General features: G+C 49.5%; 6 protein-coding genes across 9 annotated transcripts; 3 read left to right on the top strand and 3 right to left on the bottom strand.

The window, feature by feature from the left end:
- The first annotated feature begins 1,749 nt into the window (after window positions 1-1,749).
- On the top strand, window positions 1,750-9,115 carry BCL7B (BAF chromatin remodeling complex subunit BCL7B). Its single transcript, XM_081889658.1, has 6 exons — window positions 1,750-1,913; window positions 3,302-3,377; window positions 4,229-4,328; window positions 6,302-6,472; window positions 6,996-7,075; window positions 8,170-9,115. The coding sequence occupies exons 1-6, from the start codon at window positions 1,822-1,824 to the stop codon at window positions 8,260-8,262; spliced, it is 612 nt and encodes a 203-aa protein (XP_081745784.1). The 5' UTR covers window positions 1,750-1,821; the 3' UTR covers window positions 8,263-9,115.
- A 1,789-nt stretch (window positions 9,116-10,904) lies between these two features.
- Window positions 10,905-25,063, top strand: MKS1 (MKS transition zone complex subunit 1). The gene is made up of 18 exons (XM_081889566.1): window positions 10,905-11,121; window positions 12,328-12,446; window positions 13,096-13,163; window positions 13,554-13,709; window positions 14,036-14,133; window positions 14,263-14,391; window positions 14,743-14,847; window positions 15,585-15,693; window positions 15,997-16,053; window positions 16,197-16,239; window positions 17,240-17,302; window positions 17,858-17,928; window positions 19,336-19,405; window positions 20,028-20,135; window positions 21,123-21,256; window positions 21,977-22,059; window positions 23,095-23,192; window positions 23,773-25,063. Exons 1-18 carry the CDS (start codon window positions 10,988-10,990, stop codon window positions 23,865-23,867), a joined length of 1,740 nt encoding a protein of 579 aa, XP_081745692.1. The 5' UTR covers window positions 10,905-10,987; the 3' UTR covers window positions 23,868-25,063.
- Window positions 25,064-25,145: 82 nt separating this feature from the next.
- On the top strand, window positions 25,146-67,017 carry MROH2A (maestro heat like repeat family member 2A). 4 transcript variants are annotated; one of them, XM_081889559.1, is made up of 43 exons: window positions 25,146-25,420; window positions 27,348-27,445; window positions 29,112-29,254; window positions 29,634-29,759; window positions 30,226-30,388; window positions 31,020-31,118; window positions 32,369-32,520; window positions 33,551-33,694; window positions 34,664-34,756; window positions 35,438-35,522; window positions 35,981-36,094; window positions 37,481-37,554; window positions 37,731-37,850; window positions 37,955-38,065; window positions 39,076-39,214; window positions 39,849-39,889; window positions 41,032-41,173; window positions 42,460-42,512; window positions 42,601-42,708; window positions 43,757-43,876; window positions 45,906-46,028; window positions 46,262-46,432; window positions 47,018-47,047; window positions 48,323-48,454; window positions 48,876-48,955; window positions 49,482-49,590; window positions 49,775-49,921; window positions 51,192-51,296; window positions 51,794-51,917; window positions 52,560-52,675; window positions 53,850-54,002; window positions 55,660-55,814; window positions 57,490-57,607; window positions 58,190-58,377; window positions 59,494-59,631; window positions 61,386-61,500; window positions 62,323-62,469; window positions 63,002-63,184; window positions 63,459-63,614; window positions 64,151-64,291; window positions 65,379-65,481; window positions 65,674-65,739; window positions 66,769-67,017. In XM_081889559.1, exons 2-43 carry the CDS (start codon window positions 27,415-27,417, stop codon window positions 66,969-66,971), a joined length of 5,061 nt encoding a protein of 1,686 aa, XP_081745685.1. In that variant the 5' UTR covers window positions 25,146-25,420; window positions 27,348-27,414; the 3' UTR covers window positions 66,972-67,017. The 4 variants fall into 4 exon arrangements, with proteins under 4 accessions (XP_081745685.1, XP_081745684.1, XP_081745686.1 ...); XM_081889558.1 differs by having other exon boundaries at window positions 30,223-30,388; XM_081889560.1 differs by lacking the exon at window positions 37,955-38,065 and having other exon boundaries at window positions 30,223-30,388.
- An 853-nt stretch (window positions 67,018-67,870) lies between these two features.
- On the bottom strand, window positions 67,871-105,894 carry FSIP2 (fibrous sheath interacting protein 2; the record flags this gene model as incomplete). The annotated part of the gene is made up of 24 exons (XM_081889520.1): window positions 67,871-68,155; window positions 69,375-69,426; window positions 70,113-70,168; window positions 70,604-70,629; window positions 71,848-71,969; window positions 73,538-73,729; window positions 75,927-76,181; window positions 76,816-85,394; window positions 86,402-93,212; window positions 93,611-93,647; window positions 94,304-94,385; window positions 95,659-95,737; window positions 96,467-96,588; window positions 97,476-97,710; window positions 98,035-98,219; window positions 99,835-99,892; window positions 100,458-100,603; window positions 100,779-100,883; window positions 101,916-102,060; window positions 103,330-103,440; window positions 103,604-103,748; window positions 104,414-104,553; window positions 105,298-105,387; window positions 105,880-105,894. The coding sequence occupies 24 exons, from the start codon at window positions 105,892-105,894 to the stop codon at window positions 67,944-67,946; spliced, it is 18,000 nt and encodes a 5,999-aa protein (XP_081745646.1). The 3' UTR covers window positions 67,871-67,943.
- A 416-nt stretch (window positions 105,895-106,310) lies between these two features.
- Window positions 106,311-108,381, bottom strand: LOC309357429 (fibrous sheath-interacting protein 2-like). The gene is made up of 3 exons (XM_081889571.1): window positions 108,104-108,381; window positions 107,399-107,524; window positions 106,311-106,497 (listed from the first exon to the last, which is right to left on the bottom strand). Exons 1-3 carry the CDS (start codon window positions 108,209-108,211, stop codon window positions 106,327-106,329), a joined length of 405 nt encoding a protein of 134 aa, XP_081745697.1. The 5' UTR covers window positions 108,212-108,381; the 3' UTR covers window positions 106,311-106,326.
- A 2,219-nt stretch (window positions 108,382-110,600) lies between these two features.
- Window positions 110,601-115,712, bottom strand: LOC309357416 (uncharacterized protein). The gene is made up of 3 exons (XM_081889554.1): window positions 115,045-115,712; window positions 113,383-113,539; window positions 110,601-110,659 (listed from the first exon to the last, which is right to left on the bottom strand). Exons 1-2 carry the CDS (start codon window positions 115,649-115,651, stop codon window positions 113,427-113,429), a joined length of 720 nt encoding a protein of 239 aa, XP_081745680.1. The 5' UTR covers window positions 115,652-115,712; the 3' UTR covers window positions 110,601-110,659; window positions 113,383-113,426.
- Window positions 115,713-115,958: the final 246 nt, after the last annotated feature.

Genomic DNA, 115,958 nt, shown 5'->3' with positions numbered 1-115,958 from the left:
GGCTATGGGACCTAGGAGTCCAACAACATGTGTTCCGCATGCCAGGCCTAAACTCCCCGCCAGACTTCCACTGCAGATAGTTACAGTCCCTCCAGTCCTACCAGTGAAAACCATTTCTCCTGCTGCTGGGGTTGCTGCCTTCAGCATAAGTTTCCAAAGACACCTTCTGTTAGGCAGTGGTATTGGCATGCAGTGATCGTGTCTAAATGCTGCCCAAGTTGAATGCACCTAAGGGTTGGTACCTGGCACATTTTTAAAAATATACATCCATGCAGCTCTTTGAATCTTTCTGTGGGTTATAAATGTGAGATTGACCCACATTCATCAGCTATCGCCTTTTAAAGAGAGATGGTCTATATCTTATTTCTGCTGTGTATCTGTTGCTGTGTCCTGGATTTCTTACCCATTTAATTGTCACAGATACAGTGTGAGTAACCTGAGGCTCTGAACCCTTCTGCTGTCAGCTGGGCTTTGTCACGATAGGGAGATTCGGCTCCAGCGCATGAGCTCTTTTCTAAAATTGGTCCCTCTCTAGGTGATGGTGTTTTCACAGATTTTTTCCATGGTGAAAGGGCAAAATGTTCACTACCTGCTTTTTGTGTTCCGTGATTTTTGAGATCTTCAAAAGATTCCACTGGACATGATCAATCTAAGTCCACCAGGCTTGATACCTTATTTTGTTTTATTTATATTTCACTGCCCACCCCATTTGACTGAAAGAACTGCCGAGGTAGCAGCCAATTGAAAGCTACAATCCTTTGCCTGCTTACTTTGGAGTAAGGCCCATTGAACAAAGGAGGAGTTTCATAGCATAGGATCAAGCCTCACATAAATGAAGAGTTATTGGCTGGCTCTGCAGGGTAGCCAGTCACAGCTAAGACATCCTTCAGGGTAGGAGGGCTGCCTTGGTCTAGCCCAGGTGTAGGGAATCTTGGGCCCTCCAGATTTTGCAGAACTATAATGCCCATCATCCGTGGCCCTAGGTCACACTTGCTAGGGATGATGAGTGTTGTAGTTCAGCAACATTGTCGAGTGCCACAGTGGACCCAGCCCTGTCTTCCCCTTAAGAGGTATCAGTCAGAGCCTATTTTCTCTAGGTGCTGTGAGATGGTGGGATGTGCCCAAAAGTGCAGTAGTTGGCAGTTTGGGCTCACCATGTATGCAGAAAGTTTGCATTTCTGATGTTCAAGAGCTGTGCCTTATCCCTGAAAACACAGGATTCAAATTATGACACAGCTGTATTTGTGAGGAGGGCATTGGTGTTCATTCAGATTGCGAATGGGTACCATGCAAAGCATGCTCCACCACTGAACTATAACTCTTCCCTTAAAAATGTTTCTAGTCCTCATGATTAAAGACCAGAGTTGAAATAGGAAGCTGCCGAGTCAGGCCACTGGTCTATCCATTTTACACTTAACTGGCAGCAGCTCTCCAGGGTCTCAGATAAAAAGAAACCTTTCCTCCTCTACCTTGCTGAGGACTAAAGTGAGCACCATCTGCATACATGCCTATCTGTAAAGCTGCTTTTTCCCACGTCTTCATTTTCACTGCTTAGGACTCAGTTCAGAAATTAATAAAAAAGAAATAACAAGACCGTTGCCGCTGGGCATGTACAGAGTGCGTTAAAGCTCCGCCCTCCCGCATGCGCACGGGAGTGGAACCGGCTTCCGCATGCGCAGTGAAGGCAGACTCGCTCCCTTGGGCGGGGCAAGGGCGCTGACGCGTTACGCACGGCGGGTGTGGGGGCAGTCGCGCGCATGCGCAGCGCGGCTGGGCAAAGCTGCTGCTGCGGGAGCTGGCGCTGCCGGGGCCACGGGCGCCATGTCGGGTCGCTCGGTGCGGGCCGAGACCCGCAGCAGGGCCAAGGATGACATCAAAAAAGTTATGGCGGCCATCGAGCGCGTCCGCAAATGGTGAGGGGACGGGGGGAGGGGCCGCGGGTGGGAGGGGCTTGGCGGCGGGTCAGCCAATCCTCGGCGGCCGCGGCCTTGGTGACAGTGGCCCAACCAACCGACGGCAGCCGTTTGGCGCGATGGGCGGGGCCTTCCTGAAGTGGCCAATCACATTGTGCTTGTTGTAGAGGTGGGGTTGCGGGGAGAGATGTGCTTGGCGGGGCTGCCGGCCAATCATAGTTCAGGGGCGGGTGATGCCTGGCTGCTAGGATTGGCGTGACGCTTGGCCAGTCGCTCCGCAAGGGATCTGGAGGGGCGGGGGACCCAGTTGTCATGGGGACTGGCTAGTCTACCTGCCGCGGACTGACCCAGTTTGCTGCAGAGACAAGCTCTCGCTTAGTTGGCGTATGCTGCTCAATTTGCACATGCGTTCCTTGCATATTTACATATTTTACGCTTTTTTCTGAGCTCTTTGCCTGCATGGTTTCTACAATCCTCCCAACAGCCTTGCGAAGCAGGTCAGGGGGAGGTGGAGACAGTACTTAGGCATTTTGTTCCTTATCATTGCCTCAAATGGAACCTCCAGAGAAAGGGGCAATCTACCTTCATGCTCTGCTTTTCATGGAAGGCTTCGGGCTGCTACTGCTGGGAGTTCATGCCGGGAGCTTTTCCCATCCCTACTTGGAGATGCTGCCAGGGATTTGAATCCTGAGCTAAAGGCCACTGTTGCAGCTTTATCTGCGATTATGGGGGCAGCCAAAGAAAGGGCCTCATCTGATGACCTGAGGCCTTCCTAGATGGCTGCTTTCTTACCAGGATGGTAGCCTGGATGGGCATACCTGGGTCCCACGCAGCAAAGCAGTTCTTACACTCCTACTTTGTGTTAAGTCGGTAGCATCAGGTTCCTTTTAGCCAAGGTATAACCCTGAGTGGGGCATGGGGACTGCTGTTTATCCCATTGCCTGAGCCTGCCAGAGAGAGAGAGAAAGAGCTCCATAAAGCAGAGACACTGAATCCTTTTAAATCCTCCTGTGGAAAACCTTCAGGTGCCAGTGGAGACCAGAGGCAAAAGATTGGGGTGCCCTCCTGACCTTTATTGAGTAGGCTACATTTTGGCCATGCCAAAGTCAATAGGTGCCTCTCTCCATCCAAGGCAAGTGAGAGGCATCGTCATAGTTCAAGGACACATTCCAGGCAGGTAGAAGTGCTCTGGGAGGGCACGGGCACGACGAGGGGCCAGATTTAGCACACAGGCCTGCGGTTCCCAACCCCTGCTGCACAGTTTCTCCCCAGCCTCATTGCAGCCCCAGAAGGCAAAGGCAATTGCCCAGTGGGAGACATGTGGGTGGTGATGTTCATCTTCTTCATCGTTGTGGTTGAACCTAATCTCTTTCATTATCCTGGCTCAGGGAGAAGAAATGGGTGACGGTGGGAGACACATCCCTTCGGATATTCAAGTGGGTGCCTGTTGCCGACAGCAAAGAGGTGAGGGGATGAGCACCAAGCCCTTCTGGGGTGCGAGAGAAGGAGGGCTGTCTTCCAACACTAAACAGCGGCTTGGAGGAGCCCCCTCTTTCCCCCTCCCCATTGTAGGCAGGAGGCAGAACCAGGGTGGTTGTCTGGTGTTCGATGACGGCAATTTTGCCTAAGTGTTCATTTGATTGCCTTGCTTTGCCAAATGTCTTCACACCCTGCATTTGTTTGGCTCCAGTTTTCCATTCTACAAATACCAATTTGAATTTTATTCCTGCCTTCTTGGGTGCCCAGTTTTGCATATGCCACAAGCATCATCATCATGATTACTATTATACTTCATTAACATCTTCCTTTCCCCCAAACAGGGACCCAAGGCGGCTTACACAAATTAAAATACATAAAATAAAATAAGTTCACAGCATATAAAATATAATCATTAAAAAGTAATTAAACTCTAGTAGGATTGAAACAACGGGGGGAGGGGGACCAAATGATTGAAATACAGATAATAAAAACAGCACAGCACTGTTAAAGCCCTTTCCTTTAAAAAGCAATCGGTTTCGATGACGATTCCCTCCAAGATTGGAATGGGGAACCTGCGGCATTCCAAATGTTGCCATCTCCCCTCACCCTTGGCTGCTGGGACTCCTAGTTGTTGGGCTCCACCATCTGGATGCCACTCTCAGCCCTGCTTTAAGTCCGAGTACCAGACCCAGGGCAGAATCTTCTTTCGCATTTGTACCCCCACAACCTCCAGGCTGATGAAGCACCACTGATGAGTATTGGGACAGCCTTTATGGTTTGTCCTGTCCCAGTGCTGGCAGGGGAAACTCACAGCCTTATTCTTCTCTCCCTTCAAGAAAGAGAAGTCCAAAACCTGCAGCACTCCTGCTTCCCGGGAGCAGAATGGCTTCCCAGCTGAAGGGGCAGCCAACTCTTCGCTCCTTCTGGAGTTCCAGGGTGAGTAGGCTGGGGAGCAAAGGGTTGCATTCTCTTGGGGGCAACTTTCTGGGGCCATGAGACAGTGGTGGGCAGGCCTAGAGACCAAAGTGGGTCGAGCAATTAATCTGATACTCCCCTTTGCCTGGTAGGATTTTGGTCATGCCGGAGTCAAAGGTTTCTACACACTCACACATCTCCATCCTCTCTCCAGGCAAGCCAAGAGGCCTTATCATGCTTCAAGGACACATTTCCAGCTAGGCATTAGCACTTGAGGAAGGCTTGTGAGGCAGGTGGCCTGGGAAACCTGGGATGGAAGTGGAGCTTAGTGAGGCGCTGGAGGGCTGGATGGAGAGGCCCAGAGTTCCGCATTTGGCCCTTATGTCCTCCTCTGCCTTTGACCTTGGCATGCCAGCCAAGCAGGAGACGTCGACCTGCTACAATGACCTGTAAAACTTATGCCAGGAAGCAGAATTGCATCATTTATCTGCTTCTACATCATTGCACCATCTCCCCCCCCCCCCCAGTTTGCATAATCTACTCTGGTTTCAGCTGGCGTTCTGGAAAGGGGCAGACACTGATTGCTCAACCAACTTAGTGCCCCTCGCTTTTCGTTCTTGAGACTTTAGCCAGACCCTTCGCATCATAAGGGTTAGAAATATTGTGCTTGCTTTTTAAAACGAAAGGCTGAGGTTCTCAGGAAGCAAGATTCCACACCCAGCTGGTGGGTTTCAGTCCTGCCTTCTCGCTGAATTGCAGTTGGCCCACTGCCCTGACTGGAAGACTTTCTCAGCTTCTGGCCATCTGTCTGTGTGGGTGTTGTCATCCAGTTTGAGGGTTGGACTTTTTACTTCAGAGAAAATGCGAGTAAGAAGCGACAGGATTGAAGTTTGTAAAATTCTGCATGGCTTGAAGAAAGTGGATGGAGAAAACATTTTCTCCTGCTATCATAACACTAGAACTCACGGACATCCAGTGAAGTAGAAGATTCAGGACAGAGAAAAGGAAGGACTTCACACACCGCCGAGTTAAACTATGGAACTCCCTCCCACTGGAGGCAGTGATGGCCACCAGTTTGAATGGCTTTAAAAGGCAAATTCATGGAGGGAAATAAGTCTTTCAGTGGCTACTTTCAGCGTTCTGTCCGGACGCTGAGGTCCAGTGCCGAGGGTCTTCTGGCGGTTCCCTCATTGCGAGAAGCAAAGCTACAGGGAACCAGGCAGAGGGCCTTTTCGGTAGTGGCGCCCGCCCTGTGGAACGCCCTCCCATCAGATGTCAAAACGATAAACAACTACTTGACATTCAGAAAACATCTTAAGGCAGCCCTGTTCAGGGAAGTTTTTAATGTATGATATTTTAGTGTTTCCTGGTTTCTATGGAAGCCGCCCAGAGTGGCTGGGGGGGCCCAGCCAGATGGGCGGGGTATAAATAATAAATTATTATTATTATTATTATTACTAGCCATGATAGCTATGTTCTGCCTCCACAGAGGCAGCAATGCTTCTGAATCCCAGTTGTTGTGAGAAGATGCTGGATGAGATGGGCCATTGGTCTGATCCAGCATCATCTCCTTATGTGTGCTGGCAGAGGGCCACAGCTCAGTCTCCAGTGGGATCTCAGTGAGCTGCAGCATTTGAGTACCAGCCAATGGCTACTAGCCATGATGACTGTGCATTCAGAGGCAGCGATGCTTCTGAATATCGGTTGCTGGAAACAGCAGGAGAGGAAAGTGCTCAGGTCTTGCTTGCTGGTTTCTAACAGGCGTCAGACTGGCTATTGTGAGAAGAGCATGCGAGACATTGACCTGACCCAGCAGGGCTCTCTTCATTTCCTTAGGGTAGGGAAGCTTGCATCTGCCCACAGTGGGAAGCCCCAAGAGCAACCCATTCCAAACCAGGTGGCCTCTCAGGTGTGGGGAACGCAGACACAGGAGCCGGCAGTGCTGCTCCTAGCTCCAGCTCCTGAGCCAGCCTCTCCCTCCCCATGCATTTCAGATGAGAACAGCAACCAGAGCTCCCTCTCGGACACCTACCCACTCAAGGCGGACAGCAGCCTGGCCTCCAGCCCCAGCCCCCAGCAGAGTGAGTCCATGAGCCCCAGCCACGCCTCCGACTTCCGGGCTGACGACTCTCAGCCGCCCACGCTGGGGCAGGAGCCCTTGGAAGGTGAGTGGCTTAGCTCAAGGGGACTGCGGTGGGGCAGGGGAGGCCCATCGAGGGCGACCACTGACCTGGAGGGGAAGGGGCAGGTGGAGTGGGGCATCCCCTGACAGGCAGCTTCTACCTGGGAAAAGGAACATTTACTATCTTCGTCTGGTAATTCTATAGCAATTCCTTGAGAGGGATAGCCTGACCACCATATTCCATGCATTGGCAACCTTGAGACTGGACTATTGCAATGCGCTCTATGTGATGCTGCCCAGCCACTACTGAGCCAGGTTCAAGGTCCTAGTATTAATTTACAAAGCCCTGAACAACTTAGGTCCAGGGTACCTCAGGGATTGCCTTCTTTCCAAGGTTGATCATCAAGCATCCTTGGTCATCCCCTAAGTTGATGAGGTTCATTTCCCAAGCTTTTAGTGTCATCACCTCAGTCCTATGGAACTCCCTGCCACTAGAGATTCAGTGGGCTCCTTCTGTGCTAGCTTTTTAACACTTACTGAAAACACTTGTCAACTCCTGTTTCCAGAGCCTGCTCTTCCGCCCTCTGAAGTAGCCGATGAGCCTCCAACTCTCACGAAGGAAGAGCCGGTTCCACTGGAGGTTCAGGTAAGGATGGAGAGCCAGGCAGAGTTAATCAGCTCTCTCTGGGATCTAGGGCTTGGGGGCTGAAGCATTCTAGATCCACGCCCCAGAAAACTGGTGTTGGTTCAAGGAAACAACGATGTATATAAAAAGCAGAATTCCTTAAATGCCAAGATCCAGGTTTGGGGCACATACTCTTTGGTGAGTGAACCCCAGCAGAAATATAAAATCACAAAAAATGCAGTAGATAAAAGTGTGGAAATATAGGCTGTTAGACCTTTCAAATATGCCCTTGTGAGTTCCAAAATTTCCTTCTTCCCCCAGCATAGGATAAAGACCACATGCCTGATAAGCTAAAAAACAGTTTGCTTACAAGCTCTCCAAAGATCAGATTCATGTGCTTCAGAAAAGGTTGCACAGGCAGTAAAACTTAGCTGTTACAAAGTGGTGAAAGTTCTTAAATTATTGGTATAGGAAATCAGGAGTGGCTTGTGAGAGCAATGTGGCCTGAGCTCAGGTAGACTGAGGAGGAACAAAGGCTTAATTACCTGATCCCTCCCAAAGTGAGCTAAGCCTGACAGGACAGCTTACTCTATGGTCTTAACCCCTTCATGCATTAATTTGACTTCAGCATGTTGCTTATATGAAGTTGGTTTTCCCACGTGGAGATTCTGGAGAGGGTTTCCATTTGGGGAGCATGACTGCAGCCTTTCTACTAACTAACTGAATTTATAGCCCACTCTGACTCAAAGGCTTAGAGAAAGTGACAGCAGTATGGTAGGTTTTCTTAATCCTCTGAATGAACCAGAGAATCTTAGAACCTTAGAGTTGGAAGGGACACCAAGGGTCATCTAGTCCAACCCTCTGCAGTGCAGGGGTCTCAGCTAAAGAATCCCTGACAGAAGCCCCCTAATCTCTGCTTTAAAACCTCCCAGGAGAGTCCACCACCTTCCAAGGGAGTCTGTTTCGCTGTTGAATGGCCTTTACCCTCAGAAAGTTATTCCTATGGTTTATTAAGAATTTCCTCCTTTGCAATCAGTTGGCAGCCCTGCGCTAGAGAGAACAAGTCGGAGCCAGGCTCGGTATGTAAAGCAGCCCCTTGTGTTCTTCTCCTGCAGGTGCCTGGCACAGAGGAGGATTCCGGCGCGCCTCCGCTCAAGCGATTTTGCACAGACCAGAATGCCACGTGCCAGGTGGCCTCCGAGAGCTAGCCAGCTCGCCCGCTTCTGCCCCGCCCCAAGAGCCACCCCGCCCCCAGGATGCCACTCTCTCAAAGTCGGCATCCTCTTCCGCCTCCGCTCCCCTCCAAGAATCAACTTGCTGTTCCCACGGCCCTTCCAGAGGCCGCCTTTCTCCCCCTACCACCCCGTGCAATATTTTCCCGATGCCCCTCGGAGGCAGCCGGCCACATCCTCCCAACCCGCACGCCTAAAGGACAAGGCGTTGCCGGGGCTTCTCCTGTCCGCTTTTTAATTTGCCCTCTTTGTGGCTCCGGGGGGGGGGCGACCCCTTGGGAGGTTTCCATAGGGAGTTGTCAGCACTTAACGGGCAACCGCGAGGTCCACGCACCCCCTCTCCTCCTGCAGGGAGCGAACAACTCTCTTGCGAGGAGGGGCAGGGCCTGGCGGGGAGCCCAGCTGGGATGCTGTGCAATAGTTGTGGGGTTAAGCCATTAGCACTGGAGCAAGCCAGGTCTCTGCCCACCAAGCAGTGGGCCTTCGCTGGAGGTGGGATATGTCTGAGGAAGCCAAGGCTGCCTTGGCTGGGGTCAAGTGGCCAGAAGGCAGCCTCCCTTGCCAGCGGGGCTGGCCTGGCCTTGGGGGTCAAGGAGGCCGCCCTGGGCACCAAAGGGACCCTGCAGCCCTCATGGCAGGAGCAGCTGCCACCGACCCCCACGGCCCCTCCTGCCTCTGCAGACCTGTCCCCCTCCGTCGCGATCCGCATGCGGAATGGAGTTTGCGATCGAGGCCCTGCTGTGGCGCGGAGTGCCCAGCCACGCAGGGAAGCAAAGAGATATTTTAGCACTGAAGAGAATATTTTTAAAATTAAAACTATTTGAAGTAATCCCTCTCTGTGTGTGTATGTGTGTTGGGAAGCGGCGGTGAGTGGCTTGGGCTTGGAGATCCTTTGCTAGATGGATCAGGCCCTGGCAGGTGGGGGAAAGGGGCAGGAGAAGAGTCCCAGCACAGCCATGGGCAACCTTGTGCCCTTCAGATGTTTTGGACTAAAAGTCCCAGGCAGCACAACCCTCACTCAGTCCTCAGCATTGGCTAATTAATCATCAGATTAAGACTACTCCACACCCAGCAGGGACGGGAGAACCTTTCGAACATCGAATATCACTGTGGAAAGGTTGCAATGTTCAGGGTTTTCTTCGCACAGCACATATTAAATGTGAAGCATTCTCCCTCAGGAGGCAGGGGTGGACATCAACTTGAATGGCTTTAAAAGAGGATTAGACAAAATCATGGAGGAAGAGAGGGCTATTGATGGTTACTAGCCACAACTGCTATGCTCCTGGGGTGCCAGTTCCTGGGGTCCGAGCCCTTTTGGGTCCCCTGAATATGTTTGGCTTGGGGGCTGGGCCCCTCAATGTCCAAAAAGCACAGAGGCAAAACATGGAGCCAAGCACAGCCAGTGGCCGGCTCCTGCTGCTGCCACGGAGAGGAAGGAGAAGCCTTTTTTGGATTTATTTAAAGAAATATGAGTTTGATGAATTTGCGAGCGGGATTTGAAGTATGACCAACAGAAGGTATTAGAACTTACTGTAATATTGTTAAGACATAAGAGATGGAAGACGGTGCAGCAAAGGAGCTGAGAACAAAATCACCATGAAAAACGAGATGGGAAGTCGACAAAACTATAAACAAAATTATGTCTAGGAGTGTATATGTGGAAATTTTCTTGAAACTTAATCAATTTTTTTAAAAAAAAACATACAAAAAATCTGTAGAACAAGCCTAGTAAGACAACAGCAAAGAATGCTGGCAGCATAACATGTTCAGGAAAACCATAATACCGTTAGATGCCTGGGAGAAAGTTTTTTACCTGGTACAGAAAATACCAGGAATTCACTTCATCTCAAGAAACAAATGCTTTCTCCCCATGTAGATTAAAATAGTTGATAGGATTTTCTATGATTAATTGACTTTAGGCTGCCATCTTAAACTAACTGGGGGAAGGGAGTCCTATTTAACACAGTAAAGGTGCTCAGGAGTCAGAATTGTAGATTTGGAAGGGACTCCAAGGGCCATCTAGTCCAACCCCCTGCAACGCTTCTAGAGAATCCCTAACAAATGGTCATCCAACGTCCATTGAAAAATCTGCTGTGAACATTTAGTTTTGGGGTGCTTTTGAAACGTTTCATAGTACGTACAACCAGGCTGCCTGGAAGGGTGAAGGAGGGGGCAGTTTAAGCAGATGGCTCTTTGCTGCAATCTGGGAGGCATGTTTTTTATATAGATATGTGGGTGTCTGAGAAACCAAGTCAGGCTCAGCTCAACCGCTTGCCTGCAATATCAGCATTGGACTACCTTGCAGGGCTGTTGTAAATCAATCTCTCAGCACACAGTCCCTCCCACACCCGAATCTGCAGTAGGGCTAAACCAATGAGGTCCATCGACTACAATCCATTGCTTTTGCAAATCATTCTCAGCCTGACCCTCAACCGTAAAATGTTGACAGTCATGGACTACACTGCAGGCTTGTTGCAAAGTACCCTGCTAGCCTGCAAAGCTTAGCAATGGCATCTGTGTCGGCAGAGTTGATTAAAAAAAAAAGTTGGGGAACTCAGGGGAAATTAAATGCTCCACACAAAAAGAATCTTAAAAACAGAAACTTCTTCGGTTTTTCTAATGTGATCCCGGAAGTGTCCTATCTGGAAAAGGCAGAGGAACTCTTTACTTTCTCTGTGGCCGGCGCCATCTTGCCGTCCCCATGGAAACGCGGCCTAGCGGAGATGCCGAAGCCTTTCCAAAAACCCCTCAGACCATGGCGGAGACCGTGTGGAACGAGGACCCAGGCGGGGCAGTATATCGTTCCCGGGACCCCATCAGCAACTTGCGCGTCAGGTCGGTACATTCTCGCCCCGTCTTTGCCCCACTTCGCCATTTTATCGCCCCCTCCCCCCCCAAAAACCTCTCCCCTCCCCTTCCTCTCCCCAGCTAAGATAACCCCCACTCCCATCTATGAATCAGTATCACCCACAGTGATCAATCAGTATCACCTGTCAATCAGTTACTCAGACAATCAATAATCCTCGATACACATTTTAGGGGGTGAGGGGGAGAACAACACTCCCATCACTCCACTTGCAGATAGTAAAGTTATCGGAGAGGAGATCAGTGTAAATAAAAACATGAGACTTATGGTTTTGTTACATATGATTTTATTTTGGAGTTGTCTGCTTATTTTGGAGTTGTTTGTTGTTGTAAAGAATGTATATTATGTGAATAAAAAAAGGGAAAAAGAAAAACACTCCACTTGCAGATCTTCCTGCCCCAAAGAGTCTTCTGCAAGCTTGAAAACTAGCAAACCCATTAGGAGAAAAGCTTCCCTTAGTTTGAAGGGTTTTAAAATATATATATATTTGTGGCCTCTTTTCTGTGGGGCAGGATCTGCTTTGATTGGTGTGGTTGTTTCAAGTTTCTATTAATTTATTGTCATTGCTCCCAGTATTTATCTGTTTGTTTATATACCACTTCATTAAAAAAAGACAAAGCCTCAAAGCATTTGTGTGTTTTTTTATTTCTGCATTTTGCCAGGGGTTGGACTAGAAGATTCTCCCATGATTCTATGTTGCTTTGAGTAATTTTTATGAGGAAAGTGACTTATTATTTATAGGAATAATAAGGAACAATAATAATGAACAATAGGAAACATGGGAACAAGAGAAGCTGCTTTATACTGAGTCAGACCAATGGCCCATCTCGCCCAGTAGTGTCAACCCTGACTGGCAGCAGCTCTCCAAGGTTTTCAGGCTGAGAGGATTTCTTAGCTGTATCTGGGGATTGGGGATTGAACCTGGGACACAAAAAAACCTTCCAATTAAGATTAAGAGTCCAGCCCTCAAGAGTCTGAATAAGGGGCCTATTTCTGCCTTATACCAAGCCAGACCAATAGTCCATGTAGCTCAGTAGTGTCTACACTAACTGGCAGCAGTGGCTCTGCAGTTGACTCCGCGCTTAGGGCTTACACTCTGCACCATGATTTTCAACCTTCCCAAACCCTTTTCTGTACTCTTCTCATGCTCTAGATATTGCTTTCTTCCTCTACAGAGTTCAGATCCAGCGCGTGACCTCCACCAGCCTCCTGCTGCAACAGTTGCACCTTCCTTTCAGCCAGTCGGGACAGCAACTTATCAGCTTGGCCAACCTCGGCACCCAAAACACAGCAAGTGAGTGGGCTACTGTTTCTTCAGGCTGCTCAGCTGATGGAACTTCACCGCAATGTCTCATGCCGTCGTGTTGCTGTTCTGGCTACGTGTAGACATTAAGCTCTCTTACCTTTCGTACTGCGATTCAAGTTGGCTTATTTGTATGCAGCACTCGCACCTTGTCTGACTGTCCTCCGCAAGGCAGTCAGAATTTCTGTGTCCGTTCAGATGCTCTAGATGACAATAGACCAAAACAAAGGATTCTGGGAGTTAGGTCAAGCTCGTTGAGCAGTTGTGTCAGCAACTATGTGCGCTCCATGTGGGGTTTCCCTTGTGCTTGATTCGGAAGCTGCAGTTAGTGTATAATGCTGCAGCTCGATTGCTGATAGGAATGAGGTCTTGTTGGCCTAGAGCAGCTGTGCCTAGAGATCTGCATTGGTTGCCATTCTGCTACTGGTCCAAGTTCAAGGTGTTACTGTTCGTATATAAATCCCTGAACCTGTTTACCAACAAGATCGCTTTATGTCATATATGCCCACTCAACTGCTTCAATCTATGGAACTGGCATTCTTACGGGTGCCACACAATACCCGTTCCATATTTGTAAGAAATCAATCTTTTAGTCTGGCAGAGTCTGTACCCAAATGTCCCCTGTCCTTCTGTGTTCCAGGTAACCAGTGTCCTGATGAGGAGAAAGAGGAGGCCGTGATCGGCTGGCAAGAGAAACTCTTCAGTCAGGTGAATGGAAGGGGGAGTCTTCCAGGTCGCAAAGAGTTGCATCTTTGCATTGCAGAGATTAGATTAGATGATGGTCCCTTCCAGCTCTACCGCTGTATGATACTTTAGGACATCTCAGAGTCCCTTGGAATTCTCATTTCATTTATCGTCGCAATAGAAACACCTGATAAAAATGTATGCCTTGTCCAGGCATTTCTTGGTTCTTTATTTTTCATTTTACTATTTCATTTTTGCGTTTTGTTTCTGAATTTCTATTGACAGTGTGCATTTTCATCTTATTTGTGCCCTAATCAATTGAGATTTTTTTAAAAAGGGATAATTTTGGGGTGGGGGGTTGGTCTGCTCTCAATGCTGCACTACCGCTTGAGGTATTTTCTGTGCTTTCCCCAGTTTGAGGTCGATCTCTATCAGAACAAATCCGCCTGCCAAAGCCCTCTTGACCAGCAGTACCACCAGGATGTGCTGAAGCTAGAAGAGTCTGGGGGTCGGAAGAACCGTCGGATCTTCACCTACACAGACCATGACCGCTTCACCAACCTGGAGGAGGTACCTGCTGGCCTTCCAGGAGGGTGGAGATGGGATGGAATAACCCTTGTCATGGAGTATAGATTCCTCTTGGGTGTCCTGGGTGGTGGGAGGGAAAGAACTGTCCACTTCCCGCAAGTGGGAAGCAATGGGCCAGGGAATCTAGTTTATAACCCATATTCAGCTTCATTGGATGTCCCCAAATTCTAGCGTTACGAGAGAGGGAGGTATCTGGTTAGCCTCTGTGAGAACAGGATGCCAGACTGGATGGGCCCCCTTTGGCCAGATCCAACTACAGAGCTCTCTTGATGTTCTTAAAAGTGACTGGCTGCCTTCCTGTGTTCCAGCACAGCCAGAGGGTCACCACATCTGTCACGGAAGTCCCTTCGTACCTGGCAGAGCGGATGGCAAATGTGAGGAGGAGGAGGCAGGAGCGGAGGCCAAGGTGAGTCGGGTCAGCCATGCCTCTGGGTTTGATGGGCCCTGATCTTGGATCCATCACGGTGCGTTCAGAGTAAAGCAGAAGGAGGTCTGCTTCCTTGTGGGTAACCGTCTCCTGTGTGCCTCTCGGCAGGGAAGGGAGCATCCTGAAAACCCGACTTGTCACCTGGGAACCCTCGGAAGAATTCATCAAGAACAACCACGTCATCAACACCCCCGTGCAGACCATGTACATTATGGGGGATTTGGGACCTCATGGCAAGTAAGTTGGCTTTTTGTGGGTTGGAGCCCTCTTGGCCTCGCTATTGGGCCTGGTTTGGAGCTCAGCAGTAAACCAGCAGCTCACCTTGGTGTGGGTCGTAGATCTCAGGGCAGTTCAGAACATAAAAATACAAAATAAAAGCACAAAATACATACTAAAAACAAGAATAACCCAACAACACACAAACCAATACACTCCCTTCCCCCACCAATATTAGAAGTGCTAATCTATTGTCCAGGGCTCGGGTTCCACAGTTCCAAAAAGGGGCTACTTCATGTCACACCACCCTTGCTGCACCATAGCGCCCTGTGCTGCCAGGCTCTGTTTTTCACCCTGACCTCTTCCCTGCAGACTTGGTTGCCGGGAGCATGAGCACGTCCTCTGTACAATCCAGGTGGACAGCAACGGAGTCATCACCGTCAAGCCAGACTTCACAGACACAAAAGGGCCTTACAGGTGAGCAGCACAGGCCTGTCAATCAATCAATTGGATGTTTGTTGTAGTCCCCCAACCATCATTTTATAAAATATAAAGAAATACAAAATCTGATGTTATTCGGAAAAATGATCAAGAAATAGCGTTTAACCTTATAACTGTTGCAAAGATCACAATAGCTAAAACGGGGGGGGGGGGAGCATATTTCCTACTATATCCCAATGGATTCGGAAAATTTGGTCTATAGTAACTATGACTAAGCTAGTTTATTACAAAAGAATACATATAAACCAATGTAAGATTCTTTTGGTGAAATGAATATTTTTATAATGTTTTGGAACAGTAAGCTGGGTGATGATGTTCAAACTTATGCCGTTTTGAGTATTATGAGTGTTTCTTTACACTTTTTTCCTTTGGTCTGTGTTAATTGCTACTAGTAGTAATATTTTTTTTTAAAAAAACAAATCACAGCCTTGGAAGATGGAATTATATGATTCTACGATTCATTGGAGGGTTTTAAAGAGAGGTTGGATGGCCACCTGTCAGGTTTTCTTTCGCTGTGATTCCTGCATTGCAGGGGGTTGGACTAAATTACCTTTAGAAGTCCCTTCCAATTGTATGATTTTAAGACTCCTAGCCGAACCCCGACCTCTCTACCTTCTTGGTCTTTGCAGAGGCATGGAGTAAAGGTGGGAGGAGGGGCGGTTCCTCTGGGTCTTCTCTGAGCTCTGCTTGCCTTGTTTTGGGGACCCGTAAAGGATCGAGCTAGAAGGGGAGAAGCGGGAAATATGGAAGTTCACCCTGGAAAATGCCTCGGCCCCTGTCAAGCCGGAGGAGCAAGAACGAGAGCAGCGGGTCTTCAAGGATGTAAGCACCACCTTTGGCTCTGGGTGGCAGGGGCTGGGGAGCATTGGCATAGGTCAGCTTTCCCCAACCTGATGCCTCCTCTTACTTTGTTGGCAACAACCCCACATAAATAAAAGATGGTGATTGGCCCTGTGGCTTCAACAGAACCCACCCACTGTTACCCCAAGGAAGTGTTTCCATGCTATTTAAGTTCCTGATTCCCCTTGTTAAGAGTCCCAGAATGAAGGTAGGGTGGGATTGGAAGCCCCCCCCAATGTCCAGGTTTCCTCACCCTCCTTTCTCACTTCATGCTTCTTTCTTTAGTTGTACAGCCGCCATAAGGAGTACCTCAGTGGACTTGTGGGCTCTGACTTTGAGATGGTGAGTGACTTTCACTTGCCCTGGTGGGTTAGTCGTCTGGTCCTGTTTCCAGAGGGGCTCTGAAATGTCTTGCTGCAAGCAAGCTTTGGGAATTAAGCCCTACTTCTAGTGTGCTCTCTCTCTGTCTCCTCCCTCCCTTGCAGACCCTCCCTGGTGCTCTCCGACTCTTCGTTAATGGTGAAATTGGTAAGGCTTTCGCTTCTCCATGTTCAGAGGTGTTCCCCAGGGGTGGAGTAGGGAGGGTCCCTCCTCGTGGGCCAAGGCGGATGGTGGGCTGCCACTGAATATGCCCATCCTTCCCTTGTGCCCACCCCCCAATATAGACAACTTTCCCCCTATGGGCGTGATTCCTGCATTGCAAGGGCATTTGACTAGAGTTGGAAGAGTTGGTCACTTCCAAATCTGCAGTTCTATGATTCCATCCCCTGCGTGTGCCCTTTAAATCTGGAAATTCCACCAAACCTCCAGAGCAGACTTTGGGATAGCACAGAGTGGGGGTGGGAAATTCCAGTTGCACTAGCAGAAATCTTTCATATGCCTCCAGAGCACAGTGCAAGCTAACGGGCCAAGAATCAGACTAGACGTTCACATTTGCATGTATGTAACTTTGCAGAAAATATTGAACAAGGAAACATTAACCTTCACCACCACATAGTTCAGAAAAGAGGAATGCAGTGGTGTTTATACTTCAAACTCAAACAGCCTATTGACTATTCAGCTTAGTTACATTTTCATGCGGCACAGCAACACAGCGTAGCTAATGGCCTCTCGCCGCCACTTGTTAAGCATTTCCCCACTTTTACCGTCTTGTTTAGCTACATAATTTGCTTGGTGCATGGTTAGCTTTCCCACAATCCTTCTCGACATACTTTGGTTCTTTGTTTTCCCCCCATAACACCTTCTTAGATAATTCCACTGCCTCCCAGTGGGCGGTACTGACCACTTTAAGAACCACTGGTCTAAGGGGCATTTGCACACCTGTGCTGCAGCCCTCTGGCTGAGACACCATTGACTGCCAACCAGAAACAGCCTCCTCCTCTGTGCTAGGGAGAGACACGCACAGCAGCATAGTTCAGCTGCTCAGCACCCCACAGCATGGCTCTTGAGGGTGGGAGGGAGCTTGGCAGTTAAGAGTTAGGATCCTTGCTTGGGAGGAAGCCACAATCTGTCACCAACTTTCCTTCAGTTTCAGCTCAGGGCTATGAGTACAACAACCTCTACATTCACTTCTTCCTGGAGCTGCCCAGCTGTGAGTAACCAAGAAGTGGTTGTGGGATGGGAGGAAGTGGGGTGGCATCATCCATGGCATGGGCCACAGCTTCCCCACCAGAGACAGCTGAAAGCTGAGCGGGGGCCTGAACCCCCAGCCTTTGAGAGTACGGGGGCACTGTTGCAGGCTGCCCAAAGCCTGTCTGCCTCTCTCTACTGACCCTAACTTCTCCTGTTTTGTTTGGCCTTCCTCAAATCTGGTGCCACATTCTACACAGATGGATGGCACCTTTTTTGGGGTGGTGGTCTTACCCTTGTACCGTAGACTATGCAAACCACACCCACATTTGCCATCCGGGTATGCAAGAGGCATCATCAGGGTACACAGATTCCAGCCAGGCAAAATGCTCCAGGAGTGAGCAAAGCAGTGCTATTGAAATCCAGGGCTCCCTGGGTCTCAGACTCCCCACCCTGACCTAAAGAGGGAATGTGTGTGTTTGTGCGTTTCTAATCTGCTGTGCCCAAGAGCTCATTGTGCAGCTATTCTGGAGTGGAGCTGGTTTTTTGCAGCACTGACCCTCTTCCTTCCTTCTAGGCTGGTCATGCCCCCCATCCCAGCAGCTCTCTGGCGTGACACAGACCTGCGCTGCCAAGACCCTCGGCAGGGTAAGTGAATGGGGCACAGCTGGGGGGCTGAGTCTCAACACAATCCTGGCCAGGCTTTCCCATCTGGTCCTACCCCAGAGACATCCATTCTTCAACTCTCTGGAGTAAGTGGCCCTGCAAGACTTCAGGGGACGCAGGACTTTCTGGCGAATTTGGCTTCCTAAGAATCCTGGTGTCTTGAAACTAAGGGTTGTAGACCCATTGAAATCAGTGGACCCAAGTTGGCCATGCCCATCATTTCCCATGGGTCTACTCTGAGTAGGACTTACAGTGCAGATGGTGCTAAGTTTCTAGCCCTTGATGCTGGAGAGAAAAGCACCATTGCTTTGGGCCCCTGGTTCTCAGTCAGGTTTCATATTCTTACGTGAATAAGAGTGTGAGAAGCAGAGGAAGTAGATCAGGCCCATGGGGGCCCATCCAGTCTAGTCTCCTGTCCTCACAGTGACCAGCCATATTCCCGAAAGGGAGTGCAACAGCAATTCTCCTGTAAGGGAGAAATGTGATCCTGTGTGATTCCCCACTTGTGATTCCCAGCACCTTGCATTCAGAGGCATCCTGCTGCTGCAGGAGGCAGTGATGGCTACCAACCTAGGTGGCTCTAAAAGGATTAGGCAGATTCATGGAGGAGAGGACTATCAATGGCTACTAACCATGACTGCTGTGCTCTGCCTCCAGAGTCAAAGGTAGCAATGCTTCTGAATATCAGTGGCTTGAAGCCACAGGAGGGGGGAGAGAGGACTCCTGTGCTCAAATCCTGCTTGTGGATTTCCCACTGGAGCATCTGGTTGGTCACAAGAGAAGGCAGCTACATTGGGCTAAAAAAGAACAAAGTCAGAAAGAAGAAGAAACAAGAAAGGGAGAAACCTTAATAAATAGAAAAGGAAAAACAACAGAAAAATAGAAAAGAGGAAAAGGACTTCCGGATTTCTGTCCTGCAGCTATGTATTATATTCATCCCTTAAAACCCAACCATTCTAGCTTCTATAAACCAGGTTTTTTTCCCAATCTTCAAACCCTCTATTACAAATTCATTTTCTCTTTTACTCAAAAAGTCCATAAGAAATTTCCAATCCTTAACAAATGTTAGTCATGATTTTTCTCTAATTAAACATGTTAATTTTGCCATCTCAGCCAGATCCAATAATTTTATCAGCCATCTTTCCATCTTTGTGCATATAGCAGTCTCACTGCTGGCTGTAGTGGTCCTTTTCCAAAAGGCTCTTCTGACATTCTTTCATTTCACTGCAGAATGTAGACAAGTCCCTTGACCCTCTTTCAGGTGTGTCTGTCTAAGAACCAACCCCCATTACACACACACACACACACACACACACACACACCCTTATCACAGATTCTTGTTTCCTTGCCACCTTGCACAAGAGGTGAGTTTCCCTTCTCTCTTTCCAGGAGCAGGTGGCCTTTTTCTCCTTCCCTTTCACCCTGGAGGTCTTCTTCTCCCAGGAAGATGAGTTGGAAGGTGAGTCATTCCCTCGCATGCCAGCTCTGTGGTGCCCACAGAGGTGAGAGATGGAGGAGAGGTTGTGCCCCTCAAGTCCTTCTTATGGTGAAAGCCCTCTTGGAAGGAATTGGAGCACAGTTTCAGCTGGTCTTGTGCCGAAGGATGTCAGAAGGGCTTCTCAGCTGTTGACACATGTGCAAAGTAGTGAGGGTGGGGGTTGCTGTTGACACCAGAATGCCTCACCACTTTGTGCATTTGAGGGTGGGTCTTACCATTGATTCCTGGAGGGCATCTGCCCTTCAGCATCTGAGCACCAGCTCAGGAACATCACTTGGACCAGAAATCACAGAATCATCTGCATTTCAATATATTTAGTGTTTTATATTGTTTTAGTTTTATTAATGTTTCGTTAATGTTTCAGCCTTTTGCATTTGTTCTAATATGTGTAAGCTACCATGAGTTCCTATGGGGGTGTGGGGAGGTGGGATAGCGACAATTCCTGCTTTGCAAGAGGTTGCACTAGATGATCCTTGGGTGTCATTTGGGTGTCATTTCCAACAAAACAATTCTATGAAAGGAGGAGGAGGAGGAGGAGTGGGTGGTTGGTGTCATCATACTCCTTGCCCCCCTTCTCCCACAGGCCCCCTCCCCCAGTGGCCTGTCCTCTACTTTGAGGTCCTCTCCTTGGACTACTGGCAAAGGTATCGCGTTGAAGGATACGGGTTTGTGGTCCTGCCGGATGTGCCAGGTAAGAAGGCACGGGCGGGGGGGAGTGAGGGGCCTCCCAACGAGCTGGTTTTGATGCCAGCTGTTTGCCATGCTCCCAACTGAAGCCAAGCTGGGGCAGATGGGAGTTGGGGATCTAAAACATCCAGAATAGTGGTTCCCAAACTTTTTCAGGCCACTGCCCCCATGGTCCCATAAGCTCATCCCCAGGGCCCCCTACCCTATGAAAAAAATTAGAAATGCAGTTTACATGGCCCACTAAAAAAGATAATAACACAATAAGATTCAAAACAGAAGCAATTAATTGCACATTTATTCAGCATTTAATTGAAACTCTTTAGTTTATTTAGTTCAACAAAACTGATGAGCTTGATCCAGTGATATCAGCTTTTCAAAATCTGACAGTGATTTATACCTCTCGCATTCCCTTGCCTCTTAGCGCTGCCCCCCCCCCCAGTAATCTCACCTCCCCAGTGGGTGGTACTATCCCCTTTGGGAACAAATGATCTGGAGGGCATCAGATTGCTCAAAGGCTGGCTTGAAGAAACCCAAGAGAGCTTCTGCCAGTCAGAGCAGGCGGTCCTGGGCGAAGCTGTCATTTTGCCTAACTTTGGTACCAGACGGCTTCAGTTGGCCATTGTCTTTGTGCATGACTCAATTGCTCCCATTTCTATCCCACCTTTCCTCCAAGGAGCTTCAGGTGGCATACATTGTTTTCTTTACAACCACCCTGTGAAGTGAGAGAAGCAGTGCCTGGCCCGAGATCCCTCAGTGGGTTATATAGCACTGAGCTGGAATTTAAACCCTGGTCTCTTCCATATCATAGCCCAGCACTCTAACTGTGGCATCGCAGTAGTGGCATATGGCTGGGCTCCATGCCCTAGTTCCTTGTGGCAATGCTCTCAGTGGTTGGTACTGCACATATGTGCATATGTGTGTTTGCTGACTGGCCCGTGCCCTTTTGAGGGACTGAATAACCGCTTACCCACTCCCAAATCTGCTGGCACAGGGGCTCACACCATTACAGCATCCACTTGGCGTCCCATGGAGCTGGGAACCTTCTCGGAACTGCAGAGGTTTTTCATTGGGGGGTCGCCAGAGCTGGAGGACATGACCTATGCCAGAGTGCCTGGCACCTTTACGGTGAGTACCCACACTTGGAAATAAGTCGGTATTTCTCTGCACCAACAAAATATAGCATTTCCTACTAGCCATGATAGGGACGCGGGTGGCACTGTGGGTTGAACCACAGAGCCTAGGACTTGCCAATCAGAAGGTCGGCGGTTCGAATCCCCGCCACGGGGTGAGCTCCCATTGCTCAGTCCCTGCTCCTGCCAACCTAGCAGTTCGAAAGCACGTCAAAGTGCAAGTAGAGAAATAGGTACCGCTCTGGCGGGAAGGTAAACGGCATTTCCGTGCGCTGCTCTGGTTCGCCAGAAGCAGCTTAGTCATGCTGGCCACATGACCCGGAAGCTGTATGCCTGCTCCTTCGGCCAATAAAGCGAGATGAGTTCCGCAACCCCAGAGTTGGCCACGACTGGACCTAATGGTCAGGGGTCCCTTTACCTTTACTAGCCATGATGACAGTGTTCATGAGAATATAAGACGAGCCTGCCAGATCAGGCCAATGTGGGCCCATCTAGTCCAGCATCCTCTTCCCATAGTGGCCAACCAGATGCCTCAATGGGGAGCTCACATGCAAGACCAGAGCACAGTAGCAGCCTGACCCAGCTGCTGGGGGCATCCCACTTCAGGGTTGGCTGGATGCTTGAGGAAGGCATGAGGAGGAGGGCTCCTGAGTGGGGGGTTGGGACAGAGGGGCTACCAAGACTTGCCCTGACCTGGGGCTCTTTCTCCCTGCAGGGTGATCGCCTGAGCCGGTTTGGCTTCCGCACCGAGACGACAGGAAGCGTCACCTTCCGGCTGAACTGCCTGCAACAGTCCAAGTAAGCCACGGGTGCGGGTGCTGCCCCAGATTCTTTAGGTATTTCATAGAATTATAGAACTGTAGAGCTGGGAGGGACCTCCGAGGGTTATCCAGCTCCACCCTCTGCAGTGCAGAAATCACAGCTCATGTGAATCAAAAACCTCATGTGAAGGTCCACAACCTTCTGAGGTTGTCCGTTCCAGTGTTGAACAGTTCTCAAAGTCAGAAAGTTTCCCCTGATGCTTGTTTAGTTATTGCACTTCTATCCCAGTCTTTTTCTCTGAGGAGCTCAAGGTGGCATACATGGTTCTCCTCCCCTTCCTCATTTAATCCCCCACAATAACCCTGTGGGGTAGGTTAGGCTGAGGGAGGCAGCAATTGTCCCAAGGTCACCCAGTGAGCTTCCTGGCTGAGTGGGGATTGGAACCCTGGTCTCTCCCAGACCATATTCCTACCCTCCAACTCCTACAGCGCCCTCTGGGCCTCTCTGCCTGGCCCTGCTGCATCAGACCAAGGTGAGGCCATTCTGCCCACCACAGTGGAGCCCTCTCCATCCAACCTTTGGGCTGTCTGTCAGGCAAAGAACAAGATAGAGCCTGTGGCTCTTACTTCAGCACTTCTGACTGCACAGCTTCAAGAGGGTTGGAGGTTGGCATTTAGAGCCAGTGTGGCGTAGCAGTTAGAGTGTCAGACTAGGACCAAGGAGACCAGGGTTTGAATCCCCACTTGGCCATGAAGCTCACTGGGTGACTGTGGGAGCCAGTCATTGCCCCTCAGCCTAACCTACCTTGCAAGGTTGTTGTGAGGATAAAGCTCCTTGTAGGAAATGTAGGATGCTGCTGCTGATAATAATAATAAATTAAAATAATTTAGGCATGCAGGACCAGCCACATGCCACCCACAACTCTTCCTCTTGGCACTCATCTCCGTTGGCATTCACCGCCTCACATCCTGCTCCAAGGCAGCTATGGTACCTCCCTTCTTAGGAACCTTCAAGATGCACAAGGTGTTGGGTGGGGTGTGCATACTTGTTCTGACCCTCCTCTTCCACCAGAGCCTTCCTGGACTCCAGCTCCATGAGGAAGCGCATGCAGAGCGTCCTGGACCGGCTGGGCAACTTCGGCCAACAAGGCTCTCTCTACAATGTCCTGGGTGAGGAGGGAGAGCCGGCGGGACGGGGGGGGGGCAGGTGTTGGGGTGTTCCTTTGCTCCAGGGTGTTCCTTTGCACCGGGGGTGGGGGGGAACCCCAGTCCAGTTTCCATGCTAAATAGCTCTATTTATAGAATTATGGAGTTGGAAGGCACCCAAGGGGCATCTTGTCCAACCCCCTGCCACTCAGCTGTGGCTCTTTCCTTCTCAGGCGGGTAACGTGCTTTTGAAGCCCTGAGGCTGCAGTCCTCTACATGCTTCCCTGGGAGTAAGTCCCATTGAACTCAGATGGGATTTCTTCTAAGGAGAAAGAGAGAGGGTGGTGATTGCACTTCCTATTTTATCTTCAAATGGTTAACTTAAAATACCCAAAAGTAATAGAATATATGTCTATCCCTTTTTTACTCGGGTTCATTTATTTTCTGATGGCACTATTTGAATTTCCTTTGCATGGAATGATGGGTCACAAAGTGTAGAGCCTGCCTAGTCTAGAGTTGCAGGCAGAGAAGGTGCTATGGGGGCAAGCCAGCTGCCCAGACTGAACATGCTCCTTCTCTGCTTTCCATCTTCTCAATTTTGCAGAGGCTTTCCAGAGGGCCCGGCACCGGATGCAGGAGGCCCGAGAGAGCCTCCCCCAGGACCTGATCCACACTTCCGCCTCCAACCTCCAGCTGTGAGGAGAGAAGTCTTGGATGATCCCTAATGGCAGCCCTGGCTCCTCCCACTCCCTTGTGGAAGGAGAAGTCTGTGAGAAGCCCCACCCCACCTCGCCACTGGGCTTTCTTTGCGTTGAGTGAATCCTGAGCCCAGGCAGTGGCAGCAGGGGGCGGCTCTGCTTGTCTGGAGGGCATGTCCTGTGGTTTCCTTTCACTCTAGCCCTGAATCCCTCCTTCAGGCATCCACGAAATACATCCAAGAAAAGCCACATCTTCTCATCCAGCAATCACCAGCAGGACGTCTCCACCCCTCCATTTAACTCGCAGGATGGGCGGGAATTCTCAGGACAGGGCACACAGCGCCCCCCCCCCCCAAAGCAGAGTTGTTTCATCCATGCCTTGAAGATCAGAACCGAACTCGGCCGCAGAAGCAGCATCAGAGGAAGCCCTGCTCACAGAATGGTAGAGTTGGAAGGGACCCAGAGGGTCATCTAGTCCAACCCGCTCAAAACCCGCCAGCGTCAAGCCCAGCCGCAAAAACTTTGCAAGCCAAAATTGACAACTGCGAAAGAAACAGACTCTGTCTGAGGAGCTGGCCAAGATCAGGGTCCTTCTCCTCATTGACGGTGATTTATGCAAGAGGCAGAGAGTGCCACTCTTTTAGGCTCCTGTCTCCACACTTTGTGGCAGCATCTCTGGTGGTCCTGCAGAAATCCCAACCCTGAAATCCCAACCTTTTGTTATTTGAATTGGCCTTTGGTCTGATCATAAGCAAGGCCAGTTTTAGTGTTAAGGGTGAGGGGGAATATATTTTATTCTCTTCCAGTTGCCAGCCTGTGTATATAATATTTTGTTAACATTGTTGTTCTGTATGTCTGGGGCAGGGGACAATTGAAAGCAGGCCTCCCCCAACCTGGCACCCTCCTGGGGTCACTGGACTCTTAACTCCTATCAGCTGAAGCCAGGTTGGTTGGGGGTCGATGGGAGTATCACCATCACAGCAGGGGCTGATGGGAGTCCAAAGCATCCAGAGAGCCACCAGGTTGGTAGTGAAGCTGCTTTAAAGGAATGGGGGCAATGCAATAATATTTTATATTGTAGCAGAACCGTATGCAGAAGTGGTTTCTCTGTTTTCTAATGACAAAAGAACAGATTAAACTGCACTAAGGTACTGAAACCCAGAGTATTTCAATAAAACTATCTCCCTTCCATTTGGACATTTTTGCTGGTCTGCCATCCTGATCCTCTATCCCAGATCTAGCATGAACTCTGGAGCCTCCAGTCAGCTCCAAATCTAGGATCCTGTTTCTTGGGACCGTGCAAGTAGGAGAGGAGGGGTCTGCCCTTTTCTGGGGTGCCATACCCATTTCCCCATGCTGCCCCAGGATGACTCTTCCAGGGATGGGTTCCTCTGAGCAGACCATCTCAGTGATGTCACAGAGCCTCCTGGGTGTTGCTGTTCCGTGAGCCAAGGCCACCCTGAGCTTGTCACTTGAGGTCACTTTTCCTGCCGGCTCACCTTCGCTCTCAGCTTCCTTCTCTCTCTCAGAAACAAGCACCCAGCCCATTACAAAGTGAGCTGGAGGGGATCTCAAGGCCCCTTTCATGGAGAGGGAGGGAGCCTAGTTCATTCTTTTGTAGTGAAGAAATCCACTAGTTTGCCATCCCTGGGACTTGATTGCTTGAGCAATCCACCAGCCAGCATTAAGATGGGCAGCATCTCCAGGCTGGAATGTGTGTGAATTGGTTTTGCACATATTGACTAACGGGATAGCTAGCTAGCTAGATAACAGAATCATAGAATTGTAGAGTTGGAAGGGACCCCGGGGATCACCTAATCCAAACCCCCACAATGCAGAAATCTCAACTAGATGATATATGACAGATGACCACCCTACCTCCGCTTAAAAACCTGTCATGTGAGTCTGTTCTGCTGTCAAACAGCCCTTACAGTCAGAAAGTTATTCCTGATGATGAGTTGGAATCTCCTTTCTTGTAACTTGAAGCCATTGATTCGGGTCCTAGCCTCCAGAGCAGGAGAAAACAAGCTTGCTCCATCCTCCATGTGACAGCCCTTTAGATTTTTGAAGATGGCTATCATATCTCCTTTCAGTCTCCTCTGTACCAGGCTAAATATACCCAGCTCCTTCAAGCGTTCCTCAGAAGACCAGGTTTCCAGGCCACTGATCATCTTGGTTGCCCTCCTCTGCACACGTTCCAGCTTGTCAACACCCTTCTTAAATTGTGGTGCCCAAAACTGGACACAGTACTCCAGGTGTGCTCTGACCAAGGCAGAATTACTTCCTTAGGCCTGGACACTATATTTCTGTTGATGCAGCCTAGGACAGCATTAGCTTTTAGTTGTTGCTGCTGCAACAAACTGTTAACTCATGTTAAGCTTTTGGTCCACTAAGACCCCCTAGATCCTTTTATGTACTACTGGCAATCCAAATATCCTTCATCTTCTATTTGTTCAGCTGGGTCTTCCTGCCTAAGTGCAGAACATTACAGTTGTCCCTATTGAAATCCATTTTGTTAGTTTTGGCCCAGTTCTCAAATCTGTTAGAGTCATATTGAATCCTGATTCTGTCCTCAGCAGCATTGGTTACCCCTCCCAGTTTGGTGTCACCTGCAAATTTGATGAGCATCCCCTCAATACCTTTATCCAATAAATAGATAGCAATTTCACTCTTCAGCTTAAATCTTTGCAAGAAAAAGTGGCTTGATTTCTTCCTCTGTCCCTCACCTCCTCCACCACAAGAGACCTCTGCTGTGCTGTAGGACCATTTGAATGTAGACCTTTCTATTTCCACTTTGGGTCATGTCCCCCCAGTACACACAAGCAAGATGTCCCCATATAAGTTGGTCTGTGCCAGTGGCCAGGGGTCAATTTCTGCCCTTAGCTTCTGTTAAGAATCTGTGAACATATGAAGAACCCTGCAGGATCGGGCCAATGGGGGCCCATCTAGTCCAGCATCCTGTTCTCACAGTAGCCAATCAGATGCCCGAGCAGAAGAGCTGGTATTATTTAGTATCTGGTGTTTGGAGGTAGAATACAACCATCATGGCTAGTAGCCATTGATAACCATGACTCCATGAATTTATCCAGTTCTCTTTTAAATCCATCCAAGTTGATGGCCATCACCATCTCCTGTGGTAGGGAGTTCCACAGTTTAACACTGTGGTGCATGAAGACGGACTTTCTTTTGCCTGTTCCAAATCTCCCAATATCTGGCTTCACTGCATAGCCCCGAGTCCTAGATTTACAAGAGAGGAAAGGAAACATCTCCCTGTCACTTGGAGAACCTGGGGCTTCTTTGGAGGGGAGGGGAGTGGGGTATGCCTGCCCCTTCCCAGATGCCATGTGACTTCCAATGGGGCTGACACCAGGTGTGCCAGTTGATGGCTTCTGGCTTCCATGGGGCTGCTGGTGGGGTTTTGCATGGTCTTGGAGATATGTATTGGGAGTCTCAACATTCATAACCTGTGTGTGCTTGTAAGGGCAAGTTGCAATTGTTGAGCATTTCTTCTTGGGACAGAAAACACAGAGCAGAAGGCATATAAGGGCATGACTGACGAGGGAGAATCATCCAGTGAAGGTAAGGGACTTGGGCAGTTTGTGAAAGCTATATAGTAATTCAGGACCACTGCAACTTCAAACACAACTTCCAAGGGATCCAATATGCATTCTGTAGGGATGCTACTCACCATACCTCACTCCCAAAGATCACCGCTTTGATTGCACCTTAAAAAGATATGTTGATCTTGCACTATTTCCCAGCAACATAAATAGTACAGAGTGCAAATTCTCCCTAAATCAGACTTTGTCAACATGGTGCACTCCGTATGGTTTGGACTACAACAACCAGCAGCCCCAACTAATAGGGCCTAATAGTGTGGTGCAGGGGCTGATGGGCTATGCTTGCGGGGGCTGAATAAAAACAACGGAGAAGGAAAAAAGTTTAAAGCTAAGCATGAATAAACCATTGCAGGAGATGTGCTCTTAATTGCTTGCATAAGCCTGACAGAATAAAAATGTTTTCAGGAGGCGTTTAAAAGTAGGCACAGAATACAACCGCTGGTTCTTCCTATGTCTTTCCCTAACCCTGAGAGGGAAGTTAGACAGAGAGACAGAAAATGGCCCCAAAATCACCCAGTGAGCTTCATGGCTGCATGGGGATTTGAACCCTGGTCTCCCTGGTCAAAGCCTGACATGAACACTTGTAGAGGTCCTTCTCATTTACCCCTTCTGCTCCTCTTATGTGGCTCTTTCGTCCTGCCTTTGGCACCCTGGCACCCTCTAGAATACGACTCCCAAGTGGCCTCCAAAGGAGCAGCCAAGAGGAACATGCCCCTTTGGGTCAAAAAAGGGGTCGCCACCCCACTGTTTGAACAAATGTAGTGTTTTTCTGCTCACTGCAGCAAGAGACAAACAGTTATGAGGAGTGCTGTAAATCAGGAATGCTTCACGTGTGGTCTTCAGCATAGAACCCTAGAACTGTAGAGACCCCAAGGGTCATCTAGTTCAACTCCCTGTGATGCAGGGATCACAGCTAAAGAATCCCTCAGGCGACCATCCAAACTCTGTTGAAAAATCTCCAATGAAGGAGAGTCCGGCTTCCAAGGTAGTCCGTTCCACTGTGAACATGTGATTGGACTCCAGCTCCCATCATCCCTGGCCGTGCTGGCTGTTAGACCTGAGAGGAGATGCAGCTCATCAACATCTTTATGGCCCCAGCTGTAAACAGCACTCAACTTTCCCCTTGTTCCTTTAAAAGGGTGCTGAAATATACTCGGAGTTGAGAGTGGATTTCATGCTCTTTATGCTCTTTATTCAGTTCATAGTGGTGAGGTGGAATGGAAGTTCCCCTAGAATGTCTACTTTATATACATTATTTACACAATGGGCCCCACGTGATTGGCTAATTCCAGGATTCTCCTGTAGGCCAATCAGGTTGCGGATTCACTTTCACCTGGAGCTGGATTGGGTGGCTCCTATGGACCAATCAGACTGCTGCATTCTGGACCCTATTGTTCTAGGACCAATCAGACTGCTGCCTTTTGGATCCTATTCAACTCAGTACATAACTGGTGCAGAGAGTTTTCACCAGACTTTGCACACACACTCATTGCTTGGTGGCAACGAGGTCTAGAACCTTGAAACCTCCCGGGCCTTCGGAAGTGCCACCTGCAGAACGTTGGGCAAGCTATCGTGATTCTTGTCAGCCTGGTGGGTTGCTGCAGTCTCCTCCGTCCCCTACTCAGGTCGCCTCCACTCCATCAGCCACCTCCTGCAACTCCCAGAGGCCGCATCGCAGAAGGAGGTCGTCCTCTGCATTGTGAAGGCTGCTCGCAGCCAGCCAGCTGCCATGATACCGCTTCTCGTGGTGATGCTCCAGCAGGACGAGGTAGGAAAAACTGCTTCTCTAACTTAGACCGTTGTCCAAGACCAGTTCCCCCCACCTCAAGTGCCCTCCAGAGATTTAGGACCACAAATTCCATCAGCCCCAGCCTGAGAATTGTAGACCAAATCCTCTCAAGAGCACCAGCACCAGTTGTCAAAGAGTTAAACAACTATATAAGTTTTTGCAGGCATCTGAACGTAACCCTACTTCGGGAAGCTTTTTAATATTTTTGTTGGAAGCCGCCCACAACCCAGTCAGATGGGCAGGGTAAAATAATAGAGATTAAATGGACAGGTCCTTCCCTCCATGCGCAGAAACTCTCTCTCTCTCTCTCTCTCTCTCTCTCTCTCTCTCTCTCTCTCCCTCTCTTTCCTTTCTTCAGGCTTCTGCCTGGCAGAAGGTGGCCATCTATCGCAGTCTGCAGGCCATGATGGAGCACGGCCTGGAGGTGGAGCCCGCCGGCCAATTCATCCTTGCAGCGTCCAAGCACCTGAGGGCATCCCCAGATGTAAGGATACCGCAGATGACTCCCAGAGGCATCTCCTTGCTTGGTGGTTAATTCTGGGTGATTGTTGTTGCTTTTAAGACATCCTGAGGCCAAACCCTGCTTTGCAAGCTCCCAGCCATGTGATAGGCGGGCAGGCCGGGATTTTCATCCTGCCTCCTTATTTTATCAATTGCATTTATCTCCCACCATTCTCCTTCCCGTCCCCCGCACCAAGGAGCTCAAATGTACAAACATGGTTCTCGCTCCTCCTCATTTAAACCCCACAACCACCCTGTGACTTAGGATAGGCTGAGAGGCAGTGACTGGCCCAAGGCCACCCAAGGAGCTTCATGGCCGAGCGAGGATTCGAACCCTGGTCTCCCGATGTTCCTAGTCGGACACTCTAACCACTATGGCACACCGGCTCCCTTTGCTGCCAGGTTGCTGGAGTTTGTGCTTCCTAATCTCATTTCCGCCCTCTCAGCAGGAAGTGCCCCGAGAGCTTCAGGCAGCGGCAAGCAGCACCCTGGCCACCTTTGCCTGCCATCACTTCCATCCCATAATGATGGAGCTCCAGCACCAGCTCAAGCCGTTTGCGCCGCCAGATGAGTTCACTCTCCTGACCCTGGGGAAGATCGCAGCCAACAATGGTACAAGGGCAAGTTCCTGTTAGAATTCCTGTTGTCAGGAACTCATCCTACACTTGAGTAGGACCCTGGACACATGCCCGACTGGCATCTTCTTTCCCTCCTGGTCGTTCGGGAGCTTCAAAAGCTTTCTTCTGCCTGAACATCACAGCGACCGATGCCAACAGACACCGGCACACTTAGGGAACCGCAGAGTCTTCCCAGCTTGTGTAACAGACCTCAGCAACTCAGCATTTTGGCTAATCTACTTTATTTACATATAAACACACACGGAGCACTGCAACATGGCTCCCTCTCTCTCTAGCATCAGACAGCAAAGAGAAAGAACAAAAGACAATAGTCCCACTTCACGGAACATAGTAACACAAACATCCTGTCTCCCGTCACTTCCCACTCTGTGGAGTCAAAACATATACTGTCATGTGACAGACAACAATCCCATGACTGCAATCATGGAGCAGGAATTCTCCTGACAGTTCCATCTTCACCCCTGCCCTGATCCAAATTGCCAAGAGTCCAAAATGGCTCGTGATCTGTCCTGGGAAGCTCCTTGATAAACCCAGGGGAGGTTTCATTCCCCACCCCAGGGTACGATCAAGCGCACTTCCTGCTTTCTCTGCCCATCTCTCCTCAGTGTACAGCTGTGTCCCTTTCCTGGGCATCACCCTAACCACCCTCCAGACCGCCATGCGCCGGATTGAGGATGGACGGAGGCGCAGGGCTCTCTGCACAGGTGGGTCCCGCAGGGCCTCCTTAAGCGATGCCTTGCAAACTTGGGACACCTTACTCTATGGTCTTAACCCCTTCGTGCATTAACTAGAGTTAAAAGCATGTTGGTTATATGAGGCTGAGTTATCCCCACCGTTCTCACAGTGGCCAACCAGATGCCCATTCAGGGAAGCCTGCTAGCGGGACCTGCGCACAAGAGCACCCTCCTCACTTGTGGTCTCCAGCAACTAGCTTTCAGAGGCATTGCTGCCTGCATCTGTGGCAGCAGAGTATACCCATTTTGACTAGGAGCCATCCATAGCCTTCTCTTCCTCCTTGAATTTGTCCTGTCCTCTTTTAAAGTCAACAAAACAACAACACCACCACAAACTGGCTTATAAGTATAAAACCAAATTCACTAGAATAATAACTTTCTTTATCCTGAGCAAACCGTTTTGTATGACTGGGTAAGGTATAGTATGAGACTGATATTTTCTAATTGTTATGGTTTACCACACATTGAAATTGGAGTGTTATTTTGTATCAAGCAGCTTTTCAGACTGATGAAGCGTGTAGCGAAACCTGCAATATATCCGGAGAACAGGTTTCCTTTTGCCCACTTGCGTTATTCACATCAGGGTGGTGGCTTTGATTTGCCTTCCTGTGATTGATCCTTGCATACAGCTTTGTGTTTCCAACTCAAAACCTATTGAAGAACATCTCATCCAGTTCAATCTTTGAAAAACAGCTTTGAAAAACTTTTTAATATTCTCCAGTGTGCTACCCTTGCCATTGTGGCGGCACAGGGTTGCCATTCTGTGATTGGACTTATGCTACTTGTTGAACGGTTCATTTATCCAGTCTGTATAGCATTTATTGCAGATGTAACTTGTTAAGATACAGTTGTACATTTATCCACTCCATGTTTACAGTATCTCCTGGCTTTGTTTTGCACATGGCACCTTAGTATGTTTGTTGCTTGAATGGTTACAAGTCTATCTCTATTTTAGTTATTATTCTAGTAAATTTGGTTTTATACTTATAAGGCAGTTTGTGGTGTTGTTGTTTTGTTGTATTATTATTACTGTCACCACATTTGATACTTTGTGTATATACTCTTTTAAAGTCATCCAAGTTGGTGCCCATCAAAGCCTCCTGCAGGAGTGAGTTCCACAGTTTAACTATGGAAGCAGAACTTCCACCTTGATTAACATGCTCTGCCTTTCATTTCTCTCTCTCCACCCCCTTCTCTGTTATCTGTTTCACATTCCCAAGCTCTGGAGCAGATGTGTGGGGCAATCCGGATATACCTGCGGACCTGGGAGCGAAGCTCTTACCCCCGCATCAGCGTCCAGCAGTTCTCTGCCTACCTGCTGCCTCTCTACTCCTGCATGACCCGAACTTGGCTCCCTGGATGCGATGCACAGGTGAGGGGCAAGGGGCGATCAGTCAGCCCCCCCCCCATAACCAGCAGGATGCCTTCAATCGACCCTCCCCTGGGACTCTCTCCATCTGGGGAGGGGTTGTGGGTGACTTTGCTGTCTCCCCAGGGATCATGCTGCTGGTCCTTGGATGGAAGAGGGACACTTTCTACAGTGGCAAGATTTTGCAGCCTAGGGTAGAGGTGACTGGTCTTTTTCAGACCGATGGTCACATGATCCACCTTGCAGGGGCTGCAGGTCACTGGACATTAAAAAAATAAATAAAAGGGTTTCATAGGGCAGAGGACTTGGGAGGCCAGAATTTTTTTTTAGCACCATAGTATCACAGCACAGGGACCACAGGGCTAGTCAGTATTTATTTATTTTTTAATACAGTGGAACCCTGGTTCTCAAACGCCTTGGTACTCAAACATTTTGGATCCCAAACACCGAAAACCTGGAAGTAAGTGTTCCAGTTTTTCGGAAGCCGAACATTTTTCGGAAGCCGAAGGTCCAATGCAGCTATCGGCTATTGTTTCCGGGGCACCTGCGTCAATCGGAAGCCGTGCCTTGGTTTTTTGAATGTTTCAGAAGTTGAACGGACTTCCAGAATGGATTACGTTCGACAACCAAGGTACCACTGTAGTTAAAAAATGGACAGATTTTGGAGGGCCTTGAGAAGGGGCACAAAAACATCTTGGCATCACAGGATCACAGCAGGTGACCTCTTAAATTTAGAACTTAGTTGTTGGTTTTTTAAACTCACCCTCACCCCTCTGCTGCGCCCACTCACCAGCAGTCAAATAGCATCTCACACTTCAATCAGCACCAACCCTTTTTTTGCAGGCAGATATCTCACTGGGCAAGCAAACTGACCCAGGCCAAAAACATGTGTGGTTTCCTGCTGGCCCCCCTAAACTAGCTCTCTGCCCTTAGTGACTGCGGGAGGACCCTGCCCTGTCACCAGTGTGGAAGGTGGGTTTCCCATCTTGCCTCCAAATGTCTTGTGACGGCTGCTGCCTCCCCACCCCCAAAGGTCCAGCTGGCAGTCTTGAAGACTCTGAGCCCCATCCTGCGACTCCTGCTGCCCAGGACAGACTTCCAGGCTCATATCTACAGTGACATCTCTCTGCTCCTAGCCCAGTATGATAGCAGCACGGAGACCTTCCTTGTCACAAAGGTGAGCATTGCGGATTGCTGCTCTCCACTGACACCCAGGACTTGAGCAGGTCACCCCAAGCTCGGCTGCTGTATCAATTTCTGTTTAGTGCACATACATTTTATCTGTTTAAATATATATTGCCGTGATTTGGGGGATTTGCTTGCAAGAAATCCCAGAGAGGAGACAAAGGGGATCCAAGGACCTTTCAGCTCAGCAACTGGTTTCAGGGAATGAGCTGTTGTGCTCATTAGGCCTGACACTCAGCCCAGTTTGTGAAGATAGTGTTTTTGCTAGTAACAATACTAATAATTTATTGTTAATATGCCACCCGTCTGACTGGGTTGCCCAGCCGCCCTGGGTGGCTTTCAACACATTAAAACATGGGTAGGCAAACTAAGGCCCAGGGGCCAGATCCGGCCCAATCGCCTTCTAAATCCGGCCAATGGACAGTCCGGGTATCAGCGTGTTTTTACATGAGTAGAATGTGTCCTTATATTTAAAATTAATCTCTGGGTTATTCGTGGGGCATAGGAATTCGTTCATATTTCCCCCCCAAAAATATAGTGCACCCCCCCAAGGTATGAGGGACAGTGGACTGGCCCCCTGCTGAAAAAGTTTGCTGACCCCTGCATTAAAACATTCACAGCAAAACATCGAACATTAAAAACTTACTCATACAGGGATGCCTTCAGGTGTCTTCTAAAAGTCAGATTGCTTTTTTATGTCCTTGACATCTGAAGGGAGGGTGTTCCACAGGACGGGCACCACTACCGAGAAGGCCCTTTGCCTCAGTTCTTGCAGGGAGGGAACTGCCAGAAGGCCCTCGGAGCTGGACCTCAGTGTCCGGGCTGAATGATGGGGGTGGAGACGCTCCTTCAGGTATACAGGGCCGAAGCCTTTTAAGGCTTTAAAGGTCAGTACCAACACTTTGAACTGTGCTCAGAAACGTACTGGGAGCCAATGTCGTTTTTCTTATGCCTGTTGCAGATCCTGGGCCAGATCCTGGAAGCGTCTCTTGTGAACAACAACCCAATCCCAAGGGAGCATGTGGGGCCCCTCACCTGCGCTCTGGTTCGCCAGGTGAGAGGGGGCAAATTTTGGAGCCGGTGGGTGAGCCAACCCAGGAGGCAGGTGGCAATGGTGCTGTAAGAACATAAATGGAGGCTGCTGGATCAGGCCAATGGTCCATCTAGTTCAGCATTCTGCTCTCACAGTGGCCAAGCATATGCTCCGAAGGGAAACCCAAAAGCAGGATCTGCGCGCTAGAGCATGTTCCCTTCCTGCAGTTTCCAGCAATTGGCATTCAGCAGCATGGCTTCCTCCGATTGTGGAGGCAGAGCATAGTCACCATGGCTGGTAGCCATTGGTAGCCTTTCCTGCCAATTTGTCTACTCTTTTAACGCTATCTAGGTTGGTAGAAGAAGAAGAAGAGTTTGGATTTGATATCCCGCCTTTCACTCCCTTTAAGGAGTCTCAAAGCGGCTAACATTCTCCTTTCCCTTCCTCCCCCACAACAAACACTCTGTGGGGTGAGTGGGGCTGAGAGACTTCAAAGAAGTGTAACTGGCCCAAGGTCACCCAGCAGCTGCATGTGGAGGAGCGGAGACGCGAACCCGGTTCCCCCGATTACGAATCTACCGCTCTTAACCACTACACCACGCTGGTAGCCGTCACTTCCTCCTTTCGGAGTTCTAGAGCTGAACTACATGCTGCAGGAGCAACAAATCACTGATAAAATGCTAACATCCTTCCTCCCCTTAGATTTGCATCAGGGGACAGAAATGGCCGCCTCACCCGCAATGCGAGGAGAACTTCAAAGAGATCGCTCGCATCTTCCTGCGCCTGGGTATGGACAGAAAGAGGGGAGGCTCCCCATCCCAGCTCAAACCAAGGGAAAAAAACGGTGGACATCCACCTCATGGGCCCCTACACTTACTGGGAGCATGGGAAGTCTAGCTCAACATTCCCTACACTGACTGACAGCAGCAGCTCTTTGTGGGCTTCAGGCTGTAGACATTCCCAGCCCTGGCTGGTGATGCCATTGGGGATTCAACCAGGCAAAGCAGGTCCTCTAGCACTTAAGCTTCTAGTCCTCATGGTTCCAGATCAAGAGCTGATATGAATAGGAACAGAGGAAGCTGCCTTATTACCAAGTCAGCATTGTCCACACTGACTGGCAGCAGATCTCTGAGGTTTTCCAGATAAGGAGTCTCTCCCAGCCCAACTGGGGATTGAACCTGGGACCTTCTGCGTGCAAGTCAGATGCCCTGGCACTGAGCTACGGCCCCTTCTGCTCCCCCACAGCCCGTCTGCACCCCTCTGGGCTGATGGGGGTCTTCCAGGGGAAGGTGGAGGAGCGCCAAGAAGACGTCTGTGTGGTGCTCCTGGCGTTGTTCTCTGAAATTGTCAGTGCCCAGTGTAAGTATCTGGAGAGGAAAGGGGTCTAGGCTCTTACAACTGCCCCCCCCCCGCACCTTAGACCCCCAACTTCCCTCCCAGGGAAAGAGCATCCTAAGAGTGTCAAGTGAGGAAGAGAGTTTCTGGCCCAAATTTGCCCTCAGCCCTGACCTTGCGAGGGAGACCAAGGCCACCCCCTCTTCTCATCTGCAACAGGAGGAAGCTGATAGTTCTGATCACCCTTGCAGGGCTGTTGTGAAGATTACTGAAGTGATGTAAGGAACGGCCCTTGGCTGGTTTGAAAGAGCTTTCTGCAGTAGGACAACCGTTAATTGAAGAATTGGTTAGAGCCATTGCTTAAAACCCATAATTATAAATAATAAAAATAATACAGTGGTACCTCGGGTTACAGACGCTTCAGGTTACAGACTCCGCTAACCCAGAAATAGTACCTCGGGTTAAGAACTTTGCTTCAGGATGAGAACAGAAATTGCACGACGGCGGCAGAGGGGGGCCCCATTAGCTAAAGTGGTACCTCAGGTTAAGAATAGTTTCAGGTTAAGAATGAACCTCCAGAACGAATTAAGTTCTTAACCCAAGGTACCACTGTATTCTTTTTTCCAGCCCGGGACTCAAAGTAGGTTACACAAATTAAAACATCACAGATAAAATACAGATAAAAGACTAAAAACATATACTGGTTTTTTAATGTCAGTTATGCTAAACTTAAAAAAATGATAAGAATATCATAATAGTATGATGATGGATAATAACAAATTGATGTGAACTGTTCTTGTTAATATGTAATGTCATTTGTATGCTGCCTTTCCTTGGCTCAAACCATGCTCCAGGCGGCTTCCAACATGGAAAAAATACATCAATGCGACGTAATAAAAGTAGTCATAAGCTATAACTGCAACATTTAAAAATACACAAGCAAACTGAGCAATTTCCACATAAATCACAAGAGCTAAAATAAAGATAACCAAAAAACCCCAAAACAATAACAACTCCCAGAGCAACATTATTTTTCCTCCAGGTATTTATTTGTTTGTTGCATTTATGGCCCATCTTTTTCTCCAATGATCTCAGAGGGACTTACATGGTTCTTCCCCCTCCTCATTCGATCCTCACAATAACCCTGTGAGATAGGCAAGGCTGAGAGGCAGGGCCTGGCCTCCAAGGTCACACCCAGTGAGTTTCATGGCCGAGCAGAGATTTGAACCCTGGACTCCCTAGTCCTAGTCCAACGCTCTAAACCCCTACACCATGCGCTCTCTCGCTCTCTCATTGGACTCTGGCTCCCAGAAGTCCCACTATGGCCAATGGTCAGGGAGGATGATGAAGGGGGCTGGGCTCCCTCAACGCCGGGAGGGAGGCTAAGCCTTACCCGCCTTTCTCTTCCAGTGCCTGAGCTCTGGAGCAGGAGGCAGCTGTGCGTGAGGGTAGTCAAGGCCGCTCTGGGGGACGACAGCACCAGGGTGAGAAGGAGAAGGGATTTGAGACAGCCAGCAGCAGGCCCAGGGACTCAGTCCTCCAGGTTGCTGTTGAGTCATGTGCCGTGGGTGGGACAGGGGCCCCAAGTGCCTCATGGTGCACCTCTGCCCTTCTCTGGTGGCATGGGACATTGTCTTTCCCTGCCCGCTCTGGCTCTCAGGTCCGCCTGGCCACGCTCCGGGCCATTGGGAGGCTTCTGCGCACCAGCTACCTGGAGAGAATTGAAGGCTGGCCTCTGAACTACATCTCCCTGCAGATGGCTGTGTCTGCCCACCAGCTGGTGAGAGCGCCCAGGGGCGCTGCCCTGCCCTTAAGTGGCCTGGAGATTTCAGGTCAGTGGGGAGGGGGGTTAGGGGCCATCTCAGGAGCCTGTTCCTCTTTCAGACACACCCCACACTGAGCCTCCCCTTGGGCGGCTTGGAGGAGAAAGCCATCGGAATTGCCAGCGCAGAGGTCCTCCACATCGCTGTGGCTTCAGGAAGGGGCACCAGCCAGGTCAGGGGCCCCTTGAATTCGGGAATCGAACGATGGCAGGGGAGATGGGGTTTCTAGTTCGTTCTCTCTCACACGTTTTATTGCGTTCAAGATCATAATCATTGAGGGAAGTAAATTAAACCGTTCACATTCCTCAGTGTGTATGTTCTGAATCTATAGTTTTAATACGAGCCACTGGGGGTTTGCATAATACACTCTTGTTGGTAATGAAAGTTATAAAAGGGAACCACACTATGCCAGAACAATCTTGTTTGGCCAAACCCGGACAGCCCTGCTGTGGTGAATTAGATATTCCAAAAATGCCGTTCTTCCAGAGAAGAATGGCAGATCAAGTTGATGGATTGTGCCAAAATGTCTAAAATGACCAGAAGAATCAGAAATTAGGAAGACCAAAATTTTAATATGGAATGGGGAAAATTTAATAACTTATCTTAAAGACCATTGTTAACAGTTAAAATCGTTAGTAGGATTGGAATATCACTTTCGTTTAATGGTGAATTTTGGACAAAATGGAGAGGTAAAAGATTTGGATTATCATAAAAGATGCAGGAGGAAATGATGAACAATAGGACCCACAAAGGGGAGGAGGTCCAAGAGATTCCTTGGAATCTTGTTTTTATATATGTTGTCATATGTTGGATATGTGACTGTAAAATTTAATCTGAGAAACCATATAAATAAATATAATATATAATATTCCAAAAATGAAATCTCCCGTACCTTCTCTAACCATCTGGTTAAAGTCCAACATCTGGAAGGTACCACATTCGCTACCCCTGGCCAAGAGATCTGACCCAGAACCTTTTGTCCACTTAGCCTTGCAACATGTGGAGCAAAAGGGTGCCTCTGAGCATGTACTGACTGAGGAACTTGCCCCTTACATGTGCAGGGCAGGGAAGTGATGTAGAGGTATGGAGGTGAATGACTGGGGCTTTAAGGAGAAATGGGCTCTGTAGTTCCAGGGAGGCAACTGGCTCCAAGCGCTGAACCCTCCCTCCTCTTCCTGGCAGGAATTGTGGACCAAGTTGCTGAGCTACCTCATGCAGCCCCCCTACATGGCTTTAGTCACCCCCCTCTGCCATGCCTTGAGACTGCTGGCAGAGCAGCGACTACGTTGGGTGGACCACAAGCAGAATGGCCTGGGGACAGGTGGGTGCCACCATGCCCGATGCCCGCCCCTCCAAGGCACAGGAGTGGGGGGGGGGCAGAATATGCATTGGGAGGCTGAATTTGGTCAGAATCAAGTATACAATTCCAGAGTTAATACTAAATACAAAATTTCTGGTAAACAAGCCGCCATAGCTGCTTGAAAATTTGTGTCCCAGGCTTTTTAGACTCGTCTACCCATGTACCACCTGAAACCAATGGGGCACAGATGTGGAATATTTTGGCATTATTTGGCATGATTTTCAGCTCTCCTACCCAACTACAGGCAGCCCCCAAATGCCTCTCTGATCCCATTGATTTAGGGATGCAGGCGAAGTTGTCTCAGGGTCCTCTGCCAGTCTGCAGGAGGTTTTGGGGTTAGGGTTAGGGGAATGGGTCACAGCTCAGTGCAGAGGATGGGAAGGGCCACAGCTCAGTGCAGAGAAGCTGCTTGGCAGGCAGAAGGCCCCAGCTTCAGTCCCAAGTGTCCCCCGGCTGAGCTGGATAAGGCTCATGCCTGAAACCCCACAGAGCCACTGCCAGGTGGGCCAACTCTCTATCTTCCTAAGGGCAGCTTCTTACTATGTTCCTATTTACACCACCTCCCCCTTGTTCTCTTCCTCTCTCCACTTTCCAGGGGGTTTACCAACTCCACAGGAATTGATGGCGCGGCTCCTGGTAAGTGATGTGGGTAAGTGGGGAGGGGTGGTTGAGGTTTCTAGCGGTTTCTGAAAGGGGGCTGCCTCATTGCTAGACTCTTGGAGGAAACTGGACCGGAACCCGCATATGCTTCCTAAGAAACAAGGTTGGGGGAGGCCCAGTTCAGTGGCAGAGCACCTGCCCTGCATGCAGAAGGGCCCTGTTGCAATCCCCACTGGCATCTCCAGGTAGGGCTGCGAGAGACCCCCTTTCCCTGCCTAAAACCCTTCAGAGACATTGCTGCAAGTTGGTGTGTAGTGTTGTAAACAAAATCTGCCCTTTTTCCTTTACGGGGTATCCAAGAGCCCGTATAGAGTCCTTACGTGGGTTCCCTATTGGTAGGAGAAAATAACAGAGGCCAACCAGAGAATATTGAGAAGCAAAACAGCTAGTAAGCCTGATCTTTATTAAAACTGTTGCAACAGGGTCTCCCCTCACACGCAGGAGGACAGAGGAGAACCCAGAACAAAAGTGTGCCCGCCCTTATATAGACATTTTAAATTGCCCGTCCTGAAGTCCAAGACCACCCCCAGAAACATCATACATACATCACAGAAGAGGGGGTCTACAACAGAAATCTGAGTGTGTTGTTTACCTCCTGTCTGGCAGGTTACCTGTTAATGGTCACTTGATTAGATTACCTGGGAAGCCTGGCCAGTTTTTTGTAATGATAAATACTTAGTTCCTGAGCCAGGTCACAGGCTCACCGTATTCATACATAGACATACCCTTAAGACAGGATTTGTGAATGAAAAGACAATGGAGAAGCTTTTCCATTTTCCTTCGACCTTGCAGAGAAATATTTGAGGTCAATTTGGGAGGGACAAAATGGTTTCAGGACTTTTTCTGTGGGGTTTCAGACATGTGGTTTATATATTCAGTTATGAATATTTATCATATAATTCTTATAACAGTAGAATATAGAGAGTTAGCTGAAACAGGTGACTTGTTTAAAAATAAGTAAATAAAGCCTCCCTACCAGTCTGTGTTGGGTGTGGATTTAGGCTGGTGAGGATGGGACCCTAGTGGCCTCTAGACACCAGAAGGCCACAGAGTGGAAGCAGCCTGACCTGGGTGAACCACCTTCCTGACCTGGAGACCCTTGCTCTCCTCCTCTGCAGGCCCTCGCTGTCTCCCCCTTGGAAGGGACCGGCCGAGGAGCTGCTGTGCTGCTCCTGATGAACGCCCTACGCCCAGAGGCCTACAGGGATGTGGGGGAGCACTGGTGGGTGGAGATACCTGCCCTGGTCCGCTACCTGGAAGGTGAGATGAGAGGAAAAACCAACCCTCCCCTGCCCTGCCGAGCTCAGCTGACACACCTGTGTGTGCAGGGGTTCAATTTTTGCCAAGAGTTTCTGGCGGACGACCTCTCCTCTAGGATGGTGTCCGATGAAGCCAGCACCTCCACATCTGCCACCAGGCCTGAGCCTGGAATCTCCTGGCCCTAAAAAAGAAGAAGAAAACAAAACAAAAAAGCCTTTGTGGGGGGGGGGGGAAATGTATAAATTATTTATTTGCTTATATATATTTATTTATTGCATTTATGGGTTGCATTTATTGGTTTATATATTTTTTATTTTATCTGCAGACGCAATAAACATAAAAACAAACAAATCATCAAGCTAAAAATAACAATAGGAACAGTCATAAGAACAAGAGGAATAAAAACACAAGATAGCAGAACCAGAAAACAATAATAGGAAGCTTTAAAAAAGGAATGAGTAGCATTTGGCCACCACATATATTTGGCATGTTTTGAATAAATATGAGCCTTCCACTATGGAATGCATTTTATGCAATTTGTTGCATTTATAGCCCACTTTTTTCTCCAAGGAACTCAAGGTGGCACATGTGGGTTCTGCCCCACTCCTCATGTAATCCCCACAACAAGCGTGTGAGTTAGGTTAAGGGAGGCCCCCAGTGAGCTTCATGGCCGAGTAAGGATTCGAATCCTGGTCTATCCCATATCCTAATCCAACACTCTAAACACCATGCCAGCTCTCTCCCCAGAACAGTGCTGGGGAGGCCCCACCCAACCACCAGCTAGATCTGCTCAATTGCAGATGAATCCTTAGAGGTCTAATCTGGCAATAAGCAGCATCAAAATTCACGTGCAATAATAACAACAGTAATTAATTCACTTGGCCAGGGAAATACTGTTAGTAGTCAGAGTAACCCCTGGCAGCAGGAGTCCTACAGAGTTCTTCTCCCCTCTGTGCCTAAATTGGCACAGTTGATGCAGATCTGTGACATGGTCCTATCGCAAGAGTGGTTCAGGTGCCAGCCGCAACCCCAGTCTGGCAGTGGTTTTTATATGTTACTGGGTGGCACCTTGTTTTTATGATTGCGGGTTATCTATGGTAGTGACTCTGGCCCATCTCCAGCCTATGCCAGAATCACCCAGCCCTCCTTGGCTTCCCCAAAAGGAGTGCTGACTCCACTCCCCAGTGGCACCCTCTGCCTCAAGCCCTGGAGAGCTGCTGCCAGCCTGGACAGGCAGCACTGAGCTGGCTGGTCTGATTCTCTCTAATGCTGCTCCTCTTCCAAAGGCCACAGCAAGTACACGCTGGAGCCCGCAGCCTGGGAAGCCAAACTCTTGGAGGTAACGCCACTGGGGCGAGCAAACGCACTGTTCCTGCGGCACTGCTGATCCTCCTCGGTGACCCCTGTTCCCACCGGTGCCTCCTCAGTTCCTGCAGAAGTCCTTACGGAGGAGCAAAGCGGGAAGCTGGAACCTGATGCTGGGGAAGGAACTCGCCAAGCAGCTGAGCACCTACCACAACTCCTCTGCGGAGAAAGTCAGTGCATTTTCCTTTGCCCCCCCCCAAAAAAATATCAGGTATCTCCCCATTCAGCAGTGCACAATGAATGCCCAGCCCCTCACCTTCCTATGAAGAGCTGGACTGGAGCATTCGCCAAAGGGGCGGGGGGTGGTTTTGATCTGGTTCACCTGCAAAGCCAAAGCACTTTGTGAAGCAATTCACAAATCGAAACACATGGACGTCCTTCGAAATTTGCGCTTCTCTGAATTTTGCAGTGCCATTCTGCACCCATGTGTCCAGAAATGCATAGCCATTGACAGCCCTCTCCTCTGTGCATTTCTCCAATCTAACCTAGTAAAGGTAAAGGGACCCCTGACCATTAGGTCCAGTCATTACTGACTCTAGGGTTGCAGCACTCATCTCGTATTGGCCGAGGGAGCCAACGTACAGCTTCCGGGTCATGTGGCCAGCATGACTAAGCCACTTCTGGCAAACCAGAGCAGTGCATGGAAACGCCGTTTACCTTCCCGCAGGAGCGGTACCTATTTATCTACTTGCACTTTGACGTGCTTTCTAACTGCTAGGTTGGCAGGAGCAAGGACCGAGCAACGGGAGCTCACCCCATGGTGGGGATTCGAACCGCCAACCTTCTGATCGGCAAGTCCTAGTCTCTGTGGTTTAACCCACAGTGCCACCTGCGTCTAACCTAGTCTAACCTAGAGGATTAGGCAAATGCTTGAAGGAGATGGCTATTGGTGCTTCTTAGCCTTGATAGCTATGCTCTGCATCCATGGCGATGCTTCTGAATGCCAGTAGAGGAGAGGGTTGCTGTTGCACTCAAGTCCTGCTTGCAAGTTTCCCACTGGTGTGTCTGGGTGGCCACGATGTGAAGAGGATGCTAGTCTAAGATGGGCCCCCTTTGGCCCAGCTGCAGCTCCTTCTAATATACTGGAGGTAAATTGTGCCTAAGGTCTTGGCCGCGGTGGGTGAGACACCTTGGTTGTGGATGTGTGTGTCTGCTATGTTGTCGGCTGCCTGGGGTCTGTGCTGCTCAGCTTGCCGCCACCTTCCCTCTCCCCTCTAGGGCTTCCTCTACAAGGCCTTGGGGATGGTGCTGTCTGCCGCAGGGGACGCGGATGGGGTGGCACAGACACTTCTGGATCTGCTGCTGCACACAGATTACACGGAGGAAGCCCAGCGAAAGGCAAGCTCTGCTACTTGGGGGGGGGTGTATGCCCTGCATTAACCTGCTTCCCTCCCCCACCCCCACCAAATGTACCCATGCAAGATATCATCACCAAATTTGGCACAACGGTTCCAGAGATCAAGCTGTGATTCCTGCCTTGCAGGGGACTGGACTTGACGATCCTCGGGGTGTCAGGAGCTCAGCCTACACTCGAGTAGGACCCTGGCAGAGACACATGCCCGACTGGCATGTTCTCCCCCTCCTGGTCTTTTGTTCGGGAGCTTCAAAAGCTTTCTTCTGCCTGAACATCACAGTGATTGATGCCAACCGACACTGGCACACTTAGGGATCTGCAGAGTTTGCGCAGTTTGCTTGACAGACCTCAGCAACTCAGCATTTTGGCTAATCTACTTTATTTGCATATAAACACACATGGAGCACTGCAACATGGCTTCCTCTCTCTCTAGCATCAGACAGCAAAGAGAAAAAGAACAAGCTTCACAGAACACAGTAACACAAACATCCTGTCTCCGTCACTTCCCACTCTGTGGAGTCAAAACATACACCTTCATGTGATAGACAAAAATCCCATGACTGCAATCACGGAGCAGGAATTCTAACATGGGGATCCCTTCCAACTCTACAATTCTATGGTTCCGTGAGCTTGGCAGATAGTGGACTCTCCTTCACTGGAGGTTAGATGGCTGTGGGTCATGGATTCTTCCTGAAATGCAGGAATCGCAACTACATAAAACCCCACAGGTGAGCATCTGAGCTCTGCTGAAAAGCCTCCAATGAAGGATAGCCCACCACCTTTTGAGGGAGTCTGTTCCATAGTCGAACAGCTCTTACCCTCAGAAAATTCTTCCTGATGTTTAGTCAGAATCTCCCTCCTAGTCATTTGAATCCATTGGTTCAGGTCCTCCCCTCTGGAGCAGCAGAAAACAAGCTGGCTCCATCTTCCGTGGGACAGCCCTTCAGGGATTTTGAGGCTGGCTCTCATATTACCCATCAGCCTTCTGTTCTCCACACTACACATACCCCGAGATCATGGAACAGGTTTTTGTTTGTATTCTGAGACAATTGGATGCTGCTCTGAATCAAGATGGTAGACTGAACCTTTCAAAATTACACTGATTTTAACCAAATTTGATAGAAATGTATATTCTGCTTTACCTGACAACCTGAACATGAAAATTCGTAATTTGTTTGTTTTTTTCACCCAGGGACTAAAAAATTAAGTCATCCCTCTGTGTATCTTTTTGGTTTCTTCGTATTCCAGAGAAATTCTGGGTGCTTTCCGCTAGTGAATAGTGTTAGGGGACATTTCTAAAAATGTGAATCTTATGCAAAATTGTACATTAGGAGAACTGGGTGATGCATCTTCATGAGGACTTAAAAACAATCTCAAAGTTATGCAGAAATATGGAGAATGGAACCTTAAGATTGGAAAAATGAGCAACTGAGAAATACAAAAATGGACTGATTCTCCCATCCCTATTTAAGGCTATGTAGGGGCTGCACCCCTGCTTGCTCCTCTTGCCAACCCCCCTACTTCCCTTGGCCTCACCAACCCATCTTACAGCTCACCTACCAACTAGCATCATCAGTGTCAGGTGGGCAGCAGCAGCAGCAGAGCAGAATAGTTGCTGGGGAGCTGCCCTAGCCTGTCCTGACTGGTCCTCTGTTTGAGCTGCCAGCCTGCCCGCTCACTTGTCTGCCTGGGGCACGTGCCTGATAACACACTGGGGATGCCCAGCCACTTGCCTGCCAGCCTCCATCTCCACTTTCCTCCTCCTTGCTCTCTGACCATTATCACAATGGCCCAGCTTATCATGCTGTAGTTTGTAGTGCCACCTGTTGGCCAGCACAAGAACTGCAGCACGATGGCGCTCTTTCATTGTTATTATATTTAAGAGATAAACTTGAAGTGTAGATAGAACCGGAAGAAGAAGATGGAAAAGCGGGCGGATTGGATCCTGTGGGAGGGAGTCCAGATTTTTCTGGAAGGTGGTTACAGCCTAGGGTCATTCCTTCTCACCCACAGGGGGTTTGCTGGTGTGTGGTCTATTGCGCTGAGGGACAGCTGACGGCTGTGCTCCAGACCCTGAGTCGTTTTGAGGAGGTGATCTCCGAGGGGGAGGATTCAGCTTACCATCACTTTGGCCAGGTTCAGACTTCCCTGCTTCCCCCTTTTCTTTCTTCCCCCTCTCCCCCAGCGGCTGTGGAGTTGGGGAGGCATGAGAGCAGAATTTACCATTTCCAGGGCCGTAGCTCAGTTGCAGAGTGAGTGCCTGAGACTCTCATCGGAAGAGTCTTCTGCTCCTGCTTATGGAGGCAAATGGGAGCCCTGGGAGATGAGATGGCTTTGCCACGAATGCGAATCTTCCTCCTCAACCATAGAGCTTGCCGGAGCCAGGGAGAGGCAGCGTGAAGAGCGCCCTCCTCCTGCTTTATGGCAGCATGGCGGTCCGTGCCCCCCGGGAACAGCTTCTGCCTCTGCTGGCGACCGAGATTGTGCCGCGGATCCTGCGCCATTACACATCTAGCGGCCCAGAGTTGACTTACTTTGCGGTGAGTCTTCTCCACCACAAATGGAGGGGAGCAGGGATAAGGATTGGGGCCAGAGTATGGGCAGGAGGGGTAGAGAGGTAGCTGGGAGGGAGCGAACTAGAAAGAGGGCAAGGGCCACTGCAGAGGGGGTGCCCGTAGGAGCCTTGCATAGCTTGTGGCTCACATGTGGGTCAGCAGGCTGAAATCCCACCCAGCCACTCAACAGGGTGACCCTGGGCAAAGTACTTTTTCTCTGTGCTGAATCTATCTCGCAGGGTTGTTGTGGAAGCAAAAGCGGGTGGCTACCACTTTCGAGGTCTGCAGTCATGGAGGTAGTCTAGATGCAACACGTCGGCCTTCCCCAACCTTGTGCCCACTGGGTGCAGTAGGGGCCTGGTGGGAATTGTGTTCTCAAACACCTGAAGGGCGCAACATTGGAGAAGGTGGCAGTGGGTGCTAATAAATGAAAAAGGAGCAGGTGCTCACTGGATTTCTCAACTTCCCATCATTGGCCAGGAATTGTCAGTGGAGGGACAGAGGGACATAGCCCAAGAGGAAGAAGACAGAATGAGGGCCATTCTGACAGCTGTCCTTTCTGTCTTGCAGGAACTGGGCTGCCCCACTGGGCGAAAAAAGGTACCTACTTGATACGCACAGGTTGTGGGGCTGGCTGGGAGTTGTTAAGCTGGCTTTCCTTTTTCAGGGAAAGGACCATCGTAGCTCAGACTCAGAGCACCTGCCCTGCATGCAGAAGGTCCCAGGTTCAGTCCCTGTCAGCATCTCCAGGCAGGTCTGAGATTCTCCTCTGCCTGAAACCCTGGAGAGCTGCTGCCAGTCAGTGCAGACGACACAGACCTTGATGGTTGTCAGGAGTAGGTCAGCAATAACTCACATGGTGTCCGTGAAGTTAACTCTTTATTCAAAGCAACAAGACAGCTCAGGCCTATTAAGCACATCAACTTTTCCTGGTAGTGCTTGCCCCAAGGAGGCAGTTGTGAGGCCTGAAGGTCCCTGCCTTCACACAGTTGCCTAAGTTCTTTCCAAGCAATCTGAGGCTTTGTCGTCTTGCCTGTATTTCCTCCACCCTCTTCATACCTCTTCTGATTCTGGGAGACCGGGGGGAAGTGAGTTGGTAGCAGCAGGAGGGGGAGAGTCCCTGGCTTCTTCAGCAGCCTGCCTCATCTCTGCCTCTTGGTTCCCACCTCTGCTTCTGCCTCTGAGTCTAGACTGCTCTCTGCCACAGCCTCTTCCTGCTCACTAAACCCTGTTATCTCCTCTGCTCCTGACACCTTCTCCTCCTAGTCTGCTCCCTCTGACCACTCATTGCTGTCTCACCACCAATCCCCTGGCTCTGAGCCTTCTTCCCCTGGGGGTTCCCCAGCCGGCACCTCCCACCACTCCTCCTCCACATCCAACCAGTCCACCACAATGGTTCTGACTGGGTATGAGTCAGCTTCCCATATACTACAGCTCAAGTCATAAAGAATCTGCAGGAGGTCCTAGGTTCAATCCCCAACAATGTCTCCTGGCAGGGCTGTCACCTGTCTAAAACCCCGGATAGTCGCTGCCAATCAGGGTTCAGCAATACTGAGCCAGATGGGCTCCAATATCCCAAATTCATTTTCTGAGATGTGAGCGGTGGGTTTAGAAGCCAGGAGAGAAAGCATAAATCCAGTATATGTTCCTTTTGATCGCTGTTCTGGGAGTACATGATGACAAGGGTGTGATGGATGGAATGAAACACTCCATGGGACAGAGGAGTCTTTATTAGCAAGGCTGTGAGACTCTGCCCTCCATTCAGAGCTTCCCCATAACCTCATCAAGGAAAGGTATGTATGTATGATGTTATGTATGTATGTCTTTTTCCTTGTGGATCCAGCCTCTTTCCTACTCTTTCCTGTCCCTCCCCAGGGAGCCACGGATGCTGAGCTGGCCCTGAGCTTCTCCCAGTGTGTGTCTGAGATCAGCCTTTCAATCCTGAGCAAAGGCGATGCCCCGACCTTCTGCCTGCCCCAAAAACGCCTCCTGCTTGACCACCTCGTAGTGAGTTCCTTTTGTCTGCACTTAGGCGAAGCCATTGGAAAGGGTTAATAAAGTGTGGTTTTTTTAAAATTCTGGTTGGGTGGGGGTGGTCAGTAGCTCATGCCCTGAAGAGCTGCTGGTGGGAAGAATCATAGAATTGTGGAGTTGGAAGGGACCCCAAGGGTCATCCAGTCCAACCCCCGGCAATGCAGGAATCTCAGCTAAAGCATCCAGGACAGATGGCCGTGAATGACGTCAAATTTTCACTTGCCCTGGTCACCCACCAGGTGAAGGTGAGTGACGGCCTAGGGTGTGCTGCCCAAAGGATAGCAACTTTTGGGGAGGATCCTTTGGAAGGATTCAAGCCAAGGTCTTGACTTTCTTCCTGACCAAGGGTTCATTGCCCATGCCATACACTTCCCTTGCACGGCATTTGTTCCAGGACATTATCAAAGCAGAGCCCCTCAACGCCCTTGTATCCCCCGTCCGCCAGCAAGTGATGGTTGCCCTCCGGCACTTGAGGTGAGTACCCCATTTCCAGCACCCCTTCTTTTTATGGGGTGTCCATCCATCTGAGCCACTTTCAAGCTCTGATCTCAAAGCCCAAGTTTAGTTCTGGAACCCCAAGCGCCTCTGAACATACACAGAGTGCCATATTACTGCAGACAGCCCTTGTTCATCTTAAAAGAATATTTTGTTTTTCCAGGACAGGATGTGACCCAGCCTCTTTCCACTGTTTAGTTTCTCTGCCTTTAATGTTCTGCCCGCCTCTGGGATGGGTTGTTCACAAATGCAGCCCCCCACTGGCTGCTGCAGGCATCAGCTGGCAAACTTTTTGTGTGGGAATCTCCCCTTGGGTCACCCAGATATGGAGCCCTCAGCCACTTCGGCTCCAGAACGCATAGAATTCTTGAGTTGGAAGGAAACCCCAAAGGTGATCTACTCCAACCCACTGCAATACTGTACAGACTCAGGGATGGTCAAGAAAGGGAAGTAGCAAATACCTATTCGGTGGTGAACCCTGACAACCTTCCTCCTCTCCCTTCAGCCACGTGCCAGAGCAGCTGAGCCGGGAGGAGAACCAGGCACTGGCAGAGGCAGCCCTGAGCAGCGTCTTCACTCTTCCTCCTTTGGGGCTGGCAGAGGATGCAGGCCAGGTGTGTATGTGTGAATGGGATGGGAATGGTTGTTTGGGAGCTGATTGCCCGCTGAAAGAGGAGCACTCCAGGGGCTGCAAATGTTCCTCATAAATCTTTTTGAGGATTTAGTACCCTCAAGTGGTATTTCAATTTTGTTAAATAAAAAAACAACAACAGCATTCTGCTCCTTCTGCACCACTAGGCACCGCTGCCTTCCAGCGCTCAAGCACTGCATACGGGTGCCCTGATATCCCTCTCGGAACTGGTGGAGACTCTCCTGGAAGAAGAGGTGGTGAGGGTGGAGCAAAGGGAGAGTGCCAATTCGCAGTGGTTCCAACAGGCCTTCCAGGTGAGCAGGGCGGGAGGTAGCCTCTGCTTCAAGTTTCTAGCCCTCACTGCTAAATCTGTCATCTCCCTGCTGCTCTCCTTTTCCTCTCCTCCCACATTTTGCTCCCAAGCCAGAGGGAGGGCAAAGTAGATGCCACAGGAGTGTACAGGTTCAAAGTTGGAGATAATTCTTTATTAGCAAAAACATGATCTCCCCAGACTTGGTGGAGTGTTATGCATAAAGAGCAGAGCAGTTCATTCCCAGCAGTCTTACTCGATGAAAATCAGTCACCAGGACTGAAAATCCCCACCTCTTCCCTTCCATCTAAGTCCCCTCCTCTTCAGGATTTCCCCCAAGCAATCTGAGACTGCGCCTGCATGAAGCTAACTTCTCCTCTGCCCTCTTCATGCCTCTTACGGTTCTGGGAGACAAGAGGGAAGGGGAGCTGGTCACGGCAGGAGGGGGAGACACCTGTGACTCCTCTCTGCCTCTTGGCCTCCCTCCTCTCCTGCTTCAGCGTCTGCCTCTGAGTCTGGACTTCTCTCTGCCACAGACTCTCCCTGCTCACTAAACCCTGTTACCTCTTCGGCTTCCAACACCTTCACTTCCCAGTCTTCTCCCTCTGACCACTCATCGTTGTCCCACCACCACTCCCCTGACTCTGAGCCTTCTTCCCTTGGGGGTTCCCCAGCTGCTTCCTTCCACCACTCCTCTGTGTCCAACCAGTCCATGACAGTGGGGCTCTTGAGAAGCCAGAGCTGTGTGTATTTACCCATTTATTTGCATCGCCCCACTTCTCCATTAAGCTTCCGTTCAGAGCAAAGCAACGTACAACAAAAGATCAAAAACAACAGAGGCTCAGGCAGAATACAACACATTCTGAGGGGAGATAGAGAGACTCAGTTGGATTAGATCAGCTAAAGCTCTCTTGAGAAGGGAAAAGATCACTTTTGGGGGCTTTCTTGATCTCCGGAAGCAAAGGCATAGAGTGAATGTTTGCTGGAAGTGGGTTTCACAAATGCAGGGCCAACACCAAGCAGGCCCCATCTGGAATGATGAACTACTACACCCTGCAAGGGCCAAGAGCACTGCCCCCCAATCTTGAATCCAGCTCTGCTAGCAGGACATTCTCTAGACATGCACCACCCTCCAACTCGCTCTGTGGGGTTTCTGGGAGGGAGAAGCCTTGCCCGCAGTTAACCAGCATGGCTTCTGTGTTGCCAGGGCAAAGGCGGGCTGGTTCAGGCCAGGGGCTGATTGTTCCTCCCCCTCTCCTCCATTTCCCCCGCAGCTCCTGGGGTACTGGATGGTGTCGGAGCGGGAATGGGAGCGTGCCCGGGCTTTGCAGCTTGGGGTGCACTTGCTTCGGGCCCATTGCCAGAAGACCAGCGCTTCCGTGAGTAAGGCCATACTCAGATGGATCAATGGTCTCACTTGATATAAGGCAGCTTCTGGTGCTCCTACTTAACAGTCCTTGATTCCAAACCATGAGGACTAGAATCTTATTTTGGGAAAGGGTCATAGCTCAGATTTGCCTTGCATGCACAAGGTCCCAGGTTCAATCCCTGGCGTCTGCAAGTAAGGCAGGGAACACCCCCAGCCTGAAACTCTGGACAGGCACTGCTGCCAGTCAGTGGAGACAGTACTGAGCAAGATCAGTCAATGGTTTGACTCAGCACAAGGCAGCTTCCTGTGTTCCTAAAAAAATTACCAGTCCAAAGGTTGCTTCTTCTTAAAAGCCTGGCCTGGGTTCCTAGTTCATTCAGAATATTGAGGACCAGAATCTTGCTTTATTCCTGGGGGCAGAGTCTTAGCTGCCAGTCAGTGTGGACAATGCAGACAAATGGCCTGAACTGGTATATGGCAGCTTCCTCTCTCCCTCTTTTTGCACAGCCACGGATCCCCCCGGAGCAATTCAGCCGCCTGGCTGGGGCGCTGGGGCCTTTCACCTGGGACGTGCTGGGCAGCATCCGGCAGGGTGCCGTCGACTGCATCAGGGTCTTGCTAAGCACCCAAGGTGAGCTTGTCTAGCCCCTTTCGCAATGTAGGTCTTCCTTACTTGGGAGGAACTCCCCTCTCTATCCTCATCTGGAGAGCTGCTGCCAGTTGGTGCAGACAATATTGGGCTACAGGGACCAGTGTGCTAATTCACTATTTATTTAATCGTTCAATTAATTAACATGCCACCTTTATTTTCCAAAGATCTCAAGGTGGCGTACATGGTTCTCCCCCTCCCCATTTCACCCTCACAACAACCCTGTGAGGTAGGCTAGGCTAAGAGGTGGTGACTGGCCCCCAAGGTCACACCCAAGTGAGCTTCACGACTGAGCGAGGATGCTGCTGTGCCCAGATCCCATTTGCGGGCTTCCCATTAGGGAATCTAGTTGATCACTGTGAGAACAGGATGCCAGATGGTACAGAAGGCATAGAATTATAGTGTTGGAAGGGGTTCTCCAAGGGTCATCAACTCCCTGCAAGCCAGGAATCACAGCTCAAGAATCCCCTGACAGAGGACCACCCAACCTCTGCTTCAAAACCTCCAATGAAGGAGAGTCCATCAGCTTCCGAGGGTGTCCATCCCATGGTCAAGTGGCTCTTGTCATCAGAGAGTTCTTTCTGATGTTGAGTCGGAATCTCCCTTCTTGGGTATCTCCTGCAGGCACCCAAAGGCCAAGGGGCCGCTTGGTGGCCTGGCAGCTCCACTGCATCCAGCGCAAGCTCCGGAGCGAGAGCAGCCCCCGGGAGGTGCGCACGGCCTCCCTCCAGCTGGCGAAGGTATTGTAGGGTGGGGACCTCAGGAGGAAGGTGCTTGGGAGAAGGTATCAACCTGGAGAATAGCACCCCTAGGCAGGATTCATCCTCCTGGGGTGGTGGATCATGTGGCAATGGACACGTGCCTTGGCCCTGGGTGATGCCAGTGCCAGCCAAGGGTTGCCACCTTTTAGGCAAGGCAGAAGTTCAACAGGTGCAGCTAAGAGGTTCCGTAATGAGAAAAGCACCCGCTTTCCCCATGTCTACCCATTGTTGTGCTCTTAAAGCAGGCATGGCCAAAGTTGGCCCTCCAGCTGTTTTGGGACTACAACTCCCATCATCCCTAGCTAACAGTGGTCAGGGATGATGGGAATTGTAGTCCCGAAACAGCTGGAGCGCCACGTTTGGCCATGTCTGCCTTAAAGCAATGGGCAAAGCCAGATAGGTAGCAGTCCTTTTGAAGAGCTGGATCGACCCACCAACGTCCTGCTGTAATAAACACTGGGAGCTGGGACTGGGATCAGGAGTCCCAAATCCAAGCCCTAGCCCTTAACCACAAGGCCTAGGAGAGGTCTCCTGCAAGCTACGTGTATCAGGCAAAATGTGCATACCAAAAAAGAAAACATCTACACTAACAAGCTGACAGATTTTGTTTCTTTATTGCATGTATATCCCACCTTTTTCTCCAAGGAGCTCAAAGTGGCATCCATGGTTCACCCCCTCCTCATTTAATCCCCACAACAACCCTGTGAGGTAGGTTAGGCTGAGAGGCAGGGACTGCCCCCCCCCAAGTCACACCAGGTGAATTTTCTCTCCCCATTCTCTGGCCTCATCTTCTGCCAGGCAGCCATCCCAGTGAAACCCAGAGAAGGGCAGGTAGGCAGGCAAGACTCTGGCAGGGGGCTTTTGGGAGTTGGGGGGGGGAGAGAGATCCTTCTTTTAACCCTACTCTCACCTCCATGTAGGATCCCAGGAGATCCACTTGCAGGCACCTTGCTTGGTAAATATAGTGACAAAACTATTTCAACCCTCTCATACACCTATCCCTGCTTCCCACCCCCCAAGATACCCCCAGAACCTCCATGACCCTAAGTTAGGTCACAGCACCTGCCCAAGGAAGGAGAGGGTGTGGAGATGACAACCAAAGGTGGGGCGCATCTGAGCACTTTCTCCCCACTACCTGCCTGCCCTGGCTCAGGTTGTCAGCCGCGCTCTGCCCCCGCAAGAGATCCTGGCCTTCCTGCGCACCTTGCTGGAGCAGCTGAGAGCCGTGAGCCCCACCTGCGACCAGGCCGTCCTCCTGTGGTTTGAGGTGGTCGTGAAGGAGCAGAGGGCAGCCTTGAAGGACAAGGTAAGCGCCAGGTGAGGGAGGGACTTGACCAGCAGTTCGCAAAGTGGGAGGTAGCACCCCCCTGGGAGGCAGTGGGATTACCTAGGGAGGTGCTAAGAGGCAAGTGGGTGGCTGGGGGCTGCTAGAGGTGTAAACAGCGATCAGGCTATCGCTGAGTCGTTCATCGATGTTGATTTAATTCAACAAAACAGTTTGAAATGGATTTTGAATAAATGTGCAATTAATCAATACCGTTTTGGATGTCATTGTGTTACTATCTTCCACAGTGGGTGGTGCAAAATGATTTCTGTAAGGTAGGATAGTGGGGTACTGGGGTACTGAGTTTATGGAATCAACCAAAAAAGTTTGGGAAACGCTGGGTTAGACCTAAAGGGATTTCAGATTTTGTTGCATGAAAATGTATGAAATAAATGTATAAATAAATGTATAAAATAAAGCCTGTACTTGGTCCTGCACTTCCTAGAAACCTACAATTGTAGAGTTGGAAGGGACCCCAAGGGTCATCTAGTCCAACCCCCTGCAATGCAGGAATCACAGCTAAAGAATCCTGACAGATGGCCATCCAACCTCTGTTTTAAAAGTTCTAGTGAAGGAGAATCCACCACTTTCCAGGGGCGTCTGTATCACTTCATTATCATTTTTCTCCCTATGACAGCTATGGAGGCCAGTTTGAGAGCTGGATTACCAAAGAGGTGAATGAGACCCCATTTTAGTTCCAGCTTCTGGGCTTCCCATAAGCCTCATGAGAAAAGGATGCTGGGTCTAGCAGACCCTTCTGATGATCTTGTGAGATAACCAGCCTCATATAACCAACATACCAAAGTCTAATTAACACATGAAGGGGTTAATATCATAGAATAAGCTGTCCTGCCAAGCTTATCTGTGTCCACTTAGTTTACATTGGGAGGAAATCGGTAAGCTAGCCTATTGTTGCACCTTCAATCAACCTGAGAAGCTCAGCTTGTGAAGAGGTTTTGAGCTGGTTGCTCCAGCTCAAACTGCATGGCTCTCAGCAGCCATTTTTGAGCTCCTATACCAATAATTTAGGAACTTCCACCGCTTTGGAAGTAAATAGTTTCACTGCCTGTGCAACCTGTCTGACTGATGTATGGGAAAGCACATGAACCTGACCTTTGGAGAGTTTGTAAATAAACCATTTTTAGCTTACTAAACGTGTGATCTATTCCTATGCTGGGGGAAGAGGGGACTATTTTGGAACTCACTTGGAAATACGTATTTTTAAAAGTCTAACGGCCTATATTTCCATGCTTTGCTTTGCTGCATGTTTTGTGATTTTAGATCAGGCATAGGCAAAGTCCAGCCCTCCAGATGTTTGGGACTACAATTCCCATCATCCTTAGCTAACAGGACCAGTGGTCAGGGATGATGGGAATTGTAGTCCCAAACATCTGGAGGGCTGGACTTTGCCTATGCTTGTTTTAGATCTCTTCTGGGGTTCTCTCACCAAAGAGTACTTGCCGCAAACCTGGATTTGGCATCCAGGGAATACTCCTTTCCATGTTTCTATTCCTCCCCACACCTGAACCAACATGTATTATGATGCTGGACATAAGAAGGCTTCTCTTATGCTCCTAGAAATGGCACCCCAAATATATGAGGGTTACAGAGCTTCTCCCCCCCCCCTTGTCCTTTCTAGATCCCCGACCTGGTGGCCGTCATTTGCTCCTATGTGCAGCAATCAGAGGATGCAACTCAGCGCCATTCCCTGGCCCAGGCCGTCTGTGTGCTGACGGAGCGCCACTGCAGGGCGGTCTGTGCCACCCTCCTTCAGCAGGCCCTCCTCCCAGACAGGTGAGTGCAAGACTCCCAGGGCTCAGAAGCAGGTGTCGGGAGTTTGCTCTGCTCTTCGAACTGGAACCCAAGCCCCCCATGCCACCCCCACCCAAGAAAAACCCTCCTCCTAAAACAACAGGGGGCGATGCACTTCCAGTTAGAAGATGGCACCTGAAGCACGTCTCCTGTGAGCCTCAGCAGAGTGAGTAGGAGCTTTTAAAAAATAAGGGGGGAAGACACACTCCCGGAAAACTAGCTTATATCCCAGCCAGATAAGGACTCCAGGAGTTGCCGGACGGCACTTTAAACATTCTCCTTTCCTTTGAGACTCTTCAATGAAAATTACTTTTTTATTCAAAATTAAAATAAAACATATTATCTAGAAACATATCATCCTTATTTCCCCCTTTTCCCCTCCCCCTCCCCCCACAGATCCCACCCCCCCCCGACTTCCCTCAGTACCAGTCTTTGATTTCTCTAAAAATGCTGTTTTCTGCATGTTACACAGTTGTATAGATCCTCAAACTATTTAAGTAATAATTATCAATAAAAAGTTTGTGAATGTTTATTCAAAACCAGCCAAGGAGTCCAGTTTGCTTTGTTGCATCTTCAAATACTTTGTAAAGGGTCCCATTCATCTTTAAAGTCACAGTTATCCTTATCCTGTAGCTTGTATGTCAGCCTTTGAGGCTCTTCTAAAGCCCCTTTGAAATCCCACTGAAGCCCACCAAAACTCTTTGAGTTGCAGATAGGTAGCCGTGTTGGTCTGCCATAGTCAAAACAAAATTTTTTTCCCTTCCAGTAGCACCTTAAAGACCAACTAAGTTAGTTCTTGGTATGAGCTTTCGTGTGCATGCACACTTCTTCAGATACACTGAAACAGAAGTTTCCAGACCCTTCTATATAGTGAGAAGGTGGGGAGGGGTATTACTCAGAAGGGTGGTGGGAATGGGTGATTGGCAGATAGCTGTGATGAGCCTGTTGACGACTCTTAACGACTGCAATAGGTCTTACAGGAAAAAGCAAGGGGTGAGAAGGTGAAAAATGGCTTTGTCATGTATAATGAGATAAGAATCCAATCAAAACAAAACAAAAATCCTTCCAGTAGCACCTTAAAGACCAACTAAGTTAGTTCTTGGTATGAGCTTTCGTGTGCATGCACACTTCTTCAGATACACACAAAAATTTACACAATTTTTTTTTTTGACTATGGCAGACCAACACGGCTACCTATCTGTAAGAAGAATCCAATGTCTTTGTTCAGACCAGGTCTCTCCATAGTTTTAAGTTTGGTAATAAGTTGCAATTCAGCAGCTTCTCTTTCCAGTCTATTTCTGAAATTCCTTTGTAGTAGAACAGCTACTTTGAGATCTTGTATAGAATGTCCTGGGAGTTTGAAGTGTTCTCCTACTGGTTTCTCTGTCTTGTGGTTCCTGATGACAGGAAAACTCTTTGAGGTTACCTAAAACTATCTGAGGCTACTTACAATGCTCCGAGTTTCTTTCAAACAAAGCCCTCAAATATACAGATAGGACAAAGTACCCCAAATCTAGTCCGGGGATGGTATTCACAACATGGGGTGCCTCTACACAGTATTTTGTTGGCATCTGTACTGGAAATCCAACTCTTGGCGCCGTTCCTGCAGAGCGGCACTCTTTCTCCGGGTCTACTGACCATCTGTGCCATTCCCCAGGGCAAGGATGGAGCTCTTGGTGGCTGTAGCAACGTACAAGGATAAGAGTGAACCTGTCCTGAGGCATCTGCTCAACGTGGTGAGAGGGGAAGGAAGCGGCACCCACAGCTACGTCATGGTGAGGGCTCTGCTAAGAGTAATGGTTGAATGTGCCTTGAAATGGAAATTCTAATGGGCCTGTATTGAATACAGGCAACTCTCCGTGGGCTCGGGGGTTGGGCTCTGGGTCATGGCATGAAATTGCGTCAATCGTCAATCCACCCATTGACATTGGAGAGAGACTGAGTTGAGAAATAAGACCAAGGGTACATATTGATATAGGAATGTATTAGATAAAATGTAAAGAAATATACAATAATAAGAGTACATTCATTTGTGAAAAAGGAATATACAACGGGATAGACAGGAAGTCCAAAGTGTTGGTACATATATGATTTTGGAATAGTTTTTTTGTCCTTGTTTCTTTTCTTTAGGTACATAAACTTTGTATACATTCCGAAAATTGTATTATAATAAGCCTTGTGATGTAATATGATAATGTTTACCGAGTTAGCATAAGAACGTTACTAAATAAATAAAACTCAAAAAAAAGAAGGAAAACAGAACGAAAGAAATTGCGTGAAATCAGAAATAAAAAAAAAACAAAGTTTTATTTAAAAAGTTTTTGCATTAAATAAATAAATAAATACCCCTGTTCCAGGCTCTTGTGTCCCTCCGGGAGGGAGTCCTGGCTCTGGAGGGCTGCACAAACCGGCTCCCGCTGCTCTCAAAGCTGTGCCATGCTCTCTTGTGCCAACTCAGCAGCACGGACCTGAATGCAGAGATGCCCGACCCTTCTTCTCTGAAAAGGATGGCGTGCAGCAGGATGGTGCCGCTGGAGCCCCGCAGGTAGCGCCCGTCTTCCGTCAGTCCCGGGTGGCGTCTCCTTCCGCTGCCCTTCCCCACAAGTGCACTCTTTGTGGGGCTTCCTGTGCGTTTTCCCCAGAAGCTGCCGTAAGTTAAGAATGCTGCAGCACGATTGCTGAGAGCCTTGTCGAAATGCAACACCTCTGCTCAGAGAGCTGCACTGGTTGCCCGTCTGCCACTGGGCCAAGTTCAAGGTGTTCCTAGAAGCATATAAAGCCCTTAACCACTTGGGAGCAGTTTACCTGCAACATCAGCTTATCCCACTTCTGCCCACTCAAACGCTTCAGTCTGCAGAACTGGCACTGCGACGGGTGCCACATAACCCCTCTTCTGTGTTTGTAAGAACTCAGTCTTTTAGTGTGGCAGCACTTACACTTTGGAACTCCCTGCCTCTTGACACCAGGCAGGTGCCTTCTTCAGTGTCATCTTTTCAAACCACTCTTGTTCAGACAAGCCTAACTAGACCTTCAGAAAATCAATGCGAGTTTTCTTCTCTATTTAGGGGACGCAGGTGGCGCTGTGGGTTAAAGCCTCAGCGCCTAGGACTTGCCGATCAAAAGGTCGGCGGTTCAAATCCCTGTGGCGGGGTGCGCTCCCGCTGCTCGGTCCCAGCGCCTGCCAACCTAGCAGTTCGAAAGCACCTCTAGGTGCAAGTAGATAAATAGGGACCGCTTACCAGCGGGAAGGTAAACGGCGTTTCCGTGTGCGGCTCTGGCTCGCCAGATGCAGCTTTGTCACGCTGGCCACGTGACCCGGAAGTGTCTCCGGACAGCGCTGGCCCCTGGCCTCTTGAGTGAGATGGGCGCACAACCCCAGAGTCTGTCAAGACTGGCCCGTACGGGCAGGGGTACCTTTACCTTTACCTTTACCTAACTTTTCAAAAGCCTTAAATTGTTCTTGTGAGTTCTTCTTAATAATAATTTTGTTGTTTTATCTTTTTTTGCAAAATGCTTTGAGGTTTCTTTCTCCCTTTTTTTAAAAAAAATCAAGCTGCATGTAAATGTTATGAAATTAAATAAACAAATAAGGGGGGCGGGACAAGGGCTCTGCCTGGCTCCAAACTGACTGGGGAAAGGAGTCTTTGGTTTTGTCTCCCAGGCAGGCTGTGCTGGTGCTACAAGCTGCCCTCAGCAGAGCTCTCCCGGAATCGGCGGGGGAGATGGATGTCTCGGGAGACACCTGGACCTTCCTGATGCAGCCAGGCAGTTACCTGAAGGGTGTCGCCCTCTTAGCCAGGTGATTCTTGTGCTCAGATCCTATCTGTGGGTTCCAATAGGCCTCTGGATGACCACGGGGTCAGGGGTGCAACTTGAATAAAATATATTTTTTATTTTAGAATTTTTTTAGCATACAATATTATTTGCATTCATCCCTAACAAATTACATATCTTTATAGGGGTTCTTCTGACCCCCAGACTCCCCCCCCCCCCCACCCCTGGTTTCCAATATTTATCTCTTATCTTTTCTGCAACTAAATACTTTTATTCAATCTATTAAGTTTCCTTCTTCAATACTCCTTTATCAATACCCTGGGCATATAACATTCTTGCCACTGTTGTCGCATACATAAATAAGACCTTTTTCTCCTTCGGAATCTCTTATCCTATTACTGTATACCTAATAGGTTTTTTAACAAAAGTTATTTTAAACATTTTTTTAGATCATTGTTAATCATTTCCCAGAAGGCTTTTGCTGACTTACAGGTCCACCACATATGATAAAATGTACCCTCTTTCTCTTTACATTTCCAGCATAAATTAGACATTTTAAATACAGTACGTTTTTACAAGTCTTGTCTTGTAGGAGTTAAGTACCATTGGCACATTATTTTCATATAGTTCTCTTTTAACGAACAGCAAGCAGTAAATAGTAAATCTGCTTTCCATAACTTTTCCCATGAATCAAACTGTATATTATGACCCACATATTTTGCCCAATGTATCATTACTGATTTTACCTCTTCTTCTTTTGTCTCCCATTCCAGCAACATTTTGTATACTTTTGACAGAACCTTTGCATTATTTTCCAACAGATTTTTATGTAATCTTGATAATTCATTCCTAAATCCCACTCCTTTATCCATTTTTAAAATATCATTTAGTTGGTGGTATTGGAGCCAATCAGTAAGTAAATGTCTTATATTCTCATATTTCTTCAATTTCAACTGATTTCCCTCCTCCACCAACAACTCTCTATATGTTATCCATTCTTTTTCCATATTTATTTTTTTCCGCTGAGAATGCTTCTAGTGGTGATATCCACCAGGGGGGTCTTATTTTCTAATAGATTCCTATACTTTCCCCATATAGAATATAATGATTTTCTAACAATATGAATCATGAAACCCTTATGTACCTTCGTTTTTCCATACCATAAATATGCATGCCACCCAAATCTGTTATCATAACCTTCCAGATTTAAGATATCTGGGTTCTTTAAACTCATCCATTCTTTAATCCAACAGATACAGGATGCTTCATAATATAATTTTAAGTCTGGTAGGGCAAATCCACCTCTTTCCTTTGCCTCTGTTAACAATTTATATTTAATCCTAGGTTTCTTTCCCTACCAGACAGACTTAAATATATCTTTTTGCCATTGTTTGAAGTGCCCTGTTCCGTTAAGTATCGGTATCAACTTGAATACAATATGGGGGGGGTTGAGCCCCGCCCTGCATAATCAATCACATGACGTGTCATTTATGCTGCTGGGCTTCGTTGAAAATGGCTTCTCCATGCAAACCAGGAAGTGACCTCTCCAGACAACAGAACAACTCTTCTTTTCTTATCACTGTGGTTGTGATCTCCCGGGTGACACGGACACCATTAGGCAGTTGAATGTTCATGCATACTCTGTCCATTTCCTGTCTCCCCTACAGTGCTCCATGCAGCCCCGGGAGCTGGCAACCCACGTTACGCCACTGGGCCATTGTCCTGATCCAGCAGGCTCTTCTATGTTCTTATCGTTCCTTTTTCCCCCCTGCCCCTCAGGTCCATGGCATGGTCACAGAACCCCCTCATCGATGACCTCCTGCGTCACCTCCTGCCCCATCTCAGTTCCTCCAGAACAACCTACAGAGACCTCAGCCTGGTCTTCTGCATGGAGGTATTGTATTTACTGCTATTGTATAAGCATCTCCCTAAGGACTTTCCATGTTTCTTTCTTATTTTTTATATAAATTTTTATTAGGTTTTTTTTTAACATATCATTTTCAACAATAATTAAACATACTTTTACATCTTATACAGGTTTTTTTACTTCCATCAATCACATCTGAAAATTTTCCAATCTATTCACTTAATATACATTTCTTACTTTCACCATTACATTTAAATCTCATAACTAATACAGTGGTACCTCGGGTTACATACACTTCAAGTTACATTCACTTCAGGTTACAGACTCCGCTAACCCAGAAATATTACCTCGGGTTAAGAACTTTGCTTCAGGATGAGAACAGAAATCGTGCAGCAGCAGCACAGCGGCAGCAGGAGGCCCCATCAGCTAAAGTGGTGCTTCAGGTTAAGAACAGTTTCAGGTTAAGAACGGACCTCCAGAACGAATTAAGTACTTAACCCGAGGTACCACTGTATCTCTATTCTTTCTCTATTTTGCAATATTTCATATGTTTCCCCTTACAAAACTTCTTGTAGTCCTACTAGCGTAATTTGTTGATTACAGTTGCTCTTTAAATAGTTTGTATATTTCTTCCAATCTTCTGTGAATCTCTGGTCCTGCAGGTTTCGAATCCTTCCTGTCATTTTATCTAATTCTGCTTCCATTTCTGGGCTAACAATACTCTTGCCGCTGTTGTTGCATATAAAAACCATTTAACATCTTGTCTATTAGGACTTTCCACGTTTTCATTTTGTGGGTGTTGGGAAGTTTAGTGCAGGAGTTTACGGATGGTTCCTTTGCTTGGCTCAGATCCCAGGCCACTCTTTGCTTCACACACCAGAGATGCTCAACCTCCTTCTGCAAGAGATGCTGGCCAGGTCCCAGGATGGCAGCACCACCCTGCGAGCCCTGGCGCTCCGAGGCCTGGGGAACGTGGCAACAGAAGCGCCCCATGAGGTAGTTCAAGGGATTCCAAATGGGACCTTAGCTGGTGATGAAGGGCAGGGCTGTGTGTGTGTGTGTGTGTGTGTGTGTGTGTGTGAGAGAGAGAGAGAGAGAGAGAGAGAGAGAGAGAGAGAGAGATCCAAAACTTTAGCTGTGCAGCAGTTCAAAGCTGCTTATCATAGCTCAGGAAGCAACTGATGTCTTGCAAGGAACTCTAGATTTTTTAGGGTGGGTGGGAAATGAACCCTGGTCTCTCTCAGGTCCTAGTCCAACACTCTAACCATTACACCACACTGCTGTGGGTGTGACCAGTGTGAATGAATTAAAGAGGAGGCAATGGAGAGGGGGAATAGAAAAGAAGTGAGAAGTGCAGCTAGGTGGGGTGGGAGCTCTGCATATTGTCCTGAAGCCCCCTGGCAAACGGTTTGCTGCCAGCCACTAGATCAGGCCCCTCCAGCCAATCCTGGGAGGTTTCCTGGGCGGGGGAGACTCTGTAGATGTAGGGGCACCCCAGCCACTGAGGGCTGAGGGCTTTTCTCCGTAGGTGAAGAAGCACCAGGAGTCTTTGCTGGCGACTCTGCTCCAAGCTGCGGGCAATGATGCCAGCCCTGAAGTGGCCTGTGAGAGCCTGTGTGCCCTGGGCAAGCTGTGGGGATGTATCGGGAGACGACACAGAGTTCGTGCTCTCCAGGCCGTAGCCGGCCAGTCCCGTGGGCACCTCTGGCACGTGAGTTGGCCCTTTCTTTCTGATCAAAGTCAAAGCAAAGGCTCCCCTAGCCCAGAGTCCTGTTTCTGACCTTCTGGAAACCCAGGAAGGGGAGGGTCCATTTTCCTTGCCAAGTGCTTCTCAGCGACTGGTAATTCTGAGACTGGCCCGGGAAAATTGGGGCACTTGGAGAGTGTGGGTGCTTCCCTGTGTCCCACTCGGTCCTAGCAAGTGGTGACCTTTCCCCCTTTCTTAAGATCTTCTCATTCCCCACTCCCACCCCTTCCTGCTGTAGGTGGACGATTCCCTCCGCCAAGCTGCCTTTGAGCTCTTGGGCCAGCTGGCCAGGGCAACTCAGCCGGAGGAGGCCAAGTCCTTTGCCAAAGAGGTGGGGAGGTCTTTGACTGCCCTCCTGCTGCACTTCAGGGAACCCAGCCCCACTGTGGCCAAGGTACAGCATCATACCTGCACCCCTCTCCTTGAGCCTCCTGCTCCCAGACACTCTACCTGTGCACCAGGAAACCAGGCAGCTGTCAAGAGACCAGGGGTCAACATAACAGCATCAGTAGATCCCTGCTGCGTCAGACCAATGCCCCATCTAGTCCAACACCCTGTTCTCATAGTGGCTGACCAGATGCAAGCAATTCTCCCCTTCTGCCATTTCGAGAAACTGGTATTCAGAAGCGTCACTGCTTCTAAGAAATGACAGACGAGCTGCTATTGTTGTTTATGTTGTCTTAAATTACATTTACGACCCTGTTCCAACTTAACATTAGGGAGAACTTCCAGACATTTAAGAGCCATTTAGCTGCGATTCCTGCATTGCAGGATGTTGGGCTAGATGGCCTTTGGGGGCCCCTTCAGTTCTATGAAATTGTAATTCTGCACCCAATCAGCTAGAATTACCAAGTCCTCCCCACCCCTCCTTCCGCAGTCTATGCCAGGTGGGGCCAGACAGAGTGTGACCCTCCCGGTCTCTTCCACCAGGCCTGCTCCATTGCCTTCGCGTCATGTGCCCCCTTCGTGGGCCTGCAAGACCTCACAGGGGACATGGAGGCTGGGCAGCTGCTGGCGGATGTCTCTGGTGCACGTCACATCCACTTGATGGGCAAAGTGTGCCGACAGCTGGTGAGTGAGCCTATAAGCTGGGACAAGGCACCACCTCTTGCCACCATGGCTAGGAAACCTTCTCTCAGCTGCCTCCTGGCAACCAGGAATGCCTTTCTCTCTGGGGCCTTCCTCTCATGCTGGTCTTCCTCTCCTGCTCTTCTCTCTGTTCACCCTAAACCATGAGAACCAGAAACTTAGAGCACCTTTGAGATGCTGTCCCCAGGGAGACCCAACTGGGCATCCTTGACCCTAATATTTAGGTGCCAGGTGAAAACATTTTTTCATTTATTTAATCTTGTTGCCTTCCTACAAGCGTTAGAGCAGGCACCCCCAAACTCGGCCCTTTAGATTTTTGGGACTACAATTCCCATCATCCCTGACCACTGGTCCTGTTAGCTAGGGATGATGGGAGTTGTAGTCCCAAAACATCTGGAGGGACGAGTTTGGGGGTGCCTGTGTTAGAGCAAAGGCAGAGTGAAACTAGAACCCTTTCCAGAGAGAGAGAGGGGGGGGGGTCAAACTGTTTTAACTGGAAGGAAAGTGCCACTAGCCCCTGTTCTTTTCTACCTTAGGTGCCTCCAAACTTGCTGCTTCTTTTGCTCCAAGAGAATTAAGGGAGCATCTAGGCCATCTCTTTGGGGCAGGATTCAGTCACATCCCAGCAAATTCATGCTTCCGCCATCACAGCCAATTTGCAGCCCTGTCACACTTCTACAACAGTTCAGACTTTTTTGTGATAAGGAGAGCTATGGGGAAATGCACCTGCAGAAGTCTAACCTTCCAAGAAACAAATGGGGGCAGATATTCCTGATTGCTGCATTGCAAGGGTCTGTTAGCCGTGATTCCTCCACTGCAGGGGGTTGGACCCTTAACCCTTGGGGTCCCTGCCAATTCTATGATTCCATGACCTTGGAAAGTGGTGGACTCTCCTTCATTGGAGGTTTCCAAACAAGAGTTTGGATGGCCCATCTGCTAAGGATTCTTTAGCGTTGATTCCTGCATTGCAGGGGGTTGGACTAGATGGCCCTTGGGATACCTTCCAACTCTACAGTTCTGTTATTCTTTGACAATGGACCTGATGTGGCCTCCCCCCGATTTCTCCTAGGCTAAGACGAATCCAGCGCTCTTGGGGGCCATCCTGGCTGATGTGCCCCAGTACCTGTGCTGTACCTGGGAAGGAGTTCAGATTGCAGCCTGCAAGCTGGCCGGTGTGTGTCTGCACATGAAGGAGGAGGAGACCAATGGCCCCCTCTCTCTCTTTGGACGAGAGGCTAGAGGCGGTGGGGAGGGGTATCATTCCCCCACCCCTAGCACCAGAGATGGGAGTCCATGAAAGGGAGGCCTGGAGTTGGCAACCCTGCCCTGGATTGAGACCCAGGTGTCCCCTTTATTCCTGCAAGGAATCCTTGTGAAGACAGCGGACACTCAGCACCTCCGACAGCTGGATCTGGACCGGCTCCTGGTAGGTGAGTGTTGCCACCAGATGTATCCCATGGGTGGGAATGGCAAATTGAAGCCTATCTCTCGATGCAACTCTGGAACATCCAGCCTTCAGCATACGGAGTGAAAAATGGCTGGGGGAGTTTGGGGATGCTGAGGCTGTGATATGCGAGGAACCTAGCATCCTTTCGCAAAGTGCCTCAGGGGTGAGGTCTTGGCTCTAAGGGGAACCCTGTTTTCTAGCAACAATTGCCAGCACCAAAGCTAGGAGAAGTGGAGATTTTCTCTCACTTTTTTTTGCAAGCTGCAGAGTATGGAGGGAGAGAAAGCCAATGATGGATGCTAGCCACAATGGCGGCGTAACCGTGATGTCGTCTCTGGAGGGAACCAGCTCCTGGGAATCACAAGAGGGCTGATGGGCTTCCCTTTGGGGCATCTGGCTGGCTGCCCAGGCTCTTTGGCCTGATCCAGCAACCAGGTTCTCCTGATATTCTCATGGAACCTCTATATCAAGAGAGACCCTATCTAGGTTCCTTGGTTCTTAGGGACATTTGGCCCCTGTGAGAAGAGGATGCTAGACTAGATGGGCCCTTCACCTCATTCAGCAGGATCTTCTTGTGTTCCTATGGAACTCCCTCCCACTGGAGCCAGGGATGGCCACCAACTTGGACAGCTTGAAAAGGGGTTAGGCAGATTCATGGAGGAAGAGAGGGGCTATCAAGCTATGCTCTGCCTCCACCGTCAGAAGCAGCAATTCTTCCAAATGTTGGTTGCTGAAAGCCACAGGAGGGGAGTGTGCTGCTCTTGTCCCAGGGTCCTGAGTGCAGGTTTCACACAGGCTGCTGGGAAGACAAGATTCTGGGTCACCATTGGAAGTCCTTCCTATCCATTTCAGGCCTTAAAAGGAACAGAGCGGGGCAGTGGCATTAGTGAAACTGGACTGTGAAGGGGGTGTCTGTCGAGGGGTCAAAAGCAGGTCCTGAAAATCCCCTCCCCACCCCAGGAGGGAGACTGTGGCCCTACCCCACTGCCCTGCCTCTTCTGTCTCCCCACAGCCCTTCGCCCTCTCTGCCGTGACCCCAATGCTGCTGTTGAAATTGCTGCTTCAGAAGCCCTCCATGCCACCCAGCGGAAATGCCAAGAGAGCCAGAATGGCTCAGCCCAGAGCCGCAGAAGAAGGCCTCTGCTGCCCAGCTGGTTGTTTGGCCGGCAACGTAAAGGTCCCAGGCCTGAGAGCCGGGGGGCTGGGCCTACCTGAGGGGGAAGCCTTGGAAAGCAGAAATATATATCTATCTCCCCTTTTACGACTGGTGTCTCCTTCGGACCGAGGGTAAAGTGGCAACCTCTTGCTGGCTTAATTCTCCTATCTAGAGACTTAGCACGGCAGAGAGAGTTATGGGGGGCCCATGGGGAACACTGAAGTGGGAATCCCACAAGGAGGTCTCAGCTCAGGAAGAGAAGAGAACATGCCACCCTCCCACCAGAACCTCCTGTCCCTGTTGACTTCAGCTTCACTAGCCCCAATTTGCCACAAGCACAGAATTGGGGAGCTCAGGAAGGGGCACCCTCTGGGATTCCAAGGGCAAGCTGGGGAATGGGGAGAATGGCCCAGGAAAACCTGGATTGGGGCCAGGAATCAGAGGGCTGCCAGCTGTTCAGATCCACCTGTGTCTCCTACTTTCCCTGTGGGACCCCCTTTTGTTTTCTCTGGCACACACCCCACTTTGGCCCGGCTGGCCCCAACCAGATGGATAAGCGTCGGCCTTGTCCACAGAATTCATAGAATCCTAGATCCGTAGGGTTGGAAGCGGTCTGGGGGGGGTCATCTAATCCTGCCCCCTACAATGTAGGAATTGCAGCTTGCCTGGCACCTACTAGTGGCTTGTCGTCCTATTTTTATTATTCTCCTCCTCCATGTGGGACAACTTTCCTTCCCAGAGGTTGTGCCTGCTTCAAAACAGGCAAGGAAGCTCTGGCTGTGGGTCAGATGCAACAGATAGGGCTTCCCCTATCTGCAGCCCACCAACTTCTCCCCTGGCCCCCATTTTCTCTGCATGTAGCACAGAAGCCAGACGACCTCCCCCTCCCTTCAAGAAGGGGTCAGGCGGCTCCATTTCTCTGCTGTGCCCCCTGCAAGTAAAGTCAGGGGCCACTCCGTTTCTGAAGAAAATATTTATTCTCTCAGCTGTATAAAGGTGGAGGAGGAGGAGGAGTAGGAGGAGTTTGGTCATCAGGCCTGGTCACCAGGGACTTTCTCTTGGGATGTACTGGGTTCGGTCATGGCCTGGTCACTGGGGACTTTCTCTTGGGATGTACTGGGGTGGGTCAGGCTGCTGGCGGACGTTCGGGAGAAAACTCTGGACAAGGCATTGGAGACTTTCTCGAAGACGGAGGGCTTCTGCTGGAGTGGCGGTTGCTGCTCGGTGACAGTTCCCTCTTGATCTGAGAAGCCAAAACAGAGGTTGGACATGGAGTCAACCTGCCGCTCACAGCCCCTGTGAGTGCATCAAGTGAGAGCAAGGGTGTACTCCAACTCCCATAATCCCCAGCGGTCAGTCACACTGGGCCCATGAGCTAATGGGATTTGGAGTCCAGCAATATCCCGTTAGATGGAGAGCAACACAGGCAACAAATTCCGGGCAGCCAAGACCCTCACTTGTCTTCCATCAGACAAGCATTTGGCTGCTTGAGTGTCTGGGTTTTGTTTCATTTTTACACCGCCAAAATTTATGCAAATTTTAACCTATTCTTGTTTCCTCCGCCCCCTCAATTGTTCAGGTTTTTAATGTTTGTTTTTTAATTCTAAAATGGTGTAAGCTGCCTTGGATTGTTTAAAATAGAAAGGCATGGGGTGTGTCTATCAATGTTTTAAATAAACTCAATCTCCCATATATTTTGGAAACTTGTTTGCTTATCTGCTATGCATTAGCACACTTCTTAAGACAGTGGTTCCCAAACTCTTTTGGCCACCCCCCCCCCTGCATAAACACATCTCTGATTCCCCCTACCTTATACAAAGCATTATTCAGAATAGTGGTTTGCATGACCCACTAAGGAAGCTAATAACAAAATAATTCAAAACAGTAACAATTAATTGCACCTTTATTCTAAATCCAATAAAAGGGTTTAGTTTTATTAATTCAACAAAAAAACTGATGAATTTGATGTAGTGATATCAGCTTCTCAAAGACTGATAATCATTTGTGCCACCTGCCACCCCCAGCGTTTTAGGACCCCCCAAAAGGCTGGTACACCCCCCCCCCAGATGGTGGTATTGCCCACTTTGGAAACTACTTTGGTTTCTGAGATTAAGGAGCCATTTGTGTGTGGGGGGTCTTGGTTGCCATTTTGACTCAAGATGGTGGATGGAACCTTCAAAAAAACACAGCAATTTAAACCACCGGTTTCAAAACTCCACTGATTTTGGGGTTGTTGTTGTTGTTGTTTTCAAATTCCTGAGCAAGGCTAGGTATGTGGGTGGGACTACTGAACATAAACCCACTTTGTGGCTCCCTGATGTGGACATGTCCATGTCATGCTGGAAGCCTCCCTGTTCCACATCCCTAAGGAGGGAGGTGGCCTGGCGTGGCCTGCCCCCCAACCACTGTTCAAGGGACAAGAGTGACGTCCACAGCCCGAAACTGGCAGCAAGAAAACTTACGTGTTTCGTACTCTATGACATACTCTGGAACGTCCTGGTAAACAGACATGATCTGTGAAAGGAGGAAGAGGTCAGGAGGGAACAGGAGAGAGGGGCACATAAAATGTCTTTGTCCTAAGTCACGGTAATCAAGTCCATTGCAGGATGAGAGAAAGAGAGCTTATCCGCGCTTATCTTTTGCTCTGCTCTTTCCAGGCACAGCTCCACACTTTAATGCTCTGTGTCTAAGCATGGTTTTTTGTTTCTTGCCTTGGAGTTTTCACCACTCTTTAGCACTCAATCAGGTCAAACATCAATTCAGATTTGAAGCAGGTTACCATTTGCTCCTATTGAGCTTTAAAGAGCAAGTTTTCACAGGGGAAAGCTCCGGAGCAGTGTTTCCCAAACTTGGGTCTCCCAGGTTTTTGCACTACAACTCCCATTATCCCTAGCTAGCCGGACCAATGGTCAGGAATGGTGGGAATCGTAGTCCCAAAACAGCTGGAAACCCAAGTTTGGGAAACACTGCTTCAGAGCAGGGGGGTGAAGCACTCTGACACAGAGCTTCTAAGTTCAGACCGTACCTGAAAAGAGTGTGGATAAGCCCAGAGAGACCCTTTTCCTGCCCAGTCCTAAGTTCTTAAGGGTTTTATATATGTGTCCCTGTAGCAAATTGTCAACCAGTACAGATCTCTGAGCCTGAGTGATCTCTGTGGACAGGGTCTCATTCCTCTCCACAAACATGCTATGGCAATTTACCTCGAAGGGTCCTGAGACTGCTTCGGTGTCCCGGGAGAGGTGCATCTCTACTGCAGCTGGAAGAAAACAGGTGAGAAATGGCTGTGTTACACTGCAAGCCAAGGGTGTGGGTGTGCTGCAAGCGACCTCAACAGGGTGAGGTTGCTCTGGCCCCATAGACAGGCGCTCCCTGCCAGCCCATGTCCTCCCCCCATGAAAACTGTACCCACAACTCACTGGGTCCTGATTCCCTTTGGGGGCATCCTTCTCGCAGTTGTGTGCCTGGAGGAGGCCTGTGGGCCAGGTCTAGAGGCCTGAGACCCCCTTTGGCACCCCAGCCCCCATGTGGGGCTCTGCACAGGGCAGCTTCTAAGGAGCAGCCATTCTAGAACCATAGAATGGTAACGTTGGAAGGGAGCCCAAGGATCATCTAGTCCAACCCCCTGCAATGCAGGATTTAAACACAGAAGTGCAATTGTATCAAACCCCAAAGCGACAGAATGAATAGTCACCTTTATCCAGAATCTTCTCTCTATCACTGAAACAGATACAGAAAGGGCTTGGTTAAAATGCTGCGCTTGTAATGTGTCCTCTCTCTCTCTTTATATATATATATATATATATATATATATATATATATATATATATATATATATAATTTATTCCAGATTTTAAAAGTTACAAAAAAAAGCAAGAGCAATACCAAATACAAAGAAGAAAAAAAATACAACAACAACAGATAAACAAGAAAGAATAAAGATACATTCTCTTAATAAAAAAACAAAAAAAATATGAAACCTTTACATGACTTTTTTCCTTTACTTCTTTCCTTGACCTCCTCACACCTCCCAATTTTGTATTCTAGTTCAAATCATTGTTTCGGCACATCCTTCCAACCTACTTTTCATTTAAGTAATTTAATTTAATATATTAAATTTTAACGTCCTCTCTTTCGTCAATTTCATCAACTCATTTTACTTAATCCATTATATCATTTCTACCAAAACCACCTAACTTTCTTTTTCCAACATCTTCCTAACATTCTTTAATTTTACAATATTTTTTTACAATACAAAAAATATTGTAATGTGTCCTCTCCCCATTTGCACAGTGGCCTGGAGTTTGCCCCTCTGCCAAAGCCTGTTTGGATCGTGGCCTCAATAGGTGCAAAGCCCAAGCATGAGGCAGGCATCCGGGTGGTGGTTCCCGCAAGCGGGATCTTACCACGGCACACATAGAAACCACTGGGCAAGTGGGTGGCCTGTGCCTCCCAACTGGAGAGACCTTCACCATTTGCTTGTATGGATTTTGGACTGGGTGTGGGGGCTGGATTGAATCGTAGAGTGGAAGGGACCCCCGAGGGTCATCCAGTCCAGCCCCCTTAAGTACAGGAATCTCAACACGTGGTGCCTCATCCAATTTGAAACCATCCCGGACCCTGCTTAGCTTTGCAAATGCTCTAGTGGTTTTGTTGCTGTGCCACTCTAAAAGACCAGCTTGCCAAGTGGTTACAAAGCCACCGCTTCGTCAAGGGAGGCCTGCTTCCACACTCTGCTGCCGACAGCAGTCTCCCCACCTTCAATTCCCAGCAGCTGGCATTGAGAGTTTCACTGACCCCAACAGTGCAAGTGAAAAAAACCAACCAACCCTGAAGTTCAATGGGGAACCATTGCCTGTGTGTGAAGAAACACATGCAAGTCCTGAAAAGTGCCCCTGTCTCCAAAGCCCAGCCCACCAACAAATTTTGCCCTCGAACCTGTCGGAGGTCGATGAAGGCCCCACGCTGGTTGTGCGGGGGGTGCTGCTGGAAAAGGTGACAGGGCTGCTCTCCTCTGTTTCGGTGATGGGCGGGCTCGGCATATTGGTGGTTTGGGCATCCTGCGGAAAGGAAAAGGTAAGGACTTCATTTTAAGCTCTCAAAGTCAACACATAATTCAGGAAAGTGGGGGGTGAGGCATGCATGGAGGACAAATCTCCTTCCTCATTTTATGCATCTTGTTTTGCAGTTTGTTTGTTTTTTAAGTATAAGCCACTCCCTCAAAAGCCATGTGCCCAGTAATCATTCTCACTGCTATTTTTATTATGAAAACCTATTATTTATTTTGGAAAGTTGTCTTTCTGTTCACATTTGGACAGCTCTTAAGTGATCGCAACCAAATTTTGCACTATGGTTCCTGAGATCAATCGGACGCCATTTGAGGAGGACAGACCTTTTAAATGATGCTGTCTTTTAGCCACTGGTTTCAGAACAGCACTGATTTTTGGGATTTCTTGGAATTATTGGGAAATAGCAGTTATGAGGCTGCTAGTATTGAAATCAAGATTGGACCCAGACATTCTACAGGTCTTAGAATAATAGAATTGCAGTTCACCACAAAGGTCATCTATCCCAACTCCGGGAGTCGAACCCACAACCCTGAGATTACGTGGCTCATGCTCTCCAGACTGAGCTACCCCAGCATCGTCCACTCCCTATGTTTCAATTTGCATTTGGAGCAGTGGACAAGAAGTGTAGGGCAGGATACCATCTCTAAATTTTGTTGCTCCAACAATTGATAAATAAAATCCACCTTTCAGTATATTCATTTTTATGAATCTCTCTTCCGAGATATTCTTGCACGATAGGTCAATTTAAATAGCAAGGCTGCTGTTTAAAAATACAGTGGTTACTGTATGCTTCAGGTTACATATGCTTCAGGTTACAGACTCCACTAACCCAGAAATAGTACTTCAGGTTAAGAACTTTGCTTCAGGATAAGAACAGAAATAGTACCACTGTAATGGAATGGAAATACGATAAAGCTTTCGCCAAGCAGCCACACCCAAGACCTTCCAGCTCTGCAAACAGCCGAATCTCCAGAACTGAGCAACTTTTCCAAGGTGAAACCACCTGAGTTTTCAAGTCCTGAAGGGTCGGACCTCTAACTAAACCTCTAATTACACCCATTATTAAATACAGTGGTACCTCGGGTTAAGAACTTAATTTGTTCCGGAGGTCCGTTCTTAACCTGAAACTGTTCTTAACCTGAGACACCACTTTAGCTAATGGGGCCTTCCCCCTGCCGCCGCACCACTGCTGCACGATTTCTGTTCTCATCCAGAAGCAAAGTTCTTAACCCGAGGTACTATTTCTGGGTTAGCGGAGTCTGTAACCTGAAGTGTCTGTAACCCGAGGTACCACTATATTATCTCACATTAATGAAAAGATTTCCCAGTTCCTGTATTCCAAATGGATGCCTACGGTACAACGGATCTTTCTTTTTAAAATGTCCGCCGTGCTTCACTTTAACGGCTTATCTGACCTGATTTCTCTTTCGCCCTCCTGCTGGGGGGCTTGGGGTGGGCCACAAACTGGGTAATGAAAGGATAAAGGGGACCCTCCTGCTCCCGGGGAACACACCCGTCTCTCTCTCGAGGTGAGGGGCCATATTCCCTCACGGACTCACCATCTGCACCTGGCTGGTCGTGGACTGGGCCGTGACCTCAATCTGTGGGATAGGGGGGCCTTCCTTCTTCTCTTTGGCCTCACCGCTGCTGCTGGACAGGGTCAAGGGGGGGCAGCATTTGCTCAGGGACAAACTCTTCTTCCGGCTCGCACTGCTGGGGGTCTTCGTCAGGAGAGGATCGCTTGGGATGCGCTAGTTGAGGGCGAGAGGCGGGGGAGGGGAACCTCAGAACAGTTGGAAGTTTGGTTGCATCGCAGCTTGCTGATAGGGCTAGACAGGATTGCCATACAGTTCGTACTACCTTGGATCCCGAACGCCTTGCGAGTCAAACGTTTTGGCTCCCGAACGCTGCAAACTCGGAAGCGATTGTTCGGGTTTGCAAACGTTCTCTGGAACCCAAACGTCTGACAGTTTGGCTGTAGGAGCTTTTGAACTTTGGTTTCCGAACGTTTTGGAAGCCGAACGGACTTCTGGAATGGATTCCGTTCAGCTTCCAAGGTATGACAGTATTTCAAAAAGTGAATTGGGGGTGGGAGTGAAGTTGCTGAGCTACACAAAATCTAGACTTCCAACATGGGTTTCAGCGATTTCCTCCCAGACACTGCCGTATTCCGGCTATATCCATGAAAATCCAGACGTATGGCAGCCCTAGGCTAGACCATATGAGGTTAGAACACATCACAGCAAGGGACCCCCAGAGTCCCTTTGACCTCTCTGCCAACTTCACTATCTCCTTAAAGCTTATACTCTTAGGTTGCATCCTGAGGGGAGAGAGACTGTGCTGACCATCAGGCAATAATAATAATAATAATTTATATTTATAACCCGCCCTCCCCAGCCAGAGCCAGGCTTAGGGCGGCTAACACCAGTCAAATCACAATAAAAACATAATGGGAGGGGGGAGAGAACCAATTTAAAATACAGGTTAAAATGCAATTTAAAATGGCTTTTCCCACCTGACTTGCCCCACCCTCCAGCCCTTGGAGCCTTCAAAGCTCTTTCCAGAGGGAATTGCTGCCACAGTCATTATGTGTGTGTGTCTTCTGATGACCTGAGTGGAATCCAACTATGAGTCCTGAGAGTCGGGAGGGCGTTTTTGTGGATTCAACAGTGCTTAAGTTGTTATTTTTTGGTTGTTTGTTAATTTTGCACAACTTTCAACGTTTCTCCAATGAAAATAAGGATATCCTATTCCGTTGTTTTATTTACACCCCGCCCATCCAACTGGGTGTTCCAACCACCCTGAGTGGCTTCCAACATATATAAAAACATAATAAAACATTAAACATTTAAAAAAACTTCCCTATACAAGGCTGCCTTCAAATGTCATCTAAAGATCGTATAGTTACTTATATCCTTGGCTTGGGGGGGGTCCACAAATCTCCATACCCTCCAACATTTCCTGTTTTCCTGCTGTGATATCTGTTTTCTGCTAATTTCTTGCCTGGGCAGCACACTGTTTAATGGCTATGCAGAGAGAATGCCCCCCCCCCCCCGCTGCATCTAACCCTGCTCTTCAGCCTTGGTGATGACCACCAACTTGGACGGCTTTAAAAAAAGATTGAACAAATTTGTGGAGGAGAAGGCTATCAACAACCACTAGACATGTGTGCTATGCTCTGCCTCCGTGGCTGGAGGCAGCAATGCTTCTAAGTATTGGTTGCTGGAAGCCACAGGAGGGGAGAAGTGTTCTCATGTTTGAATCCTGCTTGTGGGTTTCTCCACAGGTATCTGGTTGGCCACTGTGACAACAGGATGTGGGATTAGATGAGTCCCCTTTGGCCTGATCCAGTAGTCTCTTCTTGCGTCCTCATGTCCTTGGTCCTACTAGTGTCCCTCCCATTTCCCCCAGACTTCCAAGGATCCTCACCTGAGTCCAGACCAGAGCCGTCTTTTCCATAGGGCTTAGTGATGTGTTGCGCCATGGCGCCAGCCTCTCTGGGGCGCCCCAGCAAGTGGGGGAGCTGTGCAGCTTTGCCGGAGGCCTCCCCTTTCCCTGCAAGCCTGCCAGCTGCACCCCGCCAACCATACGGCTGGTGGACGTGCAGCTTCCCTCCCAAGCCTCTGCGGGGATCGCTCTCCTCCCGTGAAGGCTTGGGAGGGGCGCAACTTCACTCCCAAGCCTCTGTGAGGATCGCTCTTTTGCCATGGTATGGGGGAGAGTTGCGCCCCCCCCAATGGATGGCAGTGCACAACTATGGCCACCCCAATACTATCCGTGGTAATTTGGCAATGCTGGGCAGATATTTGCACCCCGGCGCCACATCTGCTAAAGTCAGCCCTGGTCCAGACCTTCCCTGAGCCCCTGTGGATCAAGAGGCGACTCTCCCTCAGCTAGGAGGACACAGCTGTGGGCTGCATTTCTTCTTTCCCTGAGCCATTTGCTTACCGTGGAATGTGAGCTTTCGCGCCGCTTGGGCGCAGGCGGGACCTCAAAGTAAAAGGATCTGTGCTCCTTCAAGACTTGCTCCTCCCCGTCGCTCTCCATATCACTGAGGTGAGAGGCCCTGCCAGGTTGGTTGTCCTCAATGTCGTGGGCCACGAGGCGGAGGATCAGGTCCTGCTTGCTTTCCACGTCCTTCAGGAGCTCGACCTTCGTGATGTCTGGCCTCATCAGACTTTGGAAGGAGTTTCTGCAGACCGCCTGGAAGTGCAAGAACGGGGGGGGGGGGGGAGGACAGTACCTTTTACCTGCGAGGAGAGGCACACCCAGGAGAGCCTCAGATCACGACTTAACAATGAACAACTGACAAGCTTCGGAATGCAACCCAAGTTACAAAAACCCGCACATGATATTGAAAGTGTTTTCCTATCAACAGTCTATACTAGCAACGCCATCATACAAATCTATGGTGTGACCACATTTGGGATAGTATACAAAGTTCTGGGACTTCCAGGGAGGATCATGGCGGACTGACTGTCTTCTGTTGACAGCTTGCTGACAGAGATAATTATGTAGTGATTGATGGTAGCCAAGGCATAAATCTTGGCTACTGAAATTCACTCTAAATATGAGAGTGAATGGGGGCTTAACGTGAAGCCTTGATTGTTCTTCCGCTCGGGACAGGATGCCTTAAACCAGGCATGGACAAACTTGGCCCTCCAACTGTTTTGAGACTACAGTTCCCATCATTCCTGACCACTGGTCCTGTTAGCTAGGGATGATGGGAGTTGTAGTCCTAAAACAGCTGGAGGGCCAAGTTTGGCCATGCCTGCCTTAAACCAAATCTACTTCTGCACATGCAAAGAAGCCTCCCACCCTGCCCTGCCCTGCCTACCTCCTTCGGCCTCACCCCAAGGCGCCCAGCCATATCCAAAGAGGGCCTCCGTTCTTTCTTCTTGTTGGGATCCTGAAAGCCGAGGTTACTAGACAGACTCTTCCCTGACATTGAGGCTCTCCTCAGCTCCGTGAGGCTCATGCCTATCTTTGACATGCACGTCTTTTTCAGCTTCTCTAGGGGCTCTGTCTTGATGGACAGGACGGCTAAGTGCTCCGCAACGATCTCCGGGTCAACCTTCAGCGCCTTGTGCCCGATGCAGGGGATGATTTTCACCGGCATATCGCTCTTCTGCAGCAGGGTTTCCGCATCTTCGGGCACAGTGGGCAGATCTGCCAAATCCAACTCGTCCTCGTCCTCTTCTTCGATGGAGCTGACCCGAGCATAGACTTTGCTGACAATGCGGTCCAGTTCCAGGGCACTGACGGTCTCGTTTTCTAAGTTTTCGTCACAAGGGTTGCCGCTGATGGAGCAGCTGGAGACCTCATTGATGATGATGCTGGCCATCTGCTCAGGGAAGAGGACCTTGTTGGTCGTCACGTCGTCGTACAGCTCTTGCTGGGACCCGGATTTCTCCAGGACGTTGCTGAAGACGCTGTGGACAACGTGGTTGACCTTCTCCTCGTATTGCGGGTCCAGCTCTGGCTGGTTGCTGTAGGTCACCAGGTCCATTTTGTTCTTTGACATCTTTTTCTCCACGGACGTCTTCAGCTGGCAAGCGATTTCGTTGACATCTGTCTTGGACAAAGCCTTCTTCTCTTGGACGCCCAAGTCATTCTGGGCAAGTAGGATTTTCGTGAGCAACCTGCTTAGGATCTCCTCCAGGAAAGCCACCGGCACTTGTGTGACCAGGGGCACCTCTGTGGGTTCCATTGCCCCAATATTGCCAAGGAATTTCTCAATGATCTTGTCTGTTTCCAGCTTTATTTCCGCACTGGAGCGGGGCAACTCGCCCTCCATGTTCGTGGTCGACTGGAAATCGCGCCCGGAGATTTCACTCACCATGAAGCAGGCAACCCGGTTGACAAAGTCCTCATTCTTGTTGGTTAAGTCATCATACATAGATGCTTCAGAGCTGGAATGTCTGAGGATGTCAGTGTAGACGGAATCCACAACCTCCCCAACTGCCCGGCTGTCTTCTGAGCCCAAGTCCTCCAATTCATCATGCTGCCAGACTCTCATATTCTTCTTTGAAAGAAGACTTTGCAAGGAGTTGATCATCTTTCTGCCCACCTCCTTCATTAAGGCAACACTCCTTGTATCCAAGTCGTCCACAGGGAGGGCATTGAACAGTTTTGAGAGGAATTTAGCAGCCACCTCCTCTATGATGATGGACGACAACCCCTTGAGGTGGGATCGCAGTGGTGTCTCACGCTCTGCACCCTCAGGACCACCCCCATATTGTTCCTCCAGGTTTCTTTCCGCTTCCATGGCCTCCTGCTGTCGGCCGAGCTCCTCTGAAAAGTACGCCTGCATCGGGTTCCCATAAATCTCTTTCATCACTAAGTCAGTGATCCTTTCCATAAGGATCGTGCAGCCTGTCCTGATGCATTTCTCAATGGCCGATGCAGTTCCAAACTCCGGCAAAATCTGGTGGTAGACGGTATTGGCCACCGTTTGGCTCACGACACGGTTAGGCTGCACCCTGTCAAGGTACTGGACCTCAGCGTTCTTGTCCTTGGAGATCTCTGACATCACATTGCTCAAGAGCTTCATGTGAATGAAATCAAACTCTGCACACTGCTCCTCGGTGTCATCGGACGATGTCGTGGGGAGGGGGAAAATTTTGGACAAGAGGATTGCGAGAACCTCGTGTATGAACCTCTGAGACACCAGGACCGGGTTTGGTTTGTCACTGCTGACTGGGGACGGAGTGCTGCTCTTCTTCACCTCCATCAACACTTTCTTTGCCATCTCTCCCATTTCAAAAGGTTTTGAGGCCTGGTTCTGGGGTGCCCTTGGCAGCCCCTGGATCTGGTATCCTAGAATCTCTTTCTTTATCGCACTGGCCACTCTCTCCACTAACTTCTGGTCACTTTCCTTGCCTGCCCAGATAGGGGCTCCAGGAGCCCGATCTTGCAAGATGCCACACAGAGAAGCATGGATGATTTTAGCCACGTCCGTCTTCCCCACAGATGGGAAACCCTGCCCTTTGTTGGGGAGCTGCAGGACCTTAACCGGGGACTTGGCAAACTCCTTTAAAATGGATTCCACTAGATTTCTGACGGAGGGCTCCTCCTCCACAGGCATTGCCTCTTTCTTCTCCACTGGGCACACACTGGTTGTTGACGAGAGCAACTTGCTTATCAGCCCGCTAAAAATGTCCTTCAAGAAGGTGGAGGAATAAGCACCTCCTCCATCCTCAAACTGCATCGCCTGCACCTCCCCTTCCCCAAGTTTCATGTGGTGGATCGTCCAGCCAGCTGTTTTTGCAGAAAAGCTGGGGGAAGGAACCGGCGGAAGTTGACTGGGAGGTGAGTATGGCTTTTTCCGCTGGAGCGTCCAGTCATCTGCTTCTGCAGGAAAGGCAGGAGGAGGGTGAGATCCGCAGGGAGGCGAGGGCATCTTATCCTCATAGATTGTCCAGCAGTCTGGTTTTGCGGACGTGGTGGGAGGAGGAGACAAAAGTTGGCTGGGAGGAGAGTGTGGCTTAACGTAGTGGATCGTCCAGCGGTCTGTTTGTGTAGAATAGGTGGGAAGGGGAGACTTTCCAGGAGGTGAATGTGACTTGGGAAGTGGATAGTCTGGCCTTGATTGACAGAGAAATGCTGCACTCTCTTCCTCCGTGGATTCGTAGTTTTGGTTTAGAGACCCGGGTTTGACGCAGACGGCCTTGCAGATATTGTCCATGAGGCTCTGGATACTTTTGCCTGCCTCGGGAGATGGTTTTCTTCTCGCTTTCTTCCTGGGAGGACTTCTCTTCCCTACACTGCCCAAAGGAGAATCTGGCGAACTTCCAGGGACCCATGACGGAAACATTTTGTGCATTATCTTAAGGAACATCTCTCCAAACATGGAGCCAGAGGGTGTGGTGTCCGGGAGGATGGTCTCCACTCGGTCAAGGATTGTCTCAGCTTCTAGAAACAGGAACAGGTACGGGGAAGTATCCCCAGTAAACAAAGGCATCAGCTGGTATGCACAGATTTCTCTGATTATTAGTGGAGCTAGCTTTTCTGCTAATGAATGTCCTTCAAATTGGAAAGCTTTAAAAATCTCACACTCCGATCCAAGCTGATCCACCAACTTCTCATAGATGCAGTTGCTTATATGAATCACTTCTTCAGGAACAATCTTTGGGAGAGGGAGGTCTCCCTCCGCACCATGAATGACCTTGACTTCTGACCTTTTGAACTCGCACACTAAAGCATTGACTAGCCTGGTAACTAGATCCCTCATCTCAGACTCTGATAAACAACAGTCTTTGGAATATGCCAAAAAGTTTGGGGAGGACAAGATTTTGCAAAAGAAAGCCACAACAACATCCTCTAAAAATGCTGCAGAGTAGATCCGTTGAGAAACTGGCTTCTTTTCCTTCTGCAATTTAGCACATTCGCGGGTGGCAGAATCACTGCTGTCTAAAAAGGGGTGGAGGTGGAAATTCAAAATCTCCCTTATGAGCAAATTGGCAACTTCACGGAGGGTGCTGTTCCCTCGGACCTTGAGAGTACTCTGAAGCTCGCTTTGGGAGTTAGACTTCTGCAAAATCTGGTTGTAAACTGAACAGGCAATGTCCTCTTTGGTTTCTTCGTCCATCTCTGGAGTTTGCCCCGAGGTGTTTCCCAGCAGGATTTGATGTGCCAGAATCTCTGCAATGACATAATGTTTCAGGTTGGCGACCATCTCGGCGAAATCTGTCTCTGAGAAGTCAACCTGGTTGCCAACACAAGCGCTGATGCTCTCTGGAGTGGGGAATATTCTCTCCAAGAGCTGGTTGAGCATGTCCTCCAGGAGAATGAAAGGGAAGACCGTCATGCAGGAGCTTAGGGAGTCTCCGGCAGAAGGGTCCACATAAGAGGACACCTCGTGAAATGTCGTAGACTGGAGATGATACTTAAACATTTCGTTGATAATGAAGCAAGCTATCTGAGTGACGTACAAGTTCCGCAGGCTCTCTTTGTCTTGTGGGAAAGGCTGCTGCAACATCACTTCGTGCAAGACATCACAGTAGATAGAGTCCACCATGCACGCGATGGCTTCTTCTGAAATGCCAGCTTCTCCCCTGTTGCCGTAAGTGCTGATCCAGATGGCCTGCTTCAGAACAATGTCCAGGATGTCTTTCTTCAGCTGCGCAATTGTGCTGCTCATTTCAGAGCCAAAGCCACCTTCGCCCTGCCCTAGGCATGCAGTGCTACTAGAAGGAGATGGGAAGATCTGCAAGAGCAGCCTGTCAACGATGGCCTCCAGGACTGGGTAGCAGAGCACGGTGGAGTAGGGTGGTGAAGCATTGGCTCCAGGGACACCCTGGTCCACCACCAGTATCTCATGGATGAGGCACTTTGCTTCTTCCACAGGAGGCGGACCTGCTGTTGACCCCAGCATGCGATTGATGGCACCTTCAAATATCATGGTGGCTGTCTGGCGGGACAACACATGCCTCTCTTCATCAGTATGTTCCTCAGGCTCCAGGTCTTGTGTGCTGTCCTTGTAGGTTCTGCCTTCTGGCAGGGAGCCCAGGGGTGGCTCCTCGGGACCCTCTTGGATATGCAGCTGAGCTTTCGTAAGCTCCTTCGTAAGTGACTTCACCAGCTTCACAGCTGTGTCTCCAATGAAGTCCCCGGGACCACTTAGAGGGGTGTCCGAGAAAGAGTTGGAGATCCTTGATATCAGCTGAGAAATGACTTCTCCTAGGAACGAAGAAGGACTCGACGGGCCTCTCTTCCCCGCCATGCTTGCCTGCCGCAGGTCCAAGGGCTTGACGGTGGTTTTGTACACTTCGAATCTTGACATGGAGTCTCCTGCGGCTGCTCTGTCCCAGGTAGGAGACTCCTGCCTGGCTACAAAAGGCTGGACATGCTGCTGCAGGATGTCACCCACAAGGAACCCGGCAATTCGGTCAATCAGGCTTTTGCTCTTATTCTTCACGGCTCTCTGGACGGCTTCAAGGGAGCCAGATTTCTGTATGATCTTGCTGCACAGGGAATCGGTCATGTTCTGGACATCTTCCTCCGAATACTCACATTGTTCTGGGTCTTTTGTAACCTTGATTTGATGCTTCAAAAGTTTCATCTGGACATCGTTGAGCAGCTGGGTGGAGAGCTTGCTGAAGTCTGACTCCGACAGATGCCTTTTGTCCATGGATGTGGAAGGGAAGATTTTTGACAACAGTCCAGTGATTAAATCTTTCAGGAATCCTGAAGATAGGAAGGTGCTGAATGGAGACCGGCTCTCGGTTTCCTCCTGGGTTTCAGAAACGTACTCGTGGAACGGAGTTGAAGGTGTAGTCTTGGGCAAGTCTCCAGAAAACAGTGGATGGAGAAGATAATCAGAGATGCCTTTTTCAACCAATCTCTTAATCTTGTCAAAGAGGGCACTCTGTCTCCCGCTGCTGAGGTCGTCTGGCGAAGCAACATCTCTTTCTTTCATCAAACTGTTGCACACAGAGTCAACCACATTCTGGACAACAATGTCCATCAAGGGGCCCATTAAACTCGGCTCATCTTCTTTCGGGACTGCGGTAACTGCAGCCTTACCAAAATGCAAGTTGATTGAACAGGCCAATTGCTTTGCAATTCTCTCCAACTCAGCTTCATGCCACCCTTTACTTGATTCTTTCTTGTCCCTGGAAACAGGCAGAACGTTGGCTAAAACTCTGGAAACAATTTCTTCTAAGAAACGAGCTGGGAAAACTCCTCCACAGGGACCCAAGGGTTCCCCAAGGCTATCCAGAACAGTCCTGACAATGTCCTCAGACAGAGCTTCAGGGTCGGGGCATCCTGAAGAGGACTCCTCTTTAGAGACGAATCTTTGAAGATGATGGTTCGTGATTTCCTGAATTATGAAGCTGGTCATGCAGTCTATAAAATCCATATCCCGACGCTTGATGTCTTTCTGTATAGACTCTTGTGAGCCAGCCTTCTCCAGCATATACCTGTAAACAGAATTGACCATGGTCTGAATCTCCGTCTCCGAATGGGAACGGCAGGGGGCATCCTTTTTGGCCACCCAGATTTTGTGTTTGGAAATGGACGCCATCACTTGTTTGATCATGTAGGAGCAGAGCTCATCAAAATCTGTTCCCAACACCTCCCTCTTCCCTGGCTTTCGCTTCGCACCCTCGCAAGGTGGGAAGAGTTGATTCACCATCTGGTTGACAACCCTTTCCAAATACTTCTGAGACAAGACAGTAATGTACGCCGGGGTCGGCTGCTGCCGCTTTTGGAATTTGGGGAGGCAGATGCAACATTCGACCTTCTGGATGATCTGTTCAGCCTTGATGTTTCGAAAGGCATTCCGCGGCAGCCTCCGGCAAACCACGGGCGGCAGTTGGTAATCCAGAATCTCCGTCAGAATAATTTCAGATGCCCTCTCAGCCAACGACTCAATGTCCCTGCCTATGTCTCGGTCGGCAGCCAGCTGGAACCCAAACTCCCTTAAGATGGAGTCAACTATTTTGCTGACCGTTCGACTGTCCACCTGTGGGAAGTATGCCTTTTCATCGGCCCTCGTCAAGACCCCCACGCCAGCCTTTGTAAACTCTTCCACCAGGGCACTGATAAACAGGGTGTTCATCTCCTGGAGGTCAATGCAGGTGTCCCGGTTGTATTTGCTATGCAGCGAAGAGAAGATCTTGAACAACAGCTGGCAAATGACTTCCTCCAGGAACGACGCCGAGTAAATGGTAGTGAACTCCGGGTGGAACTGCCTGTGATCCCCACGTCCCGACATGGTCACTACTTCCCTCCGGTAAGTCCTCACATTGCAAGTGGCAGAGTGAGGCTTCCTTCTCGCATGCTTGCCGCTCGGAGCCCGGGAACTGTATGTCCTGTGCTGCATGGCCGTTTCCAGCACTGTCTTGTTCCTGTCCCGCAAGCTCTTGCGGGCCTGATGCCTCCCTGAAACGGGCGCTTTCCACTCCGGTCGCCTGCCTCTCGGCAATGAGTGGTACATGTCACTTTTACCACTTCGTGGGTGCTTTTTGCCAAAGCTCTGCCCCCGTCCCTTTTTGCAGGGCCCCTGTGAGAACCCCACGGCCTTCTTCGAGTAAGGTTTCCCATGCTCTGGATGATCAATGCAGTGGGAAAGCTCTGTGATCACCGGTTTCACCAGGGTATGTGCCAACATGTCGAGCGCTGACTCATAGGAAGGCACCCCTGCCTCAGGCTCCACCCAGGGCTCCTCGCTGTACTGGATGTCGTATGTCAAAATGGTGGAGGCAGAGTCCGTCTTGTGGGCTTCCACCTCCCTGCTTGAATATTGGAAGAGCTCGCCGTCGCTGGCACTCTTCCGGATGTCACAGAACTGCTCGTCCTCTGGGAACTCGTCAAAAGCAAAGGTGCCAGTGAAATGGTCCGTCGTGATGCATTTGTCCAAGAGGGTCCGGATCAGCTTTTCGCTCACGACGTCCAGCAGGACGACGGATTTGGGCGAGAGTCCCAGGTTGCCACTGAAGATCTCATTGCCCAGCCTGTAGGCATGCGGGCACACAGACGAATAAAGGTTCTGCCTCTTAGGCATCAGGTCTGTGTCGTGATATCGCGACATGTTCTGAGCTCGGGCATCCGGGAAGTGCCCCGTGAAACTGCCCTGAGGCTGACCAGGCCACATCGAGTCCAAAATGATGTGCAGGACTTTGTTGACGACCTGCTTTGCTTCGGTGGACTTCAAGCTGCGGATGAAGCTGTCGAGGTTGGAAGCAACGCAGCTGAGCCGCTGGTTCTTGTGGGCAATTTGGTCCATTGCCGACAAGCAAGCCACCCCTTTGATGTCGCCGGGGCCTCGGCAATCTCCCCTGGAAGCTCCGCAGGCACAACGAGAGGAGAAGTAGGGCTGCTGCTGGGGCAGTGCATCCCGAGCTTTCCTTTCGCTCATGGATTTGCACCTGATTTCGATTTCCAGGCACAGTAGGTGGGCAACCTCCTTCACAAGAGGGTGGTAAACCTCGTCAAAGTCCGCCAGGCAGAGAGGTGGCAGGCAGATGTACCTTGACTTCCTCGTCAGGAAGCCTTTCCTGCTGACGGTCTCCTGCAAGATGTTCCTCTCACACAAGATGCTCAGGATCCTCTCGGATATGTGGAACGCCAGCTCTTTGATGTTGACGGGAGCCGATTTGGGGCCCCTGATTCCATGCTCAGGGCAGCAAGAGTCCACTGAGCAGAACATGGAGAGGCTGGTCTCAATGCCATCGCTTCTCTCTCTGGCACCTTGCCGGGCACAGGGGTTCAGGATGCTCCGGATGACGTTGGAGACCACTGTCTGGGTCAAGGGCTCCCAAAACACATCGAGGCAGGAGGATTGCCTCTTGCAGTGGGGCAGGTAGGTGCTCCTCCAGATCCGTTCCTGGAGCCACCTTGATTCAGACTGGATCATCTCCTGCTTCCACGCTGGGCAAGAGGCCCTGTAACCCTTCTCATCCAAAGCATCTGGGGGAGGAAACACAGACAGGTTTACTATCACATACCTCAGGGAGCTTCTGAAGCCCTGGAAATACCACGAACCAATTCTGGAAGTCCCAACTTGGATGGTTTGGGGCAAAAACTGTTACTGTTAACTATTAACGGGGTTGTGTGCCCAACTAAGTTCTACGCAGAGTTAGACCCATTGAAATTAACAGCTCACCATAGCCATGGCAATCAATTCAATGAGTCTACTCTGAGTAGAATCGCGTTGGGTGAATCGGTTCTTTCTGCCTTTGGGTGGGACTTTCCTTCCTGGGAACCCGTCTCACGTAGCAGGAATGCTGCTCATCATACACTTATGCACATTCTCAAACACACTGGCCACAATGTCCTTGGCAACTGAGCCAATCTCTGCCTGGGAATTACTATGGAAAAGCCCCAGAACCTCCAATCTCTTGAAGCTGCAGCAAAAGAGCCTCTCACTCAGCTCGCCCTGTGCCTTCTCCAGGATGCAAACAGATGACTCAAGATCCCGGGTCTTCATTAGAACCTCGCTGACGATGCTCTCTGTCGCTTACAGCATTTTGAGGGTTTCGGTGATGTTTGTGTCGTTCAGCGGCTGCTGCTCAAATATCTCTTTCAAGATGCCCCCAACAATAATAAATTATGTATTTATTTTTTTAAATTCTGCACCCTGTATAAAACAGGCAAACCAGCCCAATTTACATCTCAATAAGTAATGGTTAAGCTTTTTACTAACTTTAAACGGTATTTCCAGCCTGCAAGGGATCCTTTCGCTGGGATTCCTGCACAGCAGGGGGTTGGGATAGAGGACCCTTGAGGGTCCCTTCCAACTCTACAATCCAATGATTATATGCTGCAGAAATGTGAAGAACTGGATTTAAGACTGGGGGAAACAAGAAACCGAAAGGAACCCAAACGAACCGTTGTCTCCATCCCTGTTTTCGGCTGCCGCAGAGCATAAGTCAGCTCCTTGAAAGAGGCCGCCGCAACGTAGCCCCGAGGCTTACCTTTTGGCCGGAAGGCGATCAGCTCCTTGATGACGCTCAGGACAATATGGTTGGCCAACGTCTGGATCTCGCAGAGGTCTGGGACGTGGAAGCAGGCGAGGAGTTCCAGGTCTTTATGCCTGTCCGGACTCTTGCTTTTGAAGATGTACTGATTGCTCTCCCACTTGGAAAGCAAATTGCTCCCTTCCTGCATGAAGAAGCAGCTTTCCTCCGTCGTTGCCCTTTCGCTGGAATCGCTTTGCCTCTTATCCCACCGGCTGAGCAAGCCGTGTGCCCCAGGCTTGGAGCCCTCCCTCAGCGGGAAAAGGTGCGTGTTCTTCTCGTAGCACAAGGATTCGCTCTCCACGCCAAACTCGCAGAGGAGGGTGTTGACAATTTCCTCGGCGGCGTGGCCCAGCTTCAGAGGACAGATGGCGGAACAGCAGCCACTCTCTGGTGCAGGGCCTCTGGCAAAGGGCTCATGCTGGTGCATGGTGCCAGGCTTTCCCCGGTGCCCGGTTTTAGTGTGTCTTGGGACAGCCTCACAGTCCCCTGTTTTCTTAAACAGCTTTTCCAAAATGGTCCCCTCAGGGATGGAGCTTTGCCTGGGGAGCCAGTCGTCCTCCGGGAAATCCAGCCGGAATCTGTTGGAGACCCTGTCCTGCCTCCGTCTTCCAGAAGGCCTCACCCTGGGGGCCGACAGGCAACCAGGCAAGCACTGGTGCCTCTCTGGCCCGGCGTGAGCATCCCACTCCGAGTACCTGAAGACGGAAGGGAATTTGGAGGGCGTCTCCTCCTGCACCTCGGCCTCTTCTTCTGAATAGATCACCATCCCAGGGACGTTGATTGGGGGGAAGCTATCCCTCGTGTCTATCCTCCTGATTTTCTTGGACGTCGTTTTCACGTTGCCTGGCGACGCGGCGAGATCCTGGAAGAGGGTTTTGTCCTTGCCAAAGGCTCGCCCCGACATCTCCAGCTGCAGGTTTTCCACCATCAGCTCGGACGTGATCTCGGTCAGGCTCTCGTTGCAGCGGTCCAGCATGACACTGATGGTCTCGCTCAGGACAAGGCTCTCCGAGGAGCTGCAGAACAGGGTGGCTTCCTTCTGGGAGAGCTCCCGGTCCAAGGTGTGCTTGATAATTTCCAGGACACTGCTGACAGCGTTGTTGGCGTAAACATTCAGTTCGGCATGGAGCATCTGCACCTGCCGGATGGCTGTCTCAATGCAGTCCTTGGTGACGGCACTGCCTAGCCTGGAGAAGTCCAGAAAGTTATGGGTCGAGCCCAAAGTTGGCAGCCCTCCTTTCTCTTTCTCCCCCTGCAACTTGTTCCGAAAGCCGTCCATCGTAGTTTCCGCCACATTCCCGACCTGGGCCGAGATAGAATCCAAAGAGCGGGTCAACTGTGCAAACGAGAGACTCTCCAGCGGGAATTTCACAATTTCCAAAAAGTTGCACCGGAAGTCCCGCCTGAAATGCCGGGCCACAAAGGTCTCCAGCATGAGGACGGTGCACTCCACTGTCTCCTTGGCTATCTTGTCGATTGTATCCATGGCCCCCTTCAGTGAAACATTATAGAAAGGAAAGTCGGGTTGGGTGAACCGGTTCTTTCGGCCTTTGGGTGGGATTTTCCTCCCCGGGAACCCGTCTGACGTAGCAGGAATGCTGCTCATCAGACACTTATGCACATTCTCAAACACACTGGCTACAATGTCCCTGGCAACTGAGCCGATCTCTGCCTGGGAATCACTGTGGAAAAGCCCTGGTGCCTCCGATCTCTTGAAACTGCAGCAGAAGAGCCTCTCGTTCAGCTCTCCCTGTGTCTTCTTCAGGATGCAAACAGACGACTCAAGATCTCGGGTCCTCATTAGAACCTCGCTTACGATGCTCTCTGCCACTTGCAGCATTTTGAGGGTTTCGTTGATGTTTGCATCGGTCAGCGGCTGCTGCTCAAATATCTCTTTCAAGATGCCTTCCTTGGGGAGCACTTGCTTGAGGTAAGTCAGAAAGTCCTCGTAGAAAAGGCACTTGGGTTTACCCCGGATGTCCTTTGTGGTCGACTCAATCTGGAGATACATCTGCCCGTTGTCCATCCTGAAAGACTTTGCGGTGGTGTGTTGGTGCACGTGAGAATGTGGGCCGTCAATGTGCAGGTCTTGCACAATGGAATGCACCAGATCACTCGCGAGGGAGATCTGCTCCGACGATAAGGTGTTGACCCGTAGTATTGTCCGATGGTAATCTTCGGTTTTGAAATCGTCAATGATGGTTCCCAGGACTTTGCCAACGACATCCTTTGCGTACACTGTCAAGTCTGACTTGCACAAGCTCGCTCTCATGAGGGAGGTTTCGGAGTCGTCAGAGAAGGCTTGGGGCCTCCCTGCCATGCCGTCACCACCATGCATTTCATACTGGAAGCCGGAGTGCCTCCTCCGCTTCTGCTGCATAGACTGTGGGAGGACTTCTTCCAAATTGGATGCCGCAAAGCAGGCAATTTTGTTTAGCACATTCTGGACCAGTTCTTCCCCAATGGTCTGTGGTGTAGGGTGGAGTTGGGAAAGGGCCAGAGTCATCTTCTGGATCTCTGATTTCCCTGTGGGGGAAGATGCCTCCACAGATGGGTCTTTTTTTCTGCCTGAATTGTCCCCATCCCTTGAGCCAAACAGCATTTCCATGACAATGGAGTAGATCTTCGCGAACACGCTGTCCACAATTTCACCAGCTACACTCCCGGCATTTGCCTGGGAGATGGCATCTATCATCCCATTATAGGCAGAAGACTTTGATTCGGAACCAAAGCATAAGGAGTCTGTGCGAAAAGACGGTAGGTGGCCCAACTCGCCCACAACCTTTTGGGTCACCTGGTTGAGGACATCTTCGACTCCTGTCACCAGTGGGAAACCTCCTTTCTGCCCCGACGGCTGCTGCCTAAAAATCCTTTTCAGAACCCTTTTCTGAACCTCGTTTTCTGTCAGAGCTATTTGGACAGACAAAATCTTGAGCAGGTCATTCATGAGCTCATTGGCAGAGGCGTTTTCTTCATATGGGATGATGTTCTGGCAAGAAAGCATCTCCCGTTCCAGGTCCGCCTGGATGACTTTCAGGATGGTACTGGTCAGTTTCTCAGCACAGAGTCTCAAGTTGGACAGGGACTCTTGGACAACAACTTTGGCTTTGTTGCGGTGGCTGCCTGCTTTGCCCTCTCCGGCTCTCGGCTGACCATCTGTGGCCAACTCAGATTCCAGTTTCTCCTCGGCAAACAGCTCCAGCCTGTGGGAAATGTTGTCGACTAAGTATTTTGCCATCCTTTCTGGGGAACAGTCCTTCGATAGCTGCTTGGATCCAAACTCTGCTGTCTTTCTGCCTTTTGTTAGGCCTGGAACTTTGTGGCGATCTGCTTTGTGATCCAGGAAATGGCTCCTGAGTCCACCCTTGGCCTCTCGTCCAGCCAGCTGAGTGAGAGGCTCAACAGTCCTCTGAATAAGGTCGAAGAGGAGGCACTGGAGTCGGTCAGAGAGGGCTCCCCTTGTATTCAGAACAGTTGCAAGGCCAGAGCTTAGATCTTCAAGCACAATGTCCACCACGTCATTGGAAACCAGCGAGACGTCGGGTTTCCCCACCAAAGGAGCAGAGGGGACTTTCTTGGCGTTGAGCGTTCCTGCCTTAGAAGTCCCAGGTGTGTGAAGTTTCTCGGTGGCCAAGGGAGAAGGAGAAGCGCTTCCCACATCCAACATGACAGTCTGGTAGATTTCATTTAAAAACATCTCAACTGTGTTCTGGATTTGGGCCTGGATATCTCTTTTGTAGTCAGGGTTCTTCCTGAAAAGCTTCTCCAAAATGCTGTCTTGCCGGGGTAAAGAGCACTGCACTTCCGAGGGGGCAAAGACCATCAAAACCAGGCTGACGATCTGGCTGGCGGCAATGCTTTCGGAGAATATAACGGGAGGCATGGAAATCTTCTCCACTTCCCTGTCCAGCCCATGCTTCAGGCTCTTCAGCACCATCTTGGCCACTTCCTGGGCATATGGTTTTAAGTTCGCGTGAGACGACCGCAGTGCCTTTTCCTTCCCACCTAAAACAGAACTGTTCAAAATGCCTTCTAAGCAGCTGGGCAAACCCCCACACTGATTCGCTAGCATCCGCCTGAGTTCCTGCTGGATGGCAGAGGAGAAGTCTGAACTGATGCACGTTTTGAGGTTTTTCATGTCTGAGCAAAGCTGGGATTCCACTTTGCAGGTGACAAAGGTTTCCAGCTTGGAGATAAATGTTTGCACCAGGTCATTAGCCAGGTCTGATTTGGGTGGAAGGTGATGCTCGGGCTGGCTAGCCCTGGCTGAATCTTCTGCAGTGCTTGTGGGGCTGGTCTGTGTTTGCTCCTGGGCAGGTCTTGACTGACAAGCTGTCTCTGGTTCTCTGAAATGCACCGTCGGTGGACTTTTGCTGGCCTCTCCAGGTACATTAAGAGGGAAGATGTCGGTGATAATCAGACTTGAGTGCCTGCTTCGGATGCCCTCCGCCTCAGTTTGAGTGGCACGCGAGATCTTCTCAAACGCCGTCTTCACCAGATCGCAGGCAAAAGTGCTGACGTCTGCATCTGGGATCACAGCCTGAGCCCTGAGCTCGGCAGTGTGCCCTTTGGAGGCTGGCTGCTCTTCAGGCGGGCACCGACTGATGTCCATGTGGGCAAGAGATGGAGGAGGAGGGCCAGGGGGCCAAACCGGTTGTTCAGCCCAAATATGCTGGAACATTTCATTCAAGAGATTCCACACGGTCCGGATTATCGGAGATTGCTCTTCCTCCTTGAAGTCCTCTTCCATTTTCTGCAAGGCCTGCTCCAAGGACCACTCACCAGCTGTGGCCCATTGTCCTTTCTGCTGACCTCCGAGAGACGAGAAAATGGCGTCTTGGACGAAATGCTCCATGTCCTTTTCTGCACCTTTTGCATCGGTCCTGCCCTCTTTTTCCGCTTCAGCTGATTTGGGGCTCAGTCTGTTCCACTGCCGGGATTCCAGCCCAAAGCTTTCATATCTTACTTTATCCGGGGCCTCTTCTGTCAGCAGCACTTGCCGCTCCTTGTTGACCGATGACAAAGTTCCGTCGGGTTCCCTTTTCTCTTTTTCCTCTGCTTCCATCTCAGAATAAATGACCATACCGGGGACATTAACGGGAGAGAACGGCTTCCTCGGCGATTTCTCACCTGACACATGTGTGGCTCCCGTTACTGTCGTGGCCTTGGGATCAGGAGAAGCTCCGCGGCTGGGAAGCTCCCCCTGCACTCTGAGGCAAGGTCTCGGTTTTGCCGCTGGATAAATACCCTGTAGTTTTTCTGTACTCAAGCTGTTGAACACGTCATTGATGAGCTGAAGCACAATCGAGCTCTCCCTGGTAGGTAGCGTCCCTTCCGGGCACATTTGCCTCTGGATGAAGTTTAAGATGCTGGCAATCATCTCTTCCACATACTGGAGGAGGTTTGTCTCTGAAGAAGCAACCGTTTTGGAAACTATCTTGCGGATTGTGTCCTTCACTAGGGCATTGGCTGCCTCGGATTCTACCGTGTGCGGTGGGACTGATGCACAAAGCTGATTCAGAGGCATCCCAATGGCTTTAATCTTGGCACACAGCTCAAACTGGGACACTTTCGTTTGGCTCGAAGTGGCGAACACTTTCAGCTTCTCAATGATAATCTGAACGATCTCCTCCGCGATCTCATACGTCGACTCGAGGGACAGGGGCATCCGAGACCGCCAGAAGGACGGGTCAGGTGCAGAATGCTTCCCGGACGCCATGACGCACATGACTTTGCACTCGGCCATGAAGCCGTCCTTGGAGATGGTCTCGAAATACTTCTTCTGAGTGGTGGAGTGCAGCTTGTTGAGCACACTTTCCACAATGTCAGCAGCCACGAAGCTGGCGATCCTGGAGACTGACCCAGCGACTGGCTGGCCTGAGGGCGGGCTGCCTAAAAGGCTTTCGGAGATGGATTCCAGGAGGTCCTCCACGGAAATGCTGACAGAGCAGCCCTGGTCCACCAGTATCATTTTGAAAACGTCGTCGAGGATAATGGCCGTGATTTTGGTGAGGGGAAGTTTCAGCTCGGCAAAAATGCTCTTGAGGTCCTTCAAGCAGATGCCCTCTCTCTGGTCTATAGGGCCATGAGGAGGAGGCTTTGGTTCTCCTTCCACAAAGGAAAGCCCTTCTGTGTCTGTGGTGGTGGTGCCAGTCGTGGTAGTTGTTGTAGTATCTTTGCCAAAGAGCCCCCTTGACATCATGCACTTGCGCTTGCCGTGATACAAAGCCCCCGGCTTCTCAGGGCTGTCGACGGGACCTTTCTGCATCTGGGTGATCTGGCTGTCCGATTTGGAGCTGCGCATGCTCGTGGTGGTGGACAGCAGCCCACAGTGCTTGGTCGGGGACAGAAATATGGCCGTCTTCCCTCTCTTCAGCTTCCCTTTGATGAGGTCAGTGTCCAGCGAGACCTGGGTGCTCTTGGTGAAAGAGGTGTAGGAGGACTTGGAGGAGAGCAGGGAAGCAGGCTTCCCGCTGATGGTCCTCAGGTCGCTCGAGGTGGCGGGCTTGATGCTGGTGTCCGTGAAGCTGACCTTCCTGGCGGACATGGTGGGGAGGGTCCTGTAGGTTTCGTAGAGGTCCTCGTTGCAGCTGCTGCAGCTGCTGGAGTTGTCCGAGGACAGCACAGACTCTTCAGAGATGGTGTACACTCTGGTCCTGACCCGCTCTTCGAACTTGGTGAGGGCCGGGTAGAGGATGCTGGTGACGGCCGACACGACCCAGGTCATTATATTCTGGATGATGCTGTTAAGCTCTGGAGCAGAGATCTATTATGGAAAGGGAGAGGGAGTGGGAGAGGGAGAAAGGGGGTTATTGACTTCACATGCACTGGCTCAGGTATGATGTTTAGGGAGGGTCCCTGAACAGAGCACCCAACATTTTGATTTTCATCCAAAAGTAGTCAGGCAGGGGGGAGGCTCTGAATTTGACTCGGTGGCAAAACTGTGGGGGGCATCACCCTTCCCCATGCAATATTTCTCCAATCAAAACCCAAGGAGTTTGTAACCAAATTTTCCATGCACATTCCTGAGTTTGATGAGTGTTTCAGCTATGCTTCGATATGCAACTGGACACCATTTCAAATCAAGATGGCGGACTGAACCTTTTAAAACTGCTCAGCACATCCGCTATGAAATGTATCAGCACAATTCATAGAGCAACCTACCTTTCCTCTTAGGCTTTCCCGGATTCCCGACTGGTCTCTGAAAGAAAAGGGAGGAGGGGGGGAGTAAAGAAAAGAAAAAGAAGAGGAAGTCAAAATGTTGGAGTGAAGTTGTATTTACATGTGCCTAGGATTGGGCCACTTCAATTCTTTCAGGGGTGATCTGGCAAACTGGCGCTCCAATGAGTATCACGGCAACAGTTTCCTAGCCCAAGCAATTGAGTCAACTCTGTTGTGGGCAGTTCTGGTGTAGAAGGGGAAGGGAACTCTTGGGATTTTTTTTTCCAGAGCAGGATCAATCACATCCATCAACCAGAGCCCCCAAGCCATAGCTCTGGCAAGTGAACAAGGCAACAACAAGACTTTCAAGTTTGCATGTGGCGGATTAGCATAAGGAAAGCAGAGGATGGGGTGGGGGTGGGGAATAACCAAGCAGAGGCTAGGCACATCTCGCCTTTTCTTGAACGGGGTCCCTACTTCTCACTAGCAGTTTGAACAACAGCACTTTCTTGAAAGATGGTCTGCATTTCTAATTAAAATCTAATTGCTGTATTTCACTTGGCTGGCAGGGCTGATGTGAGCTGCAGCTGGGGGACATCTGGGAGGCAGTTACATTGGCTACCCATTCTCTAGAGTAGAGGAGATCTGTGCAAATTCCTTATCATGCTTTGTTCCAATTCTCTCTGGGGCACTTACGAAGTAGAAAGCAGTTGGTGGATATAAGCGGAGTAAGAGGACTCAGAATCCTCATTTTCCTGAGATGTTGAGGCCATACGCTCTGCAAGAGGAGATAGACCTGGGGATTAATAATCCTGTCAGGGTTGCAACTACAATCCAAGCTAGTGGTGGTGGGGAAACAGTGAGGGAGGGGGCGCATGGGGCAATGCCTCTCCCCCTTTAGCCCACTGTATGCGCCCTGCCCAGGGCTTTATGCGTGAACTGAAATAAACTCGAGGCCTAGCCTCTCTAATTTCAAAAATCAAGCCTGGGCAGGGCATATCCAATCTGCTTCCAGACCCAGACTTGCAGGTATAATTTGAACAATGTGTTTAGCTCTGTGAGTTGCACTGCCGAATCCATGATGGGAAAGCTACATTCAATGGAGACCTCCATTTCTCAGCTCAGACCAGGGTCAAGACATGGGCTGGCCACACCCTCCACCAGGGCTTGACTCGTGAAATTAAAGATCCTGGGACTCAAGCCTGCCAGGAACCCATGTTCTCTCCCACTTCTTCTTCCCCACCTCCAATCCCATGGGAAGCTAGTGGTAATGCGATGGTGACAAGGGAAGTCACCAGAGCACGTGGAGTACAATGGTCAAGTCACCTCTGTCCAAAAGAGGCTGGGGCTAGTGAACCAGCTGGAGCATGAAAAAGGCATTTTGAGCGACTGAGGCCACCTGAGCCCCCGTGGACAGGGCTGAAATGCATTTCCCACTTCACAAGAATTCAAGAAGACCCTTTTTCCATTTAAAAGAAGGTTGGGGAGCAGAGAACAGGCTCAAATCGGTGGGTATTTACACACACACATTCTAGAATCATAGAATTGTAGAGTTGGAAGGGACCCCAAATGTCATATAGTCTAACTCCCCCACCAAGGGTCATCTGGTAGTTCAATCTCAGTTAAAATATCCATGACAGATGACCATCCAACCTCTGCTTAAAAACCTCCAAGGAAGGAGAGTCCACAACCACTGGCAGAGGAAGGGGGTGTGCGGTCAACCCCGGGTGTCATCCCTGAGGTGGAGTGACACTGCTGCCCTGCCCTCCTGGGATGCTGACCCCGCCCCCGCGGGCAGCTAGCCCCACCCCCGGGTGCACAGCATGTGCGCCACTCCAGTTGCCGGAGCAACTAGCTCTGCCTCTGTCCACAACCTCCCAAGGGAGAAGTTCCACTGTCAAACAGCATATGTCAAACACACACATACACAGCAAACACCACACCATAAAGTATAAGATGCTTAGGATACTAAATGGCCACTTTCTGAAGCCTGGAAGGCAACCAACCTGCCTCTCTCGCCATGTGGGGCCTGTGTTCAGTATGCTCTGTACCTATTTTGCTCTTCTCCACTCTCCTCTTCTTGCTTGAGCTCCTCTCCTTGGGCTGACTCTCCTTCTCACTCTGGGCAAACTGGAGCAGACATTTAAAAGCAGAAGTATTTGTTGGCATCCGTTGAGAGTCTCCTGCTGCTTGCCAGATGAATTTTAAGCCACCCCAAAGTTTGAGGAATCCCTTTATATCTTACTCTTTTCCTCCAGGGAGCCCAAAGTGGTGTACATGGTCCCCCTCTTCTAAATTTTTATCCTCACAACAACCCTATAAAGGTAGACTAGGCTGGGAGGCAGCGACTGGATCCCAAGGTAACAACACCCTGTGGGCTTTGTGGCTGGCTGAGGGATTTGAACCCTGGTCTCTCCCAAGTCCTAGTCTAGCACTCAAACCACTATGCCTCACTGGCTCTGAAAAATAAGCTGTGGGCTCTTTAAGGATTGTAGACTGCCTCCCATATGGGGCGGAGCCACTGGAAAGAAAGGTCTTGAACCTTCAGATGTTTTTGGTCCTTGGCTGAGACAACATCTCCAGCAGATGATCTGTTCCACTCAGTGGCGTAGCGTGGGTTGTCAGCACCCGGGGCAAGGCAAGTAATTTGCGCCCCCTAACCCGTGGATTTGCACCCCCTAACCCTAACCCCCAGATGTTGCGCCCGGTGCAGCCGGCCCCCCCTGCACCCTCCACGCTACACCACTGCTTCCACTCTCCCCCACACAATCCCTGGCAAGTCCCAACCCATTTTGAGCCTGATGCTACTTCCTCTGGGCAGCTTTTAACTTTTTGCCATTGAGCATTTCAACCATGTACCATTAAGGTTGCTCGCTTCTTCTGCTTCCCTTTGCCAGAGCCCTCGTTAACAGTATGATGGGGGGTGGCTGAAGAGATGTTGGCTTTGTTGGAAGGCTTCGAGGATGATCGATTGGACACTCCTAGAATGAAAGGGGGAGGCATAACTGGTATTTGAGGCACAGAGATCTGGAAAACCTTGACCTTGGCTCTTTACCCACTGGCACCCTGCCACTGACGCTGCAATTCTAGTGTTGCTTACCAAGATCAATATCTCCCCGTGCCCAAGATCCAGCTTTCATATTCACTGTAAAGACCTGCTCAGCAATGGTCCTCTTCAATGTTAATTAAAAGATTCCTGTTTGCAGAACTTAATGGTTTTGTTGCTTTCTGTTCAGCACAGCTGGAAGACCAGTAGTGAGTTTAGCCTGTGAATTGTCCTTTATCAGCCCCTGCTTAAGCCTGCAACCCCTTCAGCACCCCACTCCTCTCCTTCTGACCTCTCCTTGGTGTCCCACCACCAATCCCTGGGGTCTGAGCTTTCCTCCCCTGGGGCTTCCCTGGCTACTCCTCTTTGTCTAGCCAGTCCCTGGCAGTTGCAGTGATTTAAAAGCAGAGAGTGCTGTTGTTGCACTCAGGTATTGCTCGAGGGCTTCCATCTTTAGCATCCAGTTGACCACTGTGAGAGCAGGATGCTGGGCTAGATGGGACATTGGCCTGATCCAGCAGGTTCTCCTTACGTGCTGCATGTGCATAAGGTGTGTGCCTCACATAAAGCTGTGTGGCAGCGATGGGCTAACTCTGTCCCCTGTTTCTGCTCCAGTGCCAGCTTGGCAGTCTAGAACAGCTTGGCAGTCTAGAACAGGGAGATTTCCACGCTCAGGGAAGCTCCCTGGGTGCTTAAGAACCTGGAAAACAGAAACTTTTGCAAGCACACAGAATCTGCTCTGCAACTTTCCTCCCTGGTCAAGCTTTGATCATGGTCAGGTCAAGCTTTGATCCTGCCACTCCGCCAAGCCATTAAACTTACCGTCGACGGGGACCTTGCCGCTGCCGCCGCTCCCTCCGTGCTTGCTGCTGCTGCCGCCACTGGAATCGTAGCCACCGGTCACTTTCCCACTATGCCTGTACAGTCGGCCTGAGCCAAAGCCAGACTTGTTGCTGCAACATCCACCGGAACCACAGCAGGACCCCTTGCTTCCACAACCGGCCGATCCGCAACAGGACCCCTTGCTTCCGCAACCGGCCGATCCGCAACAGGACCCCTTGCTTCCGCAACCGGCCGATCCGCAACAGGACCCCTTGCTTCCGCAACCGGCCGATCCGCAACAGGACCCCTTGCTTCCGCAACCGGCCGATCCGCAACAGGACCCCTTGCTTCCGCAACCGGCCGATCCGCAACAGGACCCCTTGCTTCCACAACCGGCCGATCCGCAACAGGACCCCTTGCTTCCGCAACCGGCCGATCCGCAACAGGACCCCTTGCTTCCGCAACCGGCCGATCCGCAACAGGACCCCTTGCTTCCGCAACCGGCCGATCCGCAACAGGACCCCTTGCTTCCGCAACCGGCCGATCCACAGCCTGACACGCCGCCCTCGTTGCTGATGACTCCGCCAGAGGCAGAGGGTGTGATTTTCTCATTCATGCTTTCTGCGACACTGGAGGCAATCTCTGTCGGCGGGTTGGTGTTACTGGTCAGCGATGTGAGGTCTTTGCCGGAGCTGAAGGAAACTTTGCTGCTGCCGCCGCCTGGACCAGTGATGGCCTCGCCCACTGCACAGGACAAAAGGTGACATCTAAGATGGGTGAGTTTTAATGCTGGAAGCTGCCCTGGGATGGTAGGCTGAAGGGCAGGAAATAAATAAATGACAGCTTGAGATTTTGGTGACTTGTTTTTAAGTACTGAACCTGAAAATATAAACAAACTGAACAAGCTGAGCCTTTGGTGTCATTGGCCCTGTCCTGTGGAACTCTCTGCCACTAGAGATCCAGCAGGCAGCTTCTCTGCCAACCTTTTAAATGCCTGATGACAACTTTTCTATTTCACCAGTCCAATTAAGCATACATCCCCCACAATGGTCTACTGATGATTGTTTTTAATTCTTTTGCTTTTAACTTGTTTTTAATTTCTTATGCTCTTACTACATGGTTTCATATTATTTTCTGCTAGGGGGAGTGGGAGCTTTGGAAGGAATTTAAAAGGGCATGTTTTAAAGTTCTAACAGCCTATATTTCCACGCTTTGCTTTGCTGCATATTCAATGATTTTAAATCTTGGCTGGGGTTCTCTCACCAGAGTACTTGCCCCAAACGTGGAACTTGGCATCCAGGGAATTCATTTTTTATACCTAAATTTTCTTTCCCAACGATTATTCTCCCCAACTCATTAAATCTCCACAATGACACTGTGATGGAGGCTAGGCTGAGAGGGGCAGTAACTGTCCCCCAATATCACCCTAGGGAGTTTCGTGGCTGAGTGGGGATTTGAACCCTGGTCACACCCAGGTCTTAGTCCTGTAGGATAATCAGCCTCATATAACCAACATGCTTATGTCTAATTAATGCATGAAGGGGTTAATGTCACACAGTAAGCTGTCCTGTCAGGTTTAGCTAGATCACTCCCCATCACGTTGGGAGGAAGGTAATCGAGCCTGTTGTTGTACTCCAGTCAACCAGAGAATCTCAGCATGTGAAGTGGTTTTGATCTGGTTGCTCCTGCTTAACCACATGGCACTAACAAGCCTTTCTTGTGTTCATATACCAATAATTTAGGAACTTTCACCACTGTGTAACTAAGCCAAATGCCTCTGGTTTTTTTACTGCTGTGTGAAAAAGCACATGAATCTGACATTTGGAGAATTTGTAGGTGAACAATTTTTAACATACCAAATGTATGGTCTTTTACTATGCTGGGGGAAGAGAGGACTATTTTGGAACTCAGAAGGGCATATTTTAAAGATATAACAGCCTATATTTCCATGTTTTAGCTTGCAGCATGTTTTGTGATTTTAAATTTCTGCTGGGCTTCTCTCACCAAAGAGTACTCACCCCAAACTTGGATCTTAGCATCCAGGAATTCTCCTTTTATATAGCTATATTTTGCTTGCCAGCCAACAAGTCCAATACCTTAAGCCATCACACCACAATGACTTTTGCCCAATGGGCACCAGGCAAGGCTTCTGGGGGTTCATCTGTACTCAGAGATGCTGTGCTGGCAACCCCTGAATCAATCAGTTCAAGAATATCCCAGTTCTTTAAGCCCTTGTCTCTGCCACCCCGAAATAAAACCAAGTTCTCCCAGTGTTTCAGCAAAAGACACCGAAAACCCCAGAGTCCATACCCTGCACCCTCATCCACCTTGCAGAATGAGACTAGGAAGAGCCTCTCACCTGGCTCCAATTCAAGAATCTCTTTCTGTAGGTCTCTCTCGCTAACAGCACCTTCATGCTGCAAAGAAAAAGCAGTACAAAAGGCAGGCATTTTAACAGACTCATTTGGGTTGGAACTAGGCTGCAACAGGCCCAAATGGGAACACAGAAAGAGCCATGCTGGATGAGTCTCAAGAACCCTCCAGCCCAGCCCAGTTTTCCCCCAGGAAGGGCCCTGCTGAATGGCCTGATGGAACAACTCCTGCATTGCATGCAAAAGAGGACCAGTTCAACCCCCAATAGCATCTCCAGGTAGCACTGGGAAGGAGAGCATATTTCCCCCACTATTTATTTAGCAAGATTTATATACCACATATTAATATATATAAGCAGTTTGTAGGTCCCCAGAGACTGGTAATTCAAATCTATTCTGGAGGCAGAACAAAACCTCCATGTCATTATTTTGTCCAATCCTCTTTCCTAAGTCCTTTAAACTAGTGACCATCACTGCATGCATTGTAAATGTCTGTTGACTGTTTCCAACATATAGGGCCCTCATACAGCCAGGCCAGCTGCCCTCTTCCTGGGTTGGCAGCCTTCAGAGCACAACTCGGCCACTGGATTCTGACCCCAGGTCAACTCACCTCCAGGGATGCGGCAGACTTGCTTGCGGCTTCCTCTGCATTGGGCAAGGCTAAGAGGCTTGTCATGGACTGCTTAGTCCCATTCTTCCCTTTGGCAGCGGACAATTGGCTCCCCAGCCTGGTCGCACTGGTGCTTCCTCCCGGAACTGGGATAGGTCAGAGAAGGAGAAGAGGCAGGAGTGAACGGCCTTGCAAGATGGGCAGCGGGCAGGGGGCTTTGGACAAGTGTGAAGCACACCATTTGTCTTTCTCTGGAGGGCCCCTAGCCTTGATTCCACTACCAGTTCCTTTTCCCGCACCCCCCAAAAAAGCAGAATGTACCTTTTCGAAGCTCTGGTCCTTTCTTGTCCAGGAGGCTGGTGGACTTCCTCTCAATTGTTGAGGTCTTACTGGCCTCCTCGGTGCTTGTCTTGGGCAAGGAGGAGTCTTTAATCATAACCATAATCATAATCATAGTCAGCCTCTAAAATAGCTGAGATGTCTATGGCGGAGCAAAAAAAGCCCCCGAATGTGGCGTTTAGCCTCTGCATTTGACATGCAGGAAATGTATTTAACTTTAGTCATGGACAGTGCTTTTTTTCTTAAAAAATGTTTAGATGTACTCTCATTTCCCTACTCATATTGAAATACTGCCCCTCAATGAGACCAAACTAAGATTCACAAAATGTTTAGGGGTATGCGTACCCCAGCGTACCACCCCCAACCCCCGAAAAAAAGCACTGGGTTTCATATTTCAGTGGGACTCTCTCAGCAGTTTATCAATCAAAACAAAAGGCACACAGCTTAAATTCTACATGTTAATTTTTCTTGTTGAAAATCTCACCGATTCACCTTTTTTTGCAAACTGCTTTGAGGGAGTTGTCATTTTTTACAATCAAGTGGTGTATAAATTTTATGAAATAAATAATAAGGCAAGAAAAGAAAAAGAAAAAGGAAACTTATATAGTGTATCATCTAAACCAGCAACAGGGAACAGCTGCAAAAGTTCTTAAAAGCAGTGCAACAAATCTACTTAAAGACAACAGTAGATTCTTTGCAGCTAGGAAAGTGAGGAAGGAAGCAAACTGGAATGGATAAAGAGAGGACATAGCTTAACCTACGCATAAGCCTTGAGTGAGAAAATCAGGATTGGGGCACAAAAAATGGTTTGTCCAGGGGCAGTGGCGTAACGTGGGGGGTGCAGGGGGGCCGGCCACACAGGGCGCAACATCTGGGGGTTAGGGGGCGCAAATCCACAGGTTAGGAGGTGCAAATTACTTGCCTTGCCCCGGGTGCTGACAACCCACGCTACGCCACTGTCCAGGGGTACCTTAGGGAGACTTGAAAGCATTCCAGGAGAAGAGGAAGTAGGAGAGAGAGGAAAGAGAGAGAGAGAGAGAGAGAGAGAGAGAGAGAGAGAGAGAGAGAGAGAGAGAGAAGCAAGTGGTCATTCCATGAAAGCCATTCCTGGCCATGTACCTCGTTTTTTAGCTGGGGGTCCCCGATCTCCGACATCCATCGTGTGGACCATCTTGTCAGGAGGGAGCAAGAAGCCTTCTCTCTGGAAGCGTTCCTGCAGCTTCCTCAAGTGGTGAGCCATCTTCTTCTCAAGCATGTTCTGTTTCTGCAGGGTACACAAAGGGCAGAGCCCCGTCACTGTTTCGGGATTCATTCCAGGGTCCTTTGCAACCTTTCATCATGCTGGATCCAAGGGGGGATGCTGGGGGCCCCCCCAAACTGGCAAAGGCACTGCCCCTTTCATTTTGCACCATAGACACACAGAAGCAGCATGAGAGAATTCTTAGTTTGCATGCCTGGGGGTGGGGGGCCCACTAAGCATGCCTAGCTGGAACACACACACACAAAAACCCAACAGCAAGTACTGGGTGTAATTCATGGACCAAGTTATTTGGCAACTGCCCAATGATGATCAGCTGGATAGCTCAGTTGGTTAGAGTATGGTGCCAATAACTCCAAGGTTGCAGGTTCAATCCCCTGCTGCTGTATTGCAGAGGGTTGGACTAGAGACGATCTAACAATTCTATGATTTGCCAGATTTTGCCCCTATGAACTGGGCATCGGTACCTTCTGTCTGTTTTCTATGATGAATTTCTAATTTCTCCAGTCTAAACAGAGCAATTTTGCTATACCAAAGGGGAGCAAGTGAAAGGAAGCCAGTAATTAAATCATTCCCTACGTAATGAACAGGAACTGACCAATTGAAGGACACTTAAGAGACAACTCTGTACTCCATGCTTGATAGGAAGTACAAGGAATAAAAAAAAAATTCCGACGAAAGAAGAATGGATACAAAAACTTATGGCAAAACGTACTGGAAGAATAATAAATCAGGATAACAAACTTTTTATGAAGGAATGGAAATGGTATATTGAATATTTACAAAAGGATTGCAAACAGATAAAAACATTGGCAGGACTATTGTAATAACCTGCAGTTTTTAAAATATAGATATATGAAAATAGATGAATAAAAGAATGATTTAATATAACTTATAATATGCAGGGAATGGTGATATAAAATTTAACAAATCACAGGAAAAGGAGGAAGGAAGTCGATATTTGAAATGTCTGAATTATTGTTAAATTGCTACTGAAATGTATATAAATGAAAATCATTTTGTTTTTGAAAAAAGGAATAAACTTTTAACTAACATTGCAGGGGGGCCTTTGCTAAATAAAGGTTGCTGTTGGGTAAACATTAGGGAAGGGTCTTGGCTAGGAGGATGGGAACTTCTGGATAATATAGAACTACGTAGATGGAATGCTGGGCAGAATCTCCTTTCAGCTGATTGTGGCACCCTACCATGACCGCTCAGATGTCAGCCAAGACCCACACAGCTGCCAGCCGCCTTCCCTGCCCCTCTTCCACTTACCCTTTTCAGCTTGTCTTCCTTGCTCTTCCTCCTCTGCTCTTCAATCCTTGCTTCCCGTTTAACGTCGTCACCAATTTTCATCAGGAGCAGCATTTCCTTCTTCCTCCATTCCTGGGAAACAAAGACTCATCAGCCGTTGGTCACCTGATTCTGGGCTGTCCCTGTTTTCAGCTGGGTGTAAAACAGCAAAGGGGACCCAACTCCCAGCAGCCCCAGTGGCCAGGGTGAATGAGGATGGGTGCCACCTCCTGTTCCAGCTTCCCTTTGTGGTTACCTCTTCCATTTTCTTCCGTAGGAGGAGCTGCTTGCGTTTTTCCAAGCCTTGCTTCTTTTTGTCGTCCTGAGCCAAGGCGAGCTGTCGGTTCTCTTCTGCCAACTGCTCCAGTTTTTCCAGCTCCTGGTTAATCAACTCTAAATATCTTTTTGAAGAAAAAAGGCAAAGGATTGATTAGAATGGCTTGGCTGGTCCTCACCCCATTTCCTCTAGTTTCTCGGCTAACCTGGGGACTTCAGGTAGGCCCTGGAGGTCGGCAACTTGATGTAAAGCTGAAAGCTCATTTCCCCCCCTCCCCGCATGCCCTCTAGTGGCCCCAAACCAATTTGTGGAACGGTAAGAGATTGATTGCTTGTAGGTTTGAGCCCCACTTTGAGCTAAAGATTCCTGCATCACAGGAGGTTGGTCTAGATCAGTGTTTCCCAACTTGTGCCTCCAGCTGTTTCGGAACTACAACTCCCATCATCCCTGACTAGCAAGACCAGTGGCAAGGGATGATGGGAATTGTAGTCCAAAAACAGCTGGAGGCACAAGGTTGGGAAACACTGGTCTAGATGATTCTTGTGGTCCCTTCCAACTCTTACGACCTGCAGTTCATTGTTTCGGCCCATTTCTCCTGTTTTTAATTCCTGTTTTTTCTTGCTGTTTATGCAGAAGAGGATTGCAAGAGAGGCTTCAAAGGAGCACCAGGCCCAAGCGGGGCAGGCTGGCTTTGTGGTGTCACTCTGCAAAATGCACAAAGGTCCGCTTTGGACCTCATGTGCAAAAATGCCCTCAAGACTCCTCCCCCTACCCATCTCCTACGGGCACCTGTTCCGCATCACGGTCTCCTGCTCCTGTATTGTGGGCCTCTCCTCTTTCAGCATCCAGTCGCGATATTTCGACGTGTCAGCGGCCTCCGGAAGATGCTGAGTGTCTTGGAGCTTGGTGATCTGCTTCTCAAGCATTTTCTGGAATTCAGAGGGTTAGAGGGAAGTGGGCATCAGGGCTTTTTCTTGGGACATTGCTGCCAGCAAGTCGTCACTTGGGGTTGGGTGAGCAGAGGAACGCGTCAGACCAATTTAGTGGGGTAGGAGAGCTTAAAACAATGCCAATATTTTTCACATCCAGCAACCAATGCGCCCCTTGGGTTTCAGATAGTAGTACATGGGGTAGACGGATCTAAAAAGCCTGGGACACAAATTTTCATGGCCGTCCAGCGGCTGCAGTGGCTCATTTACCAGAGGTAATGTATTTGGTGTTAACTCGGGAAGCGTATACTCAATTCTGACCAAACAAAGCACAATACAGTGGTACCTCAGGTTACATACACTTCAGGTTACAGACTCTGCTAACCCAGAAATATTACCTCGGGTTAAGAACCTTGCTTCAGGATGAGAACAGAAATTGTGCTCCAGCGGCATGGCGGCAGCGGGAGGCCCCATTAGCTAAAATGGTGCTTCAGGTTAAGAACAGTTTCAGATTAACAACGGACCTCCGGAATGAATTACAGTGGTAACCCAAGGTACCACTGTATACATCAGGAGCCCAAGATGGTGCACATGGTTTTCCCGTCCACATTTTATCCTCACAACAACCCTGTGAGGTAGGCTAGGCAGGAAGTCATGCCTCTTATCAAGTTTGCAATATGCTCTTTGTTAGTAGCAGCTGAGCAGAGGCAGAAGGAGATCTTAAAAAATGGCCCCATGACTTGCCTGTTCTCTGATGTAGTGTTTCTCAAATTCCAGCTTGAGGGAGGTCAGGTACTGCCTGTATTCATTGAATTCCTTCAGGGTACACACCACCTAGGAGGCAAAAAGGAGTCAGGCATCCATGGGAAAGGTTCTTTAAAAAAAAAATTATTTGGTTTTTCAGATTAAAGTTTTACAATCACATATCCAACATACAACATAAAAACAAGATTCCAAGGAATCTCTTGGACCTCCTCCCCTTTGTGGGTCCTTTTGTTAATTATTTCCTCCTGCATCTTTCATGATAATCCAGATCTTTTACATCTCCATTATGTCCAAAATTCACCATTAAACTATGTTATTCCAATCCTACTAACGATGTTAGCTGTTTAAGATGGTTTTTAAGATAAATTATAAATTTCCCCTATTCCTTATTAAAATTTTGGTCTTCCTGATTTCTGACTCTTCTGGTCATTTTAGCCGTTTCTGCATAATCCATCAACTTAATCTGCTATTCTTCTCTGGTAGGGACTTTATCTTCTTTCCATCTCTGAGCCACCATGGGAAAAGGTTCAAGAGCCCTCTGTGCACTTCCATGCTCCCCACCAACAGTGTTGACATCCTAAGTCCCTGTCTGAAATCTGTTTACTCAGAAGCTACAGCTCTTCCCCTAAGATTCTAGTCCTCATGGCTCTGGAGAGAAGACAGATATAAATATAAACACAGGAAGCTGCCTATCAATCCATCTAGCTCTGTATGGCCCACACTGGCTGGCAGCAGCTCTGTGAGGTTACAAGCACAGAGTCTCTCACAGCCCTACCTGGATATGCTACAGCCCTACTCCTTTAAGATTTTTTTTTCTATAGGATTTGCAGCTTTTAATACGACTTCTAGGCTGTTTTGAGGTGACATCAATGGTGTTGTTTGTTCATCGCCTTGTAAAAAACTGTTTCTGGCATGGTGGTGTTTTTTCCCCTATATCTGTCATTTTGCAGTCCTGATTGTCTCGCTAGAAAAGCACAGGGATGTAGCAGCATCAATGTCTGGAGCAGCTCAACTTGCCTTGTTCTTGTCAGTGATGTGGCCTGCCTTTTTGAGCCTCCGCAGGTTGTCTTTCCGCTTGTAGTAGGCACGCAGGTGTGGGTCGTGGAGGCTCTTATAGCTGGGTGCCATGAGTTTGCAGTATGGGTCGTTCAGGTCAAAAGTGGCAGATGGCTGGTAAAGCTGGGGATTATTATTATTATTATTATTATTATTATTATTATTATTATTATTATTCCTATACCACCATTCATCCAAAGATCTCAGGTTCACGGCAAGATAAAAACACACAAAATGCACGCTAAAAACAAGAACAGAACAAAACAATAGCCCCTCCTGTGCAGAGATACAGCAATACATCAAAAAGGGTCGGGGAATGAGACAGGACATTCCATTCAAGTATCAGGAAGAACTTTCTGACAGCAAGGTCTATTTGACAGTGGAATGGACTCCTTCGGGAGGTTGTGGACTATCCTCCCTTGGAAGCTTTCAAGCAGAGGTGGGATGGCCATCTGTCAGGGATGCTTGAGTGGAGATTCCAGCCTTGCAGGGGGTTGGACTAGATGGCCCTTGGGGTCCCTTCCGACTCTACAATTCTATGATTCTAACAAAGGATCTCTCAGACTCCGAAGCAGCCTTCTTCTCCAAGCTGTTGGGTCTCCAGATGCTTGTGGAGTACAACTCCCACCAGCCGCAGCTGGCATGGACGTCAGGAGTTGTATTCCAAGAGGGCGACTGATTGGGGAACCTTACTTTGAAGCGGGGGGTCAACACAGTTCCAGGTGCATTGCTGGTTCCACAGAACTAACTGCAATGCCTATTTGGAATGCTTTATTGTCTAGGACTGGAGCACGGTCTTTGCAGCAGTGGCTCCCCTTTTGCGGAACACTTTCCCCAGGGAACCTCACTTGAAGCCATCATTAAACATCTTTAAGTACTGGGCCATTCCCCGTCCGCTCAGTCAGGCTTTGGGATTTAAATTATCTGTGGTCTCGTCCGGGGGGGGGGGTGAGTGGGTGGGATGTTTTAGTCCCGCCTTTTTAAAATGTTGCTGTGTGTGTGCGCGCAGATGTCCTCTGTTCACCTTTTCACCCAAATTGGTCCTGTAGAACATAGTGTTTGAGCCTGGCAGGAAAGGGATTTTGGTAAAGAGTGGCATGTCCAGGATCTGGTTGGGTTCCACGGCTGGCATCTGCTTCCCAGACCCCATCTGGAAGAGTCAAAACATCCACGTGTCAGCAGGGAGAGTTGCTGCAGTAGCCCATTCATTTTAGGGTTTCTTTAGAAAGGTCTCTTGAGGATGCAACAAAAAACCCACGCCTCGCCAGTGTGTGCGTGGTACTGCCAATTGCTTCACACAACTGCAGCTCCAGAAGCACACCACAAAGTTCCAGTCACTTATTTTCAGGCACATGTTTTCAAGCTACATAGCTACTCTGCTGCTTGCCCAGCGTATTGGGCATGGGATAGGCCAAACAGCTTTGTGCTCAGAGTGTCAGTGGTCTAGGTGGCCGGCCCTTAGCCTGGCATCCTTCAGACCTTTTGGACTCTGATTCCCATCAGCCCCAGGCATCAGGTTGGGGGATTCTGGGTGGGTTGGTGGGACACAGAGCAAACCTCCCCCAGAAGCAGATTGATCTTAGGTCCCATAATGTGGACAGGTGGACCACTAACTGTCCATTGCCTAGCCTAGGAACACGAATCAGAGATTTCCCCTCCCCGGCTTGCATTTCTTGCTGGTTCCCCCTCCCTGACTCCAGCTCCAAAAGAGGGTGGTGTCAGCACTCACATCTACAACGTCTTCGTCCGGTTCCATAGCTTCGAGCGCCGTCCGGGCGCTCTCGGTCAGGTAATGTCCCATAGCTGCCTTCAGCAGCCCTCGATTGGGGTACGTCATCTTGAGGTTCAGTCTGGCTTGTTGCCCTCAGAGGACATGGCCTCCAACTGCCACCTCCACAGAGCCCTTCTAGAACTCTCCGAGACATTGTTAGCAACAGGGGAGTTCCACCAGCAGTTCTCTGTGGAGCTCTCAAGATCTTTGATGTTCTGTTCCGAGGGGGGAAATCCGGCGATGGAATCCACCATTGCTGTCTGGATTCTTAATGACTCCAAATACTCACCTCTGCACCACAGAGGATGCTAGCAGGCTTGCTTTGCTAAACACGGGGATTGTTGTTATTATTTTGCAAATATATTTGTTTCATTTTATAATGTATACCAGAACAGAGAGAACAGTTATAACAACAGATTTTAAAAAATCAAAGTTGAGAAACAAAACTATAAAACAGGCACGCAGAATGAGTGCAGTTGCACATGGGTAAAAAAAACCCAAGTCCAAGTAAATGCAGTAATATTAGCATCATCTGATGATCGACACTAAAATCACAGGTCTGCCAAGCTTTCGACCATAGTTGTATTGAAATACTGCTTCCTGGGCCTATTTAGTTTTCTATGTGTTGTATATAAGTGTAAATAAGAGCATATAGCCTAAGGACACCCCAGTCTCTGCTGACCTTTGTCCCAAGGAAACCAAACCCTGGGTAAGTACAGTCGTACCTTGGTTTTCAAACAGCTTAGTTCTCGAACTTTTTGGCTCCCGAACACCGCAAACCTGGAAGTGAGTGTTACGGTTTGCGAACTATTTTTGGAAGCCGAACATCCGACGGGTCTTCCGCGGCTTCTGATTGGCTGCAGGAACTTCCTGTAGCCAATCAGAAACTGTGCTTTGGTTTCCAAACGTTTTGGAAGTTGAACGGACTTCTGGAATGGATTCCGTTCGGCTTCCAAGGTACAGCTGTACTTGGAACCCCTGGGTTTTCTTACCACCCAGAGATTGGGTTGGTGTGTAACACTACTCTATCCTGAGGACTCACCTATAACAGTCAGGATACCTCTGTGGACATTGTGCCTCTTGCAGATTGGGCACTGCATGCTGAAAGTCTCCTACATATATTGATCACAGAAATGAAGAGATGGCTCTTCCCATGTTACACATTGAGCAGGAGGAATTGAATGTCCCAGTATGTGATGATGATCACTGATCTCAGAATACCTCTAGAAAGGGGGATGGTGGAACAAATGGATAGAGGGGCAAGCCTGATGTGCTTGTTCGCTTGTTTCATAAAATTTATACACTGCCTGATTGTAAAAAAAAACCCCAACCACCTCAAAGCAGTTTATGAAGAAAATGAAACCATAAAATTATCAGTTAAAACAACTCCTTAAAACCAGCAACAAATTCCAGGGCGCATCTTAGGGCACAATAGTGGCAGCTTTCCAAAGGATGACGACTTTGCAAAGATCTCTCATAAAAATACGCACACATCCTATGAGGGTTCAGTCTGTGGAATCTGTGGACGGTTTCACACCACGGTCTTGCTGCAATGCACCAGATCCCTGATTTACATGGTTTTGTTAAAGGAGATAGATATGATCTGTGATCTGGTGGTGGTTGGGGGAGCGGGTAAAATATATGAAAAATTATGCCATTTTGCCATTTCCCGTTATTTGATACATATGCCTATTCTCCCTTTTTGTCCTCATACAGTACATGCAATTTCACACTTTTTTCTCCCTCCAGGACATTCTACTTTCCTCCTCCCTTTCAAATGGTTCCCTTTCCACCCCCACCTTTTCAGTTGCCCCACTTTTTGTCTGTGGGGCTGCATCCCCTGTCTCTCAAGAAGATCGTCACAGCAAGGGGGAAACCAGTGTAGGAGCAGCTGCTCCGATGTTTCATTTCCTCTACCCTCCCCATTCCTTTTTCCTTTTGTGCTGCATCCGTTTCATCGTGAGCTTGCAGCTAAGGACTGTCTTATCCTTTAATGCATGGGCAGCAGTTAACAAAGTGCTTTGCAAGTGTTAAGATACATAATGCCAATTACATGGAAATGAGTACTAAACATGTGCCATTTTCCATTGCGGGAAAGCTCCGATACAATGTGGAAATTAAGAGTTAGGGGAAAGTCGGGGAAATGGAATCGACGACCATGTGAATGCAGCCTCTTTCTGCCCTCTCCAGCCCTGCCTGGCTGGGACGTGTCATTGACCTGTGATGCTGCTGCCCCTTGTTCACATCCCAGGTGCAGGATGGAGAGAGGAGTAGAACCCTCTGACTTTTCCGTGGCTGAAATGCAGACCACTATACAAAGGCCAAGCGCCACACCTGTGCCCCACCCACTTTTACCTCTGGCCCCGCCCACCTTTGGCACATGGAAGGTTCTCCACAAGGGAACTTCTTCAGGAGGAGGTTCCTGATCCCTGGCCTATGCAGACAAGGTCAGACCTTTTGGTTTTGTACATTTTTATTCTGGGTGACAGCTGAAAATCCAGATGAACACGAGACCTGCGGGGGAAGGGGAGGGAAATGCAAGCACCACATTAGGAGCCGGGGACAAAGGCAACAATTCAAGGGCAAATATTAATAGAGAGAAATATTAACAGATACAAAGACAGAGTTATATTATGGCCATTGTTTATTACACTTGTATACCACCTTTCATCTGGAGAGCCCAGGGTGGTTCACAATAGAAAAGTACAAAATGATCAGCCATATGCATGCCTCATTGTCACAATACATTATTATTATTATTATTATTATTATTATTATTATTATTATTATTATTATTAATCTGCCCTTCACACTAGGGTACCTGGACCAGGTTACAACAATTTAAAATGCAACATTAAAAACTGCTTTAAAAACTTACAGTTACTAATAATACATCTAATAGAAACAGCAATAATGTCTTCACAAAAATTAACAAGTTCATACAATTGCTTACTTAGATTTCCGGTAATTAACTTGCAATAAGGATTCAGGTGAATTAAGAAAATGATTTTGGTAGATTTATATTCCACGTCTAAAATCAACTATCTGCAGGTGCAGATAAGATACAGAGTATGACCATTATTCCATCTAGCTTAGTACCATCTGCACTGACCGGCAGCAGTTCTCCAGGGTTTTAGGCAGGAAACATTCCCAGTCTTACATGAAGATGTTTCTGGGTTTGACCCTGGGACCTGTGCATGCAAAGTGTCTGCCACTGAGCTACTGCCTTTCCATAAGGTAAGATTCTAGTCCACATGGTTCTGAATAAAGGAATATAATAAATTGGAACATACGAAGTTGCCTTATATCAAGTGAGACCCTTGATCCATCTAACTGAGTATGGCAGAAGCACTTGGGGTTTCAGGTGGAGAGATGCTGTTGGGGATTGAACCTGAGACCTTCTGCATGCAAGGCAGGGGCTCTGCCCCTGAGCTATGGGCCTTCCCTTACCAAGGGACTTCCTTTGATCAAACACACTAGGGCAAGCAACATGTCAATGGGTGGTGCCAACACATTTCTGCAACCTTTCTGACTTTTCCATTTCATTATATGCAAAACGAGCATCCTGGTATCTGGCTGCTTAGAAGCCCTTGGGACAGCTTATATTATCTCAAGCTGGTGCAATGATCTCTGTTAAAAACAAGATTTTTTTTTAGTGTCAGAAATCAGCGTCAGAAAATATAATAAACAGCCATCTAATCTCCCATCTTATTGTGGGATCTTAAACCCACAATAAGATCTGGATTTATCTATCTCCAGCCCATCACACTTAGAAAGAGGTCCTAATTTCCACATGGCTAGAAAGATGTGCATCTTTTGGACTTCAGGGTGTTCCATAGACGTGGGGATCGTCACCTCAAATGGGCACAGCCTCTTGCGCCTGCCACTTCCAGCACCACTGGCACTCAAATGCTGTTGCACTTGTGTTCTGCTTGGAGGCTCCCCAGAAGAGGCATCTGGTTGGCCCAGTGAGAACAGGAAGCTGGACTAGATGGACCCCCTTTGGCCTGATCCAGCTACAGGGCTCCTCTTATGAGCAGGATTGCCCGAGGACTGTATCATGCAGCCATAGAGGGCATGCCTTCAAAGGGACTAGTTGCATGCTCTGCTTTCTCAGACTGCCTGCAAGCAAAGCAGACTCCTTTGAAGCTGACGCAAATCAGCTTTGTGCCCTCTAAGGGACTTTCTTTCAGAGCCAGTCAGCTGTTTGACACTGACAGCGAGCCCCTTGGCTGCACCAGGGAGTTCCTGGTGGGTAATCCCAGAAGGACTCACTGTCAGTGTCAATCAGCTGATAGTAAGCGAGCCCCGCTTGCAAAGGAACGACTGGGAGCTCACTTTAAGGAAGGAGAGTGTGGTTTGGGGGGGGGAACACCCTAGTGGACCAAATCAGAAGGTTCCTTCAGGGCTTCTCCACCTGAGCTACAAGCTGCGTGAATTTGCATTTATTTCCCCATCGTTCAGCCCAGACACTGAGGTCCAGCTCTGAGGGCCTTCTGGCGGTTCCCTCACTGCGAGAAGTGAGGTTACAGGGAACCAGGCAGATGGCCTTCTCGGTAGTGGCGCTCGCCCTATGGAACCCCCTCCCATCAGATGTCAAGGAAATAAACAACTATTAGACTTTGAGAAGACACTTGAAAGACAGCCCTGTATAGGGAAGTTTTTAATACTTGATGTTTTACTGTGTTTGACGTTTTAATTTGTTGAAGCCACCCAGAGTAGCACAGGCAACCCAGTCAGATGGGAGGCATATAAATAAATTATTATTACATTATTATTATTATTATTATTATTATTATTATTATTATTATTATTATTTAGCTCAAACCCTCATGGGTGTAGCCAGGATTTAATTTAGGGGGTATAAATAGCCTGTGGGAACCTTCCAGTTGTTTAGAAACTGGTCAGGCCCTGCAGGTGCACCTTCTCAGGAAAAAATGCTGGAAACTATGAGAAACTTCCAGAACAGAGCTACCCGCAATGTGATTGGTCAGTTTGCGGAATTACGCCTATCGTTCAGCCGGATTGCCAGTTGAGTCACTAGAATGTGCCACAGCATCATCCAAATGACCTCAGCGAGAATTTCAATTTCAATTATTCTGGTTACTCCTATTTTTATTGATTTACTTGATTTAGGGAGGGCAGCTGCCCCCCTGGCTATGCCCCTGCTTACCCTGGGAGCAGAAGATCATCACCCCAGGTTCCTACGGAGATGCCTCCTTCCCCTTGATACGCACCTTAACCAGGTAAGGAGGGAGAAGTCCTGGCAGAGTAGAAGGCTTTACATTGGCGGGTGATGGTAGAAGTAATAGCCCCCGTAGGCCATTGTTCCGAAAGACAGCGCAGCTCCCAACAACTGAATAAACCTTGATTTGTCTGTCCAAGTTTCGCTCACTTGAGGGTGGAGGGGGGGAAAAACAACACAATTCCTTTCTATAGCACCACAAATGTGCAAAGTGAGAAGTCTCCGCCCCCAAGGACACTACAGTTTGCCCCGAGGGAAACCACAGAGGGAGATGGAGGCAGGTCACTGTCCTATGATTAGACTTTTGTTATACAGCAGGGTAAGTGGCTGCAACTTATCTTATAACATCGTCCATATTGATGCCCATTAACAGCATCCTCTGGGCAGATCACAAGCAGGAAAACATGAAAAAATATAAAGAAGCCCAGAACAATAAATCAAAGCAGAAAACAAATCCCAGCATAAGCATTCCTGGCAATGCTCTGAGCAGGGGATTTGATTGCATATGGGCCTCAAGAGAAGGAACAGCCACATCAGCCTCCATTAACCTGGAACAACTTTCTGAGGGCAAGAGCTGTTTGAAAGTGGAACGGACTCCCTTTGACTTTTTAAGGGGGTGTGAGGTCAAGTGTCAGTGCTGGGGTGGCTTGCCCATGGCTGCTGGGTGTTCACTGACTCTTCTGGAACACAGGAAATGATACTGAAGAAGAGATCCTCTGGGCACGCACAGAGTGACTCCTATCCCACGCAGCTAGTAGCAAGCCACCAGATTGGCAGTTTTTTGAGCAGTAGCCCACCTTTCAGCCCCAGAGGGGAGCATTCAAGATGGTTTGGGAGTACAGGTGTGGAGGGGGAAGTGTCTCACAACTGCTTGGGAGTTGCAGGGCCAGATCCTGAAGCCTCCTTTCCCCCCTCTCTCTCTTTCCCCCGCCCCCCAATTTCATGTCAGAAAGACTCTCCTCTTTCATTGTGAGAGCTGGTGCTTAGATTATGAACTGAGAGTCCTGGATTCGAATCCCCACTTGGAAAGGAAGCTCACCAGGTGACAATGGGCCCTTCAACATCTCTCAGCCTAACCTACTTCACAGGGTTGTTATGGGAGGAGAAGCACCAGGTACACCACCACCTTACGCTCCGGGGGGTGGGGGTGGGAGTGGTATATTAATGTAATAAATAAATGTGCCAAGCAAATAAGACTTGGGGGGAGTGAGGACTAAAATAGCTAGTGGAAGGGGCCTTGCAAGGGATGGTTGACACTCTGCACATGCCCAGAAGCAGCTTGGGCCACAGCAGGAGTTAAGCCCACATCAAGCCTGAGCAGCCACTGAGGGTTTGATTTCAGCCTCCGCTGTTGCAAGTGATGAAGAGTGCCCCTGAGCATACCCAGAGTGCTTCCCGCTCCCCCAAATCTCACTGTCAGAAAGACTCTCCTCCATCATATTGCAAGTAAACAAGCCTTGCGGGGAATGAGGACTAAACTAGCCATTGGAGGGGACTTGTCGGTTCGTGTGGAAACAGGACGGGGCTTTGCAAGGGCTGCGCGCATGCCCAGAGGCACCTTGTGCCACAGAAGGCTTGTGCAGCGACGGGGTTCTGAAAGCGGCGAAGAGCGCCCCCTCGAGCATACCCAGATCGCCTCCCGACCACTACTCACGCGTTCGCTTGGTGGCGACGCGGCCCTTGATGCGCCGGAGCTCGAGGGCACCGTCGGGCCGGCCGGGAGCGAAGACGGCTGTGTGGATCTCCATAGAGCAGGCGCCCTCGACTTCGAAGACCTCGCGGAGCAGCTCCTCGAGGCGACTCAGGGCTTCGTACTCCTCCTCGGGCCGCGGCTGCACAATCACGCCCACCAGGGCGGCCGGCGCGCCGCGGCTCTGGTCCCGCACGCCCTGCAGTACCTCCCGCAGCCGCGCCGCCCGCTCCCGCAGCGACGCCGCCCGGCACAGGAAGAAAGTCAGCTGCCCCGACGGCGCGACCGAGGAAGTGCAGGGCGGCGACTGAGTGCCCAGCTGCTGCTGCTGCTGCTGGGCCTTCGCGGTGGGCTCGGCACCAGGGGCCTCTTGGGAGCCGCCACCCGTTGTGGGCAGCACGTGGTGCGCGAAGGAGCTGAGGACCTGTTGGCCGCTCTCGGGCCCCCACGGCTCGCCGGCCAGGAGCACCACTTGCGTTCGCTGTACCACAGCGCCCCCGGGTTCGCCCTCGCACGGATCCTGGTGGGCGTCGGTCCGCCGCCCTCCGCCCCGCTGCTCTTTCCTCTCCATTCCGCCCGGCTCCAGCTGCTGGTGGCGCCTCCCGACGGCACGGGCGCCACTCGCACGGTGTCACAATCCCTCCTCGCGTAAGGGGTCCTTGCTGCTGCCACTGCTGCTGCGTGTGTCCACGAAACGCCGCGCGCTTGGCCTGGCTGCCCGTGCGCCCTGGGCGCACCGATTAGATGTGTGCGCCCAGGGCGCATTTGGCGAGCCCCCTGTTCTTCGGAGCGCCCAAGCAAGCGTGCAATAATTTTGGCCACGGTTGTTGCCTCCTCAAAAGCTTTCGAGGCTTGGAGAGAGAAGGGACCGGGGCGAA

The sequence above is a fragment of the Podarcis melisellensis genome, assembly GCF_964234715.1.
Source record: "Podarcis melisellensis genome assembly, chromosome: 15".
NCBI lineage: Eukaryota > Metazoa > Chordata > Lepidosauria > Squamata > Lacertidae > Podarcis > Podarcis melisellensis.
Note: the sequence above shows the minus strand (reverse complement) of the source record. Positions and strands in the feature narration are given on the sequence as shown.

Bases quoted from the DNA above. Each gene is read 5' to 3' on its own strand.
- LOC309357416 (XM_081889554.1), bottom strand. From the start codon at position 115,651: ATGGAGAGGAAAGAGCAGCGGGGCGGAGGGCGGCGGACCGACGCCCAC. The intron at 113,540-115,044 runs GTGAGTAGTGGT...TCCACCCTCAAG, and splicing joins CGTCGCCACCAAGCGAACGC to TGAGCGAAACTTGGACAGAC.
- MROH2A (XM_081889558.1), top strand. From the start codon at position 27,415: ATGACTGACGAGGGAGAATCATCCAGTGAAG. The intron at 49,591-49,774 runs GTGTGTATGTGT...CTGCACCACTAG, and splicing joins TGGCAGAGGATGCAGGCCAG to GCACCGCTGCCTTCCAGCGC. The intron at 55,815-57,489 runs GTGAGTGCAAGA...GCCATTCCCCAG, and splicing joins CAGGCCCTCCTCCCAGACAG to GGCAAGGATGGAGCTCTTGG.
- MKS1 (XM_081889566.1), top strand. From the start codon at position 10,988: ATGGAAACGCGGCCTAGCGGAGATGCCGAAGCCTTTCCAAAAACCCCT. The intron at 16,054-16,196 runs GTGAGTGACTTT...CCTCCCTTGCAG, and splicing joins TGGGCTCTGACTTTGAGATG to ACCCTCCCTGGTGCTCTCCG. The intron at 17,929-19,335 runs GTAAGTGAATGG...CTCTCTTTCCAG, and splicing joins CTGCCAAGACCCTCGGCAGG to GAGCAGGTGGCCTTTTTCTC.
- LOC309357429 (XM_081889571.1), bottom strand. From the start codon at position 108,211: ATGACGTACCCCAATCGAGGGCTGCTGAAGGCAGCTATGGGACATTAC. The intron at 107,525-108,103 runs GTGAGTGCTGAC...TGACTCTTCCAG, and splicing joins CGGACGAAGACGTTGTAGAT to ATGGGGTCTGGGAAGCAGAT. The intron at 106,498-107,398 runs GTGAACAGAGGA...AATAATCCCCAG, and splicing joins GGACCAATTTGGGTGAAAAG to CTTTACCAGCCATCTGCCAC.
- BCL7B (XM_081889658.1), top strand. From the start codon at position 1,822: ATGTCGGGTCGCTCGGTGCGGGCCGAGACCCGCAGCAGGGCCAAGGAT. The intron at 3,378-4,228 runs GTGAGGGGATGA...TCTCCCTTCAAG, and splicing joins CTGTTGCCGACAGCAAAGAG to AAAGAGAAGTCCAAAACCTG. The intron at 6,473-6,995 runs GTGAGTGGCTTA...TCCTGTTTCCAG, and splicing joins GGGGCAGGAGCCCTTGGAAG to AGCCTGCTCTTCCGCCCTCT.